At 43.2% G+C, this 144,179-nt stretch overlaps 1 protein-coding gene across 4 annotated transcripts; it reads left to right on the plus strand.

Moving 5' to 3' along the window:
- Positions 1–37,744: 37,744 nt before the first annotated feature.
- TMEM74 (transmembrane protein 74) lies at positions 37,745–80,289 on the plus strand. Of its 4 annotated transcripts, XR_012157109.1 has the most exons (5): positions 37,745–37,847; positions 59,222–59,365; positions 62,004–62,083; positions 70,732–70,893; positions 79,851–80,289. XR_012157109.1 is itself a non-coding variant. In XM_073330317.1 (4 exons), exons 1-4 carry the CDS (start codon positions 37,805–37,807, stop codon positions 79,854–79,856), a joined length of 273 nt encoding a protein of 90 aa, XP_073186418.1. In that variant the 5' UTR covers positions 37,745–37,804; the 3' UTR covers positions 79,857–80,289. The 4 variants fall into 4 exon arrangements, 3 of the variants coding, with proteins under 3 accessions (XP_073186418.1, XP_073186417.1, XP_073186416.1); XM_073330317.1 differs by lacking the exon at positions 70,732–70,893; XM_073330316.1 differs by lacking the exon at positions 79,851–80,289 and having other exon boundaries at positions 70,732–71,573.
- The last annotated feature ends 63,890 nt before the right edge of the window (positions 80,290–144,179 follow it).

Raw genomic sequence — 144,179 nt, forward strand, 5'->3', positions numbered from 1 at the left:
ATGTACGCAGAATATTTGGAGCTGAGCCACAGAGATGCCCAAGATCCACAAAGGAGGTCTGGGGCTTTCTGGACTTCATTACACAGGGTGTGTGGGGGGGAATTAGGAACTTTAGGGCTGTCTAAATTACTGCAGGGTTCACAACTGCCCCTGCAGCAGCCCAGAAATGAGTGGGTGCAAGAGTGGCTAAAAACCAATTAGCCCCCTGTCCCTTGGATTGTGAGCACATCTCACCCAGTAAGCATTGTAGAATGACAAAAGCAGCAGTACCCCTGTTAGTGTAACCCATGGGCACTGGTGACATTATCATCCTACGCCGCTCGCATTAGCTTGAAAACAGTAGCAGACTCGTGCTTTCAGTTTCAGAGGTGGCAGATTCAATCCCTCCGATGACCTGATCAAGAGAATTGCCACTTTTTTGATGTTGAAAATGTTACCTTTGTGTTTAAATACACTACTCCTTATTAGTGTGTCTAGGCATGACACAGCCTCCCAGTGACCCCTGGTACTCTGTGAAATTGGCAAATTGCATTATGTGAAGTAGTGCACTCATCTGTCTAAGCTCTTCCCGTCATCCTCCTAATGGAGAGCTGGAATTCACAGCTGCAACAGAAAACACATTTTATCTCTACTAACTCATTTAGAAATTACACCATTCATGTCATTTATGTCCTTTCCTCTGATTCTTCCATGAAGCAGTCTCAGTAATTTTAAAAAAGTTATTTGCTCATTCATATGTAAATACAGGTAAATACAAACTACTTCAGCTGGCTATGGTCATAACTAACCCGGAGGTTACCATCTGCCACATAGATTTTTTTCACACACAGTATGGTAAAGCAGTGAGCTAATATAACCCACATCCGTCTTTTGGTTCTTATTAGTGTATTGTACTTAAAGAGTCATTTTTAATTAGGGGAATTTTAAAGCATACAATAATCATTTTAATTTTGCCCTCATTACACAATGGTGTCTGCACACAAGTGCTAGCAGATGGAGAAGAGAGAGATGTATTTCTGAGATGGCCCTAATTATGAGAAAAATTAAAAAGTTAATGACAACACTTTATTTGTAACCTTTTCACTCTTAATTATAAATTTGAGTGCCCCTCCCTCCCTTAAACAATGTAAAATATCAAATGCCAGATTCTTATAGACTTTAAGGTCAGAAGGGACCCTCATGATCATCTAGTCTGATCTCCTGCACATTGCGGACCACAGATGTTCCCTTCCCCCCTGTATCCTCCCCCCCTCAAAAAATGTGTAAGAACAGGAAACTGCAAGTTGTGTCAGCAGAGGGATTTGTCCACCTTCTTCTTTGCCCTCCCATTCCTGCCGCCAGGTTGTTCTGCCCTCTAAGCCCACGTTCATCCCAAGAGCTGCAGAGAACTTGAGACCTGTGGAAAACAAGTCCCCAGGTCATCCCATGGCATCATTCCTCTGGAGCTGTGCTTCCCAGTTGTCACTATTGGTCACAGCCCCAACCCCTTCCCTGAATGGAGGGACAACCAGCGTAAGCAGGTGGAATGGGTCAGAATTATTTTATGCTTTACGGTCCTCGTGAAGCTAAGAGGAGACAATACTCTGGAGAGAAGTCCCAATCTCTCCTAATCTCAGTGCACCTCTGATATGTAGGTCAGGAGAAGTGGGGATCTTGCCCCATAGGTACTATAGCTCCCCTAGTCACTTCAGATCCACCCAGTCTGGGTCTCTTCCATAAGCAACAATGTAGAGGATGACCAGGCCCTTAAAGTTCTAAAGACATTTTTTTCATCAGATTGCAATGATGCTAAAAGAGGCTAAACTTTGGGGCCTAAACAAATCATTCTTCGTCAAAGCTTTTAAACTATTTGAATGTCTCCTACATTAATAGAACATTTTAGCGTTCAGTTAACAAATATATTTTGCCATATACTAAGATTGTACTGCAGAGACTTGATACGCTGTTAAAGGTGAACGTCAACCATTGGCTTAAAGAAAAGTCTTCCATCTCTTTAGATTGTAAATCTTCAGAGCAGAGATTGTCTCTTAGGGTGTGTCAACATAGCAGCTGGAGCCTGTCTCCCAGCCCAGATGGACAGACATGTGCTAGCTTTGTTTGAGCTAGCACACTGAACATAGCAATGTGGATATTGCGGCACAGGCCACCCTCCCGAGTATAAGCCCCTCCAACCCCCTCCATCCATACTCGGGTGGCTAGCACATGTTGCCATCCATTTTGCAACATCCATGATAGGTGTAGCAGAGCTAGCATGTCTGTCTACCTGGGCTGGGAAGATCGCTTCCCGCTGCATTGTAGACATATCCTAAAACTCACTTTAACAGATGGAATTTATGTGAAGACTGTTCCCTCTCCTTCCTTTCAATACATTGTCTCCTATTTACAAGCCTTCTGATGAGTCTAACTTTCTCGAAGTGTTTGTCTTCACTCCAACAGTTAGCTCAAATTACTCCACTCAAGCAAGTCTAGCTCAAAGGAAAGCAGCCATATACAGTGATTTGGTTAGTGGCACAGCATGACTAGATTAGCAGCTGAGGGAGCTGTGCTAACTCAAACTGTAACTTGTGGCTACATCCCCACTGTAATACTACCTTGTCAGCGGCACTCATGCTTCAACCCACACTCCCTATAGGGCACCTAGTTTAAAGTACCATTTAACACAAGCTAGAGATTTTTGTGTGTGGGTGGAAGTCAGGTTAGGGACAACACTTGAGTTATTCTTTGAGCGAACACTGCAGTGAAAACTAGCCCTAGGTAGTCAACTGGCGCTTAGAAATAATGGGTGCCTTAAGCAGGCTCAAAGCTCTGCCATATGTATAAAGGATGACTTCTGTAATAAAAAAAACCCACCTGTATTAGTTGGCAATAAGGACCTATGATCACCACAGACCCTAGCAAGTGGGAAAGTTTGAAACGTCAAAGCATCCTCCAGTTTGTGCCTACCTTGCACCATTTCCTGTGAAGCAATTGTACTCTGGTCATTGTGTCAACAATGTCCCAAACTGAGACAGATGTTGTGTGAGATAGATGGGTGTCCATGCCCGTGGTACACCTCATGATTCAGAGAATATCTTGGAGTTTTTAAAAAAACATTGAGTATTTGGACTAGCAGGAAAATAGAACAATCATTCTCCCCTTTCCATGATAGACAAATTCTCCCATAGTTGCAGCCTTCTTGAAATATACTGGTCTTCAGTCAATATATGTTGACACTGCTGGTCATGGAGCTCTGCAAAGGGCCTTTCAGAAAGTTAAGCTGTACTTTTAGAAAATGGGTGAAATTCTGACCCTGCTGAAGTCAATAACATTCAAATGGACTTCAATGGAACCAGGATTTCACTGGGTATTTGCAATGCAATAAATACCCCAGAACACTTCTCTTATTTTTTTCTCCCTTGTTAGCACAATCCTACTTGGTTCTCTCAGATGCGTTGGTTAAAAATTATTTTAGTCTTATTTTTTGTGTCCTTTTCAGGATAATCTTTTATGCTGAAGTGTGTTTGTGGATGTCCAATGTGAGTTCAGTTATTTATTATTTCTGACTGGTGTTACCACATCAGCTTGAAGGCCCAAATGAGATCAGAGCCCCATTGTGCTATGGGCTGTACAAACATGTCCTACAAGACAATCCCTGCTTTGAAGATATAAAGTGAAACCCTGACCCTATTGAAGTTCATGGGAGTTTTGTCATTGACTTCAGTGGGGCAAAGATTCCACCCATGCAGTCTCAACACATGAACATGCAAGCAAGGTTTGAGCTAAGGCACAAAGCAATTGAATGACTTGCCAAAGAACACACATCTGGGGTGGTGCTGTTAATTTTATCTCTGTCTCCTTTGTCCTAATCTAGAGCCTTAAATACAGAGCCGTTGTTTCTCCCTGGACTTTTGCATTTCCCCTTGGTCAGTGATGCAACCTAGGCTCTAGGATGTAGCAGTTTGGGTCTCCCAATCCCTTCCTGATGTATTCCCATGACTTACTCTCAGTCATGTGCTTTTTCGCCTATATGGAACTGGCTGGCAGAGTTTTCCTTTCCCCTTTTCTAAGGTGTCAGCTCCCGATACAGGCATCATGATTGCTTTAGTTGCAGAACATGGCTTCACTATTTCTACTATGATAAGAAATGGTATCTCCCAAATAGTTTGAATTCAGTGTCTTTCAGTTTTTCCCAAATGGCCTTTCATGAACTACCTCAGTGAGGTTTTTCTCCCACAGAAGTAGACTTCATGGTGGGCTGTTATCTGAGCTACTCAAAAGTAAGGATATCATCTTGTCCTCCCCCCCCCCCCCGAAAAAAAATCTCCATTCCATTCTGGATTATTTTCAGTGAATTTTACACTCAACTTCATTGTTTGTGTGAAATTTCAGGACTATGAGGAGTTTGGTTTTTGCACTGGATAATACACAACTCAATAACTCAAACATTTGTGAAATTGTTAGCAGAAACAGAAGGCAGGGAGTTCCCCATGTGTGAAACATACTTTATTGGGAAGAGGAGAAAGTGCAAGAAAGAGGGAAGAAAATTGTACTATTAATATACATTCTTTTTGTGATGGAGAACTAGGAGGCGCAGAAGTGGGTGGTAACCTACAGATGTAGCTGATGGTGAAGGACAGAGAAGGCAGTGTGCAAAGTTCACGCATATTTTATTTTGTATTAAGAATGGCACAGAGAATGTGGACATACTTGCATACAGAGGATTTGGCTTGTGTCAAAAATGGCATGCAAATCGAAAAAGAAACACCTATTATCTGGAAAAATCATCTTATATCCTGATCACTTTGCATGATTCTTTTAGTTTTGCATGGCAAAGGAATGAGACATTGTGAAGTTATTATTGTTTTCAGTTCTCTGAAAGCATGAATATATAGATGCCAGTGTTCCACATTAAGCATGTGCATATGAAGCATCTGCCAGGTTACATGCAAAATTTCCGCCATTGAACTGTCTTAGCCAATACACTACAGAGTGAAGGCATTCATTATTGATTTGATGCCAAGGGCTTACAGAACTGGTCCTTCCAGGAAGCATGTGGCCAAAATTTGGAATTGCTTGTCAACAGGAGGGTCTTCTTGCAGCAGATATGCCATGTGCCTTTTATAAACTCCCCTGCTGAACATATAGTGAGCTGAACTTGGCACTCATTCACAATTTGCACATCAGTTTATGATGTGAACAGGCACAATGCCACTCCAACAGATGGGCATGAGTATAGCAATACCAGAAAACCAGCATGTGCATTGAGTTTGGAAAATGTGTGTAATTTAAAGGAATTTGCCAGCCCCACTCTGACTCTGTGCTGGATTAATTTTAAACACAACCGTCTGCAATGATGGTCCTTAAAACATACCTTTGCCTTAGATATATCTAATGTAGTTAGATAATTTCAGTGTTTACAAGATTTCCTGTGGCACTAGAGAATTTTATAGCTAGACTCTGATCCTTGCACCATTATAGTCAATGGGAACTTTGCCATTGATGTCAATGATCATTGGATCAAGCCTGTAGTCAGGTAACAGCTATGTGTCTTAGGTAAAATTGGCAAGTTTTTAAGAGTTGACACTTTGGGTGCTGCATTCTTTCAAAAATCTGGCCCCAAGTGTCACAGCAAGTACTGCTGGGTACTGAATGCTCTGGGAAATTTGGATTTTATTTAGATGCCTAAAAGGCAGCTGAACTTTTTGAAGAGTCTAGCCCCAACTGTGGGGGCTCAACACATGAAAATCTGGCCCCCTGTGGTGTATGTATCTTCCACAACCATAGAACATTATGTTCACTTCTGGTAAATTGGGCTTGGTGTTCTGTAAGGGAAAAAGGAAAGTGCTTTGAACAGTTTTCTAAAACAGAAATCCATGCATCTTCACCGAAATGAATTGTCTGCTGAAAAGAAAGTAACCGGAGCTAACAGTTGTGCATAATTTCTGCTAACTACACGAGATCTTAATTTCAGGTGGAACAGGAATTTTAAATGAATCTGCATATTAATTCCTTTAGCTGTGAAATTTATTACTGCTGGTACAAGTACTTTATAGTTTTCTCAGAGCCAATATATTTTCACTTTTGGGAATAGCCCCCAACTCCCGACTGGAACTGCTACGAAATCTATTTTGAAATAAAAATAAAGCCTGAGCTTGGACACAATATCACCAGCTCCAAGGTTTGCAGGAAGATGTTAAATATATTCGATTGGCACTAATGACAATCCATGTAAACCAATTACATTTGACTTTGCTAGAGCAATTTCAGTACCAATGAATTTTTAGTCAATGCATCACCTGTTATTAACTTGAAGTCATGACATCTATTGGAATATTTATTTATAAATGTACATAAAGCAAGCTTATTGGAACACAATGAAATACATGAGTTACTTAGATAAATGAAAGATACTTTTTTTCATAGATTAAAAATAAAACAGGTGAATCATGTCCTCCTATATCTTTCCCAAACAGTTGCATATGGTATCCCTGGCATTCAGCAGCGTTGAAACTGAGTCGCCCTTTGTCAAAAAGTAATATTTCACTCCAGCCCAGGCAATGGGAGCACATTACAGTGAATACAATCATACTACTGGGACAAAGTATTGCCTACAGCCTGGGTGTTCAAACTAGTTACCATATTAAAAAAATCCGATGAGTAAGGTACTGATCCTGCAAAAAAACTCAGTGCAGGAAGAAACCAGCAGTTGCATAGAACTCTGAAGTCCATTGAGCCCCAAGTATGTATTCTCACAGAGCTCGCTGCACAGAGGTGGATTATGGTTTTGTGGGACCCTGGGCCAGAGCAAGCGGGGGCCCCTCCCCATCCCTTCTGCCTGCAGTCCCCCCTTCCCTCCCTCCCAGTGCTCCTGCCAGGGAAATGCGGTCAGGGAGTGGGGGCTTCCCCCACTTCCTCCCAGCAGGCAGAACGGGTGGGGGTGCAGGGGTGCCCATTTTTCTGAGGGGCCCCCCATTGGCTGGGGCCCCTGGGCCCGGGCCATGGTGGCCCAGTGGCTAATCAGCATTGAAACTGGCTGCAAAATCTGAGTCTGAAATTTCAAAAACCAACCCATATTGAGATTTCCTTCTAGTTAGCCCCCTCATGTGGAGTCTAGCTACAAGAAGGAGTTATTGGGCCCCATGTTTAAAATTTTAAATTGTAAACTCCTTAGGACTGGAACTTTGTCTTCACGGTGTCTTGTATGGTGCTGAGCATTCTGTCCCTAGTTGCTTAACTGCTTTGTTGGATCAGGGTTGCCATTAATAATAGCAAAATCTGCTGATGAACCTAACTTACCATTCACTCCAGTATTCTGAATAACTAAAAATATACACATTGAACACCACATTGAAATAAACAGGCTTGTCTAATGACTAAGGCCAATATTTTTAAACCAGCGCGCCTCCAGTTAGGCACTTAAATCCATTTTTAGGCCCTTGAACAAGTGGCCTGACATTCCAAAGTGCTGGACACCAATAGCATCCACCGACTTCAGATCCAAATTTGGCAACATTCTCTTAAATGCTGTGTCACCTCTTCAGAGGGGGAACCTTCCCATACTGACATTGACACTGTAGATAAAGCAACTTGTTCTATAACTGTGAATGCAGTGGCAGCCCATTCTGTGCTTACGGACTGAAGTCTCGGATTGAACTGATGTGCTCCAACTGTCATGCCACGCCATCGCAAAGTATTTGTTGGTGCTGCAAGTACAGGGTCACTGTGTAGTACCTAAAATGTGACATGATCATAATGTCACGTGACTGTGCTGTAAGTGCAATGTCGATACAGTTCAATGTCTGCACTATCTATCTATCTATGCAAAGATGCAGATAATTGTAGCATATACTTGACATTGCACAGTCACCTTGAATATTAATCATAGAATCCTAGGACTGGAAGGGACCTCGAGAGGTCATCTAATCCGGTCCCCGATACCTATGGCAGGACTCAGTATTATCTAGATCAGTGGTTCTCAAAGCCGATCCACCGCTTGTTTAGGGAAAGCCCCTGGCGGGCTGGGCCAGTTTGTTTACCTGCCGCGTCCACAGGTTCAGCCCACCACGGCTCCCACTGGCCGCGGTTTGCTGCTCCAGGCCACTGGGGGCTGTGGGAAGTGGCGTGGGCCGAAGGATGTGCAGGCCGCCACTTCCCGCAGCCCCCATTGGCCTAGAGCTGCAAACCACAGCCAGTTGGAGCCGCAATGGGCCGAACCTGCGGACTCGGAAGGTAAACAAACTGGCCCGGCCCACCAGGGGCTTTCCCTGAACAAGTGGTGGGCTGGCTTTGAGAACCACTGATCTAGACCATCCCTGACAGGTATTTGTCTAACCTGCTCTTAAAATTCTCTAATGACAGAGATTCTACAACCTCCCTAGGTAACTTATTTCAGTGCTTAACCACCCTGACAGTTAGGAATTTTTTCCTAATGTCCAATCTAAACTGCCTTTGCTGCAATTTAAGCCCATTGCTTCTTGTTCTATCCTCACATGGAGGAGGGAGAAAAATTGTTCTCCTTAACCTCTAACAACCTATTATGTACTTTAAAACTGTTATGTCCCTCTCAGTCTTCTCTTTTCCAGACTAAACAAACACATTTTTTTCAATCTTCTCGCATAGGTCATCTTTTCTAGACCTTTAATCATTTTTGTTGCTCTTCTCTGGACTTTCTCCAATTTGCCCTCATCTTTCCTGAAATGTGGCACCCAGAATTGGACACAATACTCCAGTTGAGGCCTAATCAGCACAGAGTAGATCAGAAGAATTACTTCACATGTCTTGCTTATAACACTCCTGCTAATACATCCCAGAATGATGCTCGCTTTTTTTTTGCAATAGTGCTATACTGTTGACACATATTTAGCTTGTGATCCACTATGACACCAGATCCCTTTCTGCAGTACTCTTTCCTAGACAGTCATTTCCCATTTTGTATGTGTGCAACTGATTTTTCCTTCCTAAGTGGAGTACTTTGCATTTGTCCTTATTGGAAAAATGGTCTGAAATAAATAGAATGAAATTCAATTTGTCCAGATCATTTTGAATCTTAATCCTATTCTCCAAAGCACTTGGAACCCTCCCAGCTTCATATCATCTGCCAACTTTTAGTGTACTCACTATGCCATTATCTAAATCATTGGTGAAGATATTGAACTAACTGGACCCATAACTGATCCCTGTGGGATGCCACTTGATATACCTTTCCAGCTTGACTGTGAATCACTGATAACTACTCTGTGGGAAGGGTTTTCCAACCAGTTATGCACCCATCTTACAGTAGCTGCATCTAGGTTGTATTTTCCTAGTTTGTTTGCTTATGAGAAGGGCACATGAAACAGTATCGAAAGCCTTACTAAAGTCAAGATATACCACATCTACCACTCCCCCCTCCCATCTACAAGGCTTTTTACCCTGTCAATGAAAGCTATCAGGTTGGTTTGACATGATTTTTGTTCTTGACAAATCCATACTGACTGTTACTTATCACCTTAATATCTTCTAGGTGTTTGCAAATTGATTGCTTAATTATTTGCTCCATTATCTTTCTGGGTACTGAAGTTAAACTGACTGGTCTGTAATTCACTGAGTTGTCCTTATTCCCCTTTTTATAGATTGGCACTACATTTGCCCTTTTCCAATCCTCTGGAATCTCTCCTGTCATCCATGACTTTGCGAAGATAATCGCTAATGGCTCAGATATCTCCTCAGTCATTTTTTTGAGTATTCTAGGATGCATTTCATCAGGCCCTGGTGACCTGAAGACATCAAACTTGTCTAAGTAATTTGAACTTGTTTTCCCTATTTTAGCCTCTGCTCCTACCCCAGTTTCACTGGCATTTACTATGTTAGATGCTCAATCACGACGAACATTTCTGGTGAAAACTGAAAAAAAAAAGTCATTTAGCACTTCTGCCATTTCCACATTGTCTTATTGTTTGTTCCCCCCTCATTGAGTAACAGGCATACCCTGTCCTTGGTCTTCCTCTTGCTTCTAATGTTTTTGAAGAACACATTGTTTTCTTTTTACTCTGTTTCTAGCTAGTTTAATCTCATTTTGTGCCTTGGCCTTTCTAATTTTGTCCCTACATACTTGTGTTTGTTTATATTCATCCTTTGTAATTTGACCAAGTTTCCTTTTTTTGTTTTAGGGTTCTCTTTTTTTAGTTTCAGATAATTGAAAATCTCCTGGTTAAGCCAGGGTGGTCTCTTGCCAAACTACCTATCTTTCCTACACAGTGGAATAGTTTGCTCTTGTGCCTTTAATAATGTCTCTTTGAAACACTAACTCTTTTGAACTGTTTTTCCCCTTAGACTTGCTTCCCATGGGCTCTTACGTATCAACTCCCTGATTTTGCTAAAATCTCCTTTCTTGAAATCCATTATCTTTATTGCGCTGTTTTCCCTCCTAACATTCTTTAGAACTCTAGCATTTCATGATCACTTTCACCCAAGCTGCCTTCCACTTTCAAATTCTACCAGTTTCTCCCTATTTGTCAAAATCAACTCTAGAACAGCCTCTCCCCTAGTAGCTTTCTCCACCTTCTGAGATTAAAAAAAAAAAAATGTCTCCAATACATTCCAAGCACTTGTTGGATAATCTGTGCCCTGCTATGTTGTTTTCCCCAACAAGGTGTCTGCGTAGCTGAAGTCCCCTATCGCCACCAAGTCCTGTGCTTTGGATGATTGTTTTAAAAAAAAAGATTTTTAAAAAATCGTCGTCTTCCTGGTTATGTGGTCTGTAGGAGCCCCGTACCATGACATCACTTTTGTGTCACCACTTTTATCCTTACCCAGAGACTTTCAACAAGTCTGTCTCCTATTTCCATCTCCACTGCAGTCCAAGTGCATACATCGTTGATCTATAATGCAACACCTCCTCCTTTTTTCCCCTGCTTGTCCTTCCTGTGCAAGCTGTACCCTTTTATACCAATATTCCAGTCATGTGCATTGTCCCACCCACTCTCTGTGATGCCAATGATGTCCTTGTTGGTGTTTATTCACTAGCATGTCTAGTTTTCCCTGCTCATTCACCATACTGCTCACATTAGTATACCGAAATCTAAGATACTGATTTGGTTTCCCCACTATGTTCTCTTTTTCTCTCTCCCTTATCCCGGCTATAATGGCCCATGCTCCCCTCAGATTCCTGTCTTTCTCCCAGGTCTCCATGTTTTTGACTTACGTGTGGGCTTTTGTACTCTGCCCCCATCGATTATATATTATGCATCTGTTTCATTATTATGTGCTCTATATAAACTTAGGCTGAACATTCCTGTTTCTTTCCAACTTGTCAAATTTTATTTAATTATTCCATTAAATGCCCCAAATTTATATTCAGATGGTGCTGTGGTCCTTTAACCCCAAATACTTTCACATATCCTGGGGATATCCTCATATATGGCTAGATTCTGCTTAGCCCTTACATATGTGTGTAGCAGGAGACAGGAAGCATAGAGACTTCCTGCTCTTGCACAGCCTAGAGGCAGATGACAAAATGTCTCCTCCTCACAGAGATGAGTAGACAGAGCCAGGACTCTCTTTCCAGCATGCTGATGGAAGCATGCTGCACCCCTGTAAAGGAGTATAGATTTTTGTGCAGTCCAGAGAGCAGTCTGTTTCTCAGAGGTTGAATGAGTACAGTGCTCCTCTTGGAGTGATATGGCCTAGATCCACCCCAATCCCTACAAGGCACAATCTAATCTTGAGCAGTATAGCAGCAACTACACATATTCAGAGTTCTTAATTGAGGTTAAGATTTTGTCATGGTTATTTTTCATAAGTCACGGGCAATAAACAAAAATTCACAGAAACTTGTGACCTATCCCTGACTTTTACTAAAAATAACTGTAACAAAATGGGGTGGAGAAATCCAGCGCCCACCACTGCTGCGCCTCCAGGGTCCTGCTGTGCCTGTGGTGGCTCGGAGATCCAGGGTCCCCCTTGCAGCCCGTGTTGGCTGAGAGTGCTGGGGTCTACCCACTGCCTGAGGCAGCTTGGAGATGCGGGCCACCCCTCCGCCGAAGGTGGCTTGGATTCCAAGGTCTGCTGCTGGGAGCTGCAGGGTCCTGCCACCTGAGAGTGGCAGCCTGACCGCCCCAGGCTGAACCTCTGTGACCTCCGTGACATAATCTTAGCCTTATTCTTAATCCATTAGAGAAATACATAATTTCTCTTGTTATGGTGCATGAGCGCCTCCCCCCCCCCCCCCCCCCCGAGTTAAGACACTTTAGGTTACAGGAACCAAGGAGATTCAAAGCGGAAAGTTTCAAAGTAGTTTCTTGATTCTCAAATACAATATACTAGAAGAATGCATCTGGCTGTTTGGGCCCCATTACCTAAAGTGACTATACATCCTGGTTTTGCCAAGACAGTCGCTGTTTTTTGTATGCTGCCAGCATTTTCTTTCAGAACACTGGACACATCCCAATTCTCTCTCTTTTTTTCCCAATCAGGGGGTGAGGGATGGTAATATCGACAAAATATCTATTGCTATAGTGAGATGCATTGCCATACTGAACAGAATTTGCTCTGTTTTCTGGGAGCGAACAGGCCAGTGGAATAAGTGTTAACTCCCAAAATCATTCATCACATTTTAAGAGAAAAGACAAATAAGTGTAAAGACTATCTGACCTGTTCTGTTGTTCAGTGGACATTTATTAACACTTTTTTCCCCCCGGTATTTCATGCTAAACTCATTCAGAATGCTGTTACCGAGGGGGAATCATCCACTGTGAGAAATAATCACATGTTGCTGTTGAGTCAGAGGCTGATACAGTACACGTTTTCGCACTAAACAGCAGTGCTGACATCCCCTCTGAAATGTAAGAAAACTCTTTTTAAGGAGCCATACTCTTTAAATGTCAGCATAAGACTTATTTAAGGTAATGAAGACACAGATATCCAAATCAAGGTTCTGTGGCTAGTACCTACCAATTACAACAGTGTAACAGCAGAAAATGGAGATAGTTGGCTTACTTGTCAGTAGGAAATATGCAGATTTATGTAAATAGTTTTATGCTGGTGGAACTCATTGATTTCAGTGGAAATTCTTCCTGACTTACACAAGTGTAAGAAAGGAATTAGGCATAGAAAGTTCTGGAAATTTAAACTATTGTGATTTATATTTGCTTTGTTAAATCCTTTATTTTGTTTTTTCTGATTTTGTCTTCATTATTTTAAATGAATCCTAAATACAAATCCAAGCCTTTGGCGATAACCTGCACAAATCACAGCAGTGTAGCTTTCAAAGTATCCTAGTCCAGACTGGTTTCAGAGTAACAGCCGTGTTAGTCTGTATTCGCAAAAAGAAAAGGAGGACTTGTGGCACCTTAGAGACTAACCAATTTATTAGAGCATAAGCTTTCGTGAGCTACAGCTCACTTCTTCAGATGCATATCGTGGAAACTGCAGCAGGCTTTATATATACACAGAGAATATGAAACAATACCTATTCCCACCCCACTGTCCTGCAGGACAGTGGGGTGGGAATAGGTATTGTTTCATATTCTCTGTGTATATATAAAGCCTGCTGCAGTTTCCACGATATGCATCTGAAGAAGTGAGCTGTAGCTCACGAAAGCTTATGCTCTAATAAATTGGTTAGTCTCTAAGGTGCCACAAGTCCTCCTTTTCTAGTCCAGACTGTCACCTACATGGGGAAAAACCAAGTAGCAGACACATACATTTAATCGAAAATGTACACATACATTTAATCATGTAATCTTCTCTTCTGGGGAACAAGGGGGATGCAAGGTGATCCTGTGTGGAATGGACAAAGAGCCAAGCCCTCTAATCATTAATCAAATGGCTGGTGGGGTAGGGGAGGTCGCATGCTTGAGAATCCCATTCACTCCAAGTCCTTGGGTTCAGGACTGTTGTACTAGGGATGGTAAAGGTCAGGGGCATGTCCCCACTCTCTGCAGCATCTTTGCCCTCTAAATCCAAGAGATTATGCTATCCTAAATCAACGGTGGTCCTATTAGCATTAACGTATACTGCTGCCTGTTCCTTTCCAGGACCCTGGCCCCAGACCTGCCCTCTTTAAATTCCTTCTGTTAGCAAAACAGTCAGTTCTCTTTGCATGAATTTCCACTCCACCCACTTAAAGCAATTGAGCTTTCTGAGGGTGGAGTGTGGAGGGGTTTGGGAGAGCAGGGCAACTGTTCTGTGCCATTTGTATACCTTAGTGGATCTTCACTAGCATTGAGCCTGTGGCCCCTTCCCTGACCTGCGCCTGCCAGAGCTTTCCATAGTGCTCTATATGAGGCTGGAGAAGAGCAGATTTCCATGGCGTATAGAGGGTGCTTGGGCATTTCAAATAGACACTCCATCTGCAGGTGTGTTGGCCCTCTGTGTTGTGGGTGAATTTCATTCTTTATATGTAAATTTACATCTCTAGTTTGTTAAACTGATATTTCTATCTGACATTGATATCACCTGTTGTGCTATTCAGCTGTGTTTCAGTCCATATGAAAACTGTGGTGGGTTTTTTTTTCTGTTTTGTCGTTCTTTAAGATAAGACATTGATATTTAAGTTTAACATTTTGTAGAAAATCTTTGTTTAACATGAGACCAGTATGCCTGTTTCACAGACGATCTATGCTGCCAGTTTTCTTCTGCTGAAAAACTAATTTGCTTCACTGAACAAAGCTGTATTTATTTGGAATTTAAAATTTGATTCCAAAGAACACTCATGTAGCACACCCTGGACATAAAGCACAATGAAGAAAAACTGCACCATAATCATTTTTCCTATATGGGGTTGTAACCCATCAACTACATAGCTCCCCTCTACAGGTAAAACTGCTTAAGACGGTTACTAGAGCAAACTAGGCAGGTATGTAAACATCAGTCATTTCCAGGTGGGTTCCATGAACTAGACCTTCTCCCTATCTGATAGAGGAAATAATTCAGGTGTCAAAAAAACAAGGAAGATCTTTGCTTTGTGATGAGGATACGAATTCATCTGTGCACCCATTCACAATGGCAGAGAATGCTTTCTAGGCCCAAGGCAATGCTCAGTCTCATGCATCACTGGTTAAAAGAACCTGTTGGTTTTACTGCTTCCCAATCCCTCCCCCCCCCCCCAGCCATTCAGAGAAGGATAACTATTTTAACACCTGATTACAAGAATTTGTTTTCAGAGCACATATTTGTTAGCAAAAGAGATGTCTGACATGGTAAGATCTCTTGGCTGCAGAATTCTGTTCTCTAGCCAGCACTGGAATGCCTTGAGCCAATCAAGGTTGACTACCACTGGCCTTTCCCTCAACATAGTTTTTTTCAGTCATCTGTGTCCCTACACCAGAAATCTAAAATAATTCTAACTGTGACCACCTACCTTGCATTTAACTGCTATTGCCACTATTCTGCAATAATAGTATCTCTGTTTATTAGGAGACAGAAGACAGAACCTGTCTCCAAGGGCTGAAAAATAGTTTCTCAGATCACTGAGTGCATAGTCATTAGAACTGGCTAGGTAGGGATATTTCCAATTTCTTAGACAATATATCTTAAGCCATGTCAAGACATAGCTTCCCACTGCATGACCTTCTCAAAAGAAGAAAAAATCCTTTTCTTAAATATCATGGAAGTCTACTTAAAATTACTTTTCAAATACCCAAGAAGCTTAGAAGATTCAAATAAACATTTTACCACTTCCACATGCTATTGTAGGAAGTTATCCAATTTATAGAAATGAGTTGATTGTTTCATAGGGAAAGTAGATTTTTTTTCTCCACAATAGTCTTGTCTTCCCATGTCACTGAAAACACCTCATATGCATGGCCCACAATCAAGAATTTCAGTATAGCGTTTTACTCTCTGGTATTTAGTACCTATAGGACTGGGGTAGTCAAGAGGTGGACTGCAGGCCAAATCCGGACCGCCAGATGCTTTTGAATGGATCCTGAAATCTTTTTATTTACTTATTATTCTCATTACTGTTGGTATTTATTATTTTCTCTGGAGTCTGGCCCTTGACTGTACCTTGAAGGGGAAGGAGGGGAGAAAAAAGAAAAAAGACTACCCCTGCCCTAGGGTGTTTGTCACATGTCTAGTTCTACAAATCCTGCAGCTTATAAGTGATGGATGGCAATAGTTACATCTGTTCACACAACCCCCGCCAGGCTTAGTCTTCTGTATTTGGCAGCACTTCCCCACAATGCCAAATGAATGTCTCCTCCAAAGAAGAATATGCAGATGCCACACAGTTTAAGTCAGTGATCGCTCCCCAGAGCTAACCGATGGCATAACTATTTTTTTTCAGTTCCATGGAGTTGTTTATCTATGTACCAGCTACAACAACATTTGTTGTGAAGACCCCAGCAACAATCACTGTTTGAAAAGGTAATTAGGTGCCTAAGGACGAAGATGAGCACCTAGTGCGATTTTTAGAAATATATGGGTGCCTAACGCCCATTGATTTCAATTTGAAAACCCCACTAGCTACCTATCTGCTTCCTTATACACCTAAATGCTTTTTAAAACTCCTCCATTCCCAGAAATTCTGCATGTCACTGCAGAAGCTGGCAATAGCAACCACACTGCTTTTTTTTTTTAATTAAATATTTCACAACCCCATATATGTTGCCACAAAAGGTTCCAGTTTATTCTCTTGAAGACATGATCACTTGAGGCATAACCTAAAAAGATATCACGCTCTATTTCAAATATTAAAAAAGATGTTCGTGAACAATGCACAATTCCTCTACATGTTGTGCTCATATAATTCAAGAAGATTCACATCGTTCCGCCAATCCCAGGAGGAGAATATATTTTAGGAAGAGTCCATAATTGTTGACTACCTCACAGACCCTTGACTGGTTTTCAGTTAACAATAGGAGAATGAGTCCGTTTGGCTACATTCGCTTTTTAGGTCCTAATAGTTTTTTAGTAAAGTTAAAGAAAAATTCTTACCACAAAAGCTATTTTCTTCCATAAGTGATATAAGAAAGGGCCCAGATACAAAAGATAAGGGAATTCAGCTGATTTGCTACAGCTGAGGTTAAAAAAGTTAGATTTCAGTAGCTATCTAGCTGTGCCTGTAGTCACATTTCTAGACATCCATAAATTGCACTTGAAATACACATGTAACTCTCATGTCTGTTGAAAGTGAACAGCAATATTTATGTTGTAATATTACCAACAACAAAGTGGGTTCATAATTCCCAAGAATAGCTTTCACCATTTTGTTACATCCTCTTGTCAGACCAGCCTGGGATAATGAGCTTGTCCCATCAACATTCCCAGACCTCCTGGAAGAAAAACAGGCCTGTGATGACACACCTAGGTTGGTGACAGAGGGATATACAAGTGGAAGGTGTCCCTGGCACCCTGGACATTCCAGTACCCAAGCAAGAGATGCAGGGGCCTGTGGCAGTAGAGGGGGTACCCTCAAGGGAACCTGCACCATCCCTAGCCCCAGAAGAAGTCCCCACTGCCCCTGCCATACCCACTCTCAACAGGTGTGACAGGGTTATAAGGCCAGTAAACAGGCTAACTTACGATGCACCTGGAGTGGTTAGTGAGGAAGTGATACACTTAGCTCATCGGCTTGTGGCAGCCATAGTGGGTTTCCTCAGACCCTTTGAGGAGAATTCATGTAGTTGGTATAATCTGGAGCGTGATTTGCTGGGACAACAAATTCTCAGCTTGGGGGAGAATGTAAGCAGAGTCTAAATGAATGCTTCCCTGACAGCTAGCCGGGAGAGGAAGAGACTATGGGTGTGTTTATGTAAATACAATTTGCTCCTGCTCTGTTCACCTGTTCATCATTTACAGCTGTGTCAAAGGATCAACTTTGGCTGGTGCTGGGTACAAATGACCTTAGTGCTGAATACAGGGGTAGTGAAATATGGTTACCAGTGTTCTAATTATTAGCAATACAGGAAAGAAGGACTGTGCTTAACCTGTCCCAAATGAGGGGTGGCACCTTCAGTTTAAAGAACGTCCTTAAGCAGGGGCTCAAATGTCAGAGCCCTGTGAAAGTAAGAGAGGTGGGGACAGGAGTCCCAGTGTCCTAGTCAGGAGACTACACAACCCTTCCTCCCCCACCAGGGTCCTCTCTAGACTAAATTTAACCTGTTCTTCTCCAGTGTTTGAAGAATAGAGCTAAATAGTCTTCATTAGAAACCTCTTTTGTTATTTTAATTGCTCAATCAGAACTGAAACCACTTGTGATAGGTTTCAGAGAATAGTAAATATGAATAGTAAATATGGCAGGTGACCAGCTTGGCTTAACGGTGAAATCCTAGCGGATCTTAAACATAAAAAAGAAGCTTACAAGAAGTGGAAGGTTGGACATATGACCAGGGAAGAGTATAAAAATATTGCTCGGGCATGTAGGAATGAAATCAGGAGGGCCAATTCGCACCTGGAGCTGCAGCTAGCGAGAGATGTCAAGAGTAACAAGAAGCGTTTCTTCAGGTATGTTGGCAACAAGAAGAAAGCCAAGGAAAGTGTGGGCCCCTTAATGAATGAGGGAGGCAACCTAGTGACAGAGGATGTGGAAAAAGCTAATGTACTCAATGCTTTTTTTGCCTCTGTCTTCACGAACAAGGTCAGCTCCCAGACTGCTGCACTGGGCATCACAACATGGGGAGTAGATGGCCAGCCCTCTGTGGAGAAAGAGGTGGTTAGGGACTATTTAGAAAAGCTGGACGTGCACAAGTCCATGGGGCCGGATGAGCTGCATCCGAGAGTGCTAAAGGAATTGGCGGCTGTGATTGCAGAGCCATTGGCCATTATCTTTGAAAACTCGTGGCGAACAAGGGAAGTCCCGGATGACTGGAAAAAGGCTAATGTAGTGCCAATCTTTAAAAAAGGGAAGAAGGAGGATCCTGGGAACTACAGGCCAGTCAGCCTCACCTCAGTCCCCGGAAAAATCATGGAGCAGGTCCTCAAAGAATCAATCCTGAAGCACTTACATGAGAGGAAAGTGATCAGGAACAGTCAGCATGGATTCACCAAGGGAAGGTCATGCCTGACTAATCTAATCGCCTTCTATGATGAGATTACTGGTTCTGTGGATGAAGGGAAAGCAGTGGATGTATTGTTTCTTGACTTTAGCAAAGCTTTTGACATGGTCTCCCACAGTATTCTTGTCAGCAAGTTAAAGAAGTATGGGCTGGATGAATGCACTATAAGGTGGGTAGAAAGTTGGCTAGATTGTCGGGCTCAACGGGTAGTGATCAATGGCTCCATGTCTAGTTGGCAGCCGGTGTCAAGTGGAGTGCCCCAGGGGTCGGTCCTGGGGCCGGTTTTGTTCAATATCTTCATAAATGATCTGGAGGATGGTGTGGATTGCACTCTCAGCAAATTTGCGGATGATACTAAACTGGGAGGAGTGGTAGATACGCTGGAGGGCAGGGGTAGGATACAGAGGGACCTAGACAAATTGGAGGATTGGGCCAAAAGAAATCTGATGAGGTTCAATAAGGATAAGTGCAGGGTCCTGCACTTAGGACGGAAGAACCCAATGCACAGCTACAGACTAGGGACCGAATGGCTAGGCAGCAGTTCTGCGGAAAAGGACCTGGGGTGACAGTGGACAAGAACCTGGATATGAGTCAGCAGTGTGCCCTTGTTGCCAAGAAGGCCAATGGCATTTTGGGATGTATAAGTAGGGGCATAGCGAGCAGATCGAGGGACATGATCGTCCCCCTCTATTCGACGTTGGTGAGGCCTCATCTGGAGTACTGTGTCCAGTTTTGGGCCCCACACTACAAGAAGGATGTGGATAAATTGGAGAGAGTCCAACGAAGGGCAACAAAAATGATTAGGGTTCTGGAACACATGACTTATGAGGAGAGGCTGAGGGAACTGGGATTGTTTAGTCTGCAGAAGAGAAGAATGAGGGGGGATTTGATAGCTGCTTTCAACTACCTGAGAGGTGGTTCCAAAGAGGATGGTTCTAGACTATTCTCAGTGGTAGAAGAGGACAGGACAAGGAGTAATGGTCTCAAGTTGCAGTGGGGGAGGTTTAGGTTGGATATTAGGAAAATCTTTTTCACTAGGAGGGTGGTGAAACACTGGAATGCGTTGCCTAGGGAGTTGGTAGAATCTCCTTCCTTAGAAGTTTTTAAGGTCAGGCTTGACAAAGCCCTGGCTGGGATGATTTAATTGGGGATTGGTCCTGCTTTGAGCAGGGGGTTGGACTAGATGACCTCCTGAGGTCCCTTCCAACCCTGATATTCTATGACTCTATGATTCAGAGTAGCAGCCATGTTAGTCTGTATCCACAAAAAGAAAAGGAGTACTTGTGGCACCTTAGATACTAACACATTTATTTGAGCATAGGATTGTGTTTCTACCCTGCCTGTTAACAGCTAAAATCACTGAAAGCTGATATCACTTGAGATGGGGGTAGTGTTTCTACCCGGCCTGCAAAAGAGCTGAAAATCACTGAGAGACTAATGTGCAGAGGTCATAGCACAGAGACAGAAGGTGACTGACAGCCAGCAGGGCAGCAGCGGAGAGGCACGATGAGCCACCAGCAGGGTGGCTGGTGGAGGAGAATCGTGAGCAGGTAGCTGGTGAGTGGCCAGAGGAGCGAGTAAGATGCTTCTTTATCCTCCTCCTAGGGTGCGGGGTGAACTCTGCAGATGCACCTCTGAACTCTGGGTCTGCACCGACCAAGGACAGCAACTGTGAGTTGGGTGCAGAGAAAGGTCGTGCATATGAAAGGGACTTTTGGGTTGCTGGACTTAAGAACCTGAGGGGAAAGGGGCTGTGCCCACCCTACTTGGGGGTGGGTCTTTTATTCATGGTTTATGTTTATGAACCCTGTTTGCAGTGTTTTCCCAAATTAATGCTGAGTTACTTCCTGACTTTTATTAAAAGTTTCTTTTCTACCCTCAGATGCTGTGCTTGCGAGTGGGGAAGTATTGCCTCTCAGAGGCACCCGGGGTGGTATGAAAATTTCCCAGGTTACTGGGTGGGGGCTTGAGCTGGTTCTGTGTTGTATCAATGGAAAGGACCCCCTAGATATTGAACCCGGCCCTGGTTGCCGCTGGCTCCATCTGGCAGAAGGGTTACACAAGTTATGCGTGGCCATTTTTGCATGTGACTCTTTAGATAAAAAATATTATTAGTTGACTCTGTGCTCTTCGCTACACAAAACATGGACGTCCTTGCACTGAGGAATTCAATCTAAGCAAATGAACAACAGACAACAATTGAGGCACATAGCCCTGGGTGGCTAAGACAGAATCGTTACAGAGTGATGAAGCAGGTTTGATATTATTTATGACCTAGATTGTAAGCCCTTTGGGGTAAAGACCTTCTTTTTAATGAGTGTTTGTACAGTGCCTGGCACAATGGGCCCCCACCTGTGACTTGGTTCCTGAGGGCTAGATCCACCAAGAGACTTAGGCACTTCACTGCCATTTTAGATGCCTAAGTCTAACATTTAGTACCACTGAGATCCTCCAAGCCCCCAACAGCTGATGCCTAAGCCTGTAGGCATCGAAATTCCCTAGGTACCTGCATTTCTGCCAGTAAAGTCCCATAGGTGCCTACATTCCTGACACTGGTCAAGCTCAAAACTGCCTAAGTCCTGAGATGCAGAGCAGCCCAGAGGCATAGCAGAATTCGCAAGCTAGACATTCCCTCACCTATCTTGCCTGATCTGGCAGACATGCTCTGAGCATAACTACCAGGGCAGGCCTGACACAAAAGACAGTCAGGGCTTGTCGACACAGCCTTGTCGCTAAAAGTCAGCGTATGTGAATGCTCTCTGTTGGTATTTTGTTGGCACTTTTGCCATCAAAATACTTCCAGCCTCATGAGCGGTGTTAGCTTTGTCAGGAGGAGAGTGCTCCTGCCGACAAAGCCGTGTTCACACTGCCACTTACGTCAGCAAAACTTTTCTTTCATGGGGGGGCTTTTTTAAGTACCTGTGAAAGACAAAAATTTTGTCGACAATGTCCCAGTGTAGACAAGCCCTCAGATTAGGAAGTTGGGAGTGTCCTAGAATACCCAATAGTCCAGGAGCAAGGGCACTCACCGGGGAGGGGAAAACCTGTTTTCAAATCCCCACTCGCACGGATGTGAAGCAGGGACTTGGGTCTCCCATATCCAAGGCCAGTGTCCACACCAGTGGGCTTTTGGGCTGCTCTTAATCTCTCCTGTTGAAGCTATTCCACATTTTGAGAAAATAATTAAGTATTCACTGGGTCTGAGAGAGAGTGACTATATAACTTGGCAGTAAAGGCATTCGGCCGAGATGTGGGAGACCCAAGTCCCTGCTCCAAACCAGGCAGAGAAGGGACTTGAACTCGAGTCTCCCACATGCCTTAACCACTGGGCTATTGGATGTAAGGGGGACGGAGAAAAGAGGTCTCTTACTATTGTGTGTGTGTGTGAGAGAGGGAGAGAGAGAGAAAGGGCTGACCTCTCTTAGGCACCTAAGTCCAGATGAGAGTTCATGTCTGAGAATCCAGAGTGGAGGAGGCACTTCCCTCAGCCCAGAGTTAGGCCTCTAACTACCTTTGTAGGCCCTCTCCTCTCCTCAGCATTTCCTATTGGCCATTTTAGGTGGCTCTTCGCTCAGTTTGCTGGCTTGTGTGACTCCCATTCTTAGGCATCTGACTTTCTCTTGCATTGTATAGGGAGCCTAGGAGTCTAACTCAGGGCTGAGAATTCCACTGGATGGAGGACCTAAAAGTTAAGCATTGCGATGCTGCATCTAAGCCTCCTTTGTGGAACTAACCCTTAGACATCACAGTAGTACAAATAATAATTCAGATTCTGGATCAACACTGAATTGAATTTAGGTAAGAGGTATGTTTTCAGGTAGGAACCTGAAAGAATTAAGACTACACAAGAATACGGATGGAATTCAAGGCTTAAGGGGCAGCACAGAAGAAGGTAGGTGGAAGTGAGAGAAGAATACAAAGAAAGAAGTTAGGCATGAGGTATGGAGGGAGTGAAGAGAAAAAAGTAGGAAGTGAAGAGAGAGAGGAGCACAGAAAATGGAATAGTGTATCAAACCATAGGCCATGTTAATTCAGATATAGGCTGTTCAGAGCCCTTAATAGCAAGGATAAGGGTTGACATTTAAAAAGGAGTTAGATGTCCTAATTCTATTGAATTTCATGGGAATCATGAAGGCCCAAAGAGCAGGGTGCATTAATCAGTGGAATATAGCTGATGGACTTTCATATATGAAACAAAAGCAGAATCATTTAAATTCCAGTAAACTTGAAAAAAATTAGATTCTCTGCTGAGCACCCATTGTCTAGATACCCTACGTATATTCCTAAATTTAGACTTCTTCATAGCTATGCTGTTTAGCTAATGAGGCTTCTAGGCAGGGTGAACTATAGCAGCAGTTTCATAATAACCTGAATATTAAGGCTTTTTTTTGTGTGTGTCTGCTTTCAGCCATTTTCTGAACGATTTGCTATAGGTACAGATGTTGACTCATGTAGTTATGATAGCATCTTTTACTCACACTGTATTATTCAGCACCTGTTGGTACCAGAAGCATATGTTCCATAAATCTTACTTTTGTTTAATGCTCACTCATCTACAGTTTCTTTTTTATCCTCCAGAATAACACATGCACTGCTGCTGACTTACAGCATTTTTCATTCAAAGATCTCAAAGTGCTTGACAAACCATAATTAATTAAGATCTCACAACATCAATATAAGGCAGAGAAAGGACAAGACAAACATTTAACAGTGCACAGAAACAATACAGAGATATTTTTATCTCAGGAAGTAAAGAAGCATACTGTATCAAATTGAAGCAAATGGTGCAACTGACAGGAGGTAGGCAGAATATACTGACATTTGGCCAGGATACTACCATAAACAAAATATGCCATAGGATCTCTCATGGTCACAGGTTGCCCTTGGTCTTACACATCCAAAATATGGATGTTTAAATTCTACTGATGTTAAGCATTATAAAAACACATGAAGAGACCAAGACTGTATGTCCATGACAATAATTTCTCAAAGATTCCAAAATAATACATGTAGAATAAACCACCTACACTTCTCAGCACAGCTTTAAGCAAGAGGAAAAATTCATTCTTTGGCGTAATCATATGTTGTTATATTGGTGGTACTCAGAGACCAAAGGGCTGATTATGTTATAAATACGTGGACAGATAAATCCCTTATATTAAGGATTAAACATGTCAAAATTGAAGAGAACTCAGCTAGTTATTCCTTCATCAAACACAATCTTAAATATTTGACTAGATAAAAAAAATCCATCATTGAAAATACATACAATATTGTTCTTCATTTGTGCCACTGATAGCCTAGTCCCGCTGACCCTACTTAGACAAAATAATCCTATCTCAATTAATAAAATATTGAGTCCTTAGAATATTTTAGAATATTCCTTTCCCATTGATAGTTTATAAATCTATGGCACACACCATGTGTTAAGCCTGTAGTTTTGGACTTATATGCATGTTTTGTCCTTTTTAGAATTATGCCTTTGTATATGCTAAATTGGGGGCATTGCTCCATTCTTGCCTTTTTAATTTTCTATGCTAATTGAAAATTTGTTCAGATGGCACTGTACGAATGTCTTTCAGAGGATTATTGGCTTTTTAATACTTCTGCCCAACTCAAACTCCAGCATTTGCATCCCCTAGAGACAATATCCTTATTTGGTTTACTGTGTGTGTGGTAGTTGGGGGGGGGGGCGATATGCCAACTACTCCTTGTCCCTTTGAAAATCTCCCCCATAGAGGTTATATATTTTATATCGTGCACATAAATGTACACACATATATGCTTCAAAAGTAAGATTTAATGCCTATTAGTTTAATGTTTCATCTCTATGTAACCCTTTTGCCAGGGGGTTAACAGCAGCAAAAAGGGCTAGGTACAATATATCTAGGGTCCCCCTTGACAAATAATTAACCCAGCTTGAGCCCCAACCCAGAAGCCTGGAGAAACTAATCACTCTCCCTGTGCCCTTAATAGGCAGAACTTGCCCGAACACTGTGAGCGCTCTGAGACTGTGTACATCAAGGAAATCTGTATTAGGGGAAAGGGAACACAGTCATAAATCTGGGAAAACATAGCAAGAGAATGTCTATGCAAAATAAAGAGTTAAATATCCCCCCCATGCTTCAGGTAACGTTGGCAGTAGTTCATCTAACTCCCTTCTCACCCACTGGTGAAAATGTTCCACTGGTAATAGTCCCTTGATTGTACCACTTCACCCACCCATCAAACCCCACTCATGGCTGGGATCAGCAAGTAGCAGTAGTGCAAGTGCTCCTGCAAGTGTGTGTCCAGCCCCAAGAAGCTGCTTGCCTGATCCCATCAGCAGGTGCCACCTAACCCAGCTTTGTGATTCAGTGTTATTAAGGTGCTGGGTAGGTGGGGCCTTATTGAGCCCACTCAGCTCTACTGCTGCTGTACTTTGCCCAGGCTCTTACAACAAATTCCCCATGGAAGGAGAGCCAAGAGAATTTAAAACCCTTGAGCAGAGTCCTAGCTGCTTAGAAATGAACTCTTTGTCACAAAATAAAAACTTTCCACCCTCTCTAGAACCCAAGCTCCCCTTTTCCCCTATCCCCCAGATTCATGTAGAATTATGATGACTCCCCAAGTGTCACTATAAGCATTGTGGGTAGGTAGCCTATGCAAATGAAGCTGCCTACGGTGAAGCAATTTTCCCTGTTCACCAACAGAGGTAATAGAGAGCTCTTTTCTCTCTGCAGCCGCTGGCCATGGGACTTGCATATATAATATAAACAATTATACAAACAAGTCTCCATTTTAATAAATAATGTACTGTGAGCTTTTCAGCTGCCTGAGTAATCAATTGCTCTTTTCATATAATTCCTCCTGATCCATATACATACAGTAGGTTTTATTACAATTGCAGTTTTGCTGCACACTCAACACAGCAACCAGCTAAAAGCAACATCGATGTATTGGAAAATAAATTTTTCTACAATATTTTTCTTTAGCAACATCTGAATCTGCAAGGCTCTAGCTGCATAAAAAAGAGGGTGGGGGAGAAAATGTACAGTGCTGAATAGGTCTATTTTTTTCAAGTACATTGATTCAAAAGAAAACAACCTCTCCTCCCTCAACCCCTCTCCCCCCACCATCATAAAGGGCTCTGTTTAAAAGTTTAAAGGACTATAGCATATTTCCTCTCATTTTCATCCACACTCTACCCAACCCCTATACCCCTCCCCACAAAACCCCATAAGTTCAATTCTGACATTTTCCTCTACTTTCTGATTTCAGGCATCCTCTCATGAAATGCAGTGTTGTTAAGAGGGGATGCTTTCACCTACTCTCATCAGAATGCCAGAGGGAAAGAGCAAAGAGTTGCCTGCAGTAAAGACACTCAGAATGAACTGCAGTTATTTCTTTAAAAGATAGCTGAGTGAATAGAAACATGACTGATAAGAAGAGAGAACACTGACACTAAAGATAATTTATAAGCCTTAACAGTGGAAGTATTAAATGCTCAGAAGCTCTGTGGGGCTCTGGTCTGCATGACTGCCAGTGATTTTAATGGGAGTTGTATTTAAAAACCTCATATTCCAATTTCAAAATATAGTGGATGAGTGGGACTTTTAAAGGTCTGAAAGCTCAGAAATATGGAAATAACAGATTAGTTCTGATCAAACCTCATTTGAGAAACAGGCAAGCAGAGTGAAGTCATAAACGTAGACATCCGAGACAGAAAAATTCCAATGGATAATCTAGCTCATCCGCCTTGGCCAGTTCAGCATTGTACCTTATAGTATATTTTCTACTAATTGGCTCAATCTGGTTTTAAATATTTTAAGAAGTATGGATTTATCCATCTCCCCTGAAAGACTCTTTAACAGAGCTCACTGTTAGGACCTGTTTTCCTGAGAAACTTTCCTTAGCCTAAACTTTCCTTTTCTTTAGTTATGGGCTCTTTTTGCTAAAGAATTCCTTTCCCTTGCTGGTTACAGCCTTCAAATGTTTGTACGGATAACCTACTGTGGTGGACGCATGCTGCTATCAGGATTTAATGGATAGGGCAATATAGTGTCAATGAGGAGACCTGGGGTGAAATTCTGGTCCCATTGAAGTCAATGGCAAAACTCTCATTGACTTCAATAAGGCCAGGATTTCATCCATGGGAAGAGATTTTGCACTGCATCTCTAAGGCACAGCAGAGAACTCTCCGTTCAAGGGGGTGGGGGAGCTGTGCTTTGTGCCCTCCTGTTTCTAGACTGCTCTGGGAGCTAGAGAAGGCCCTGGCATAACAGCCCTCAGGCCCTGATTAAGTTACAGCAGCTGCTCTCCCCTGACCTGTGGACTACAATGCTACTTGGAATCTCCCCAGTCTATGCTGCAACCCTACGCCAGGACTTACAAAGAGGTCTCAGAAGTCAACCTTATGGCTGTCCATTACAGTGCCCTTCCAGGAAAGCCTCCCTTTGAGGGAGACAAGGCTTTTAGATCTCAGTGTGGTGCTGACTTGCTGTTTGACCTTGGACAAATCACATGAACTCTCTCTTTCTGTTTCTGTTTTCCCCATCTGTAGAATGGGAATAATGATACTTTCCCCACTTTTTAAGATGCTTTGAAAGCTCTCGAAAAATATTACATAAAGAAAAAGTATGATTATTATTTAATTTTAATACAGACACATTAGAATATATTTTTCAGCATTATTTTCTATAATGTGAACGCAACTTCAATAGTTAACAGTATTCCTCAAACACTTTGCTGCATGTATATAAATCTTTGTCTAATATCCGTGATAACTCCTATAAAACCTCATTCTGTCACCAGCAATATATATTCTACTAAAAGCTGTGTGTCCTTGGCTTGTCAGAACTGCTGCCTTCATTTTCTTCTTTCACCCCATAGTTTTATGTGTAGCAAGCGTAAGAAGTATTACAGCAGCCATAATTATTTTTTTTCCAGATTCAATGTATAGAAAAATCACTGCAATCAGCTATTATTTCATAATATGTCTGGTTGTTTTGTTTACTAAGCTGTCTTCTTCCTTTAAAGTCCTTACAGCCTACTTTAATGTTGCTTGTTATTTGGTTTATTACTATCCTTTTCCTTTTCTTTTGATGCCACTCATTTTCAGGTGTGTTTCCCTGTCATGTAGCCAACATAAGAATGGCCCTACTGGGTCAGACCAAAGGTCCACCCAGCCCAGTATCCTGTCTATTGACAGTGGCCAATGCCAGGTGCCCCAGAAGGAGTGAACCTAACAGGTAACGATCAAGTGATCTCTCTCCTGCCATCCATCTCCACCTTCTGACACACAGAGTCTAGGGACACCATTCCTTACCCATCATGGATAATAGCCATTAATGGACTTAACCTCCATGAATTTATCCAGTTCTTTTTTGAACCCTGTTATAGTCTTGGCCTTCACAACCTCCTCAGGCAAGGAGTTCCACAGGTTGACTGTACGCTGAGCGAAGAAGAACTTCCTTTTATTTGTTTTAACCTTGCTGCCCATTAATTTCATTTGATGGCCCCTAGTTCTTATATTATGGGAACAAGTAAATAACTTTTCCGTGTTCAGATTCTCCACACCGCTCATGATTTTATATGCCTCTATCATATTCCCCCTTAGTCTCCTCTTTTCCAAGCTGAAAAGTCCTAGTCTCTTTAATCTCTCCTCATATGAGACCCATTCCAAACCCCTAATCATTTTAGTTGCCCTTTTCTGAACCTTTTCTAATGCCAATATATCTTTTTTGAGATGAGGGGACCACATCTGTATGCAGTATTCAAGATGTGGGCATACCATGGATTTATATAAGGGCAATAAGATATTCTCCATCTTATTCTCTATCCCTTTTTTAATGATTCCTAACATCCCATTTGATTTTTTGACTGCAGCTGCACACTGCGTGGATGTTTTCAGAGAACTATCCACGATGACTCCAAGATCTTTCTCCTGCTTCGTTGTAGCTAAATTACCCCCCATCATATTGTATGTATAGTTGGGGTTATTTTTTCCAGTGTGCATTACTTTACATCTATCCACATTAAATTTCATTTGCCATTTTGTTGCGCAATCACTTAGTTTTGTGAGATCTTTTTGAAGTTCTTCACAGTCTGTTTTGGTCTTAACTATCTTGAGCAGTTTAGTATCATCTGCAAACTTTGTCACTGCACTGTTTACCCCTTTCTCCAGATCATTTATGAATAAATTGAATAGGATTGACCCTTGGGAAACACCACTAGTTACCCCTCTCCATTCTGAAAATGTACCATTTATTCCTACCCTTTGTTCCATGTCTTTTAACCAGTTCTCAATCCATGAAAGGATCTTCCCTCTTATCCCATGACAACTTAATTCACGTAAGAGCCTTTGGTGAGGGACCTTGTCAAAGGCTTTCTGGAAATCTAAGTACACTATGTCCACTGGATCCCCCTTGTCCACATGTTTGTTGACTGCCTCAAAGAACTCTAATAGATTAGTAAGACATGATCTCCCTTTACAGAAACCATCTTGACTTTTGCCCAACAATTTATGTTCCTCTATGTGTCTGACAATTTTATTCTTTACTATTGTTTCAACTACTTTGCCCGGTACTGACGTTAGACTTACTGGTCTGTAATTGCCAGGATCACCTCTAGAGCCCTTCTTAAATATTGGCGTTACATTAGCTCTCTTCCAGTCATTGGGTACAATAGCTGATTTAAAGGACAGGTTACAAACCATAGTTAATAGTTCCGCAATTTCACATTTGAGTTCTTTCAGAACTCTTGGATGAATGCCATCTGGTCCCAGGGACTTGTTACTGTTAAGTTTCTCAATTAATACCAAAACCTCCTCTAGTGACACTTCAATCTGTGACAATTCCTCAGATTTGTCACCTACAAAAGACAGCTCAGGTTTGGAAATCTCCCTAACATCCTCAGCCGTGAAGACTGAAGCAAAGCCTAACATCTCCTTTTCTTTGTTCACCACCCTCATATTGCTCTAGTCTGTACTATGCATTCTGCATCCTCTGCTGGACATGCCATTGACTAAACAGTTTGAAGACTTAAAAAGCAATTATTGGAGGTGCATCCATAGTAGAAGTGAATGTGTGATGCGAACCACCACTTTTTGTACGAGTGATGAGAATATCCATCCTTGAGTGTGTCTGGAAAATGTAGATACTCATGTAATGTTGTGTCATGTCATGTACTACTTATGTCATGTAGTGAATCATGACACTTATGATGTGTAGCAACCAAAGCTGGACTGATGCAGTCCAGGTCCCTTGACAAAACCCCTTCATTCACGCCCATGTCAGGGACCTCTTTTCCATGCAGTGGCTGTGACAATGAGCCCCTCTTCCCTTCCTGGCAAGGCAGGAATAGACTCTTATCCCCCAGGAGCGGCAGTTGGGTCTCCTCTCCCCTTGGATAGAACAGGGGTCTTTTCTCCCAGCAGGCGTGGGTGACCCCAGGAGGGCCTCTAGTATTTACTCGAGCTGCTGGAGTAAATATCTGCTTTGGTGGGTTGACCAAAGCTCTGCTGGAATGGTGTTCTTAGGGTTTCCCAGAGTATGTTTACACTGCAGCTGGGAGTGAGCCTCCAAGCCTGGCTAAACAGGCTTGTGCTAGCTGGGCTCAAGCTAGCATGCTAAAAATAGCAGTATGGAGGTTGCAGCTCCAGTGAAGACTTGGGCTAGCCACCAGAGCTCAGACCCACAGGGGCACTCGATGAGCTTGAGAGCCCGAGCTGCGGCCAAGCCATAATGTCCTCTATGCAGCTATCTTTAGCTCTCCAGCTCAAGCTCCAGCTCTAGCATGAGTCTGTCCAGGGCTGGGAGGCTTGCTTCCAGCTGAAGTGTAGACACACCCCACAAGCCAAGTGGATCTTGCAGTTAACACCCCAGTGAGCTGCATGGGGCAGTTCATACCTCTCAGAGCCAGTGCAACTGAGCTTAGCTCTGTTACTAGTACTGTGTCATCAGCTGTTCCCTGAACAGGCCTTTGCACTCAGTTATTTTAGGCCTGGCCTACTCTACAAAGTTAGGTCTAGCTACTACATCACTCACGGTTCATGCCACGTCCAGTGTAGTTGAGCCGACCTAAGTCCCAGTGTAGACACCTCTAGGTCAACAGGAGAATACTTCAGTTGAGCTAGCTGCCATCTCCTGGACTTACCTGGAAGGATCTTTTCCATCACTGTAGTATGTATCTACACTACAGCAGCACAGTTGCATCATTGCAGCTGCACCCCTGTAGCATTTCTACTGTAGACATATCCTGGCTTAAATACACACAGTATGAATTCTATTGTGCACTTGTAGCCCAAGGTCCAGTGTACTTCAACAGCAGCCATGGGACCTAAAAGTTGTGGACTATAAGCTGCAGCATGTTGGGAGAACTTCCTGGTTCCTGCCAGGATGTACCTTCTGCCCCTCCCAGGAGGAAGTTTCAGCACTGACTGAAGCTGGGAGCATGAGCAGGCAAGCAGAGAGGAGGCTGCTGGTCTGTAATCCTGTTCTGTGCTTCCTTATGGAATAAAACCTTGTTCCTGGTGGTTTGTCTGAGTGGGTCTGGTCTGAGGTGAATACACACTGACACACAACGCAGAGCACACAGAGGAGCCTCAGGCCCAGTTTTCCAAAGTTGTGTAAAAAGTCACAAGGCAGACTTTCCCTATCTTGAACAACCTCATACTGGGCCAGTGAATAGGAGTGGGGCGACACACTCAGAGGTGGATGTTTGCAACTTTGGGGAAACCATCGCATAGGGAGTTGAAATGACTAGACCTAAATGTGGTGTACATGTCCATGTTATCTTGTGTGGGTCCAAAATGCAGTGGCTCTTGGCAGTACCAAATGCTGTAGTGCCATTCAAAGGATGTAGACAGGACTAACTGTTGCATCTGCAAAAAGCAACAAGAAAAACAACTAAACTAGGGGTGAGAATTCACAGGACAGGTGATAAAAGCAGAAAGAAGGGTGTGAATGAAAGAAAAGTATGGACAAAGAGCACCCTAGAAGAACAGAGCAGAAAGGCATGGGCTGTGTAAAACAGGTATCTCTTCCCTAATGTAAAGGGCTGTATTCAAAGAGATACTTTGCTATAAAGCTAGATAGAGCTCCTGATCCAGGGCCCCCCGCTTCCCATAGTGCCCTCATCACACAGGAAGTGCTCAGCACTTTACAGGATTAGGCCCCAATAAATCAGAGAGAAAATCCTGAATCTTGTTGGGGGGTTGCTTTCTCAGAATCCTTTTGTTGGTACATCTAACCTTCTTGGCAGCAAAAATGCCTTATCTTGCAAATTTCAGGACAAATCCTTCTCCTGTCAATAGTAATTCTCTCATTGCCTATGGGGAGTTAGATCAGAGACTGCTTCCACAAATCTGGCCTCTCTCCAGCTCTTCTTGTTTAGCTCTTCCTGATAACTAGAAGCTCTCTGGGCCAGATTTTTAGACGTGCTTAGGTGCCAAAAAATGCAGACAGGCATCTAGTGGGATTTTCAAAAGCACTTATTGCCTAAGGTCCACTAGATGCCAACCTGCATTTCTCAGGTACCTAAATACCTTTCAAAATCTGGCCCTTCGCTCACACTGAAGTTAATGAGAGTTAGGCACCTAACATGCTTAGGCCCTTTTAAAAATCCCACTAGGTGCCCATCTGCATCTTTATGTGCTTAAATACCATTAAAAATCTGGCTCTTTATCTCGATAGTGCTTCCTGATTTTAAGCCATTTATTCCATTCTGATCTATTTCCCTCTATCAGGAGTGCTAATTATCCACTTTCTCAGGCATGGGAAGCAGGAGCATTTAGCAAGGATTGAACTCTCTGTTTGACAGTTCTGGTGCAGCATTTTCCCCCCAGAAATATTTGCTCGTTGTGGGTTTTATAAATGCATGATGGATATACATTAGAGAGTGCAACCAAGGAAGAACTAAATAGCTTCTTTTTATCTATTTTTGCTTTATGAATCAATAGCTCTAGCACAGTACTGTGTTTTAAACACCTAGCAATGCCTGACACTTCTTTGAGTAGGGAGATCTCCAAATATTTGCTTGGTATTGTAAATACTGACGTCCTCTAAGCACAAAAATTGCATCACTTTATTCTCTCTCAGTGTAGACAATAGTCTTATTTTCCATCTTCAGAATTTTTTGCGGTCTTCAAAATAGTCTTGACAATCCTACACATAAATCTTGACATTTCTTTTCTAGTTGCTAAATTTTTCTCACTAAGCCTTGTTATTGCCTCCCTGCCCAATTTAACTTAGCGAATAATATGAGGAGTTCGATGCAAAAGGAACAAACAAAAAGCCATGGGCTGGCTTCTATATTATGCTCCAGTCTCTTTATGATGTACCAATCTGTGGGAACTCCCTATGGGGGAAATACCTCTGGCATGTTTTCTGATGATGCAGAGCCGGTGGAATACTCATATACCAGCTCCTCTCAGAGTCAGGGCGCAGGCAGCATTCTGGGGCAGGCGGTGCATGTGATCAGACTGTGCTTCACTCTGGCTATACTTAGCTGTGCACTGGTTCTTCAGGAGCTGCTACAGCTTGTTGTGTTCATGGGATACACCAGTGGTTCCCAAATTTGTTCTGCCACTTGTGCAGGGAAAGCCCCTGGTGGGCCAGGCTGGTTTGTTTACCTGCCGTGTCTGCAGGTTCGTCCGATTGCGGCTCCCAGTGGCTGTGGTTCACCCCTTTTCCGAGGCCCTGCCCCCACTTGCTCCATCCCCCCCCCCCCTCCATAGCTCGCTCTTCCCCACCATCACTCGCTTTCACCGGGCAGGGGTTGAGGTGTGGGAGAGGCATGAGGACTGTAGCTGGGGGTGGGGGCTCTGGTTTGGGGAGCCCGAGAGGGCTCCGGGCTGGGGGAGGGGATTGGGGTGCAGGAAGGGGGTATGGGCTCTTGGCTGGGGGTGTGGGCTCCGGGTTGGAGAAGGGGGTTGGAGTGCGGGGCAGGGTGAGGACTCTGGCTGGGGAAGCAGGCTCTGGGGTTGGGCCTGGGATGAGGGGTTTGGGGTGCAGAGGGGGCTCTGGGCTGGGGGAGGGGGTTGGGGTCCTGGCAGCGCTTACCCCGACTCTTAGGAAGCTTCTGCCAGGTTCCTGCAGCCCCTAGATGCGTGGGTGTCCAAGGAGGCTCCGCATGCTGCCCTCGTGCCCGCAGGCACCACCCCTGCAGCTCCCCTTGGTTGTGGTTCCCGGCCAATGGGAGCTGCAGAGCCAGCACTGGGGTGGGGGCAGTGCACGGAGCCTCCCTGGCTGCCCATGCATCTGGGGCTGCTGGGACCTCGCAGTCACTTCTGGGAACTGCACGGAGCTACGGCAGGCAGGGAGCCTGTCTTAGTCCTGGGCCCCTGCTGTGCAACCGATCGGATTTTTAATGACCCGGTCAGTGACCCTTTTCAACCAGGCATTCCGGTTGAAAATTGGATACCTAGCAACTCTATGAATAGTACTGGTCCCAGTACAGACCCTTTGGGGACACTACTATTTAACAAGCGACACCTGTCCCCATGTTTCTGACTTCACAACCAGGACTGCAGTAATTCCTGAACAGCAGCCACATGGTATTAACTCATTAACCAGAAATGAAGCAAAAGGTAACTCTAAATGTGGTACCGATCCTGCAGGTCTGAGCTGTTTCCATCTTATTAAGTCATCCAAGGAAGTATCTTATGAAACAAACACAAGAGGTCACAAATATTGCATTTTTAAAAAAGTGTAATGCATTTTTAAAGTGACATTTCAGTAGTACATGCTTGCACTGTTATAGCTGTGTTGGTCCCAAGATATGAAAGAGACAAGGTGGGTGAGGTAATATCTTTTACTGGACCAACTTCTGTTGATGGAGGATACAAGATTTCTAGCTACCCAGAGCTCGTCTTCAGTTCTGGGGAAGGAAGCAGAATGTCTGAGCTAAATACAAGTTGGGACAGATTGTTAAACAGAAGGGGTAACACGTGGGACACGGGCTCTTGAAATGAGGGCAGTTGAGGGTTAGATTGTTATGCATAAATGGCTTGAAGTGGGAAATTAAGAGTAGCAGGCAGTGATTTTATATTTACATACATATGGACAAAACTTCCAACACTGCAGGCACCCAGTGGTGGGACCATGTGCTGTGGGAAGGGATTTTAGGGTTTTCCTCTCTCTGCTCTACATCCAGACCTGCTCCCCTCCCCACAGGGTCCCTAGGAGGGAGTTGCCATTGCAGGCTGGAGCAGGCAGGAGCACAGGGACCAGGCACCCCTGCCCAGCGTGGTCAGCAGCACAGGTTCCCTCTTCTCCCGTCCCTCCCCAGTGCTGCTGGGCTGCTAGGGGTTCATTTCAGTACTACCAGCCCTTGGGTGCTACTGCATCAGAGACCAGCCTCTCCACAGCCAGCTCTCTGTGCCCCAAGATAGAATGGGACCATGAACAGCCTCCCTTTGGACAAGTACAGCCCAGCTTGAGTTGGTGAACTGCAGCATAGGGAAGGCAACTGCTTCCCTCACTCTGCTTCTTTCCCCTCGCTGCTGGCTATGGCTTTCCATGGCACTAAGAGGAGCTGCTGCGGGTTCCAGCATGAGGGCAAAATGGGACCAGATGCTGGCTGAGCTCCCTCCAGAGCTCCTGCCTCTCCCACCCCTTTCCTTACCCCTTCACATCACAAGAAATTTGCTAGAAGTTACAGAACTGGGCCACGGTGGGTTACTTCAACAATCATCAAGGTCACTGGTCTCATCTCATACAAGGTTCAACTGACAAGTTTGGCATCGCCATGTCAACCAGCTGAGAAGATGCTCATCTCTGAGCAATATTACTCCAGAGGAGCCTTCAGATATGCGTCCTCTAGAGCCAACCATCATTACCACCTCCAGTCTCTGACACTACGAGTTCATCAAAGCTGCTACTCAAAGGGGATAACACTCCTGTCTCTCCAGGGGTTCATGCTGAATCAAAGTCACCAAAGACACCTGCCCCGCCAAGCATCCTAGAGATACCACAGTGCAGGTGAGAATAGCCAGGATGGCTGGACAAGTATTTTGCCTAAGGTGTCATGTGTGCATAGCGGGTGCTGTAGTTTTATGTAGGGGAATGCACTCACCCGGGGAGCTGCTGTTAGTTACCGCACGTTGCTGTCTGGAGATGAAGGGAATTGCTCAGGATTCAGTTCAGCTTCCTCCTGGCTAGGGGGCAGTTCATCTGTGGTCTTCCTGTTCATGACAAAAACAAAATAAGAGAGTTCATTATTACCGCTGACTGTGAGTGATTCACATGTGTTCCTCACCACACAAATACAACGGTAGCACAACTTTATCTTTCATAATTCAGAATGAGAACACAGGATGACACAGCTGACTGCTCCCTAAAGCAGAGAGGCAAACTCATCCCACCTTACTTTAAGTTGGTTCTCTGCAGCCTGGCTGCTGAAAGACTCAGATCACAGAGCTCCCTAGCCTGCAAGCCGGACCAGGAAACCCATTACAAATTAACGTTTTCAATACAACACACAGCAGAGCATAGGTTGCTCTGATTTGCACCAGGGATAGTCAGGCAATGACCACTGCCGAGACTATGAGAGCCGCACAGGAGGCTTTAAATCACATATACATTCCACCCCTACTTAGCACAGTTTGGCCAGAACAAAGAATCCAGCCCTCTGTGTTGTCAGTCTATTTCATTCAGATGTAGTAGTAGATTCCCACAGCCAGGCCTACTTATCTCTTTAAAGCAGATTTTTTTTTTAATCTAGGCTATTATTGTGCTACCATCATAAGTCTCATAATAAGTCCATTGGTCCCATCTCTTACTCCGTGTTGTCTTTTGTGTGACAAATGTTGCTTACTTCTCACACTCATTTGACGAATCTTTTAACCAGCTCTTATTTGTATGTGCAGAATATGTGTTATGCATTCTGCTTTCCACCTCCACACCTCAGATCTTTCGCAACAATAATTTATATACTTTAAAAAAAAATGCTGTTAACCCTTTTCTAACCACAGCCACCAAAGTGGGAACAAGAAACATCAAGGGCTGGACTGCAGCTTTGCCATTTTACCTGTGCATAGGGTGGCGGTGATGCACTCACAGAAGGAATTGTGCCTCAGAAAGGTATGATTACCTCCCTGTTTCCCCCCTTGCTCTAGGGAATAATAGTATATTATTTGTCCACACCAGCAACACAGGTTGGTACATGATGGGGCGGTCATGATGGGTGGGACTGTCCTTACCCTGATACCGAAAGTGTGTAACCAAAAGGTGACCATGTCTGTCAGAGCATCACTAGCTCTTGCGATTTTATCATGAGTCCTATGATATTTGCTGTTTTTCTTAACGTCTCAACTCCTGGAGCCCTCTTGGTTGTGGAGAAAAGCTTGAAACATGAACCCCAAAGGCTCAAAACACAAAAGGAACCCAACATTTACTTTCATTGTTTTAAATCTCATGACTTTTAAATCTCATACGTTTTGGGGGCCTGACTCATGGTTGCTGACTGCTCGGGTTTGATAATACTGCTACCCACAGGGATATTATTGGATGAGTGGGAGACCCCATAGCCCTCACTGAAACCTAGAGGAACATTTTGGAGCGGAAAAGTGGCTCGCTGCTGTTGTTACTTAAACAGGGAGGACTGGGTAAATGGCTAGTGTGTGGTGGTTCAAGTTGAACAGAGCCCCTTCCCTGGCCCTCTCTCTTGCCTCACTGCAGGCAGCCAGAACAGTCCCCTTGTATAAAAACTACATCTCCCAGAAGGCAGCCTGGGTGCCCCTCCCAGCCGGCACGCTCTCTCCTCTTCTCCCTCGCCCCCTCCCCAACCTCCGGCAGAGGCTGCAGGGCGGCGGAACGTGGAGGGCTCCAAGTGCTTCTCTATCAGACTTTCACAGAGCAGCCTAGGAAATGCAACAATCATCCGCCAAATGGATGCAAACAGAAGAGAGAGGTAAGTGCGCCGGGAATGTGAGCATTCTGCAGGGAAGACGAGCTGCGGTCTGTGCAATAGGGCTGGGTTATCATGTCTGCACTTGGCAGTTAAAACCCTAAAAGACAGTACGTCTAAAAAGATGCTTTTATCAGTTGTGTCACCCAAATATACTTGAATCCAAATACTCTTGGATTATGTAGCTTGCGTTTTATAACTCAGTAGATTCCTACTTGGACAGTGCAAAGCCCCATGACTGAGCACTGTCCAGTAGAGATTTTTAAAACAAAAACAAAAAAACAAACCTATATATATATTTAGTTTGTAGCAGAAATTTCTTTAACAAACAGAGCATTTGGCTACAAGGTTTTTTTTGTTTTTTCCTTTTCTTGTTATAATTAATTAATCGTAGATGGAGAAGTAACATCCGTCTTTGAGTCATCAGTCTTTGAGGCATAATTTCATTCCAAATGCTCTTAATCAAACTGGAGATCTGCTATAGGAAAGCACTGCTTTCCCCCGGGATTATCAGATTTCCACCAGAGAATATAGATCCTGGATTACTGAGCTACATGGGATTTGCCTGTATCTTTCTAATTACATTGTGAATCTGAATTTAGGCTTCCTTTTTAAAAAAGAAGAGAAAAGAAGAAGTTGTGTGCTTTTTATAAATAAAATGATAACTCTGTGCTCTGACATTTTTATAGATGATAACTATGATTCTCCTTTTTTTTTATATTTTAGATGGCTTATTGCCTTAATTGGATATTGGTGTCAAAGGTTGATTAGAGTCCCTAATAGATTTTGGATCTGCAAGAGGATTGCAGTTTTAAACACTTGATTAAAACAATCGCATTTGCTATTTTCCCCTTGAACAGTTGTGAGAGGAAGAATAATATATGATGTTTGTGTTACTTTCCTGTTGGTTTCTTAATGCATCATGAGGTGTTTATTTTACCCCTTGCTGTTTCATTTGCAGACTGAAAAGAAATACATGTCAGAGGGAATTTGTTTAATCATTTAGCAACTGAAACAAGCCATATCCCTAGCAAAAATATTGGTTAGTGGGTAGAACATTGCTTTGAGGCAACAACTCGTGTACCATGTTATCACTTGATTGTATTATTGACAGAGTTTCCTGAAGCATGGCTTAGATTAAAAGCCGCAGCTTGCTAGAGAGGAGTTCTGATGGCTTGTATGGAGCTTCTGTACCTCACCAAGAAGGGTAGGCGATCGGATCTGTGCAACAACGTGGACTGGAGTTTGCAGACCCCTCCCTACGAACAGCAGAGAGATGGGGACGATATGGGGGCTAGAACAGCAGCTGCGGTGGCAGCTCTCTGCTGCGATAGGCACTGCAAGTCTACACAAAGGGCAGCCACAGCAGGTCCCACCCAAGCACCCCTTTCCTCCACTCCTACCCCCTCCTTCTCCTGGCAGCATGCAGCAGCATCAAGCAGCATCCAGCCCTGCTGCCAGCCAGCTCACTTGGATGGAGAAGAGGAAGCAGAAAAGAAGAGAGCCTGCTGCTGTGCCCAGGAACTGGAGACATCGTTTACTTATATGGATGAAAATGTCAATCTGGAGCATACGAGAAATGCCCCTTCTTCTGTGAAGAGTTGCTACCAGGTTCCCCCTGCCCAGCATAGCTCCTGTACAGAGATCCCACCCGAATGGGCTCATGATCCTCCCTCCCTGATCGCTGAGGAAGAAGATGATACTGGATCAGAAGCTGCTTCAGGGAACTCTATAGACTATGGGTTCATTAGTGCCATCTTGTTCCTGGTTAGTGGGATTTTGCTAGTTATTATTTCCTATGTGGTGCCCAGAGATGTGACTGTGGATCCTAACACTGTAGCAGCCAGGGAGATGGAGCGACTGGAGAATGAGAGCGCTAGAATCGGGGCTCACTTGGATAGGTGTGTGATCGCTGGGCTATGTCTCTTAACTCTGGGTGGTGTGGTGCTGTCCAGTTTATTAATGATGTCTATGTGGAAAGGGGAGCTGTACAGGAGGAACAGATTTGCATCCTCCCAGGAATCTGCAAAGCTGTATGGTTCTTTCAATTTTAGAATGAAACCCAGCACAAATGATAATACACTAGAGTTATCATTAGTAGAAGAAGATGCATTTGCCATAGATAATTAGCACTGTCATGATTTTTAAGGCAGTATTTCTACAGGAAAATATGTTCTATTAAAGAAAACAAATACAGCTAAAGATAGGTAGTAATGCAGTTTAATTGCCTGGCAATACATGTCTTTCCTTAAACTCTGTAACTGAATGTTTGCATTATATGGACATTTGTTTTTTAAGGAAAACCTGCTGGGATAATGTAATCAATATAAATGACACTTTCTTATCTAAACCACTGAATAAAAATAAATTGGTGATAATCAGGTTCCCCAGATCTCCTTTATACTGTTTTTAAAATATTTCCCCCTATTTAATTTCTTCGTACCCAATACAAAACACTATCATCCTGCCATGTTTGAAAGCTGTTAATTATTGCAGCCTACATGAGGATTATTAACAGTCTGCTTGGTAATATAGTAAGGGAGAGACCAAGTCTGGCATTTAATCCCAGCAATTAAGGGTGACAGTTTTTTATACTTTCTTTTTTAAACTGACCCCTTTTTTTTCCTGACATGAAAGCCCAGAAAATACCAGTAGTTCATCATGTATTCATTGAAAGCACAGATGTCTAATTTAGAATTGTCCACCTTCCAATTCACAGACCTTCAGTTTTCTCCAAGTAATTGTATAACCAGTGATGATTATTAAAAATGTGAAGTATGGGTGTGGTGCAGGGGAGTGAATAGCTCAGGCCATGGGTAATAGGATAAAAAGGGCCTTTCACCTCTACATCAGCAGTTCAACTTTACTCCAGATCGGCAGTGACTGAAAATAGTTAACTTGTGATGGCTTTTTTGTGGCCTTTGTGAAATAAGTCTAGTTCCAAATGGACAGATGCCAGGGTAGAAAAACTGCCATAAATTGTCACCAATTGACCTCCTTGTTGGGAGTCTCAAAAAAGCCAAAGATTGAAAGAGGATGAAGACGGAAACCTCTCTTCCAACAGAGGTTTGAAGCAAGTTGTTGGGCTGTGAGTGTGCTGAGGCTGCCTGTGTCAGACCCGTTCTCTTGAAAAATAGATTTTAATCCACTAAGGCTGCCAACTGTGCACCTTTCACAACCAGTGACAAAAGAAAAAGGAGCTGCGTTCTACATGGGTCAGAGCAATAACTTTCTGTGCTCCACCAATCAGCAACCTACTTGATATTTTAAAATATTGACTTCTACAAACAATTGTCAGAAAATAAAGGTTAGATACCTAGCAATCAGACTGCCTGGGCACTGAGTTCATAGAGTGTAGTAGCTGGTCAAAGAAAGGTGATGTTACCAGTGAAGTCTGTGTAGCACAATGGCCAACGATTAAATGCTGCGGGAATTTACTTGGATGTCTGACATCTTCAATGGAATGCTAAAATAGATGTGATTTTTGTACCTTTGCTTTAAGGGAAAAAATGAAAAATGTTGTTGGTCAGTAGTATGATTTTTTTTAATATACACTGGTTAGGTATAAGCTGATCCACTGGCAAGACCAAAGAGTAGCTAAGGTATCTATCATCTGTTCACATTGTCCCTGACATTTTGGCCATGGAGTTTTAATAGATATTCATAGCTTGACTGCCACAGAATTGCCTGCCCCATGCATTAAAAAATCATGAATCAGCCCCCTCCCAACCCCCCAAAAATCATGACATTGGTTTAAAAATGGAGGATTTCATCTTAAATATTTGAGGGATTTTATTTGCCTTCTAAGATTTGAGCCTTTAGGGTGCCTTCAAGTCACATTTTCAAGCTTCTCTCCTCAGCCATGAGGGACAGAAATTTACTTTCTTTTTTGAATGAAAGTGGAGATTCTCATGAAAACACTTGACTCCAGGAGCTAGGGCTGGAAGAAAAACACCAAATAGCATGAGACTCCTGACAAAATAATCAGAGAGCTGGCAACACTCTGAGTACTATAGTTCTTGGGCCTGATTCTCCACTGCTTTGTGATTTTGCACTGGTGTAAATGACTGTAATAATACCTAGCTCTTATGGAGCTCTTCCTCCCTAGATCTTAGTGTGCTTTACAGAGGTGGGCAATATCATTATCCCTATTTTACAGATGGGGAAACTGAGGCACAGGGCATTGACGTGATTTGCTCAAGGTCACCCAGAAAACCAGGGACAGAGCTAGAAATTTAATGCTGGTCTCCTAAGTCCTATTCCAGTATGCTGTTCACTAAACCACGCAGTCTGCCCTCCACAGGTTCAGGGTAACAGAGAATCAGCCCCTCCTTGTCGGATTCTGGAGTCTAAGATTTTTACATTGTCACCTTGGAGACTGGCCAACAGGCTGTCAATTCTCAATCTTGCATGACTAGTGAAGATCATGAATGCAACCCTTTGCTCTCACATGAATAGTAACCCACACTGATAGTTGCACTGTCTTTGCAGAGCATGTTCACAGTAAATATCTGCTTTGAAACACAAGATGTTCTTATAAGCAGATTGACAACAGTTTATGACTCAAAGCAGGAAAGGGGGAAAATAAACTTGAACTGTGCTCTGCTAATGGGCCTTCCCAGGCTCTGATTAATTATGTCTGGTGATCAGCTTGTCTTCTATGGTCTTTCTTTTAATGCTGCCCCATGTGACTGGAGGGAGGATTTAATTCAATATGAAAAGTATGGAAATCCCTTCCTTCGCACCTCTATTTTGGTGGGTAGCAGAAGGGCATGATGAGGGAAAACACTGAATAACCTATCGTTAGCTGGCCTATTATGCCTTTCCCTCTGGCTGATCATGAGACAAATGCAGGACTTGTGTTTGGTATTCACTCCTTTGTGGTTCAGAGAGTTGTATGTGCTTGCTCTGGGATTCCCCTCATACAAATTTATGCAGTTAAAGGTTTGGACAGCCTAAGAAATCTATTTGAATTTCCAAGGTGCCCACTGATGTAGCACCCAGAAGGATTGGAACACATTCCTGTCTTCCGCTGTTTGCATACTGCGTATCTGTAAGGAATGCCATGTTGTGCCGATGCTTTAATGTTGGCCCTGCAGAGAGCTGGCACTTCAAGTCTCAAGCCATGACTGCCCTTCTGTGGGTGTCTACACTGCACACTAAGTCCAGGCTCTGACTCAGGGTTGAGCCCAAGTCTGTCTACCCAAATCTGTCTGGCTTGGGTCAGCAAGTACTCAAGACATCAGTCCTAGGACCCTGCTAGGCGGGTAGGTGAGCGCTTGAGTCTCCCGGTGACTCTGGTCCAAGTCCTGTCATTTTGAAGTGTGGACACGTGTTAAGCCGCAGACCTGAGTCAGAAGATCTGCGTAGCGCTGTCTGGATGCACTAGCACAGCTATGAGACCCAGTCCAACAACTGTAAATCCAGGTTTACAATGCAGCTTGGATGCTCAAATATGGGCTTGGAAACACTGAGTCAACACGCCTATGTCCCACAGACACGGACTTAGCGTGCAGTGTAGACTTTCCTCAGTTTCATTGCTTGGCACTTATGGGAGCAGATTATAATGCAATTGTAACGAATGCACAAAGGGAGGAGTGTGTGTTTGGAGAGCTTGCATTCCTACAGCCATGTGGATGTGCTATCATTAATCCAGTTCTTATCAGGATTAGCTTTCTAAACTCAAAAATAACTCTCCTTATGTGGAGGTAGAAGCTGTTTTGGCCCATTGGAATCGGGCAGAATGGTAAGTGGAGTCACTGAGAATTAGAAGACATACAAGGAGGCTGCTTCCCCTGCTCATCTCTTGCTCCAATCTGCTACTGACTCATACTAGTAGCAGGTAACTACCCAAACAGTGCTGACTCACCATGATGGTTGGAGGTGTGGCATTCTGTCCGCCCCTGCGCTGCTTTTTAGGGATGGCCATGGGAGTAGTGTGGGCCCACAGGGCTCACTTACCCCTACGTGTTCAGACCTGAGGGCCAGTGAAGACTCAGAGGGAAGATGGGTGGAGGATTACAACTTCCCCTTACACTGCTGAGTGAGCTTCTGAGGACATGATGTGGCCCTTATTGAGAAGCCTGAGCAGGCAGACCCTAACCAGATTTCTTCTACTGTTATTTGTCCATAGATGGTGATAGGGTGAAGAAACCTGTGTTTTTCCCACTGATGCTAGCCACTGTAGTGTGTCACACTGAGTGTGATGAGAGCCCTTAGACTGGAGAGGAGTCCAACTGGAAGTGCTGCACTCTGACTTTTCAGTCTTACAGTTAAAAAGTCTAAAAGAGAAGCTGTCAATTTTGAGCTTGGATGGATATATTTAAATTTATTTTTTAACTATACATGTGTAAAATTGGAGTGCATATTATAACGGCAGGAAGATCTGAAAAAGATCACCAATTTTTGAGGCTATAAAGATCACACATTTTTGTAAGAACCGTGGCAGGCCTTATTGCAGATTATTAGCACTAGAAAAGAAAACACTCCCTTTATTGTCAGCATATTATTAAGTGAGACGTTTTCTGACACTTTGTAAAAGCATTTCACAGATCATGAGTGAATTATTTTAAAATGAGCCCACAGGTTTTCCATGAATGTTTTAGGCAGAGAAGCCAACAAAATGGTGTCTATGCACTGCACAATTGGGAGAAATCTGGAAATTTAAATAATATAATCTATGTGGGTTTTTTTTTTTTGCTTTGGTGTTACTGTATAAAGGGGAGGGGAAGCTTCAGGAATAGGAAATGCAGGGGGAGGTAGGAAACAGAACTATTCGGATTTCCCCATGACCCATATTGAGATAGGCTGGAAGGGGTTGGTGGTGATATAAATGAAGCCTGTCACTTCTAGATCGCTAGTTCTAGTAGAGTACAGTATGGTAGTGACCCAACAGTTCACAATGGAAAAATGTTCACATCACAAAAATAGCCACCACAATTGGCACCCTTGCAGGCAGACTCAGCAGAGGGTCCAGGGATTGGCTGGGTGAAGAGAATGAATTATTGCCCCATTACAGACAGAAGCGATTTCTCCTGGTCTGATTTGAAGCACATTGATGAAGCAGCATGGGGGAAGCTTGCTCTCTTGTTCCCCATGCTGTACCTAATGTAAGGATTGATAGAAAACTTCATTCTTCAGGGATGTAAATCTGGCACTTTTCCTGAGGGCCAAATTCATTAGGGCTGGATCTTAGGAGCAGGCCTGAGCAAAGGGTATTGGTAAATTTGGGAAGAATTGGACTCAAACAATACCCTCCTTGCTGCCTCCTCACTCTAAGGGTACATCTATCCTGCAGTCAGAGATGTGACTGCAGTGCATGTAGACATACTTAAGCTAGCTTTAATTTAGCTAGCTCTGGTACCAACAGAAGTGAAGCCTTGTCAGCACAGACTTCATTGTGGGCTCGCCGCCTGACTATGTATCCAGGGTCCCGGGTGAGCTTGTATAGTATGTCCTGCAATCACCATCCAGCTGTAAATTGTTACCCTCTTAGGGTATGTCCTAAGAGGGTAATAATTTACTCCTGGTCTACACCAGCAAGAAATGATGATACCTGCTCCCCCTCTCCCTCGTGACACCTCAGCTGTGCTGGCCATCTGTGGAGTGGAGTCAAGACTCTGCCTAGTCCAAGTTACTCCCCACCTACCTGCTTACTCCTGTATGCTCAGACCCAAGTAGCCTGTTTAAGGCATTAAGAAATTCTTTCTTCCCCTTAGTTTCCTGCGTGGGTATGTGGTCCAGACCACGATCTAACCCTGAAAAGCTAAAAGGCAATGAACACAAAACTCATTAAAGTATTAAATGGCCATTAAAACAGTCCCTTGCTGGTTTTTTAGCCCATCAATTACAGACATGTACTAATCATTTAGAAACTGAATAACCCCTATTCCCTCTACCCCTATAGACGATCACCAAAGAAAGAACTAACACAAAATTATCCTTAATTCCATTATAAGTTTTGGTAACCTTCCTGTTTTTCCACAGACAACCAGCTTTACTGTCTCACTGCCATCCTCTATAGACAGAAGAATTAATTTTAAAATCTCTCCTAGGAATCTCTGTTGGGTTGTTGCTGTTTTTAATATGTTTACAGTTTTTAATCTTGATAATCCTTTTAAAAAACTGTCTGTAATAACCAGTGTTTACCAAACAGGAAAGTAACTGATTTAATTTTGTAAATCTGCATTTTGAACTGCTAAAGACAGTGTTAGTTATTGTGAGCTTTTCAGTAGTGCATCTGATGCCGCCTTATAACAGTAATAGTGTTCTGTACAGGTATAGAATAAAAAAAAATTGCAACATTAATCTTTCGTTACTATTGTTTCTGACCTTTGCTGAAACTGCATATAACAGCGTTGTTTTCTCTCCATGCTGCCAAACACATCTGGTTAAAAGGATTGTTTTCAGTAACATTCTTCCTTCACACCTCTATTTAAGGCATGATCCCACACAACTCCCATTGGCTTGAGTAATGTCACTGATTTCACTGGAAGCAGGAGTAGACACTTAAGCCCAGCACAAACAGATGCACACTGACATGTAACATGGGTCATGCCTTGTAACATTGCTTCCAATAATTTCTGTGGCTTGCCCAGGCATGGATGTATGGCCCTATCCTGCAGCTTTTACTCTACTAAAAAACCAAATAGGAGTGCCACTCCTTGATTTAGATTCAAATTGGAGCAGGGACTCTTCTTTGTTACTTGTTTGTACTGTTTCCCTGTTTTCACCCAAGTGGTTAGTCAAAGTTTGGAGCCCTGAGGATATTCCAGTTGGGAGTAGAAATTGGTGATAAATAATTCTTTGATATAGTTTTATTTACTTACAAAGAATGCAAAGTCCTGTTTCTTTGAATGAAGAAGGAATCAAATAGCAGCAAACAGCTTCTTTTGCTCACAGCACCAAAAACACTCTAATCAGCCTGCACCCTTGACCCAAAAAACCTTTCCCCAGGTTTCTTTCAGACACTGTGCTTTCAGCTGCTCCTTCCAGCTGTCACTCTCCCAGTTTTTGTATGTTCTGCACCCCCATCCACCACTCAACCCATAACTAGGTTCCACCTAGCTCATAAAATGATGGGTCTGTGATCCTTGACAGGGGTTCCTGGCTTCTACTGCAATAGATACCATAACATTATCCCCTGGTGTAACTCTGACCTCAGGAGAATGGCACTAGGGTTACATTTAGCTCATTTTGTACATCCTATGGCAATTAAGGGTTAAGGAAGTTGGTGTATTTATAGATATGACAATCCATCAGCTTAAAGACCTAGAAAGCTTTTTAGTGAGAAACAAATACTAAGTTCACTTCTACTGCTCATCTAGCTCTGGTCTCCTTTTTACATTTGAAGGACTTTTCCTAATGTATGCTATTAAATGGAACTCTTTATTTTCTGGGCATAACTGCTCCAAGGTCGGAAACACTGCAGACTGCAGTGACGTGAGCTATCTCTTATTCCTGTCTGAATCAGCGGATGTTATTAATTTGCATCCTTTTAATAAAAAAAGGCAAGACAGAAATCTTGTCTTTGAAAAGAATCTGCTTAATATTTTTTTTTAAAAAATATGATACTTTTTTCTGGACACTTAGTCAAATAATGCACATTTTTATTAATTTTAATACCGTGACTCTGCAGAGATGCATATAATTTTCTGCTCACTTCTGGGAAGATTCTTCCACCTTTAAAGATGCTACTCAGCATGAGTATTCTGAGCAGTTCCATTGAGATTGGCTGGGCTACACATTTGAGAAACTGCTCACCAAACTGAGAAAGGGAGTTGCAATCTGACCCAAAGTATTTTCCAAAGTCTGTGGTCCAGTTTCTGCCACCTTTACAATGACTTGTACTTTACTCTGCATGGACTCCCATTGGAATGTAGGGGACTACTCAAGAAATAGCATAAATAGCATCTCCTAGCTCTTATAGAGCACTTTTCACTAGTAGATCTCAAAATGCTTTACAAAGGAAGCAAATATCATTATTCCTATTATATAGATGGGGAAAATGAGGCACAAAAAGGTGAAGTGATTTTTCCCATGGTCACCAAGTAATCTAGTGGCTGAGTCAGGAATAGAATCCAGGCCTCCCAATTACTACTCCAGTAGTCTATGAAAAGGGGTATCCTAAGATGCCCCTAAAGCACCTGAATTAAAGAAGAACTGCAAGTATTTGCAATTTTTATTAAAGTCTTCAGTTTTCAGAGCATGTGCAGCAGCAAACTCTTCCAAGCAAAATCAGCCCAAATCATTAGAGTCCTGCACGGATACAAAATTTGTATCCACATCCAATCCGCGATCTGCAAACGTGGTCCACGGATATCTACAGATTTGCAGGACTCTACAAATCATGTCTGGCTAAAGCTTGCAGTGAACTTCTAATTAAGTTTTTCATTTGTATTATGATAAACTTTTAATATTTCAAAAAAATCAATCTGCTTTCATTCCAATAGTAAAACCTGCATTTTTACATGAGCACATAAAATTTCTCTGTTCTCAGAAGTCACTACTTTGATGGATTTGTACACAGGAAAACTCAGCTATTGTTGAATAAAACATTTCCAGAAGCAAAATTGATTAAGTCCCTTTTGTAGAGAGAAAAATCAGTTCTTCCCATTAAAGGTATCTTAAAATACGTTGTTCAGCTAGAAATGTAAATAAAGTTTCTTACGAGTCCCGTACTGCAATCTGTCTATTAACAAAACAAGACTGAGCTGGTCTCTTTATAATGAAAAAAGATGAGTTCGGTTCAAATCAAACATAAAGCAACATCTGCCAAACTAAGCAAAGCAACTGCACTGGGATATTAATAATGCCAAGTAGCTTTTTTGGTGTTTTGGTATTGCCTTCTTCAAGGATTAGCTGTGTACTCAGGAAGAATTGGTAAGGTTGGTGTTGCGTCCTAACTGATTAGGAGCTTCTGGAATGAATCACACAGATGCTGTATGTAGTTCTAAAGTAAGATTCCACAGATCACTGGTTGAAGCCTGGAGTTAAGGGAACACAGCATGCATAAATGTCTAAATGACAATGAGAACATCCCCATGCTACAGCAAGAGCTTCTCTTTCTGTTGGAGAGTATTGTTCAGCAAGTGAAAGAACAATGCTGGCATAAGCAATGGTGTAAATTTGACCACATTGGTCAACCTGTGTGAGGACTGCTCCTAATCCAACAGGTCAGGCATCTACTAAAAGTTCAGTTCTTTTTAGTGGAATCGAAATATGACATGAATATATCACAGGTAAGGGATTTCGTTAATTCCTCAAATGCATTTTGATGTTCATCTAATCAAACCCATATTTGGTCTTTCCTGGTTAACTCTCTCAGAAGCTGTGCGATAGTTGCTAAACTTGGAATGAATCTGCTACTGTAATTTGCAAGCCCTAGCAGGCTATGAACTTCAGTGGGGTTTCTGGAACTGAGGCGTGAGGAATGTCCTTCACTTTCTTAGGATCCACTGAGATGCCATCTTTGGAGATTATATATCCAAAAATTCTAATGTGGGTTTATTGTACTCACGTTTATCTGGGTTTAACATGAGATTCTGCTCCTGCAGTCATTCAAAAACAGCTGCTAGTAGAGTGTCATGCTCTTCAGATGTAGTGCCAAATACTAATGTCATCACTCACATTAAGAACTCCAGAGATTCCAGCTAGTACCTCACATATGGTGTTTTGAAATATTTCTGCAGCTGAAGAAATGCCAAAACTGAGTCATTTATAGCAGTGTAGACCCATGTGTGTCATGAAGGTTGTTATGTACCTTGACTCAGGATGGAGCTCAAGTTGCTCCCTTCAGATCTGCAATAATGTCACCTACAGTGTGGGTGATGTGTCATTCATGGTTGATAGATCAATTGGGTAAACACATATCCACACAAATTCAGATTTTGCCTGGTCGCTTTGGTTTCTGGGCCACTACTATAGGGGAGACCCCTGTTGTGGGGCCTTCCACTTGCTCACGGAGGTCAAGATCTTCCAGGTGTGCTAACTCTTCTTCCATTAGCTTTCTGACATGGAAAATAATGCATCTGTATGGTAGAGCTATGAGCTGAACCATGTCATCAATGTGTAATTTTTATTTCCTTTCTCTTCAAATTTCCTGTTTGTTTGAGCATGTCCTTAGGAGTTAATTTAGCCTGTTAGGCTGTACCATTTGGATCACCTGAATCAGTCCTCGCGCCCTTGCTGTGGCATAACTAATCAGTGTAGCTGTGATATTAGTCACCAGGTACACTGAACTGGTAACAGACCTATCTTAAATACAAAATGAGCTGAAAATACACCACAACTTATCAGTGAATCTGGATTTCCATAGGCACATACTTTTACTGCTGTCAGTTGTAAAAACGGTTTATGTGGTATGGGTTTAGACACACTTTGTCCTTCATATTCACGGATGCACCAGCATCAGTTAAAACTTCGGTCTTGTATCCTTGTATGATGATGTGGCGTCATGGCTGAACAATCACAGAATCACAGAACTGGAAGGAACCTCGAGAGGTCATCTAGTCCCAGTCCCCTGCACTTGTGGCAGGACTAATTATCTAGACCATTCCTGACAGCTGTTTATCTAACCTGCTCTTAAAAGTCTCCAATGATGGAGATTCCACAATCTCCCTAGGCAATTTATTCCACTGCTTAACCACTCTGACAGGGAGTTTTTCCTAATGTCCAACCTAAACCTCCCTTGCTGCAATTTAAGCCCATTGCTTCTTGTCCTATCCCAGAGGATAAGAAAAACTGTTTTTCTTCCTCCTCCTTGTAACAACCTTTTACATACTTGAAAACTTGTGGTACCTTAGAGACTAACAAATTTATTTGAGCATGAGCTTTTGTGAGCTACAGCACACTTCATCGGATGCATTCAGTGGAAAATACAGTGGGGAGATTTATATACATAGAGAACATGAAACAATGGGTGTTACCATACACACTGTAAGGAGAGTGATCAGGTAAGGTGAGCTATTACCAGAAGGAGAGTAGGGGGGAGGAGGGGAAACCTTTTGTAGTGATCATCAAGGTGGGCCATTTCCAGCAGTTCACAAGAACATCTGAGGAACAGTGGGGGCGGGGAGGGGAATAAACATGGGGAAATAGTTCTACTTTGTGTAATGACCCATCCACTCCCAGTCTTTATTCAAGCCTAAGTTAATTGTATCCAGTTTGCAAAATAATTCCAATTCAGCAGCTTCTCGTTGGAGTCTGTTTTTGAAGTTTTTTTTTGTTGAAGAATTGCAACTTTTAGGTCTGTAATCGAGTGACCAGAGAGATTGAAGAGTTCTCTGACTGGTTTTTGAATGTTATAATTCTTGACGTCTGATTTGTGTCCATCTATTCTTTTACATAGAAACTGTCCAGTTTGACCAATGTACATGGCAGAGGGGCATTGTTGGCACATGATGGCATATATCACATTGGTAGATGTGCAGGTGAACGAGCCTCTGATAGTGTGGCTGATGTGATTAGGCCCTCTAATGGTGTCCCCTGAATAGATATGTGGACAGAGTTGGCAAAGGGCTTTGTTGCAAGGATAGGTTCCTGGGTTAGTGGTTCTGTTGTGTGGTGTGTGGTTGCTGGTGAGTATTTGCTTCAGGTTGGGGGGCTGTCTGTAAGCAAGGACTGGCCTGTCTCCCAAGATCTGTGAGAGTGATGGGTCATCCTTCAGGATAGGTTGTAGATCCTTGATGATACGTTGGAGAGGTTTTAGTTGGGGGCTGAAGGTGACGGCTAGTGGCGTTCTGTTATTTTCTTTGTTGGGCCTGTCCTGTAGTAGGTAACTTCTGGGTACTCTTCTGGCTCTGTCAATCTGTTTCTTCACTTCAGCAGGTGGGTATTGTAGTTGTAAGAATGCTTGATAGAGATCTTGTAGTGTTTGTCTCTGTCTGAGGGGTTGGAGCAAATGCGGTTGTATCGAAGAGCTTGGCTGTAGACAATGGATCGTGTGGTGTGTTCTGGATGAAAGCTGGAGGCATGTAGGTAGGTATAGCAGTCAGTAGGTTTCCATTATAGGGTGATGTTTATGTGACCATTGCTTATTAGCACTGTAGTGTCCAGGAAGTGGATCTCTTGTGTGGACTGGTCCAGGCTGAGGTTGATGGTGGGATGGAAATTGTTGAAATCATGGTGGCATTCCTCAAGGGCGGCATTTCCATGGGTCCAGATGATGAAGATGTCACCAATGTAGCACAAGTAGAGTACGGGCATTAGGGGACGAGCTAAGGAAGCGTTGTTCTAAGTCAGCCATAAAAATGTTGGCACACTGTGGAGCCATGTGGGTACCCATAGGAGTGCCGCTGATTTGAAGGTATACGTTGTCCCCAAATGTGAAATAATTATGGGTGAGGACAAAGTTCAGCCACCAGGTTTGCCGTGACATTATCAGGGAAACTGTTCCTGACGGCTTGTAGTCCATCTTTGTGTGGAATGTTGGTGTAGAGGGCTTCTACGTCCATAGTGGCTAGGATAGTGTTATCAGGAAGATCACCAGTGGATTGTAGTTTCCTCAGGAAGTCAGTGGTGTCTCAAAGATAGCTGGGAGTGCTGATAGTGTAGGGCCTGAGGAGGGAGTCTACATAGCCAGACAATCCTGCTGTCAGGGTGCCAATGCCTGAGATGATGGGGCATCCAGGATTTCCAGGTTTATGGATCTTGGGTAGTAGACAGAATACCCCTGGTCAGGATTCCAGGGGTGTGTCTGTGCGGATTTGTTCTTGTGCTTTTTCAGGGAGTTTCTTAAGCAAATGGTGTAGTTTCTTTTGGTAACCCTCAGTGGGATCAGAGGGTAATGGCTTGTAGAAAGGGGTGTTGGAGAGCTGCCTAGCAGCCTCTTGTTTGTATTCCAACCTATTCATGATGACGACAGCACCTCCTTTGTCAGCCTTTTTGATTATGATGTCAGAGTTGTTTCTGAGGCTGTGGATGGCATTGTGTTCGCACGGCTGAGGTTATGGGGCAAGTGATGGTGCTTTTCCACAATTTCAGCCCGTGCACGTCAGTGGAAGCACTCTATGTTGAAGTCCAATCTGTTGTTTCGACCTTCAGGAGGAGTCCACCCAGAATCCTTCTTTTTGTAGTCTTGGTAGGAAGGTCTCTGTGGGTGGGTTAGTATGTTGTTCAGAGGTGTGTTGGAAATATTCCTGGAGTCGGAGATGTCAAAAATAGGATTCCAGGTCACCACAGAACTGTATCATGTTCGTGGGGGTGGAGGGGCAGAAGGAGAGGCCCCGAGATACGACAGATTCTTCTGCTGGGCCAAGAGTATAGTTGGATAGATTAACAATATTGCTGGTGGGTTAAGGGAACCACTGTTGTGGCCCCTTGTGGCATGTAGTAGTTTAGATAGTTTAGTGTCCTTTTTCTTTTGTAGAGAAGCAAAGTCTGAGGTTGTAAATGGCTTGTCTAGTTTCTGTAAAGTCCAGCCACAAGGAAGTTTGTGTGAAAGGTTGTTTTTTATGAGAGTATCCAGTTTTGAGAGCTCATTCTTAATCTTTCCCTGTTTGCTGTAGAGGATGTTGATCAGGTGGTTACGCAGTTTCTTTGAGAGCGTGTGACACAAGCTGTCAGCACAGTCTGTGTGGTATGTAGATTGTAATGGATTTTTTTATCTTCAGTCCTTTTGGTATGATGTCCATCTGTTTGTATTTGGAAAGGAAGATGATGTCTGTCTGTATCTGTACGAGTTTTTTCATGAAGTTGATAGATTTCCAATAAAGACTGGGAGTGGATGGGTCATTACACAAAGTAGAACTATTTCCCCATGTTTATTTCCCCCTTGCCCCCCTCCCCCCACTGTTCCTCAGATGTTCTTGTCAACTCCTGGAAATGGCCCACCTTGATTATCACTACAAAAGGTCTTTTTCCCCCCAGCTCTCCTTCTGGTAATAGCTCACCTTACCTGATCACTCTCCTTGCAGTGTGTATGGTAACACCCATTGTTTCATGTTCTCTACGTATATAAATCTCCCCACTGTATTTTCCACTGAATGCATCCAATGAAGTGAGCTGTAGCTCACGAAAGCTTATGCTCAAATAAATTTGTTCGTCTCTAACGTGCCACAAGTACTCCTTTTCTTTTTGCGGATACAGACTAACATGGCTGCTACTCTGATACTTGAAAACTGTTGTCATGTCCCCTCTCATACCTCTCTTTTCCAGACTAAATAAACCCATTTTTTCAATCTTCCCTATAGGTCATGTTTTTTAGACCATTAATCATTTTTGTTGCTCTTCTCTGGACTCTCTCCAATTTGTCCACATCCTTCCTGAAATGTGGCACCCAGAACTGGATACAAAACTCCAGTTGAGGCCTAATCAGAGCAGAGTAGAATGGAAGAATTACTTCTTGTGTCTTGTTTACAACACTCCTGCTAATACATCCCAGAATGATGTTCACTTTTTTTGCAACAGCGTTACACTGTTGATTCATATTTGGCTTGTGGTCCACTATGATCTCCAGATCCCTTTCCGCAGTACTCCTTCCTAGGCAGTCATTTCCCATTTTGTATGTGTGCAACTGATTGTTCCTTCGTAAATGGAGTACTTTGCATTTGTCCTTATGGAATTTCATCCTATTTACTTCAGACCATTTCTCCAATTTGTGTGAAGTATTTCTTCACACAACGCACAGTCAACCTGTGGAACTTGTTGCCAGAGGATGTTGTGAAGGCCAAGACTATAACAGAGTTCAAAAAAGAACTAGATAAATTCATGGAGGATAGGTCCATCAATGGCTATTAGCCAGGATGGGCAGGAATGGTGTCCCTAGCCTCTGTGTGCCAGAATCTGGGAATGAGTGACAGGGGATGGATCACTTGATGATTACCTGTTCTGTTCATTCCCTCTGGCGCACCTGGCACTGGCCACTGTCGGAAGACAGGATCGTGGGCTAGATGGACCTTTGTTCTGACCCAGTAGGGCCATTCTTATGTTTTTAATTTGTCCTGATCATTTTGAATTTTAATCCTGTTCTCCAAAGCACTTGCAACCCCTCCCAGCTTCATCTCATCTGCAAACTTTTAGTGTACTTTCTATGCCATTATCTAAATCATTGATGAATATATTGAACACACTGGACCCATAACTGATCCCTGTGGGACCCCACTTGACATAACTTTCCAGCATGACTGTGAACCACTGATAACTACTATCTGGGAATGGTTTTCCAACCAGTTTTGCACCCATCTTATAGTAGCTCCATCTAAATTGCATATCCCTAGTTTATTTATGAGAAGGTCATGCGAGACAGTATCAAAAGCTTTACTAAAGTCAACATGTACCAAGTCTACTGCTTCCACCCCCCCATCCACAAGGCTCGTTACGCTGTCAAGAAAGCTATCAGGTTAGTTTGACACAATTTGTTTTTGACAAATCCATGCTGACTGTTACTTATCACCTTATTATCTTCTATATATTTGCAAATTGATTGCTTAATTATTTGCTCCATTATCTTTCCAGGTACAGAAGTTAAGCTGACTTGTCAGTAATTCCCTGGGTTGTCCTTATTCCCTTTTTATAGATTGACACTATATTTGCCCTTTTCCAGTCTCCTGGAATCTCTCCCATCTTCCATGACTTCTCAAAGATAATCGCTAATAGCTCAGAAATCTCCTCAGTCAGCTCCTTGAGTATGCTAGGATGCATTTCATCAGGTGACCTGAAGACATCTAATTTGTCCAAGTAATTTTTAACTTGTTCTTTCCCTATTTTAGCCTCTTCTCATCCTACCTCATTTTCACTGGCATTCACTACATCAGATGTCCAATCACCATCAACCTTCTTGGTGAAAACTGAAACAAAGAAGTCATTAAGCACCTCTGCCATTTCCACATTTTCTGTTACTATTTTTCCCCTTCATTGAGTAACGGGCGTACCGGTCATTGGTCTTCCTCTTGCTTCTAATGTATTTGTAGACTGTTTTCTTGTTACCCTTTATGTCTCTAGCTAGTTTGATATCATTTTGTGCCTTGGCCTTTCTAATTTTGTCCCTACATACTTGTATTATTTGTTTATAGTCATTCTTTATAATTTGACCTAGTTTCTACTTTTTGTAGGATTCTTTTTTGATTTTTAGATCATTGCAGATATCCTGCTTAAGCCAGGGTGATCTCTTGCCATACTTCCTGTCTTTTCTACACAGTGGGATAGTTTCTTCTTGTGCCCTTAATAATGTCTCTTTGAAAAACTGCCAACTGTCTTCTATTGTTTTTCCCCTTATACTTGCTTCCCATGGGATCTTACGTACCAGCTCCCTGAGTTTGTTAAAGTCTGCCTTCTTGAAATCCACTGTCTTTATTTTGCTGTTCTCCCTCCTACCATTCCTTTGAATCATGAACTCTATCATTTCATGATCACTTTCACGCAGTGTGCTTGGAAGACTTCTTTCTTTTGGGGAATACTGTGAAGACATAAAAGCCAACATCTTCTGTGGTGTCAGCTTCAAGCATGTTCACTCAATCTTGATGTCTTTGTTGAAAATTTAGCTTGACCTTTGGGGGAATACTATATCTACAGACTTTTGCTTAGCAGTTTTCCGCTGCTACGATATGAACCCCTTTGCTTGGCAATCACCTTGGTGAGGATATAGAGCTTCCAAATTTGTAGCATTTTACATTTGTCATCTTTGAGGTTGGAACCTGAGTTTTCCATGGTTGGTTACTGTCTTGAGAATGCCACAGTCGATTCCTGATTGAGTTCTTAGTGTGGAGTGCATGTGTTGTCTCTGTACTTGTTGGCAGGTTTCTTTGCTCTATTTGTTGAGTATGTATTTATGATATCTCATTTGCTTGAGCAGTGTCCTGACAAGTGTCATTTAGGGGTCTCAAATAATTTGTTTTCTCCGATTAGCTGGCAAATATCCTTGGCAAATATCCTTGTACTATCTCCCCTATTATCTCATGATCCACATTTGTGAACTCATATGAACTCGCAAGGCAATGCTGTCGGGGATAATACTCATCCATATTTTCCCTTTCTCACAGATGTGCTTGCTGGATTGTATATTGTTCATAGTCAACATTTGTATATGGTTTAAAGTATTTTGTGAGTGCTGTTTTTGATTTCTCATAGTCCTTCCTATAACTAGTGTTGGCAATGTTTTAAAATTACGGTGCACCTCGCTTCCTCCAAAGTGTAGGAGCAGAGCATGTTTAGTAGTAGAGTCATCATCCTTCATTGCAAGGAAATAGATTTTTTTAACGTTTCAAGCCAGTATTCCCATTTGACTCAGAGAGTGGAATGAGATTCATAGTCAGGAAATTCAGAGATGTTTGGAACATTTTTTTTTAAGTTAAGACTGCTGTCTAGCAAAGCATACTGTCAGGTTTCAGAGTAACAGCCGTGTTAGTCTGTATTCGCAAAAAGAAAAGGAGTACTTGTGGCACCTTAGAGACTAACCAATTTATTTGAGCATGAGCTTTCGTGAGCTACAGCTCACTTCATCGGATGCATACTGTGGAAACTGCAGAAGACATTATATACACACAGAGACCATGAAACAATACCTCCTCACACCCCACTGGTAATAGCTTATCTAAAGTGATCATCAAGTTGGGCCATTTCCAGCATAAATCCAGGTTTTCTCACCCTCCGCCCCCCCCCCCACAAACTCACTCTCCTGCTGGTAATAGCTTATCCAAAGTGACCACTCTCCCTACAATGTGCATGATAATCAACGTGGGCCATTTCCAGCACAAATCCAGGCTTTCTCACCCCCCCCCCCCGGGAGACACACACACAAACTCACTCTCCTGCTGGCAATAGCTCATCGAAACTGACCACTCTCCAAGTTTAAATCCAAGTTTAACCAGAACGTCTGGGGGGGAGGGGTAGGAAAAAACAAGGGGAAATAGGCTACCTTGCATAATGACTTAGCCACTCCCAGTCTCTATTTAAGCCTAAATTAATAGTATCCAATTTGCAAATGAATTCCAATTCAGCAGTTTCTCGCTGGAGTCTGGATTTGAAGTTGTTTTGTTTTAAGATAGAGACCTTCATGTCTGTGATTGCGTGACCAGAGAGATTTGAAGTGTTCTCCGACTGGTTTATGAATGTTATAATTCTTGACATCTGATTTGTGTCCATTTATTCTTTTACGTAGAGACTGTCCAGTTTGACCAATGTAAATGGCAGAGGGGCATTGCTGGCACATGATGGCATATATCACATTGGTGGATGTGCAGGTGAACGAGCCTCTGATAGTGTGGCTGATGTTATTAGCATACTGTGTAGCTGTGGGAGATGAGGTAGACCCTGGATAGATTTGTTGTCACAACACCTGGTTAGCAGTATTCTGTGTATCCTGTTGTGTGGTGTTCTTTTTTGTTTTTTTTTGTTTTTAACTTAAGACAGATACGTTCAGGCTATCTGATACAAACCGGAGGATATGCCACGCTCAAAATGGCTGCCACAACACTTCTTGTTTGATACAGCAGAATATGCCACACTCAGAATGGTCGCCACTGCACTTCTTGGTTGATAGAGTAATGCACAATCACTACAAACTGCTGATTACAGCATGGCAGGGAAACTATTGCTTCTGTGGACAACGTTGTACAATCTAAAAATTCAACAGCTAGAAAGAGCTAGTATCTTTTTTTTTTCTTTTTGGTGTTGGTCTCTTTTGTTCATTTGTTTTGTTTTCTGGATCTTGTTGATCCTTGTCACAAGTGTTGTGTTCTAACTGATTAGGAGCTTCGGGAATGAATCACACAGATGCTGTATATAGTTTTTTAAAAGATTTTGCAGACCGCTGGTTTAACCCTGTAGCTCACCAAACACAGCATGCAGCTTCTCTGTTTGTAGCTCACCGCATGCCCCAATCAAAACCAAAACTTGAGATGGATCAACATGTTGGGGACACTGGGGCATGGCCACTAGGTAACTCGAGGGGATGGAAGACCACGAGTGTCGATGAAGCCCCCTCGCACTAGGCCCAAGTGTCCTTGGCCCTCCCTCCCGCCTGGAGGCACTCGCAGCAGCTCTGCGTACTAGGCCCAAGTGTCCCTAGCCCCCCCGCCTGGAGGCACTCACAGCAGTTATGCTGAGGATCTGCAACAATATGTTGCAGAGTCAGACTGCCTGAAACTAAGCAAGGCCAAACAGGGCAGATATGGAAGAAAAATGCTGAATAAAGCAGCTTTATGTATGGTTTAACAAATGATACAGAGAACAAGGGAACTAGCTGGGAACTGGATTGGCTGGCTATATGGATACTTAGGGCAGCTTGCTATTGGATAAGTATGCTGGGAAAAAGGATGTATAAAAGCCTGTGTAACTTCCTGCTTTGTGTGCAGGATTTGAGATTTTATTCTCCCTGTACCTTTTTGCAGCTGCAAATAAACTTTTCTGCTTCTCCACCCCGTTGTGATTATTGGATGTAGCACACCGGGTAACGAACCAACTCCAGCTGTTGTTTAGCCTCTCGGCACTGGGTGCCGGCAACAAACATGACCCAGCTGTTATACTCAGTACTCTAAGAGACCTGTATGGATCACTGAATGGATTCTCCACCAGCACTACAGTTGGTAAGAAAGTACCCAAGCTGTCAAAATAAATAAATAAATAAAAGGAGGGGAAATAGCAGAGTGATAGAAAGAATATGAAGAGATTCAGTTTCTGTTTATTGTCTTTTGATCTCTTGGACTAAAGAGCAATCTCAGAATATCTTCATCAGGAATTAGTAAAGGGAAGACCAAGACTTTGGGCCTCTCCTTCAGTAAGGTGCATCCAGTAGTTCCCCCACCCCAGGGGCAACCCAGAGAAACAACTGTAAGACACCAAGTCAGTTTTTTCCCTTGTTCTCCCCTTCCCCCACCTGCTTGCTCCAGGGGACAAATATTCTACATCAAGACAGCCCTTTACCAGGTGTAGATTTTTAATCCTGCACGAGTTCAGCAGTACTGGCCAGCCTGGTGAGGGGGAAAGGACCAAGACACCGCCCATTCCCTGCTCCATCTGCTCACTCCTGCCCCAGCTACACCCTATAGCGCGCACACACACACATACTAGTGATCCAGGAATATCTGAAGTAGCGTTTGCCCCCTTACTCCCCTGTGTATTGTTGTAAAGGTGAGTCAGGCTCCACTTTCAGCTCATTCAAGGATCGCCTCTGACCCTCCCCCACTTCTTCCCTTTACACCAAAGATGTCTGGGAATGGATTTACACAGTGGAAGTGCCCCTGTGCAGGGGAACTGAGACATCTCTGTCATCTGCATGAATGAAGACTCTGGCCCTGAGTTTTGAGCAGCGTGTTAGTTAATGCAATTTCACAGCGCAGACAGGGCCACAGTGTTGCTTTTTGTACCACAATGTTAATTTTTGATTAACCACCATGCCAAATGGTGCAACAAGATATAGTCCATGCTGAATTGCAGATGCAATCTCTCTAATCCATGCAATGTACAAGATTCCCAAAAATAAATAAAGCCAAATCACTGCATGTCCTCAGATGGCACTGTAGTCTTTGACCTTTCAAAACACAACACCAGTGTGGACGCTATGTTGAGAAAATATCGCTTTAGCTTGCCGAGTGCATCAAAAGAGAAAACAATGCTTTGGAGATTTGAAACATCTTTTCACTTCAATATCCTGTGCTGCGGGGAACTTGAAGTTTAAGAGAGTCTCAGCAACAAAGGGGGTTAGAGACAAAATCAATATTTCACTATGCTGAAATGCTTCTCGTTCTGGCTGCTGTTTAAGTGGCTTGTACAAACCTTTCAAACCATATTGCCAACAGACTGAGGAATTATATTTGTAAAATGTTGGAAGCTAATTAATAGAGAGTTTAACCCCAAGAGCTGCGCAACCTGCCAAATCAGCTTCATTCATCATATGGCCCTGTCTTATAGACTTATTCTGCAGCCCTTATGTTGAGTTGTGCTCTCTCATGTGAGTAGTCCCATTCGATACAATGGGAGTAAGAACTGCAGAATTAGGTCCTTGCTGAGCCATTGCGAGAGTGGAGAGAGAGCAGTGATTGCGTCCAGCCCTTGAGCAAAGATGGAGGGATAAAAGGAACCGTTTCCTTTACACCCTCGCACAGAGACCAGGCAAGTTCCAGTCCTGGGGCTCAGGGAAGCATAAGGACATTACAGGGCTAGTGCCCTGAGCTACCCAAAAGGGATAGGGATGGGTGGAGAGGCGTGATTGCTGGATATCTGCATTTGGGAATGTGTACTGTACATTCTTAAGGGGTGCAGCAGCAGAAGCAGTGATTCCCAGCACACTGGGGAGCTCTCTGAGGCATACTGCATCCCAGAGTTGAGCTCCCGTTGGAGCCACGCTGTTGTACACTGAGGGTACGTGTGGGGAGAGCACTCGGGGGTCACATCCCCTCCACGCCCAGATTTCTGGGATACCGCGCCCGCCCACCCACCTCTTCCTCTCCCTGTGTTCCACCGGAAGGTTTTTTTTCTTATTTATTATGCTCCATGCAGGTTGCGGGGCGGTGGCGGAGGCTGTATCTGCTATTCAGCTTCCTGGGTCCCTTGGACTCCCCATAGTGATTACTGATGAACCTGGGAAGCTGAGCAGTAAATACAGCCTCCTCAGCTGCCCTGGAACCTGCATAGGGCCTCAGTGTTCTCCCCAGCTGCCACTGCTCCAGTCTCCAGCACTCCATCTCCAACCCCCTCTCCGGAGGTCCCCACTGCCGGCTTGCCATTGCGGCTTCTTCCTCTCTTCCCCACTCAGCCCCCTCCCTGCTGGGCACCCCCTGCTCGCTGTGTGGTTTTCCTCCTTGCCCCGCTCACCTCAGTCCCCCTCCCCTCCCCCCCAGCTCACTGTGGGTGGGTTTTGCACGCGGCAAGCAGGGGAGGGCAAGCATTGAGGTGGGGGGAGGAGGAGACGGAGGCAGGCATGTGGCCAGTGGGGGAAGGAAAGGATGTGGCGAGCAGCAGTAGGGGGAGCCAAGTAGAGACGGGAGGAGAGGAGAGAGACATGGCGATCAGGCCCAGTGGGAGAGGGGGCGGGGCCTGAGGGGGAGAGGGGGTGGAGTGTGGGCGGGGCCATGGGCAGAAGATGTGGGACAGGGAGCTAGCATTCCCAAGCTGAAACTTCACTCCCCTCCCATGCTCCTTTCCCTGGCAGCCAGTTGTGCACCATCTTCAACATAGGAAAGTGGCCTGAAACTTTAAACAACTATACTTGATCATTATGTTCAGTTCCCCAGATATCAATAGGCTTCGGACGTTGCCATATCATCTGTGAGAAGAGGAGATGTACTACAGAATGCACGTTACAGGTAAAACTATTCTGTCTCAAATGGAAAAATATCTGTGTCACTAGTGCAATCCTTGCATTGATTGCTGGAACGAGAAGTTCCTGCAGACATGTCCTAAAGTCCTAAATATTTACAGCATTGATCTAAAGAGGTGTAAAGCGGAATGTATCCAAACAGCTCTCTTTTGGCTTCACAGCTGAGGTGACTCAAGATCATAAATTATTTCTACTTGTACTGCTGCTGCTTTACATTTTTATCTCAAAGAAAGCCGGAGTGCTTCCTAAACAATCTATATATAGGACCACTTAAATGCAACCACCTCTGGGACAGTGGGCAGCATCCAATAAATTCAGGTGCAAGCAGGAGAATTATGAGCTCAGTTACCAGATTAAACCTGTATCCTTAAGAGAGTCAAAGGTTCTTTCATTTCCACATGGAACTCATTTTACACACTATCCTCGGAGAGCACAGGCACCAGCTTCCTTTTTCCCCCAGATGTGCTCCCCCCTGCTCAGCCTCAGGCCCTGCCCCAGCTCCACCCCTTCCCCCCAAGGCCCCATCCCCACCCCACCTCTTCCCGCCCCCACTCTTCCCCTGCTCTGCCTCTTCCTTCCCAGTTCCGCCCCCTCCCCCGAGAGTACCCCATCCCCACTCCTCTCCCTCCCCACAAGTGCCTCCTGTACACCACGGAACAGCTGATAGCGGCCGCTGGGAGGTGCTGGGAGGGAGAGGGAGTAGTTGATCAGCGGGGCCACTAACGGGCAGGAGGCTCGGGGGCGGGGGGAAAGCTGGCTGCCGGTGGGTGCTAAGCACCTACTAGTTATTTTCCATGGGTGCTCCACCCCTGGAGCACCCACAGAGTAGGCATCTATATCTGAGAGATCTACACTTGAGGCATGATTGTAACTTGGACTACATGCTAACACAAGGGAGTAAGAACTCCCCTTTTACTTCTACCCCTTGTTCAGGACTCTGGCTTGAGTCACAATAAACAGCTCACCATAAACAGCATAGTCCTCAACTAAATTTCCTTGCAAGGACATCATGTTGAATTCAGGCAGCGGACAACCAATGTGGAAAGTGAGTATCGGAGTCAAGGGCCTTTATGGAAAATGCTCTACTAGCAGCTATATTCTGTTTAAAATTACTACTGAATTATACAAGGTTATGGTCAAGACAGCTGTAGCAACCCAACTGTAAACTACACTCCTTTTGGTACCGATTTCATAGCTATATGTAGTAATTCATATATCTGTATGTAACCCACCGGTCAGTCTGTGCCCAATCCACAGAGGATGTGAGTGTATTATAGCCCTCAGCTAGAGAGCCTGGCTCTTTAGCTCAAGCTGTAGAGGTCATGCTTTTTGGAGGTACCAATGTAATCTCTGGTGTTGGCCAAGATGGTGGCCACCACATGTATATAAAAGGTGAGATTTGGGCCAGTTCCTATTTTAATCAAGCCACTTTGGCCATCTAAAATTTTATATACATCTTTCCATTTGCAACTTGGTGAAAAGAAAAACTATTTTGAAAGAATAGAAAAAAACCCTCATTTTTTGTTTTGTCTAAAGACTGTGAATGAGCCTACTGAAAACAAACTAGTGGATTGAGGAGCTAGTCAGCACATTATCAGTTAAATAAAGGAATTGCATAGTATAAATCGCTACCACGAATAATTTACTGGGCTGCTAGACTGAAATTTTTTGTGCTGATCTGAATTTAATTACTTTGACTTTGACTGAAATGGCTGTTGCAGTACTGGAGATGGAGTTAGAATATATGTCAAAAATAATAAAAAAATTAATTTAGCAGTACAGAAGCAATTGTTTATGGGACTTTTGCAGCTGTTTATTTCTTTTCTACCATAATAAGAAAATAAGTTACCAAAATAATGAATTAGTCATTCCTTATACCAGTAAACCAAATTATAGTCAATAGCAAAAGGGATTTCTCATCTTGAAAGCAGTGGGATCTAGTCAAAAGATATGTTTCCTCAACATGTTCTGCCCTCACTAGGCTCCCACCCTATTTTTATTGTGACTGATGGGACAATAATTCACTCAACGCCAATGCTTTCCTGAGCTAGAAACTATGGCCCCAATCCTGTGTTCACTGAAGTCATTGGAAAAGATTTCATTGACACTAGTGGCAAGAGATTGGCCCTCAAATCTCACATTTGTATCACGCTAGAATAAAAGATCAATTAGTAGTTAATTTGAGGATACTCTCTGGGCATAAGGTAATCACTTTATGCCAGGTTCTCCCACAGGCTCAAAGCATCCCCAAGAACCTCACCTTTCTGTAACCCACAGTCACCTGGCTGACAGGGCACAGACTAGGAAGCATGCTACTTCATCATATGCTGTAAGGTTCTCTGGCAAGGGAGGCTTTGAAGGGACTGAGCCTTTGGAGCGCTCTCTCAATCACTGCAGATCCACAGCAATCCCTCTCCTCCCATCTCCACTGAATAATTTATACTGTCTAAACCACTGAAAGGAGACAATTACAAGAAAATATTTTCCTAGTGATTTACCAGAGAAGATTCTGTTTTCTGTAGAGGTGCTGTATAGAAAGGACATTTCTTCAGAGAGGTAAGGATGTATCTACATCTTCTAAGCATAGGCAGAACTTACCAGAAAATGCCTACCCCTTCCGAAACAACAATTTAGCTCTCTATCAAACTGACACCTGACTTTTTATTTAAGGTTTGGATTAGTTGGGCTAAGTCAAATGGATATAAGATCAAGTGGCATGCAGACCTGTGATTTTAGTCTGTTCGCTGTCCCTTCAACACCTCACTGTGGGGGGGAAAGTGGTAGCTTATATAGGGAATTTGAATTGCTGTGGACTTCAGATGCTTGGAATAAGAAATCCCCAGCATAGAATGACTGTGTAACGTGGTGGCTAAGTGTTCTATGTCCCTGCTTCAGTGGCTCATCCACACAGGATAAGAGCCTACTACTGCCAACAGCTAACACAGCTAACATAGTTACTCCTTTAGTTCAAGTTTTGGAGACCTGTGTATTTGAGGATGAAGGTCTCAGCTCCTATCCCCATTGTTGACTTGTGATACCTTGAAATGGAACTCCTTGTGGGGTGCAGGATGTTTATTGTTCAGCATCCTGCATGTCTATAAAGGGAGAGAGAAGATTTAGCCCAGGCCTCTGGAGCAAGACACCACCGATGGCAAAATACTGTGGGATGTTTAGCAGTCATGATGAGCAGAAAGGATTTCAGCTTTTATGGTCTCCTCTGAATGATTTGCCCATGGTAAACTGCATAGTACTCAGTTTATTGACCTCAGAAAGGTGAAGATTGCTAAACCTTGTTACCAGTGCCTTCCCTTTCTTCATTATCCACAGATTTTAGCTTTTCTTCTCTATACCCCAGGCCTTTTGCCTCACTTGATTCATTTCTCCTTATTTGCTCTCTCCTCTCATTTTGCATTCTAACCTTCATTTCTTCTTCAGCCTCTCTTCTCTTGCTAATTCTATATTATTACATTACTTACTCATCCTTCACCATCTCTTTGCTAGTATGCATTGCACGCAAATCCTGCACTTATTGTATTACATCATACACATCTGCTATCTTGATGAAATAAGTTTGTTCCTTTTGGTTTATTAGCTAATTAAACTAATCATCAGTAGACCTTAAAATGGCTATTAGCTTCCTTTCTTTTGTAGCACCATTCATTTACCTTTTGTAGCAGTGGTAGAACAGAGAGGAACATACACACTGCAGAGAAGTTGATTTTCAGATGATTTTGCAAGCACTGAACAGTCTCACAATAGTAACACAGAAGTCAGCCTCAAATATTTTATAATATTTGGGGACTTTATGTTGAGATAAGTATGAACCCCACTTGCAGTTTGCCAGCTTCTGGAGCTACAGACTAAGTGACTAGGGGGTGAAGCTTACCCAAGGGACTACAACAATAATGACTATGAAAGCTCTCTGACATAATTTCCCAGCATGCTGGAGTCAGGATGGGGACACAATGGACTAGGAACTCCTCCTGAGATCAATAGAGAGGTCTGCCTCAGGTGATATGGACAGCAGTTTGATGGGTCAGTGATGAGAAAGGGTGTCACTAACCCATGCAAGGAGAGAGGAGAAGGCACTCCAAGTAGCAAGTAGAAGGGAGGAGCCTTGAGACATACCTTGTGGGAGGGGCTACAAGTGAATGAAAAGTGTTGGTTGTGGAATGTCACCCTCGAAAATGAACAGAGGAATGGTGCACTAAGAAATTGAAATTCCCCAAAGGAAGATGTATTCCACACTTAAAGGTGTATCCTGCAAACCCTCAATTCCTACTGAATAAAGCTCTTTTCCTACTAGACTGCATTTAAATCTTTTTTAGAACTTGCTTGGAGGGTGGTACTGGGCAATGGTGAAGCCAGAGCACGATGTGCTTCAGGAATCCTCTGCCAGCGGAACACTCCCCAGGGGACTCTAGCTGATGTAACTTGGAGCTGCCGTTGGCTGCACTTGAGGTTCTGTGCATATGAATGCAATGTAATCTCATAAGCCGCTATTTCGATAAGAGCCACTCTCGTTCCGAGGAAAGAGTCTTGAATTTCCATTGATCACACAGAGCGTACCATTTCACTAATCAAAACAATTAGCCTTTAGAACCATAATATTTTTACAGCTCAATATCACAGTCTTTCTACAAAAGTGCCAAAGATCTCAAATGTCCAAGCACAGCAGAAAGGACCTTGGATTTTAACATCTGATGCAAGAAACACATAGAACTCAATTTAATCTACATCAGAAGTGTACATCAGTGAGTATTTTGAACTTGGAACTTGGCTTCCAACAAATGTCAAGACAGGTACATGTCATATTTTTTTTCCTCATATTTTGTTCTGAAATGCATAGATACAGATGTAGCAGCCAACATTTTAAAACTCATGTGTAGAGCAAAGTAAAAAATTGATTTTTTGGTTTTCTGACTGAACCTAAAAAATTCCCTCCAAAATTAATTTACTTTCAAACCAAAATGGATTTTTTTCCTTTTTTTTTTGTTTGTTACCAAAACAACAACAACAAAAATCAAAATTCTGTTCAGGTCAAGTGTGCCATTTTCCTTTTGTTTCTAAATGAAATGGTTCATTCCGAAATGAAATAGTTCAACTTTTTCAAAAAATGTTTTTGTATTTTTTCCAGCTGAAATTATTTGCCAAATTTGACCCAATTTCATGAATAGTTTGTCACTCCAAAACTGCATTTTGGGGGGCAAATTTGCTATTTGACTGAAAAATCTGTCTGCTTTATTCATGTAGTAAATACAAGTCAACCCAAATCATTTGGAGACATGAACAGTAGAGGTCTTTTATTGTGAAGGATAACAAGCAAAGGTCCCAAGAATCTACTTGCACATATCTGTCTCATAACTTTTTGTTTATTTATGAACATCATAAATAAAGTACAAACACCGGGCGCTTTAACACACTGTGATTTGTTTATCATTCTTTTATCAGCTTCTGAATGAAGAGAGTCAGCTACAACAAGCATAGATCACTTCATGCCTCCTATCAGCAGTGGCATTTCATTATTTTGCTTCTTCCTTAGCTTATAAATGTTGTCATGCACTTTATGTACTCTTCAAAGTGCATGAAGTGACTACATGATGAAATCTCACTCTTTCCTGGAAGTTTATAGGGGCATGCCCTTACTTTCTGCTGCAGAGGCCTCTGTGGCTTTTTTGAATTGATAAGATTTCCCAACTTTAAAATAAAAAAAGTCTAAGTTAGCAAATGGCAAACAATAAAATCAATAGCCTTCACCTGGATTTTTAGTGTGCATTAAAAAATATGAGCTAAAAATGAATTACTGTGTGCAACGTGGCTTGGGGTTTTTTTAGCCCACCAAAAATTAATGGGAGCTTTGCCAACGGCTCTGCCCCATATTCTGAAACATTTAACCATTCAAGAGGAAGGAATCTGTCCTTTATTGCTGTGAAACTAGTCATAACTCAGACAAAATTTTAGGGCTATTCTGATATTGCTCTGCTGAAACTCAGACTTTCTAATCTATGGTTGTTTAAAATGAAAATGCTGCAAATTATTTAAAATGAATCCTGATCTCCACCCCTCACCCCCTCTAGCAAACCAATCTCTCTTTTCTGGATCATTCACTGGGAACTAATGTTAGACTGACGGTCAGGGGAATACAGCAAAAAACCTAAATCTAAACTGAAAACAGCCTCAACTAGAAGTGCCCTGGTAGCTGGTGAAGTGCCACGAAAGCAAGAGATCCAGCTCACCCGAGTTTGGATTACCCAGGTTCTGAGCCAGGGATTAGAATCCAATCAGAATTAAAATTTGGTAATGATTAGGCAGCTGTTGTTCTGAGACCACTGCCTATTATGCTAACCGTTATGGTTGCTTTGTGTCCTTGCGACCCACCTGTCTGTCTTTCTGTATCCACCTGTTAACTCTTGTCGTGTACCTAGAATGCAAGCTCTTTGGGACAAGGATTCTCTTTGTGTTCTGTTTGCAGAGCACCTAGCGCAGATGGGGTCCTGGTCTATAACTGGGAATCCTATGCACTGCTGCAATACCAGTAATAACTATTAGTAAAAGAATCTGTCCCTTCTCTTTCCTGGAAATTTTGTCTTGGGGGTTGATGGCATCTGTCCCTACTGCTGGGCTAGATTCTGCTACAGATTGAATAGTACCTTACTCCACAAGTATTCCCATGTATTTTGGTGGGACTTCTCATGGGGGAAGGTACTAGTCAGCATGAGTAAGAGTGGCAGAATCTCACCTTCTGATAGTATTTTCAGGCATTGACACAGTGGTCTAATTCTGCCCTCTTTACTTATATTGACTTCAGTGGGCCAACAGAGTAAGATACTATCCAGGACGAATAAGGGTGGCAAAATCAGGCCCAATCAATATTGAGTGAATACAGTAAGTGATTTTTTGCTGAAAAAAAAAAGGTTTTTGCTTCTGTATTTTGCTTGTATGTAGTGGGGATGGTTTTTTTACTCATTTTTCTGGGTTTTGTATGTCTTCATGGTTGTGTCTATGGTTATAATATTTTCACGGTGTTCCTAAGTCCTGGATGTCAAGGATTTTTAATATAAATTCTTGGTTGCGTAATATGAAGTTATCCTTTATGTGCACGTTGTCAGCATTTCCCACCTCTGGCAGGTCACTTGACTTGTTAATTAATTATTTGCAGAGATGGGGGCATACATTGCCTACAGTAATTACACATTAAAAATTACATCAGTGCTGACAGGGGAAAAGTACAAATAAAAATAAAAATAAAACCCTAGTTCTAAACCAAAGGTACTTTGAATTTCTGACATTATTCTCTCCCCTGAATGTTACAGGAGCGTTAATGAGTGACTTTTGTCTCTAGAGGCAAGGCTGCACTTACAGCTGCATATAGAGTACAGACATTGCAGTCTCAGCTAGCATGAGTACAAATATCAGTGTAGATGTGAGGCACTGCTTGGGTGAGGAGAATACAGATATGCCAGACCTCTGCGGTGTACACCCTATACAGCGCTCTATCTACCCAAGCCGTGCCGCCCATGTTTACACTGCTATTTTTAGCAATCGAGTGCCCTGCTGCCTCTCTGGTGCTGGAGCCTTTTCCCACCTCTGTGAAAGGCTTTGGCTGCATGGAAAGACTCTGGCAGCAGGCAGCCAGAGGCTTCCTCTGCCCCTGCCAGAGCCTTTCGCAGGCGCTTGTAGCTACCCACTGCAGCGTGGACATAGCCAGTCTTTCACTGTGGCATGTATCTACACATACCCTACATCCTGCCACAAGGGTAGACAAAGCGTATGTTTCTGGGTATTCCTACAGTTCTATTCGCAAAAAATAAATTACAATGCCCATCCAGGTCAGGATACATTCAAAGTTCTGGTGTCCGTGAGTCAAGAAGGCTGTTGATAAATTGGAGAGGACTCAGAGAAGAGCCAGGAGAAGGATTAAAGGATTGGAAAACATGCCGTATAGTGATAGACTCAGGGAACTGAATCTGTTTCATTTAACAAAGAGAAGGTAACGGGTCACTTGATCACAGTGTATAAGTACCTATGTGGAGAACAGAAATTTGATAATCTTCGATCTAGCCAACAAATCTATAACAATCTCCAATAGGTGCAAGTTAAATCTGGAAAGGTTTAGAATAAAAATAAAGCACAATTTTTTAACAGTGAGGGTAATTAATCATTGGAGCAACTTACCAAGGGTTGTGGTGGATTCTCCATCACTGGCAATTTTAAACCAAGACTGGATGTTTTTCTAAAACTTATGTTGTAGTTCATAAATTTGGAATTAATTCCCTGGAATTAATTTGGGGAAGTCCTGTGGCCTGGGTTATACAGAAGGTCAGACACAGGTGAGAGGTTTATTGTAGGAGTGGATGGGTGAGATTCTGTGGCCTGCACTGTGCAGCAGGTCAGACTAGATCATAATGGTCCCTTCTGACCTTAATGTCTATGGATCTATGATGACAGTAGTCCTTTCTGGTGGGCGAGAAATCTGAAATCTGTTACTTTCTGTAGCCTTAATGGTAGCAACTCATGGTGCTCTAGTGAACTCAGCAAGGAGCTGGGAACCATTGTGTTACCTTGAGCAAGTCATGTAACCTCTTTGCCCCCATTCCCCACATGTAAAAGTGAGCTAATATACTTGTCTGACAGGGGCATGCTGAGGAATTCTTACTGAAGATCAGGTTGTGGCTGACCTCATGGGTTCATGGAGAGAGAAGGAGGATACAAGAAGCCTCTTCATTGTAGTCCCTGTGCAAGAACCAACCACAATTGTTGCCCCTGTGCTCCCAAGCTACTACAGGCATGGTGGAGGTGAGGCCATGCCCTGCCTTCTCCTCCACACCAGGCAAGAAGAGCTGGCCAGTTGTGTAGGCGAGCAAATGCTTCATTTCCTGAAGGACCTTAGCAACAAGTATACCAGAGAGCCCCAGGAAGCACTGTCCCTTGCATTGCTCCTCCGGGGTTAATGCAGCACAACACTGCCCCCAATACAGTGCTGCCATTAAAAACCACAACAGAACCCGTCATGTGGAAACTGACTGTGCTAAATAAATTCATGAACTCTGTGCAATGAGCTGTGGTTCCCAGTCTAAAATACATAATCATAGTTGGCATTAATTAGTACCCTTGTTGGCAGTCTCAGCAGACAGGTGAAGGACTGAATGGGCATGGAGACTGAATTTGTCCCAGAGGTAGAACTCCAGCTCACAGATGTGGTACATTGGTGGGAATTGATGGGAAGTTTGCAATGCCACTGGTCCTGCAGTTATCTGTGCTATGGATCAGGTGCAGGGTCATCAGTCATGCAAAATTCATAAAAACTGTTAAGTTGTAAGAAATAAGGGTATCTAGTGTAATTAGGCAGGGGAGGAACATTTGTTTTTTGTCCTCAGTAGAAGTGGGGGAGCCACGAGGCCCTGTCCCTCTTTGTGGCCCTGCCCCCTCCTCCTCCCCTTCCCATGTCCTGCCCACTGCCCAGGCTTGAAGCTGGAGTCGGGCCATGTTAAAAGCCACCCAGGTATCCCGGGCCACTGTGGGGAGCCCTGGACCCTCGACCTTCCCTGGGCGGGGCACTGGAGTGCCCAAGAGCAGCCCCCGGCACATGTCCCCACCCCCAGGACATGGTGCCTGGGGCAGGTGGAGAGTATGGGGCTCCCCAGAGCAGCCTGGGCTCCTTGGATGGCTCTTACCATGGCCCAGCTCCAGCTTCAAGCTTTGGCAGCGGGCAGGGCCGGTGGGGGGGCAGGGATGGGGCCCTAGTGAAAGACTAAAGGCAGAAGATCCCTGCCTTTGATCTTCTGCAAAGTTCATGGGCAACCCTAAACAGCATCCATGCAAATCATGACAGATGCGGATACTTGATGCACAAATGGAAAGTTTAAAACTCTCCAGTGTGTGACTGTGGTCACCCAGATCAGACCATGGAACATATAATGACTCAATGCCCAGTTCAGAGATATAAATGAGGCATCACAGCAATACGCTCTGCTACTGCTTACGCAATTCTCTGGCTTAACCACCTGAATGTAAAATTATAGTTGTTAACTCTGTATCTACATCAGCCATACAAAGAAAAAGTGGGCAGGGCCTGGGGTGAGTCGTGACTCCTCCCTGCTACTCAACAGCCAGAGTAGTGGGCCAGGCACATGCAGGAAATAAGCTGCCCTATAAAGAGTGGGGTGAAGTAACTTACTCCCAAAGCAAGAGGGTTACAGGGAGGGAATGATGACTTAGAGGGGTGGCTTTGTGTCACAGTGTGTCCTGGGGCCTCCCAAGGTTTGTGGAGCTTATGCACCAAAGTTACTTGAGGCTGTCGCTAACCTAAAAAACTAGCCCGAAAAGAATAAAATAAACAAGCAATATAGGGTTGTGCACTTTCCTGCTGAAATGTTTGCGGCCACATGTGCCAAGAGAGGCCATGCGTTGGTACAATAACTGCGCAGTGTGGTTACAAAAGGCCAATTCTTTGTGCTATTGGCAAGGGAGGGTGCCAGCTCCCATAAAACAAATTGTGTCTGTTCAAACTCGTGCAGAAGCAGCAGGAGAAGCTGCAGTTGAGTGCTTCAACTGTCTGTACACTCTCTAGGGATAACTGACTGCTATGAAAAAGACAGTTCCTGTATCTCTGCAATGCAGCACATCTGGTGAGTGGGACAGGTAAATTAACCTTATTTTACTTACACCAGAAAAAAAAATCCTTAGGCCTTAGTCTGTGATTTTCCCCTTGTGACCCTAAGAGGACTTCAGTGCCCACTGGCAGAGGGCCCACCATATGTAACTCATATCAAGCCTGATACACACCTCCTGTACGCTGCTGTCATAGTATGTATCAAATGTAAACTGGTGATGCACTGGTCAGGAATATCACTGTGTGATGTAGGTAGGGTAAGCATGTAAAGAATTGTGTATGTGTGCTGGAAATATGTTCTGACAAGGTGCTTTGGTGGCAGTGCATAAATCAAGCCTGTCCTGGACAAAGGAATATGACTTCATCTGTCTGATCAGGTTGATTACAGGCAGAGGACAATGAAAGTATAGTTACATATAACGTAAACAAAGCAATCAAGCTAACAAGCAGCAGAGGAAAGAGCTTACTGAGGAAACAGCTCACTAGAGAGACAGATGTCTGCACCCCGAGGAGGTCTTCCTGGCTCTTGAGACAAAGACAATGGACTTTGGAAAATATACAGGGAGCAAAGACATTCTAGTCATCCATCATGTAGGGGACATAGGGACCAGCATCCTCCAAGCCTGCAAACAGTAGGTTATCTTGGCCTGAAGGGCAGGAGCTGCTGATGATTTGCTGTAAGTGAGAACCTGTCCTAGGCAAAGGCATAGCATGCTAGAATGATGTTTTAGGCTCTAGAAAGCCTGTTCTTTGTCTCTTGTTTGCAACCCTTTTCTATATCCTTTATTCTTGTCTGATATCAATTAAGTCTCTGATCTGTATTAATAAACTTACTGTTGTTTTATTATAAAACCATCTCAGTGCTGTTATATTGAAGTAAAAGTGAGAGTCTTCCACTAAAGTAACACGTTGGCATGTGCGCTGTCTCTTTGGAGGCAGCAACCATAATAATTTATGTGAGTGTCCAGTGAGAGGAACTGGACACTGCAGGGAGACGTCCCTGGGAACTTGGTTTCACTGAATGTTACCTGCAAGGCAAGGTTCAGACTGGCAGAATCTAAGGACTTTGCTGGCAAGGCAGACAGTCTAGAGTGTCAGGGGGCTAACACACAGGTTAGCAGTAGCAAAGCTCTCACTTGCTGAGGTGAGAGGTAATACAGTGTGTCACAGGATACTCTATTCACTACTAGGGGTGCCTCCTTGTAGCCACATCTGGGATTAGCTCCACTTGGGTCTGATGCCTCCTTCTGCGGCTCGCTGCATGCTCTGCCTTCTCTCTCTCACTCCCTGTGACTCAGGGTACTCTGGCTTCATGGCTCGGCTCTCCAGCCAAGTAACTTTTGTCTTCCCCTTCCGGGATATCAAAGTCTTTCCATACCAATGGTCTCAAGCAGTCTCCTTACGCACTGTCCTGATGGTACCACTTCCCCAATGACTGGTAAGGGAACGCGGGCCCACCCACTACTCTGGGTTCAAGTCCAGGGACCCTGCACCTGGCAATTGTGGTCTGGTTTCCCTCAGATCCTGCTGCTCTTTCCCTGAACTCCTTCCTACAGCTGCTGGTTTTCCACTCCTCTGGGTGTGCCAGCTCTAACTCCCTCCTCCCAGGAAGTAACTGCAGACTACTGAACTTGGCCGCCTCCAACACCCCTCCCAGGGACTCAGGGAGTGAGTGCAGATACTTCCCTACAGCCCCTTTTTGTTGCCAGCTTCCTGTCTTTAAAAACCCAGCCCCATGCCTCCCCCAGCTGAATTTCATGAGCACATTAGGTAGGTTGCCAGGTGTCTGGTTTTCAACCAGAAAGTTCAGTCGAATGGAGGACCTGGCAGCGACCGGAAACTAAAAGTCCGGTTCCTGGAGTAACCGCAATCAGCCTCCCTGCCAAGAGGGTGGGAAGAGCAGCAGCTGCTCAGCTGCTGATGGAGAGAACTGGCTGGCTCGCAAACCTGGCTCCAGCTTCTCCAGTGGAAAGGTAAGTTTTGGTGCTGGTGCCGCCCGGTGAGACATTTAATGAATGCTCCTAAGACTGGAGTTTTTTTCTACATGATTTTTCTGTGGAGAATTTTGTTGTAGAAAGGAATCACGCATGAGAAAAAAGTTTTCCAAAAGGCAAAGAACAAACACTTCTTTTAAACCTCTCATGCTCCACCAGCTTGCTCTGTATCATTTTACCAGACTCCTGAAACATCATGTTCCTTTCTTCAGGAGAACATGGCTTGGTTCTATTAACTCTCTGAAGGACCTATGCCTTTGTATAGTCACAAATAAACAATATTCAATTTAAGCCCCTCCTCCCTGTGAGGAAAGGGTTCATGAGACTGAACCAGTTGGCTGAACCAGAAAGAAGGCCTAGCTAAAGCAGGCTCTCCTGTTAAACTACAATACCTCAACTGAACTTGAGGAAACCTTCTGTTGATCTTAGGTACCTTGACACTGAATCCCTGGTCTTGTTTAATCCCAGGAGTCCAGCCACATGAAGTTAATCACAGGTGTAATAGAGAGTAGTAGCAGGAAAGGAGCTGGGAAGGAGCTATACAGCATTTGGCTTCACAGTCTGTTTTTACTGCGTAGCACTATGCAGTGCAGGAAATGATAATCACAGAAGTGAGCTAAGGAACAGTAATCAAAAAGTAAGTTAAGTAATAAAATGTGTTTAATAAAATAAGACACATCTGTCAATTCAGTGCTTTGCTCCCCAAGGGCCAAAGTAATACTCTGTAGTGAACTACAGTAGAGGCAGTGGTTTTTTCTGTACTGCAGAGTGACTTGTAATGAGAGCATTTTTTCATGAGTTTGCATTAGTCTGTAATTTCTGTTCATTCCCGTAAGTTGAATTCATGGAGTCAAATAGCACTTGTATTTGAATGCTGATTTGAACAATGTAATCAACCTGGTGGAGCGGTCTGATGCTCTCCTCAAGGAACCCAGAACCATCAGACACTGTGTGACAGGGGTGTCCACCTCATACAAGGCCTGAAGAGGTAAATTAGGCCAATTAACCTGTAGGCTGCACCTGGAGGAAAGCCAGGGAGTGCTAAGGCCTAATGTTAGAGTTGCCAACTTTCTAATTGCTGAAAACCAGACACCCCTGCCCCACCTCTTCCCCGAGGCCTCTTGAGTCTAAGTTCTAAGTCTCATGACTCAGCACCTTCATCATAGAATCATAGAATATCAGGGTTGGAAGGGACCCCAGAAGGTCATCTAGTCCAACCCCCTGCTCAAAGCAGGACCAATTCCCAGTTAAATCATCCCAGCCAGGGCTTTGTCAAGCCTGACCTTAAAAACCTCTAAGGAAGGAGATTCTACCACCTCCCTAGGTAACGCATTCCAGTGTTTCACCACCCTCTTAGTGAAAAAGTTTTTCCTAATATCCAATCTAAACCTCCCCCACTGCAACTTGAGACCATTACTCCTCGTTCTGTCATCTGCTACCATTGAGAACAGTCTAGAGCCATCCTCTTTGGAACCCCCTTTCAGGTAGTTGAAAGCAGCTATCAAATCCCCCCTCATTCTTCTCTTCTGCAGGCTAAACAATCCCAGCTCCCTCAGCCTCTCCTCATAACTCATGTGTTCCAGTCCCCTAATCATTTTTGTTGCCCTTCGCTGGACTCTCTCCAATTTATCCACATCCTTCTTGAAGTGTGGGGCCCAAAACTGGACACAGTACTCCAGATGAGGCCTCACCAATGTCGAATAGAGGGGAATGATCACGTCCCTCCATCTGCTCGCTATGCCCCTACTTATACATCCCAAAATGCCATTGGCCTTCTTGGCAACAAGGGCACACTGCTGACTCATATCCAGCTTCTCGTTCACTGTCACCCCTAGGTCCTTTTCCGCAGAACTGCTGCCTAGCCATTCGGTCCCTAGTCTGTAGCTGTGCATTGGGTTCTTCCGTCCTAAGTGCAGGACCCTGCACTTATCCTTATTGAACCTCATCAGATTCCTTTTGGCCCAATCTTCCAATTGGTCTAGGTCCTTCTGTATCCTATCCCTCCCCTCCAGCGTATCTACCACTCCTCCCAGTTTAGTATCATCCGCAAATTTGCTGAGAGTGCAATCCACACCATCCTCCAGATCATTTATGAAGATATTGAATAAAACCGGCCCCAGGACCGACCCTTGGGGCACTCCACTTGACACCGGCTGCCAACTAGACATGGAGCCATTGATCACTACCCGTTGAGCCCGACAATCTAGCCAGCTTTCTACCCACCTTATAGTGCATTCATCCAGCCCATACTTCCTTAACTTGCTGACAAGAATACTATGGGAGACCGTGTCAAAAGCTTTGCTAAAGTCAAGAAACAATACATCCACACCTTCTTGCTCAATGACACCAGCTTCCTGGGAGGGGGAGAATGAACACTGGAGGGGAGAGTGCAAACCATAGCAGGAGGTGGGAGAGGAGCAAGTTGGGGAAGAGGTGGGGCAGCGGTGTCTGGTTTTCAGCAATTAGAAAGTTGACAACTCTAACATTAGTCAATCGGGAAGGGTTTTAAGCTAAACCGAAAAACACTCTTGCAAGAGCATCCGCAAGAGTGGGAGAGGGTGTAGCTTTTCTCTATAGATAAGGCATTAAGAGGGAAGTGTTACCTATTGAATTGTCAACCCCATGTTCAGCTCACAGAGGTCTCCGTGGATGTCTCCCATCTAATGACACACCAGGCCAATCATACTTAGTTGAAAAGTTCTGAGAAGTTAGTGGCTGGAGGTAGCATGACCACAGGGAGCTAATCTCCATGGAAAGTTGACTCAGAGTGTTCAGTTTTGTGCAGTATCATGTAGGCAGAAGTCAAACTCCTAATGATTTGCAGTCTAACACTTCGAATGCTGAGAATGAATCAAAAAATCGTTTTGAAGTTTTTATAAAGGAAGTCACCTCATCAGATATTCAGACAGCAGTTATCACAAGGCTGGTCTACACTACCACAGTAAATTGATCTAACTTACGCAACTTCACTCACGTGAATAACGTAATTGAAGTCGACGTAGTTATATCCCCTTACCACGGTGACTACACTGCATTGTGTTGACAGGAGAGCGTCTCCCGTCAACTTCTCTTACACTTCTTGGGGAGGCAGAGTACATAAATCGATGGGAGAGTGCTCTCCCATCAATTTAGTGTGTCTTCACCAGACCCACTAAATCGACACTCGCTGCATCGATTGCAGCAGTGCCGATCTACTGGTAATTGTAGACATGCCCTCAGAGGTGAGAGAAAAGCAACAGGGAAAGCAGAAAAATAACAAAGTAAGTTGGCAAAACATCCCCTGTGAACAGTAAAATGTTCACAGCTTTGTGATGTTCCCTACAACTTGTATTAATTCACAGGATGCAAGTTATAATTTATTGTTGTGTGATGCACAAATGTGCTCATATTTCTCAAACCTGTCACTTACTTTATCTAGGGCAAAAACAGAATGATAGAAGCTAGTGCTAGAGCTAAATCATCCAGTGCATTTCCTTGAAAATACAGAATGGTTCCCTTCAATACTTCTTCTAGTTCTGTGTCCAGTCTAGTTTTAAAGGACTCAAGCAATGAGGCTCCCAATAGCTATTATATCTTACTTCCCGGGAGTTTTTTTCCTAACACACAGCCTACATTTTCTCTATCTTAACTACATCTCATTATTCCTAGTCTGATACCCATGAATTATACTGAATAATTCCTCTCCTTCCTTCTTGTCTATATCCTTCAGATATTTGTAGAGGTCCCTCTATTCCCCCAACCTTTGCTTTCCCCTGAAATGAGTCCCTCCAGTCCAGGAATTATTTTTGTTGTTTCCTCTCAGAGCTTCTTCAATGTGTCCATATTTTCCCAGTAATGACTTAATGCTAGCTGGCAGGTTTAGGCCCAGTTCTAACCCGTAATTAACACAGCTATAGAGGTACCATTCTGACTGTACTCACAGCCTTTACCTCTTACTGAAGCCCAAATACAGCAGCCTTGACTCAATGAAAATTATTATTCTGGAGCTGCAGAAACAATCACAAAGACTTGTTCTTACCAAGGAGCAAATCTGTAATGACAGCCTCTTGTGGCATTTTGTTTTGTGACATTGTCATAGATAGTGAAACCTATCAGCAATTTCTTTTCTTGTTATGAGTCTGTCTCCAATTATACTGAGCTGTTTTGTTCCACCTTTATCACCTTTAATAAGCAGTGATTTAAGACAGGTTTCACTGGAGACACAGAATCGAAGTGTGCTCAGATACGACTGTGATCAACAGCAGTACAAAACCCTAAGATAGGTGATATAAAACCCAGAATAAGGAGAGAGGAGAGAACAAAATTTAGACTGTTTTCCAGAAGCAAAAATCCTATGTATTCCATAGACAATGCTCCCGCTAGAGGAAATTTCAATGTTAAAATCACATGTATTGTCCTGTTTAATATAAGCCATAAAACATTACTGAGGTGTTAGTAGCATGCAGGTGTTGGTTGTTTCTGATGGAAACAAACCAATGGAATTTGGCTGTCATGTTTACCACAATAGCCACAGAATCTCTTGATCTCCTTATAGGCTTAGACTGGAACTCACATCCACATGCTCAGCATTCATTCTCTTTCTCTTCCTAAAAGCCAAGCCCAGGAAATGTAAAAGAAAATGGGCTTAATTAATGCCAGATTTGAACTATTAAACCCATTAACACAGGACAATTTAGAGTTTTGCTCTCTGGGAAAATAGTTTGACTCCCCCATTTGTGTGTGTGTATGGGGAGTGGGGTTACACGTGTTTTGGGGTGTTTTTTTACTCTGATTCTGGGAGCCAAGGACAAAGCAGAGCAAGGAGTCAAAAGGGGAATGGGAATCAGGAGGCCAGCAGATAGCTGCTTCCCAGCATGTGGTAAGAGCTTGCTCCAGTTGAATTCAATGGAAGATGACCAATAGTGTGCAGGAGACTAGAGTTGGAAGTGGAAAGAGTGGGAGGGTGAACAAACACCAGCAGTGTCCCCAGATAGGAGAGAGTGTGAGCAACAAAGGGGCAACTGTAGAGCTACAGTGTGGCTACACAGGGAACCAAATTACAGGGAGAACAAGAAGATGGAGGGTGAGAGAAAGAAAGGGGGTCATGATCAGCATGTGCAGTGTCATGACAATGCACTAGCATTCATTTGTTTTCTGCTGTGTTACAGATCTAATGAGAGCCTGGCCTGTTGAACTTCAGGCCTCGATGTTTCCTGGATTTCAGCAAGGAACACTGGTCAGGCCTGGATTTGGTTTTGCTTCCTCCTCTGACTCTGTCTCCGCTGGAAGAGAACTTAATGTAACAATGGAACCTCACCTCCGAGCAAGCCTTTCCAAACTGACCTCAGGTGAACCAATGACTCTGCTATCATAGGAAAGAGCCACAACTCTGGTCTGGGAGTGGACAACAATCACCATCCACTTACGACCAAATTGGAAAGAGCAGCTAGACTAGACTTTCCATTTCCCACTTGCTCTCTTCTCTTTAATCTGGTTTTACTTGTCTGTGTTGGTTGAGGAAACTGACTGGACAAAATGTGCAGCTGGGATTGTACAGGAATGGTAACGTTAACATTCCATCACTTAATAAAAGGGTTATGAAACAAAGCTGCTTTTGTAATTCACCATTTTTCCTGTACACAGACAGTCTGGTCCAAAGCCCATTGACGGCCATGGAAAGACTCTGACCAACCTCAGTGGGCATTGGACTGGGTCCTTAGTAAATAAAGCAGAAATAAAGGAAACATTGTATGTGGCAGGCTGCAAAAGAGACTGCTAAATAATCCATAAACCACAACTGCAGGAGAAGGGGAGGAAGAAGGCGGGGAAGCAAGGAATGGGACGAAGATTGCTAGAGGTGAAGCCAGACTGCTGGGGCTGATGTCACCCAAGGCAAGAAAATCGTGGCAAGTAGTTAGGTACCGGGAACGTGCCCTTTATTGTAGACCTGGGCAAAGTTTGCCAGGATGGAGTGGTATTGGGGGGGACAGGTTCTAAATGTAGCTCATCCCTAATTCCTATGGAACTTTTTCTATCCGTATTTACAAGCAGATCTGACTTACTGACCTTCAGAGAACTATCATCTAATTGGCTGCATTACTTTAAGGACCCAAGTGTGAAAATTATGGCAGTGTTCATAAGTCTTTCCAGAAATACCTGTCCTTTGTTTCCATGTACGTATACACCTGCCCCTGCGACACACTCAGCCAGACCACAGTTGGCATGCATTTATTTGGCCACTGTAAAATGCTGTTCTGAAAGCAGAAGCAGTAGTTGATCGTGATAATATTTGGTACAGCAAAACCAGCGAACACAAATCCCAGGCACTGTAAAAATTTATATTGACCCTAATATTATATAATAAAATGGCAATAATTCTGTTCCAATGTTGATTCCATCCATTAGAGGACGAGGTTGGTGATTATTTTAATACATTTATTTATTTATTTATTTAATACAATATATTTTCTCTCAATTCCATTTAGCAAGCAAAAACAAGGAGCCACCTCAACACAGATGATGTTTTATCTGCAAATGTTCCAGCAGGGGGCAGCATTTATTCATTTGTGGAGCAAGAGTAAGAAAATGCCTTTTTAATTTTACTGAGTTTATCTCAACACAGCTTTTCAGCTGGGAAAAAATGGCATCAGACTTCTAAGGTTGATATAAAATATACAAAATGCTATATTATAAAATGTTTACAGCTGGATGGACAGCTAGCAAATGTGAGAGACAAAGGCGGGGATGAAAGGGTTAAAGCCCTAGCTCTAGACCTTCCTTGTCCTGTTCATGAGCATGATGCTGCTTTGAGCATGGCTTGATAGTCAGATTAAAGTGACTGGCTGTTCAGATTCAGTGTCAGCAGATGACCCTGATCACAATGTTCCCATTTCGGGAAGCATTTTCACTGCAGTGTTCACAGTGTTCTCCTTGGTTCAAGATATATTACATCAGGGATCAAATATGCTAGTGAAAATCCAAAATAAACTCCAAATAATAAAGAAACATTGTATTATTATCCCAGACCCCAATAATATTGCTTGTTTCTGCTACAAGAATAATAAAGTTCTTCATTCATTTAGACCACTGTTACACTGTGTTTTTTAAAGCTTTCTGTGGAAAGCAAATTTTTAAAATTGGATTGTTTCATATAATGAATTAATTTTAAATCCATGGTGGTTCACAGTTCAACACCTTCAAATGACACAATTCCAATCATCATTATTTAAACCTTGAGATAATCAAGGTATAATCCATTTTGAAGAAGAATTCTTCAGCTGTTGTAAAGTACAGGAAATTTATTTTTATAAACACATTTCTAGTTTTAAAATACATTTTTTTTAAATTACGGGTATCCTAGCCAAATTTGAATGTGGGTTATTCACACCTACCTATTTAGATTCCCTCTACAATTTCAACTAGGCCAATATATTTCTTTATTCCCTAAACTGTTGTGTAGCGTTGCTGAATCTCACCTCACAGATGGCTGCATTTCAGTGAGGGGTGGATTCTTACCTATCTCAGAGTTTGTGAAGCTTAGTTAGAACTATCTTGTACTTTCACTCTGCCCTATACTGATATTTTAATATGTGTGTCACAAATTAGACTACATTGATTTTCAAAGACCTTAGGGATTTCTTTTTTCTTTGTAGCTTTATTACGGGGCGGAGTCAAAGTTATTTGGATGCCTGAATTGTGTATTTCCATACTGTGGCATGTCTGGATTTCTTTTAACTATAACCTCAACTCTGACGTTCTTGGGTTTGTAATACACGGTTCTGATATAAATAAAGCATCCCTGTAATGTTTTTTTACCCTTACGTTTCTGATAAGTACTCTCAACCTTAACTCTATTTTAGTGCAGTTTTGGGTCTAGGAAGTTTCATTTTTGTTTGTTTTAATAATTTAAAAATGGATATATAAACACTAGATAAGAAACCCAAAGATGGTGCACTATTTCTGTTGATAGGAAGATATTTAGCATCAACCTTAAATCATTTTTTAAAATTTCAGCTTTCAAGGCCATATTCACTAGTACACTAGGGCCATGCAAAGGGGGGGCACAGAGCCCCTCTGGCTCTGCGGCTGGGGCAGGGAGAGCAAGTTTCTTCAGCCCCAGGGCCACGGTGGGGGCAGAGAGCTCCTTCACCTCCGGGCTGCAGCAGGGAGAGTGAGCTCCTCTGGCCCTGGGGCCACAGTGGGCCACAGAACATGCCCCTCCAAAAAACCGTCAAATTTAAATTCCTGTGCACGCTCCGGAGTACACTAGAGCAGTGCAAAGCATCCAGAGAGCACCAACCAATAAAGCTAGATTTGCAGCTGCTTTGCATCACCAGAACAGTGCAGCAGCCAAAGGGTTCTGTTGAGTATAACCCTTAACTTGCAGCTGACTTGCTGGTTTAGAGGGCTGTGTTAGTGATATTGGTATTAGATGAAGGAGGTGGAGGAAGCCCAGTCCCAAAGTTCCAATGTCTCTGTTTTTTAAAGGCTTCCCCTGCTTCCCACAGTTTCCCCAGCCATGTAGCCTGAGGGGGCAAATCTTCAGCTGCTGTAATTTGTCATAGCTCCAATGCACAATGGAGTCAGCAACGCTAAGAGGAGCTTTCCAAGCACTGATTCCCAATCAAGTTGCAATCACAGAATCTTTAAAGATTAGTGACAGATGGACCAAATAATCTACCAGTGAGATCACTTGTCACATGTACAGACCCCATCATACCACTAACAGCAAAAGGGGAGGGTAAAAAAAGGGAAGATACAAGCATTCAGTTAGCACAAAATTGAGATACTGAGAAAAAAATTAATCAAGGAACCAAATAACATGAAGAGAAGAAATTCTTGAATTACCTATACTTCAACGTAATAGCCTGTATAACAAACAGGAGGAATTGGAATTGCACATTTATGAGCATAAACTCAATCTAGTTGGTATTACAGAAACGGGGGGGGGAGGGGAGGGAGGATTTGGACTATTGGAATGTTAAAATCATTATAATCTAACATTATAAACTATTTAGGGAGGATCAAGTGGGCAAAAGGAGAAGGGAGTGGCACTCTACATCAAAAATGGCATTACCTGTTTCTGACTCACTGATAACTCAGAAGAAAATGATCTTGAATGCTTATGGATCCATGTCTTAACAAATAAAACATAAGATGGGGCATTAGTTGGTATCTGCTATAGACCACCAAATCACACTAGGGTATAGGATGACCACCTCCTTATGCACTTGTCTATAGCATATAGGAAAAAAGCTTTATGTGATCATGGGGGACTTCAATTTGAGTGACATATGCTAGAGATCTCATAAGGTCAGTACTAAAACATCTTTAGAATTTCCAAACATAACAGATGACAATTTCCTAATTCAAAAAGTGTTGCAGTGAACAGGAGGATTTCTATATTAGACCATGTCCTAACAGATCAAGAGGAACTGATCAGAGAACTAAAAGTTAAGAGTAGCTTAGGTACAAGTGATCATGACTTGATCACATTTATAATGTGAAAGCAGAATAGAAGTCCAGATGAATAATATATGGTGCTTTAATAGGGCCAATTCAATAGATACAAAGCTGCAAACAATTATGAGCCAAATCAGCTGGGAGGAAGAATTTAATCAGAAAAAAATTGAATGATAAATTAGAATAATTTAAGGACACCTTTCTAGGTGCCCAAAAAACGCCACAATCCCACAAATGTGGAAGTAGGCCATGCCAGTTAAAAAAAAAAAAAACAAGCTGGTTTAGAGGGGAAATGAAGGAAGCTGTATATAATATATATTATATTTTACAGCTGCCCTTCATTTATACACACACATCCCAAATGGAAGAAAGGGGAAGTTAATAGTAATGAATATAAATCACAAGTTAGAAATTGTGTAAAATTGATAAGAGAAGCCAGAGGACAAAAATCTATGGCCTGGCCAGTTAACAAAGGAGTTTTTAAAATTTAATAGGAACAAAAAGAATCTTGAGAATGGTACTGATCTAATACTACATGGAAATGGTACAACAAGCAATAATAATGTAGAAAAGGCTGAAGTGTTCAATAAATATTTCTCTCTGTATTTGGGGAAAAACAGATGATACAGTCTCATCATACGGTGATGATAACACTCTTTCCATTCCACTAGTATTTCTGGAGGATGTTAAACAGAAGCTACTAAAGTGAGACATTTTTAAATCAGCAGGTGCAGATAACTTGCATCCAGAGATTTAAAAGGGCTGGCTGAGGAGCTTGATGGACCATTAGAAGTGGGAAAGTTCCAGAAGACTGGAAGAAAGCTAATGTTGTTCCATTTTTTTAAAAAAAGGTAAACAGGATGACTCAGGTAATCATAAGCCTGTCAGCCTGACATCAATCGCAGGCAAGATAATGGAGCAGCTGATATGGGACTTACTTAAAGGAGAATAATGTAATTAATGCAAATCAACATTGGTTTATGGAAATTAGATCCTGTCAAACTAGCTTGATATATTTTTTATGAGATTACAAGTTTGGATGATAAAAGTAATAATGACATAATATACTTAGACTTCTGTAAGGCATTAATTAAAAGATTGATTAAAAGACTAGAAAAATATAAAATTAACATGGCACACATTAAGTCATTAAAAACTAACTGACTGATAGATCTCAAAATGTAACTGTAAATGGGGAACCATCATCGAGTGGGTCTGTTTCCAGTGGGGTCCCAGAAGGATCTGTTTTTGGCCTTCTACTATTTTACTGTTTTTATCAATGACCTGGAAGTAAACATAAAATCATCACTGATAAAGTCTGCAGATGACACAAAAATTGGAGGAATTGTAAATAATAGTCACAGATTCAGAACAATCTAGATCGCTTGGTAAACTGGATGCAAGCAAACAATATGTGTTTTAATGTGGTTAAATGTAAATATATACATCTGAGAACAAATGTAAATATATACATCTGCGGTCATACCTACAGGATGGGGGATTCTATCCTGGGAAGCAGTGACTATGAAAAAAGATTTGGGGGTCACGGTGGATAATCAGCTGAACATGAGCTCCCAGTGTGAAGCTATGGTCAAAAGAACTAATGTAATCCTGGGAATCTTGAGTAGGGGTAGAGAGGTCATTTTACCTCTTTATTTGGCACTGGTGTGACCACTCTAGAATACTGTGCCCAGTTCTGGTGTCCGCAATTCAGAAAGGATGTTGATAGATTGAAAAGGGTACAGAGAAGAGCCAGGAGAATGAGTAAAGGATTTGAAAATATTCCTTATAGTGATATACTTAACAAGCTAAATCTATTTAGATGAACAAAGACAAGACTAAAGGCTGCCTTAATTACAGTCTATAAGTATCTACATGGGGAGCAAATACTTAATAATGGGCTCTTCAGTCTAGCAGAGAAAGGATCACATGATCCAAAGGCTGGAAGTTGAAACTAGATAAATTCAGCTGAAAATATGGCATATATTTTTAATGATGAGAGTAATTAAGCATTGGAACCAATAGTGGATTCTCCATCACTGACCATTTTAAATCAAGATTGAATGTTTTTCTAAAACATCTGCTCTAGGAATTATTTTGAGGAAGTTCTATGACCTATGCTGTATGCGAGGTCAGACAAGAGATGATCATGCTAGTCCCTTCTGGCCTTAGAATTTAGAATCTATGAAACACTTAATCATTACCATCAATAGATTTTAAACATGCAAATTAACTGTGAAGTAAGGGTGGTGATTGCTTAAGTTACCTCTGATGCCACAATTGCCCCACATAAGAGTTACCTGAGGTAACTCTCAATTGATAGGATCCTGTTGTAGTTTCTCTAATCTATACAATTAGATACAACAATCCATTAATAACAGCTTAATTGAAATCTAACGTATTTCAAATATAGCCTATGCACAAGATTTCAATGAGTTTTAACTACATGGAAAGTTTGAAGAGTCTGTGGTATTCTGTTATTAAGATTATTTGGGACAAAAATAAAGACACCTAGATGCTAAATTTCTTAAAGGACCCTATTTTTAATTATTTTTAATTTACAAACTATTGAACAGATTTACTTGTAAAATCTCAGTAAATTAATTTTGTATTCAAGGAGTACATTCTGTATTTGTGGGGCAGACATGCTGTATTTTCCCTACAAAACAAGGAGGCTGAATTCCTGCTTTACATGCCAAACAGAATTCAACATTAACTATGGGGTTGTGACTACAGCCTTCGATAATAAGCTGGATGCAGTACTAGTTTGGATCTCAGATCCTTAGCCAACTGCTTCATCTTGCCTCCTATGGCATCTAGTTGTGAGGCAGTTATGAACTTTCTAATGCCAGATTCCCAAGCACATTTTAATTTAGCTAACGTTCTTTCAAAATGTTCCATAATTTATCACTGTTGCCAGTCTGTCATATTTCACTATACCTCCTGAAACCTGGAGTAAGCTTGGCAGTTCAGGAGCTGCCAGTGCATTAGGGCCATATTGGGTCATGTGAAGAAGTGTTGTCTTCTGGAAGTTTTTTCCCAGAATTTCTTTTTTAAAAACAGCTTCTTAGAGCTGTTTGTAGCCGTTACAACTAGATAAGGTTTCAGAGTAACAGCCATGTTAGTCTGTATTCGCAAAAAGAAAAGGAGTACTTGTGGCACCTTAGAGACTAACCAATTTATTTGAGCATAAGCTTTCGTGATCTACACCTCACTTCATCGGATGCATACTGTGGAAAGTGTAGATCTTTTATATGCACAAAGCATGAAAAAATAGCTCCCCCCACCCCACTCTCCTGCTGGTAATAGCTTGTCTAAAGTGATCACTCTCCTTACATTGTGTATGATAATCAAGTTGGGCCATTTCCAGCACAAATCCAGGTTTTCTCACCCCCCCCCAAAACAGCAGGAGAGTGGGTTTGTGGGGGGGGGGGGTGAGAAAACCTGGATTTGTGCTGGAAATGGCCCAACTTGATTATCATACACATTGTAAGGAGAGTGATCACTCTCGATAAGCTATTGCCAGCAGGAGAGTGGGGTGGGAGGAGGTATTTTTTCATGCTTTGTGTGTATATAAAAAGATCTTCTACACTTTCCACAGTATGCATCCGATGAAGTGAGCTGTAGCTCACAGAAGCTTATGCTCAAATAAATTGGTTAGTCTCTAAGGTGCCACAAGTACTCCTTTTCTTTTTACAACTAGATAAGAAACTCAAAGGCTCATAATGCATCTGATTTGTTCACATTAGCAACATGTAGGCCAAGTATATACAGTAACTCCTCACTTAAAGTCATCCCGGTTAATGTTGTTTCATTGCTGATCAATTAAGGAACATGCTCGTTTAAAGTTGCTCAATGCTCCCTTATAACGTTGTTTGGCAGCCACCTGCTTTGTCCACTGCTTGCAGGAAGAGCAGCCTATTGGAGCTAGCTGGTGGGGGCTTCGCAGCCCCCCCGATAAGCTCCCCACTCCCCTATGTTCCCTGTGTGGCAGCCGCCCAGCAGGCTTGCAATTGCGGGCAGTTCAGCTGTCCCTCCCCCCACTGCCATGAGCTGCTCCTGCCCTCTAACTTGGAGCTGCTCCCGGGAGCCCCCTGCTTGCTGTGCAGGGCCGGGGGAGGGAAAGCCCTGTTGTGTCCCCTTCTCCCCTGCTCCTGCCTCCCCGCTTACCCCATCTCCATGTTGGCTGGGGGGGGACACAACAGGGCTCAGGAGGGAGGGAACTTGCTGGCCGCATCTGCTGTCTCAACTTGCTGATCTACTTAAAAAGGCAATGTACTTAGAGTGGGGTCAGCGTACTTAAAGGGGAATGCACATCTCTCTCTTTCACATGGTGTGCGTCTCTGTCTCTGTCTGCCATGCTGTCTCCCCTCCCTCCAGTCATGCTGCCTTATAGAGTGTGAGGCTACATTAACAACAATGTGTTAACCCTTGGGGGCTCAGCCGAGAGCTAGTTCATCATTTAGCAGTAAGGCATTCCCTGGGAAATATCCCCCCTCTTCCACCCTCTAATTTCTCCACCTCAACCAAGCTTCACAATCATCATTGCTGTGTATAGTATTAAATTGTTTGTTTAAAACTTACGCTGTGTATGTGTATATATATATAATTTTGTCTTTTGTCTGGTGAAAAAAATTTCCCTGGAACCTAAACCACCCCCCCACCCCAATTTACATTAATTCTTATGGGGAAATTGGATTCGCTTAATATCGTTTCACTTAAAGTTGCATTTTTCAGGAACATAACTACAACATTAAGCGATGAGTTACTGTATTGACTTCCATAGTAACTGCAATATGCTCAGCACCTTTGAAAAATCAAGGTATTTAAATATGGATTGAGGAGCCTAAAAGATGACATCTATTTAGGAAAATCTTGGCCACAGTATTCAACAGAAATCACTTTCACCATCTTCTGTCTCTCCCTTACAGCTGCAAATACCCAGTCATATTTTCAGCTCCAGTTCACAGAAACAATCAAACAGATACATTCAGCACAATGCAAGTCTATCTGGGTGTAGCAAAGAGGCCTGGCCTCCTTCAGAGATTGACAGCGAGGGAGGGTCAGACATCCCTGGTGGGCGGAACCAGGAAAGCCACACCCACCATGCCAGAAGCAGAGGGGTGGGATAGGAACAGGAAGTATAAAAGGTGGGCCCTATAGCTCAACTGGGCTGAAGCTGCTGAGGGAGGCAGATGCTTCCACCCTGCTACAGGAGCCAGAGCCTGCTGAGGACTTCTACTGTCCCAAGGACTCATTCAAACTGCCTGAGCTACCAGACACATCCAGTGCTGAGGAGCAGCTGGGATTACTGTTTGCAGTGTACTCAGGGGAGATGGAGGACACCCCTGAGATCCAGGTACACCCTGAGGGGAGGGAAGGAAGTGGCCCAGGGACAGCTGACTAATGTCTGGCTGGGTTGCTGCCTGAGTCTGGTCCAGCGTGTTGCGGCTGGATCCCTGCTGACCCAGTGGCAGAACATTCTGCCACTGTTAGGGCCCTGGGCTGGGGATGCAGTGGAGTGGGTGGGCCTGCATCCACCTACCCTCTGCCACCTCACCTCTGGGGTGACATCCTCCACACCTTTGGCCAGGTGGCCTGTGTGAGTCTATTGTCTGCTGAGCTAGGATGCTAGCCTGTGCTGGACACTTACCCCTTGCTTCAATGCTCTAGCCTGTGCTGGGCGCTCACCCCTGCCTGAGGGCTGGGACCCTAGACTATGCTTGGTACCCTGCCCTGTCTGAGGGCCTGGGTTCCCAGATTATACCTGGCTTTACCCTGCAGGAGGATTGGTCTTTAGACAGCTTGGTTCCCTGCCAGCCTGAGGGCTTGGTCCCTGAACCACTCACTGCTCTACCCTGCTGGAGGGATCGAGCCCTGAGACTGCTGACTTCCCTGTTGTCTTAAACTGTGCTTACATGGGTGTGACAGCAGAGAGGCATGGCCTTTTTCTGAGATTGACAGTGAGGGAGGGACACACATGCCTACACTGGGGTATGTCTACACTTCAATTAAACACCCATGGCTGGCTCATGTCAGCTGAGTTGGGCTCGCAGGGCTGCAAAATTGTGATGTAGTTGTTTGGGCTCAGGCTAGAGCCTGAGCGCTGGGATCCTTCCTCCTCCACAGGGTCCCAGAACCTGACACACTTGACAAACCTGACACGGGCCCAGGTCAGCTGACACAGGCCAGTCACAGGTATTTATTTGCAAAATAGGCATACCCCAAGTAAACCTGCTTTCCTTCATTGGGTTGAATGTATCCAATTGATTCCATTTTTGTTTGGCAACATGTCAGTCAAGAGCCCGCTGGAAGAAGCCAGCTGGAAAGGAAGAAGAAACCAAACAAAACTGAAGAGAAGAATTCTGTGTATTAGCTCTAGCTTAGATAGTACCTAAATAATTGTTATAGTATAGGCTGTCGTGTAGCGTAGGCTGTAGACTTACAGCTTGATTTTCCACTCTGTCACTTCATTTTCCAGCAGTGTGACTCCACGATCATCAATGGAGCTACACCAGCCTGAAACTGGAGGAAAGCAGTGGAAATTCAGGTCCATCCGATTTTTATGCATCGAGTTACTATAAGGGAGCACACATGGTGAACATAATAGATGAACAGAGAGAGCACATAGGGGAACCCAATATGTTGGGAGAAATCATGCCTCACCAATTGATTAAAATTCATATCAACAAACTAATCTTTTGATGGTATCCAGTGGAGATAGGGTACTTGGACTTTCAAAAAGCCCTTGACAAAGTCCCTCCAAAAACTTTTAAGCAAAGTAGGCAGTCATGGGATAAGAGAGAAGATTCTCTCATAGACCAGTAACTTGTTAAAAGATAGGAAACAGAGTTAGGAATAAATGGTCAGTTTTCACAATGGAGAGAGGTAAATAGTGGGGTCCCCTAAGGATCTGTCCTGGGACCCCAAAATGCCAGATGAAATTCACTTTTGATAAATGTAAAGTAATGCACATTGGAAAACATAATCCCAGCTATACATACAAAATGATGGGGTCTAAATTAGCTGCTACCACTCAAGAAAGAGATCTGGGAGTCATTGTGAATAGTTCTCTGAAAACACCTGCTCCATGTGTAGCAGTAGTCAAAAAAACGAACAGAATGTTAGGAACCATTAGGAAAAGGACAGATAATAAAACAGAAAATCTCATAATGCCACTATATAAATCCATGGTATGCTCACACTTTAAACTGCCTGCAGTTCTAGTCACCCCATCTCAAAGAAGATGTATTAGAATTGGAAAAAGTACAGAGAAGGGCAACAAAAGTTATTAGGGGCGTGGAACATGAGGAGTGATTTAAAAGACTGGGGCTGTTCAGCTTAGAAAAGAAACTACCAAGGCGGGATATGTTAGAATGGGGTGGTGGAAAGTAAATAGGGAAGTATTATTTACCCCTTAACATAGCACAAGAACCAGGGGTCACCCAATGAAATGAATAGGCAGGAGGTTTAAAACAAACACAAATACCTTGTGACATTGGGCTGTCTAGTGCAGGGCAAGTGCACCCTGTCTCCCTTAGGGTGACACCTGCGTCTACGTCACCTGTATCTATGTCTCCATAACCAGAGTCAATATACTCATCTCTGTTAGTGGGGCAATGAGGTCTAATGGCCAAAGTAGATGTATTAGCCTTGCTCAGCAGGGCAGTATGGCCCAATGGACAGAGTCAATAGATCCTTCCTCTTGGCAGGGCAGTAAGGCCTAGTGGCTAGGGTCAAAGGATTCGCCCCAGTTTGCTTGGTCACAAAGCCTGGGATCAAAATCACTGTATCCGCCCCTGTTAGCAGGGCAGGGTGGCACCCGGGCCAGAGTCAAGCTCAGTACCAATGTGGACACAAGAACAAATGGATATAAACTGGCCATCAGGAAGTTTAGACTTGAAATTAGACGAAGGTTTCTAACCATCAGAGGAGTGAAGTTCTGGAATAGCCTTCCAAGGGGAGCAGTGGAGGCAAAAGACATATCTGGCTTCAAGACTAAGCTTGATAAGTTTATGGAGGGGATGGTATGATTGGATAGCCTAATTTTGGCAATTAATTAATCTTTGACTATTAGTGGTAAATATGCCCAATGGCCTGTGATGAGACACTAGATAGGGTGGGATCTGAGTTACTACAGAGAATTCTTTCCTGGGTGTCTGGCTGTTGAGTCTTGCCCTCATGCTCAGGGTTTAGCTTATTGCCATATTTGGGATCAGAAAGGAATTTTCCTTCAGGGCAGATAGGCAGAGGCCCTGGGAGTTTTTCGCCTTCCTCTGCAGCGTGGGGCACGGGTCACTTGCTGGAGGATTCTTTGCACCTTGAAGTCTTTAAACCACGAGTTGAGGACTTCAGTAGCTCAGACATAGGTCAGGGGTTTGTTACAGAAGTGGGTGGGTGAGATTCTGTGGCCTGCGTTGTGCAGGAGGTCAGACTAGACTATCATAATGGTCCCTTCTGACCTTAAAGTCTGAGTCAATAGGTTTGCCCCGCTTAGCAGAGCAGTAGGGCCTCATGGCTGAAGTCAATTAAAACCGCCTCAGTTCGCAGAGCAGTAAGGACTAGTGATCAAAGTCCATGGATTCGTCCGCATCTGCAGGGCAATAAAGCCTAGTGGCCCCAGTCAATGGATTCATCCCTGTTTGCAGGGCAGTATGGCCCAGTGGCCACAGTCAATGGCTTCACCCTCGTTCATAAGACAATAAGGCCTAATCGCCACAGTCAATGGATTCACCCCCGTTCGCAGGGCAATAAGGCCTAGTGGCCAAGTGGCCTCAGTCAGGGTAGGGGGCTGCCACTCTCAGAAAGGGGGGTAATGGTGGTCTGAGTAGGGGGGCCTGGGCCCTCCCTCTCCACTGGGCCCTAGCCCAGGGTCCTGATACTGGCAGGACCACGTGCCACTGAGTAAGCAGAGGTGGGATGGGGTCTGACTGAAACACACTGACTCAGTACTCCGGTTCCCCAACCAGGCCACTATTTGTTTCCCCTGGGCTGCTTCCTACCGTGTTTCTCACAGCTGAGGCCTCGGCATCTTGGCTGTCTCTAGGTTCCCTGGGCTTCACTGTCCCCAGAGATTCTGGACTCTGCGGGGCCTCTGTGGGTAGCCTGGCATCTACCTGGGTTGTGGTGTCTCCAGTTCCCACGGCCTCTGGCTTTGGCTGATCTTTGGCCGGAGCCCGCAGCGTGTGTCTTTCATTGCCAGCAGTCTGCACCAACTGCGCTGAGCTGCTCCCTTTTATACTGGTGCATTTGGAGGATGCCCAGTAGAGTTGAGGGGGCATGGCTTCCTCAGCCCACAATGTAGGGTTAACCCCTCTCAGTACGGGGCGTGTGCTCCCCGTCATACACCTCTTCACACAATGCACAGTCAACCTGTGGAACCTGTTGCCTTGAGATATGAAGGCCAAAAATATAACTGGATTAAAAAAAGTTAGGATAGGTCCATCAATGGCTATTAGCCAAGATGGTCAGGGGGATGTTCCTAAACCTCTAACTGTCAGAAGCTAGGAGTGGAAAACAGGGGACAGATCACTTGATAAATTGCCCTGTTCTGTTCTCTGAAGCATCTGACACTGGCCATTGTCAGATGACCGGATACTGGGCTATATGGCCCATTGGTCTGACCCAAGTATGGCCATTCTTATGTTCCTATGTTGCTTAGTCATTTACTATCTATGTTCCACAATCGGATGCTACTAACATTCAATAACGACACCACACATAAAACCCCTTCAGGACAGACGCAATATAACGCAGCTTCCCAAAACAATGGACCTGTATTGATGGTTGTCTACAGCGAAATGGTATTAAATGATGTGTACAGTTGCTACACTAGGGCTCTATTCTGCTCCCTTAGAAGTCAGTGTGAATTTTGCCACAGATTTGGCTGTAAGCCATATCAGGCCCTTAGTTACCACTACAGATTTAACATGTGCGTAGTTGTTTTAGTGTAAGTGTATCTGTCTGCAAGTAAGACTATGTATAGTGCACTTCAGAAGGCTTGTTTGGAATTTATGGGCCAGCTGATGCTACACTATTGAACGAACAGATGTTCCAGTGATTGAACTAGACATCCAGAGTGATAAAATCAAAAACCTCACTTGGTTGACTAGAACTTGACTCACATATCTTAGTCTTCTAAAATATTATACTGCTAACCTGCCCTTCCCTGGCCTGTAGTTTCCATCCACATAAAACAGATGAGAAAAATCAATTAGTGTCCAGTGTCCCCAATCATTCTTTTAAAGTGGTTGCTGCTTTAACCATTTGTCCTGTTTAATGTGCATGCTGTCGTACTCACTGGTCCTGTAAAAGTGCTTTGCTTTCCACACCAGCTACCCTGAACATATTAAACATCAGGAGAAGGAACTTAGTCATGCTTTAGAATATGCAGATGCTAGTTAACCCTAATAGATTATACCATTTGTCATAATATTGGGCTTGACCCTGCCAACAGGTGCCTGAGTAACAATGTAACTACTTGCATAAGTAAGCTTACTCACCTGAGTAACTGTTCTCTGGATCAGGACAGTAGATATTAAGGAATATTAATTTGATGAAAAGTGAAGTGATTTTTGTTAGCACCTCCAAGGTCTTGCAGATTGCAAGAGGGGAGGGTCACAAAGCCCAAACATCTATACTGAAATTTTTAGCCCTGTAGCCCAAGTCATGTGAGCCAAAAACGACTGACCCGGGCCAGCCGTGGTCATGCTGTGGGTCTCTTATTCCAGTGTAGATGTACCCACAGTGAACAAAGACCCAGTCCCTACCTCTAAAGAGTTTACAGTCCAGACTGACCATGACAGGATACTGACAAATAGAAGATGGAATACACAGAATAAAGTAAAGGCATCATTTGAGCAGTACACAGCACACCCATGCTATTTCCTAGGGTTGTTCTTGTTTTGTTAAATTCACTTTAAATGATAAAATTAGACAGAAGGTTGTTTGAGTGATTATGGGACACACTGATCCTCCTACCAAGTATTTACACTGTACGCAGCACAGTGGTATTCAAGCACCTTACAACTCCTGGTATTTTTCTGAATACAACCCAGAACCTCTATGCTGCAATCTGATCTGTGTCTGCGGTTAGGGGCTGCCCATGAAGAGGCCAGCTGACATCACTGGGAGCTAGCCTATACAAGAATCTCTGCAGAGGCACAGCTCTCCCATCGGCATAAGTACTCCACTTCCCTGAACGGCGGTAGCTATGTCGACAGACGAGCTTCTCCCCCGACATCACGCTGCCCACACTGGTGCTTGGGGAGTGTAACTTACGTTGTTCAGGAAGGTGGCTTTTCCACACCCCTGAGTAACTTCAGTTACACCGAAGTAAGCACTCGAGTGTACAAGCCTTGGGATGCTGCACAGGAGCCTGCCCGCATAGAACCGATTCCAGGATTGGGCCCAGCAGAGAAGTGGCCTTTTCATTTTGTTTTGCAGCAACGTTTCACTGTTTTGACTCCTATTCAGTTTATCTCCTGCAATAACCCTCACATTCTTCTGTCTGCTAAACTATATCTAGCCAATATTCCCCCCCGATTTTATATTTGTGCTTTTGTATTATTCCTTCGTATGTGAACCACTTTGTACTGGCCTTCACTGAACCTCATTGCATTGATTTCAACTCATAGGTCCAGTTTGCCAGCCTGATACTGTAATTCGACTGTCCACAGTATTTTCAGTCCCTCCCAGTTTCACTTCACCCACAAATTGAAACCTGCTATTGTCAATGAAGCAAATATCATATAGTGACTTTCAGTTGTTTGGAAACAGGCAAATATATTCAGTCAACCACATGATGTACAAAAATATCTTCACTCTTGATTCAGTGGCTCGCTAGTCACTCAAGGAGTTTGTTTTCTAGCATCTTTACTGATGGAAGGGATTATGTGAGAAGAAACTTAGAGGGACCGTGCACTATGGAACTGGCAGAGCCTGATGGATCTATTGCTAGCTTTGACACAACTCTCCTTTACAAATACAGCTACCCTTGCCAGTTTTTCCTGTTGCCAGCAAGTATCACTCGGAATGTTATTTCCAAGGGGGGGAACGGACTGTGAGAAGGAAGATGAAGATTTAAAAACGTAACTCCATTTTGTTACCGGAAAACGGGATTGCTTTGCTTGCAATAGTTAAGTAATGACTACCAAAGAAAATGCCTGAATATAGTTATCTAGTGACCAATTAAATCCTGTTGATTTGGGTGTCACAACCAACACTTACAGTTAAGGCTGCCACAAACCAGGTTTTGCTGAGGCCTGTATAATAAATAATAATATAATATTATTAATAATGCCTGGAACTTATATAGCATTTTATATGCTCAAAGTGCCATGCAAACAAACTAATTACCTTTGTGTAATGATCACACATACATTTGTTTAAATATATTTTCACAGCTGTCACTATTAGAGCAATGAACTTGTGTATACATATACCATATTTTTGCATTTTTGGTTAGTTTTGTTTTAAATATTATATGTTTCTCTGTGTGTTTACTCAATTTATTTAAAAATGGAGCTCTGGATACGAGCACATAACTTGTATGTTATCATTTAGGACCAATGTCTAAAATCCTCCCAAATTCATCAATTTTAGGATCCTCCCACCAATGCTACTTATTGCAAAGGATGGGGCCTCTTTCCTAAAGAGGCCTGGGAGAAAATGTGTCGTCCTGATGATCAATAAATTAGGGTTCTGGGACTGTCACAATTGCAGGGCTAACTGTACCACTGTCCCCTTTCTGGTCTCACTCAGACCACCCAGGCCTCTTGGGCCTCTAGCCCTTCCAGGTATGTTTACACAGTCCACAGCAGTGAGCTTCCCAGCCCAGGTCAACAAACTCGAGCTGGATCCAGGCAACTGCCTGGGGTGCCAGGCTCGGGGGAGGGGGCGGACTCAGGGTGCTGTTTTTGTTGTTAGCAACAAAAAGGAAAATAGAATGTTTCAAGTGAAATGTTTTGGGTATTCCAGATGTGGATTCATTTTTCACTAACTTCCTAGAATGTTCTGGACCTTTGCAGAATCTCATGGAACCTTCCAAACTTTCTGTCGTGAAATGGGCTACAAATGCAATAAAAATAAGGTAATCAAAAGTTTCATAAATGTGTGTGGAGGGGCATCGAAGACACTCCTTGCCTGAGTGCCATTTAGTCTAAGGCCAGCCCTGAGTGGGGCTTGTGTAGTGCTCAGGCTCTGAAACCTAGGGATAGTAAATAAGATCACAGAGCCCAGATATAAAGCAAGAAGGGATGCTAAAAACTCTACAAACTCATCCCCACGAACCCACCCCAGGGACCTTCTACATACTTCCCAAGATACACAAACAAGGGAACCCAGGAAGATCCATCCCATCTGGCCACAGCACTCTTACCGAAGGATATCAGGCCTTACAGAAACTATCCTCAAACCACTCACCGCACAAAGGGGCAGCTTTCTCCAAGACACAACCCACTTCTTTCACAAACTCTGCAATGTTAACAAGCTCACTTCAAACATCATCCTTTACACCAGGGATGTCACCTCCCTATCGATGATGGCATAGATGCCTGCCTCAAATATTTACAAGACAATGGACAACTCTAAGATATCCACCCCAAACACATCACCAAACTCATCCATTTCATCTTCACCCATAACAATCTTACATTCGCTGACAAACGTGTTGTCCGAAGCATGCGAACAGCCATGGGTACTAGGATGGCTCCCCAATATGCCAACCTTTTCATGGGCCACCTTCAAGAAGAATTTCTGGATAAATGCACCATGAAACCAGTGATATACCTGAGATATACACTGATGATATTTTCATCCTCTGGACAAATGACTTAAACTCCTTCATAGATTTCCACCAGAACTTCAACAACTACCACCCAACCATTAAACTCTCTCTGGAACACTCCCACACCAGCACCTACTTCCTGGACACCATGATCAGCTTCAGCAATGGAACAACTATATACAAGAAACCCATGGATCACCACACCTATCTTCATAGATCCAGTAACCACCTCTGTCATAAATATAAAGGGAAGGGTAAACCCCTTTGAAATCCCTCCTGGGGAAAAGCTCCTCTCACCTGTAAAGGGTTAAGAAGCTAAAGGTAACCTCGCTGGCACCTGACCAAAATGACCAATGAGGAGACAAGATACTTTCAAAAGCTGGGAGGAGGGAGAGAAACAAAGGGTCTGTGTCTGTCTGTATGCTGGTTTCTGCCAGGGATAGACCAGGAATGGAGCCTTAGAACTTTTAGTAAGTAATCTAGCTAGGTATGTGTTAGATTATGATTTCTTTAAATGGCTGAGAAAAGAATTGTGCTGAATAGAATAACTATTTCTGTCTGTGTATCTTTTTTGTAACTTAAGGTTTTGCCTAGAGGGGTTCTCTATGTTTTTGAATCTAATTACCCTGTAAGATATCTACCATCCTGATTTTACAGGGGGGATTTCTTTATTTCTATTTACTTCTATTTTTTATTAAAAGTCTTCTTGTAAAACACTGAATGCTTTTTCATTGTTCTCAGATCCAAGGGTTTGGGTCTGTGGTCACCTAGGCAAATTGGTGAGGCTTTTTACCAAACCTTGTCCAGGAAGTGGGGTGCAAGGTTTTGGGAAGTATTTTGGGGGGAAGGACGCGTCCAAACAGCTCTTCCCCAGTAACCAGTATTAGTTTGGTGGTGGTAGCGGCCAGTCCAAGGATAACGGGTGTAATATTTTGTACCTTGGGGAAGTTTTGACCTAAGCTGGTAAAGATAAGCTTAGGAGGTTTTTCATGCAGGTCCCCACATCTGTACCCTAGAGTTCAGAGTGGGGGAGGAACCTTGACAACCTCAAACACACCAAGAAATCTGTTATCTACATCCTGGCATTCAGATACCACAGAACAGGCTCCAAGGAAAAAGGTCAAGATACACACCTTAACACACTCAAAACCACCTTTACCAAAGAAGCACACATCACCAGAGAAGTAGATCACATCATGGAATGGGCCACCCAAGTACCCCAAGAGAACCTGCTTCAATATAGAAATAAAACCCCCTTTGACTGCACATCCCTAGTTGTCACCTATCATCCCACACTGGAATTTATTCGCGGTATCATCAAACAACTACAACTCCTCACAAACCAGGACACACCAACTCAAGGCGTCACCAGACCCTGCTCGCACAACAGATGCAAAACCTGTAGAAGTATCTCCATTGCTACAATGATTAACATCCTTCACAACACACCTTTCAAGATCCATGGTCCTACACATGCCTAACACAACATGTGGTGTAGCTCAACTGATGCACTAAATGCCCAAATAGCAACTACGTGGGTGAAACCAGACAATCACTCTACTCTCAAATGAACTGGCACAGGAAAATGATAAAAGACAAAAATACCTTATCACCTGTGGCTGAACACTTTTCACAACACGATCACTCTATATCTGACCTATCAGTCCTCATGAACAACACTGGCAAAAGAGGAGCCTGGGAGCTTAAATCCACTACTCTGCTAGACAGTAAAAATCTGGGACTGAATATAGACATTGCATTTATGGTTTATTACAACAATCTATAACCCACTAATAACCTCCTCAGGCTGTTCCCCCCCCCCTTTTCACCCTATGACTGGAGGGGTGTTAATAGGCCACTTCACCTTGAATTATCCCTTGAAATATGTGTTAGCTACTTATGCTAAACAATCTGTTCCACTTTGTATTTAGCTGTAATACTCTGAGTACATTTCCCAGCCCTGAAGAAGAGCTCTGTGTAAGTTCAAAAGCTTGTCTCTCTCACCAGCAGATCTAATAAAAGATATTACCTCACCCACCTTCTCTCTCTAATATCCTGGGACTGACACAGCTACAACACTGCATACAGCAATACCTTCATGTTAAATTTCATTATTTAAAAGGGAAAAGCTCACCAGACATAGCTGGTAGCTTAAAGATCCCTAAGAGAGCAACACAGGCAAAACTAACGCAGAGAAGATCTCACATTTGTCACCCACAAAAACAACTCTCCACTCCTTCCCTGAACACCCAAAGGAGTTAACTAGCTTGCTCTGAATTTGAGAGATCTTATCCTCAAGGTAGAATGAACATTTTTCCATAGCAAAAAATATTCAATTCCATTTCCAAGTATAAAGAGCCATTAATACCATTGTGGATTGTATTTGTTTCCTTGATGTATTTATCTTGGATTTAAAGGATAAATATTAAGAAGACATTGAAAAAAATCCAATAAAATAACACATTTAATGACAAAGTCACTCTGATTGTAATCAGGCACTGAGTCATCTGATATCAGGCAACCCAAAGCAACAACCAATCTGGAGGACTGCTATATGTGTTGGTCACACAAATGGACATTGATTTTTCAATAAGCTGAAAGCCAAAGCCAACATCGCTCCTGTGATAGCTTTTCTCGTGAGGGATGTTTTCTCGCTCATGCTTGGCACCAGCTCTTCTTTCTTACATTACAAGAATTACATGGGTGAACTGGAGTGGAAAACATCAGATCATTGGGTCATGTGATGAATAAGGCAATTAAAGCAATTAGATGCACAGTTACTGAGTTTTATCTGTTTTGCTTTATAAAATAAAATTGTAAGTAGTGTTCATCTTTCTCAATGCACCTGACAACCCCAGATTTCAGATGTACATATACACTTGTGTCATTACACAGTATGAAATCTGTTTATATGCTCAGGACAGTAAAGTTATTTAGGATAGTCAAGATTAGAGAAGACTGCAAGGAACTTCACAAGGATCTAACAAAGCTAGGTGAATGAGCAGCACAATGGCAATTTAAAGTCACTGTTGAGAAATGCCAGGTAATACACATTGGAAGAAATAATGCAAACTATTTGTACACATTAGTGAGTTGTAAATGAACGGCAACAACTTCAAAGAAAGATCTGAGATGACTTTGCTCATGTGCAAGAATGGTCCAAAATAAGACAAAATATTAGGATATATAAGCTTATATCTGGCACCCAACACCATAAAATAAACAAATTAAATTAACAATTTACCTCAGCCAGACAACAAATAAAACTGGAAAAACTCCAGAATAACCCTTCACCCTTCCCCCCGCCCCCCCCCAAAAAAAACCCAGTCTGAGGATCATACCCTCATCCTTCCCCAAAAACCTTATCAAACAAATGGCAAATCCATAGCAACATGAAATTTAAAACTCCCAAACACTTACTGGCATGAGTTAGGAAGAAATTCGCCTTAAGAACAGATTATTCCATAACTGTCTACTAGGATTTCTTGCACCTTCCCCTCTGAAGCATCTGATACTGACTGCTGCATTGTCAAAAAATATGATACGAGACTAGATGGATGAGTGGTCTGATCCAGTATGACAATTCAGATTGTCATAGGTCTTATTTCTGTGTCTTGTTACTAAACAAACAAAGTCACTTAACTCAGTCACAGGAATCTCGGAGTTTGTGTGTGTATGGGGGTGGGGGGGATGTGAGAAAACCTGGATTTGTGCAGGAAATAGCCCAACTTGATTGTCATGCACATTGTGTAAAGAGTTGTCACTTTGGATGGGCTATCACCAGCAGGAGAGTGAATTTGTGTGGGGGGGTGGAGGGTGAGAAAACCTGGATTTGTGCTGGAAATGGCCCACCTGATGATCACTTTAGATAAGCTATTACCAGCAGGACAGTGGGGTGGGAGGAGGTATTGGTTCATATTCTCTGTGTATATATAAAGTCTGCTGCAGTTTCCACGATATGCATCTGATGAAGTGAGCTGTAGCTCACGAAAGCTTATGCTCTAATAAATTGGTTAGTCTCTAAGGTGCCACAAGTACTCCTTGTCTTTTTAATTGAAAACATCCATTTCAAACATGTCTTCCTAAACTTTTCTGTTCTAATTAACATAACCCTAATCTCCTCTTCTTTATTGTTGCAGTATACTTCATGGATTTCAGGGCTGATGTGACCATTATGATCATTTAGTCTGATCTATGTAACAAAAGCCATAGAATTTCACACTGATTCCTGCATCTTGACAACAGCTTGAGGTTGAACTTTCAGAAAGACATTCAGTCTTGATTTACCACATCCCTTGGTAACCTATTCCAATGGTTAATTACCCTCACTGTTTTAAAAAATATCACTTTATTGCCCATCTTGAACTTTGCTCACTCCAGCTTCTAGCCACTGGATCTTGTAATGCCCTTGTCTGCCGGATGCGTACCACATTTCTCCCTGTGTAGGCACTGCAGACCATGATTTAATTGCCTGGTAACCTTCTCCTTAATAAGCTAAATAAATTGAGCTCCTTTAGTCTCTCACTGTAGGGATGTGTTTTCCCAAATGCAATCGTAGCTCTTCTCTGAACACTTTCCAGTTTTTCAACATCCTTTTTAAAGTAGGGACATCAGACCTGAACACAGTATCCACGTAGTGGTCTCACCACTACCATATACAAAGTAGTATCACCTCCTCCATCCTGCTTGCTATCCCCCTATTAATATATCTACAGCATCACATTGGGAGTGCATGTTAGTTGGATATTTACAATGACTTTTTCAGGATTCCTTTCAGAGTTGCTGCTTGCCAGAATACAGTTGCCCATTCTGCAAGTATTGACTACAGTCTATGGAGTGACAGAGCGAGGAGGCAACACTGCAGCTAGCTGTATACCTTTGTAAAGGCTCCAGCTCCCTGCAGTACCTGGGATGGGAGAGCAGCACCAGGGAGCAGAGAGGCAAGTGGCTGGGGAAGAGAGGCTCCTATGGGGGTGGAGACCACAACCATCCTAAGGACTCCTTTGACACAACAGTAAAAGAGAGGGAGCACTAGTAACTCAGAGAAGCACCTGGCCCACAGGAAACCCCTGGCTCAGAGGCTTCACAGTGAGCTCTGTGTGTCTTTGCAAAGATATTCCCCACCACCTGCCACTGAGGGGAGAAATTGCTCTCGCCAAGTAGTGGAGATGAGTACTGCTGCTGTGAGAGGCCAACCTGCTGTTTGCTCTCTGACCCACCCCTCGGCTTCCAGAGCAACTCAGCTCTCACAAGGCCCAGAGACTGTATCCAGTTGCCAGGCCTGCTGCTCGCTCACTGCCTATGTGGCTAACACGGCCTGTGGTAGGACTTGCCATCTCACTGGGGTTCCTGCAGCAGCTCCAGCACCACCTGGTGGGCTCAGCCTCATCCAGGCAGCTCTTTCAGTGACAGGCTGAGGGAGTGTGCCAAGCAAATGTACCAACTAGAGCTAAGATTGCATCCTGAGCCCAGAGGGGAGCCATCCCCGCCTGGCCTAGGGAAGGCTGAATGGCCAGGGTGTGGTCACTAACAGTGCAGCAGAGACCTGCGAGGCTGTAATGACAAGCTGGTAGCAATCAGTGCTCCAATGTAAGCTGACCAGATTTTGACTTTGATTTGCTTGATAGATAACCGGTGCCCGAGCAACTGAGAAATGCCAGCACTGGCACGGGAGTGGGGAGCTGAGGGCATTGTGCAGGTTCTCCCATAGAAGTCAGGATCCAGGGATGGTGGTCAGTAGTTAATCTTGGTTTGATCAACATGGTGGATAATTTCCCCAGCCAGGCAGGTACAGATAGAGGGTTAATAGGCCAGTCCTCTTGCCTGCATATCTCCACTCCCAGGAACAGGGGGGCACAAACACTCAGCAGCCTAGTCCATTGAGCACTTGGGGTGTCACACAGTTGGGTTTAGAAAGCCAGGCCTCCTCCTTGTCTGCACCAGTGGTAGGATCCCTTTCATTTAAGCAGTGCCCCAATTAAAAAACCAGGAAAAATCTGGTAACAAAATAACCTGTCATTACAAATTAGCCAGCTCTCTAGAGATCTCTCCTGAACTGGCTTCTGCTAATACATCCCAGTGATCTGTTTGCTTGTGGCTTCTGCTAGATATTGAGTTGACGCTTCATAGGTTCTATAAAATAATAATCTTACATCCTTCGCCTGATTCAGACGTTGCCTCTAATGACTGTTTGGGACCTGGTCCTGACTGTGCCGTGAGCATTCACAATTCCTATTGACTTCAGAGGGAGGGTGGATTCTCTGTCATCTCTCAGCATCAGGCCCTTAGGACATACTCCTCTGGCCATTTTTAATCTCATTCTCACTTCTATAAATGTATTTACGTTATATTGCATCAGCCACTTCCACCCATGTTCCCTGCCCCTATTTTCCCAAATCTCTTTAGATCCAGTTGCTTACCTCCTTAGTGATGGCTGGCTTTCCTAGGGTAACATTCTCTGCACATTTTAAGACTTTGCTCCCTACTCCACTTCCATGTCACTAAAACAATGCAAATGACCAGTACAAGCCTATGCAGTCCTTAAGTACCATTTTGAGTGCTTAAGTGGGATCTAATGATGCCTAGGCTTTGTGCTGGCCTGTATATGGAGGCTGCCTTTAGGTCTACATATGTGGCTGTCAAAGGCAGGCTGAATTCATGATGGATTTTAGCTAAAAGACAGAAAGCAAGTATAGCACCCATTGTAGATTGCCTGGCCTGGGTGCTCTGCATGAGGTTTCACAAGAAGAGGCTGGAGCTGGGCAAATGAGATATGTGTGAAGACTTTTCCGAGAACAGAGTTATTTGCCTATAGATACTGCACTCAGTGTGTGGGCCTTTCCCCTTATAGAGCAGGGTAATGATTCCTTCCTTCCACTCCACTGGTACCTCCTTAGTAGTTCAAGCCTAAACAAAAAGTTGGTGTGATGCTACATTTATAGACTCTATGGCACATCTGAGAAGTTTGTGTGTTAGGTGCCCACTTTGAAATTTCTTTATGGCAGAGTGAACATCTTCTAACATACATGAGTCTTTTACTTGAGACTATCATGAATTCAACTAGCCTTTGACAGCAGCATACATAGCCCAAAGGCAGCCTTTGATTCTATTGATAAAGCCACCTTGTGGAAGGCTCTACAAGACATCAGTGTTCCTGACATTCTCCTGAGGTTAATTCAAGACCTATGTAATGACTCAGGTACACAGGTGCACTGGGGGACCCATAAGTCTGACAGGTTTTACACTAGATCTGAGATGCCGCAGGGATGTGTCCTGGCCCTATCCCTGTTCTGTCATGCAATGGATTGGCCTCTTGAACGTATCTCCACAAATATCAGTATAACTGTTGGTTCAACACTTTTTTACCAACCTGAATTATGCAGATGATGTCCTTTTCAGTCCGGACACAAACAATCTCAACAATGCACTAGAGACTTCCAGGATGAGGTAGCTACACTTAAGCTAAGTGTTTTTTTGAGCAAAAACAAAAAACCAGGGTGTTGACACATATGTTGTGTAACAACATGTCTGTACTTCTGGACAAACCATGAAAGTTATGAATGATTTTATCTATCTAGGCAGGGTAAATTGTCATCAAATGGACACACCCAGTCTGACATCATAAGAAGAATAGGTTTAGCAGCCTCAGACATGAAGAACCTGTATAGGGCCTGGAGCCAAAAGAAGGTAAAACTATATACAAAAGCATGGATGTATCAAACCTGCATACTGCTGATCCTTTTATATGGATCTGAAATATGGACATTGCTTAAACAAGGCATCAGGAGGCTGAAGGCATTTTATATGTTGCAGTGACAACTACTGGGTATAAGATGGTTTGATTTTTATCAGTAATAGGTATGTATCATTGAGAACCGGCCTTGAGAGGATTGAAGTCATCATTGGCCACTGCCGGTTGGCTCTTTTGGTCATGTTGCCTGCTTCAGGGACAAAGTCCCCACACACAGAGTTTTGAAGATTGACCTTGAAGTCAGGATGGGTCACTGCCCAGTCATGGACTGGCACCCTATCATGTGGTTGCCTGTGATTAATCTAACTGCCCCAGATCAGAATAATCCTATGGAGCTCTGAGATGCCTGGAATAAAGCCGTACAGTATGGTCATGGACATTCAGCACTACAGACCTCTGCTGTTTAAGTGTATTGTTGTTGTATGTCTATAGTCTGTTGTATGTCTACCTACTACCTCTTCCTGCTTGAGCTGTGGCCATTTTCCATCAGTTCCTGTACACTATTATCAAGTCAGTTGTTATTCAGTGCAGTTTTACCAGTGATACCAGGCTAACCTTATACATCAGCCCATCACTGTGCCAAACTATCTTAAAGTTAGAAAAAGAAGTACCCATTTAAGGTTTATTATTAACAGTTTGGTGGCAAAAGCAAGCTAAACCAGAACCTTAATTAGAATTAAAAGGGTAGAGGGGAAGTGGTTTTGTTCTGAAACTATGAGCCTTACAACCAGCGATACCTCTTGGATATGAATCTCTCTGTTGACTGTTGTATTGGTATGAAAGTGAAAGGTCAGGGAACAGTAACTGGGGACAGTCTTCTCACTCATTACAGGCCTGGAGACATTTATTATTTTTGTATTTTGTAGATGGTGATGGTATTTCCTCCTGGTTTGTGGGGCATGATGGAGTGACTATGAGAGAAGAAATAACCTGTGGTTAGAATGATATATAGTCTTCCTTGATTTTTATTTAACTTTGATTTTTACTTTAATGCGGAGGGCAATGAGTCAAATGTTGTGTCTGTTTCATATAAGTGTGCATATCAGGTCTGTTTACAAAGAAACTAAAATACAATTTCCTTTTCCAACTATTGCTGCAATTCACACAACAGGTTGACTGACTTATGATCTTTTCAAAGTCTTTACAACATGTTGGTGCACGTTAAATTAGAGAATGACATTCATATAGGAGGCACTTTGTGAAACATCCTGGGAATATTGCTGGCATGTAATTCACTGGTCCATATATTTGTGGCAATAAGCACACATTACCCTCTGTTTCTCTACCTGACCTGTATATCACAAATATTTTTCCTGTAGTCTGTCTTAATTATCTGTAGTATCCAGTCTGTTGAATACTGAATCTTAGGCCTTGTCTATATTCAAGAACAACTTTGATTTAGCAATCAGTGGCCAGCAATTTGTGTAACCGGCCTAATGCTGCTGACCCCAACTGTAGACAGACATGTGGGCATAAGGGTTTGCACAGGTTGAACTAATCCATATTTACCCATTTCATATAGAGTTAATGAATTTTTTAAAATTCAAAAAATAAACTGAAAAAAATTGACAAAATTCTTATGAATTTTCCCCACCATTTTTCATCCAATTAAACAGCTGGTTGAAATGTTTCTAATTTCTGACATTGCAAGATTTGGAAAAATGGTGGGGGCCATTATTTAAAAAATAAGGTTTCAAGTAGTGAAAACCATGAATAGCTCAAATACTGCACACTCTGGTTTGTCCATTTAGGGAATGTCACTGGTATAGGATAGGTCTGGTGCTGGCCACTAGTTGCTGAAATGTGGTATTCCTGAGCATGGACAAGGCCTTAACATGTTGTAGATTGATATGAAATTGTTGGCACATGGGGAAACTGCATTGTTTGCACAAGTACAAGAAATCATTGGATACATATTCAATTGCTTTTTCACTTTAGAAATAGAAGACAACTTGTATTTTAAGAAAAAAACAGAACTGTCATGGACATCTCTATGGCATCAAAATCCATCCCTAACAAAGCAGTTCCAACAAGGATTAATGTAATCAATTGTGCTGCTCATCATAAAGCAGAGACATAGTGAATCTCCTGCTTTGGACTGGGACTTTCCTCCCCATCACAAGTTCCTTTATATCCAGGGGCAAAATGTGCCCTTAGTTAAAATGATAGTCTTGTTAATTTTAATGTGTTTGCCCTAGTGCAGTGGAGAGCAGAATTAAGTTTAATTACAGCTGTATGCAATAGTTACCCTAAGGTATTAGCGTCATTTAGTGGGACATCTAAATTACTGCTTGTTAATAATTCTTACCAATGAATGGAGTGAAATTAGTATTCTGCATTTTTGGTAATCTGTTTATTTGTGCAACAAGCACAAAATTTGCCATTCAAGCAAATGCTGTGGAACATTCCTGATGCTATCTTCAAAATGTAAAATATGTATGATGTGGTGATTGGGAAATTCACACAGCTCTTCTATAGAGAGAGGCCAGTAATCCAGATATGTGTTGATAGGTAGAAAGCTCAAGCACAGTTATAAGCCTTATACTTGCTGCACTGGAATTCCTTGTCACTAGTAATAATAATGTTAACACTGAAGTATTTGGGGACCTTTCTAGGGTGGCCTTAAGGGGATGTCTGATTGCCATTACTGCTTGGTACAGAGAGTAAAGTCTTCAAGAACTACATGACTCAAGGGTTAAGATTGCAGACATGCAGGCGAAAAAAGCAGACTGCTACAAATTGCTAGTGGAACTTGGAAATCTGAGAGGTGAGTTACGAGAAACAAATTAGGTTTCAAAGAATTTTTATGAGTACAGGACAAAACCAGCAAGCTCAGGAAATGGGTGCACAAACAATTGGTGTAGGCACTGTAATATGACTTCACAGAGAACCACTCCTATGTTCCTTGCCTGAGTGATCCAATTTCATACATTTAGGGCCAAAATCTGGGCTCCATTGTGTATAAGCTTATGTGCACACCAAAATGGATTCAATGGGCAGGAGCAAGCAAAAGCCAGGAATCTTACTCGGTGAAGTAAAGGTGGACAAGTTCGGATACATGCTGGGAGCAGATCCCCCGGAGAGGTGACTATAACTATAGGCAACTGAGCCTGCCAAGTGGAACAGTGTTTAAAAAAAAGAGAGGAATAAGCATGTTCCCCCATATACAAACAAGAGAATCAGTTATGAAAAGATGGTGCATATGGACAATGTAGCTGAAAAAGAGCACTGTTAAGTAGTAGTGAACATGACTCTTGTCCACCTTTATTGCTTGGCACTCATTTGTTTTATATCTTGTGCACTGTTGAAACATGAATCCTCATATTTCCCATTCCTTTACTCCGTGGGAAGTGCGCTTGGAAACAGAGAGGGACACATCAATGTACACGTCTGTGCAATGTGCATTTTTTTGACAGTACCTCCTTTTTATGCATTTGTAGACATGTCTTTTGTCATATGTGAACTTTATGATCTTCACAAGCTATTGTACTAGGTTGTGGGTTACCTTTACTCCTTTCCAAAGGAACAGGATGTGCTGCTGTTTCACTGAAATGTGTATGAAATATTTTTGTCCCATTATCCTAGTTAACCAAAATTTTAAAATAATCATATATATCTTTGGCTAGTGCTCTTTGATCTTTAATGAAAGACCTTATAATTTATACCTGAAAAAGGGCAAGGGCAAAGGTGTTAAGGGCTATGTAGAAGGTAGAAGAAAGTTCCACACTAACCCACTTGTTACATTTTGTCACTATTTAGGCCCTCTGACAATATATCTATTATTAGTTTCAGTTTTTAAAGAAATGCCATTCTGTCGAAAACTTAAGAAAAATTAGTGGCCAGATTTTCAACAGTGGGAGCTATTGTTTACTTTCCAGTCTTTTGGAAATAGAAAAGGAGTACTTGTGGCACCTTAGAGACTAACCAATTTATTTGGATAAGCTATTATCAGCAGGAGAGTGAGTTTGTGTGTGTGTTTTTTGGAGGGGGGTGAGGGAGTGAGAGAACCTGGATTTGTGCAGGAAATGGCCCACCTTGATTATCATACACATTGTGAAGAGAGTTGTCACTTTGGATGGGCTATTACCAACAGGAGAGTGAGTTTGGGGGGCGGGGGCGGAGGGTGAGAAAACCTGGATTTGTGCTGGAAATGGCCCAACTCGATGATCACTTTAGATAAGCTATTACCAGCAGGACAGTGGGGTGGGAGGAGGTATTGTTTCATGGTCTCTATGTGTATGTAATGTCTTCTGCAGCTTCCACGGTATGCATCCGATGAAGTGAGCTGTAGCTCACAAAAGCTCATGCTCAAATAAATTGGTTAGTCTCTAAGGTGCCACGAGTACTCCTTTTCTTTTTGCGAATACAGACTAACACGGCTGTTACTCTGAAATCTGTCTTTTGGAAATGTGGCCATAAATCACTTACCCTCATAGGACAAGAGTTTGATCTAATTGCACCAGTGACAATCCAAAGTAACTCCAGTGACTTCAAGAACAGGGTTCAAAAATTTTATATTAGGAAAAATAGATCTCTTCCTTCTGTAGCATTTGTATAAAAGTATTGTTTAAGTCTTTGTGGATATATGCTTCAACTAAGTGGTCATTTTACCTTATATATATAAATAATAAAGTAAACCTCTTTGTTGTTTTCTGCACTTATCTTTTTTGGTTTTACATTTGTTATTTCACCATTGCCAACAGTTTGGTTTTTTTAATACAATGTTCTCCCTTGACAAAGAACAAAGTCTGCATTTTTGATCTAGGTTACTTTTATTTCCAGCTAAGAAAAACAAATAAAGAACAAATATAAAGTCTCTAAAGAGAGGAGGGAGTATAGTGACTCACTTTGTAATAGTCTGCAAATGAAGCAAGACAAATTGACAGCTTCTTCTGCATTAGAAAATGGGGAGTCCTCTACATTTAAAAAGACAGTACAGTATATGTGTGTGTGCAGGATCGGGGCCCATGTCCCCATCCCCCGTGAGCTTCTTGCCCCCATGTGAATGTCTTCTACACATTGGCTGAACTTTAGCAACTGTACTCAGCACTTAGCTGCACAATACAAAACTAAATTTTCTTTTAGTACAGCAGTGGGTAATACAAATCATACAAACTTGGCCCTTGGCCCTTCAGGACTGGAATCAATGGGAGCACTGTGATTGACTTCACTGAGCACAGGAGCAATCCTATATTGCTGCAGTACACTTCAGATCTTCACCTCATCTTATCTTAATATCATAAAGAATGTAGGCCAGATTTTATAAACCAAATCCTCCAAGTCCCTATTCAGGCAAAACTCCCACTTGTGTCTATGCCTAGCTACCTCAAAATGAGACATTCATGTAATAGAAATTTAATCCCTATTTCTAATGAATGAATGATTGTTTTTAAACTGATGCATTGTATATTTTGGGAAAGAATTTATGATTTACCAAAAAATTTCCTGCTGAACTGAAGCCAAATGGAGGCAAATCTAGGCCAAATTGCTCAATGTCTATGACCAAGAACATGTTTTTCTTTTCTTTTCCTGTTTTATGTATATTTCTGGACTCATTTCATCAGCTGTCAGTAGTGAAATACCATTTCAGTAAAGGTTTATTATTGTAATTTCCTCATTTATTCTGTTTGTTTCTGCTATGGTTTCTTTAACCAGAATCAGCTAATATAGAAATATGGTTTCTTTGACCAGAATCAGCTAAAATATTTTTTGCTTTTTGCGCCTTGCTAACGGCCCAGGCCTGCAAGGTGCTGTGTTCCTTCAGATGCTCTGGATCTCATAGGACCGGGCCCAAAATATACAACTTTCTTTTGTATGCTGCATTCCCTTATTTAAGGGACATCACTATTTTTAGACTCAAAAGTTAACAGTGAGTCCCCCCTGCCCTTTCTCAGGCCAAACTCAGCAACCTGCCAGCACATGAGAACCGGAAAGTGAAACTTACTAGAAACAAAAGTGAAATTGTTTAGTCCATTGTTATGTGCCAATTGAGCAAAATGCAAAGAGGTAAACTAACACCATAAATGGGGAAAATAAACTAGATAAAAAAAAACAGTTCAGCCTTAATAATCTTAGGAGGTTTTAGTGCCATATGTAAGGTCATTCGTATTTTTAAATGTTATTTTAAAATTGCCATATTTCCTTTAAGACGGAAATAATAATTCTGCACTATTAAGGACTAAACAGAATCAAATCCAGTCACTGCCCCGCTGGAAATGAACGATACGCATACAATACACAGGGCCTGATCCAAAGCCCATTGAAATCAATGGGAGTTTTTTCCAGCGATTTCAGTGAACTTTTGGTCAGAACCTTAATGATAAACAATGATAGAACGGGACAAAATGCATTACAATCACCTCTCTCAACATGCAATGGTCCAAACGTGGGACGCAATATATGACAAAGACCTAAAATGAGGAAGCCAAAGAAAACACATTTGGTTCCCAAGTGCTCAGGCCATTACTTCCCTTCTTGGCTCAGACACGCCTTATGTCAGAGTTCCGATTCCCAACAGCAGGGAACCGCAGTTTAACAGTCACCACATCCAGTTCCATGTATCTGACATAAAAGCAGAGTTTGTTGGGCACAGGATGGCAAGCAGAATCCTCAAAAGTGAAAGCTAAGCAAAATATATTTACAGCTCTGGAATCTCACTGAGAATGGGTAGGCTAGTTCTTCCAACCCCAGGCTTTCTAAAAGCGTGAGACAGGTCCCAAGAATTGTGAGACGGCTTAAAAATCATGAGGTTTTTTTTTTTAAATAGCAGGGTGGGTTCTTTTTGATTTGCTTTCTGAGTTTTGAGCATTTAGGGGTCACCTTTCCCAGTTTTCCTCTGCAGCCATAAGGACTGGAAATTTACTTTTTAAAAACATGAAAGCTGAGGTGTTTATTTAATCGTGATTCCAGGAGGAGGAGATTTAAGAGAAAAAAACAAATATTGTGAGACTTGCAATAAAATCATGAGAGTTGGCAACACTGCTAGGCCTTAAACTTGGTTACGCGACACAGCCAGGTTAAGCAAGATAAAAACATTACTCACCTGTATTAGAGAGATCCTGTCCTGACTGTGCTCTGTGTTTTAGCATCTCAGCTCTATGTTTGCACCTGTCACGTCCCAGCGAAGTATGCATCTTCCCTCTTCTGAGTATACATCCTGATGCAACACCTACTGAAGTCAATGAGAGTTCTTTCCATAGATTTCAGTGGGTTTTGGATAATTCAGATAATCTTCTTAGTATTAGTATTTTAACATTTTTTTTTAAAAAAATATACAAACCTAAATTTTGAAGTTACTGGGGAAAAAAAGAAACAAAGAAAAAAATTGTGGAGCTGACATGACATTTGCAAACCATCATATTGTTCACTCTGCTTGCTTGGTAGATTTCCCCCTTCGCCCTGCCCTTTGTCTGTCTTGTTTAGTTAGATTGTAAACTCTTTGGGGGCAGGGCCTATCTATTATGCTATGTCTGCACAGTGCCTAGCACAACAAGGCCCTGATCTCAGCTGGAGTCTCTAGGTGATACTGTAATACAAATAAATAATGATTATTGGAAGTTTTAGCCTGAAGGACTGAGTAAAGACTTTAGGATTTGTCAGCAAGTCATGGAGTAGCCCTTTCTATTACCCTGGGACAAGGCCAAAAATGCTGCCCCCTCTAATGCCCATATCTCCTTCATTTAAAAGAAAGGAAACTAAAATGCTTGTCCCCACCTACCCTTGAAAGGTTGTCTAGGGAGCTGGTAGTGACTTTGGCAAATGAGCAAAACATGAAATAGAAGTTAGAGAGGATTGTTTTCCTGTGATCAGATATCCAATAAGCCAAAGCAAAACACATGATCAAGACACATCAAAATGAAATCAAAGAAATTTCAAAGAAATCTGTAAGGTAGATAAATATTATTACCTACATTTTATAGATAGGGAACTGGGTCAGAGAGATGTTAAAAGACTTTTTCAGGATTATGTTGGAAGTCTGTGGTAGTCTCAGAAATGGATCTCATATCTGATTCCCAGGGATCACATGTAACTAGAAGACAATCCTTTTTCTACATATTTAATCTATTTCATAAAACACATACATGATATATTTACTTGGTTTATAAAAAAAATTATGTCTGTATTTCTCAACACATGCATGTTGTCCCACATTTACTTGTCATTGTCAATATGTCAGTGTGTGTACTACAGTAATTATTTCAGGAAAATTGAAGTAGCAATTCTAAGTGTGAATTGGTTTGGATAAACTATGAACCCCCATGAACCTTCACCCAGACCTCGATCTCAACCTGGACCAGACATTTTTTGAGGTGCAAAAACACTTGGCTACGTTTGCTTAATTACTTTTCATTTTCTCTTGCCCCTGCTCTTCAACATTACAGCAGATCCTGAAAGCAGAAGCCAAAATACTGCAAGAATGACCATTCTGATTTCATTTCCAGCTTACTTGGAAGCAGAACATACCAGGAAATTTGTAAATTCCTGTACCATTTCAAGCAGACCTATGTAGTTCAGACTAGATAAACTGCAGATAAACTTCCAAACATAGGGGTACTTGTCTAAATTGAACCAAAGCCTTTAGAAGTTCATCTATGACTAATCTTAACTACCATTACCTGTTGCTTTGAGATCTGGTGTCCATCCCTGTAAGAGTTATACAAATTTCTGCGATGCTCAGAACAGTCTTTTTTTCCTTTTGCAAGGATTTATTCACCAAGTTACATGCATTTGTGGCTTCGACACTTTGGGGCATGTAGTATTTTATTGGCTTTTTGCTTGGTAGTGCACATTTATTTTATCGTCTGATACTTAAAATAAGTATAGTAAATAAATAAAGGAAAAATGTGTGTACCATGCAAGACCTTTAGCTATGCCAAGATTGCTTAATTCTGATTAGCAATGACCATTAAGCAATCATTTATGGATTTACTGTGAGTGTTCATAGATACTAATGGGTTTTAGAATTCCTTGGGAATCCTCAAAGGTCAAAGGAAGAAAATGAAGTATGAAGTGATAAAAAATGTATTAGGTGACTAATGGACAGGTTGTATATAGAATGGTTCCAGCACAAAACACTGCATTTTTACCGCTCAGATTTAAGCAAAAGTAAATCTTGAGAGCAGTGGTCCTTCCCCTGTCACTCCTGAACCAAACCAGTAAAGGGAAAATAATAGCATTCTACTTTACAGAGGGGTAGGCAGTTAGAGAGCTTATTTTATCCTGTCTTCAAAATATATATAGATATGGTGCAGGCAAGGTCACAGCTACTATGTTTGCATTTATTGGACTTTTTAAAAAACAACTTGTGTTATTATTTTAGCATGATTGTTTTTAACAATACATTTATATTAGGAGATTTAAAAAAATATTATATGCTATAATACTTATCTCACACATAGCCCCTGGCAGGACACTTACCCAGCTGCTGTGTTTGGACCTCACACAGTCAGCCCATATGCTCTTGAGCCTCCTTCCGTCTCAGCAGGATTTTGCACTGTCTTTCTCTTTGTCCTCTCTGGCACACTTCCTGGGCACAGAATCTCTGTCTGTTACACCTTTGTGGAAATGGGGCCCCATGGCCCAGCTGTTCTAGGCCTCTAGGACCAGTGCTCACCATCCTAGATTTCCCGGTAGCCTAAGCAAACCCTTTCCTAGTGCACTCTGGGTTTACAGTTCCCTCTACAGGGATACGTGATAGTGAAAACAAATAGGAACATAGGCTTTGTAAAGGTTTCTAAACACAGTTACTCTTTACTTTAGATAGCACAAAACATATATGAACTCCAGGGGAAAAAACAAGTATTAGAATAAAATAAAAACCTACATGTGTTTCCTGGACTCAGTTTCCTCATCATTCAGGATCATTCTTCAAACTTAGGTCAGAGTTCTGTGAGATGTCTAGGATCCTTCTCCTAGACCTCATGCCTTCCTCCTATAAATCATGCAGTGTTTCTCTCACTCCTCCAGGTCAGCTTCCTTTGCTGGTCCCACAATCAGAAACAGTCCTGTATGGTATAGGTGCATGCCCCTTTTGTTCCTCTCCCCTGCCCTAATCTTCTTCTCCCTTGCTCTGTGAGTCCCTTGAGTTTCCACTAACACCTGGTTCTTTTGTTCCACTGCTCCAAACCCCAGCCCCCTGCATAGAACTTGGAGAAAACTGGCTTATCCAGGCCTTCAGCCGTCCCTCTGTGCTGTGCAGGACAGGTCTGCTCACGAGGTGATAGTCCTTAACAACTGTCTCTTTCAAAGACTCACTCATAGGTGCCACTCCACTGCTTCTTAGCACAAAGAGCATGAAGCAGTACACAGTAAAAGACAATTGTAAGAAATAAGCCTGCAATCAGTTCATAAAATCAAACTGGAATGCGTAAGTTGAATATTAATAGATCCCCCAAATTGTTACAACTTATCAGACGGGTTTACCATTTTCTATGTGATGATCTCAAAGCACTTGAAAAACATTAATGAATTTAGCTTGACACCACACCCTTAGATAGATAAGTAATATAATCCCCATTTTACAGATATGGAAATGGAGACTGTTAGACAGGAATACAATGTGGGTCACCTGTGCTTTAATACAATGCATACCTGGACTTGTGACTTAACCACAAGACTATACTTTATCCTCTAAATCAGGGGTTCTCAAACCTTATTTTCTGGGACCCCCCCTTTGAAAATATTTCAGGCTGTGATGATCCCTTCCAAAAAGTGACAGCAAATTACTATACACACTCATAGGAGAATACTTATGGCATTGTCACCCTTACTTCTGCGCCCCTGCTGCTGGCAGTGCTGCCTTCAGAGCTGGGCGACTGGAGAGAGCAGCTCCTCCCGAGCACCGGAGAGTCAAGGTCAATATAGTTAGGTCAATGTAGTCTCAGTGTAGACACTGCATTACTTACATCAACTGTTACTGGCCTCCAGGAGCTGTCCTACAATGCCCGTTGTGAACTCAACTGCCCAGGGGCCAGATGGACAGGAAGCCACCCCTACCCTTTAAAACCCCGTGAATTTTTGAAATTTCTTTTCCTGGTTGCCCAACTTGGTGAGCACACATAGCAGCTGCCCATGGTTGTGTGCAGTTGCCCAGGTGACCATGCCAGCTACATGTCGCAGACATGCTTGTGCCTGGAGTACACAGGAGGTGTTGGATCTCCCAGGTGGGTGTGCAGGCACAGCTCTGATCAGGCCGTAGAAACGTGGACACCTATGAGCAGGTCGCTCGGGGCATGGAGGAGAAGGGCTACAAGAGGGACCAGCAGCAGTGTCACGTGAATGCCAAGGAGCTGCGGCACACGTACCAGAAGGCCAGGGAGGCCAACAGTAGATCTGGTGCAAAGCCACAGACGGGCTGCTTTTACAAAGAGCTGCATGCCATCCTAGGTGGAGACACCACCCCCTCCCCCCAAGCACCATGTGGATACTTCAGAGGAGCCTGTCACAGGCCTCCACCATGAACAGCGAGGAGGAGGAGGTGGAGGAGTATGGGGGACAGGTGACTGGGGGCTCCAGCTGTGCAGTGAGCCAGGACGTGTTTTTGACTCCACCACAGTCCAGCCGGTCCCAACAGTTCAGCATGGGTGAATCTGATGCTGGGGAAGGAACCTCTGATAAGTACGCAGTTTGCTTGGAAATTGCAGGGAGGGATCCCCCAAAGTAGCAGGACACATCTGTTGATTTATTCTTTTTTACTTGTGCTAGAAGAGGTAGTGGAAGAACCAGTAGAGGTAGAGTTGCTCTTTGCTTCTCATCCACCTCTAGAGTTAGGCAGAGGAGGCCACGCGGAGCAGTTTGTTTATGTGCACCAGGATGTCTCATGAATCCTCCATACAGATCTTGATGAAATTTTCATGGAGGCACTCTGCAATCCTCTGCTGAAGGTTTCTAGGGATGGCTGTCTTATTTCTTCCACCGCGGTAGGACACTTTCCCACGTCACTCAGCAATTACTTCAGCAGGCACCAGGGCAGTATACAGGCTAGCAACCTACAGCCTGGATGGCATTGGGACACCACCAGCAGCTGTGAGCTCACTCCTGAGGGTAACAGAGGCAGAGAGACATCAGCTAAAATCGCGTGTGGAAAATGCTGCCAGTCTTCAGTTTCATTGCCCTATACACATATACTCATATCTGTGAGCTATCCTGTCCTCATTTCTCCAACCCTCCTCCTCCCAAGGGCCATATTCCCCATGGCTGATGCTGTGACTGGCACCGTGCTGTATCAATCTCAAGGAAAGTGAGAAAGTAGTGCTTACAACTTTCAGGGATCCAGGGGAATGAGTTCAGTATCCTAAGTTTCAATTTCTGTCATGAATACACTGACACTGGTACGTCTGTGTGTTGTACCTTCAGCTGCTGGTATTGTGGCCTTGAGGGTCTCCCCCTTCCACACCCACGGAATGCCTGAGCCAGATAAGGCGGAAAAAGAAGAGGACTCAGGATGACATGTTCCAGGAGATGCTGCAAGCCTGTGCTGCATCAGAGAACGACCCCAGGGCTTGGAGGATGACCCTGGCAGAAAGCAAGGATAAGAGCAAGGATAAGAAAAGCCTGGAGAGGAGAAAGGCTCAGGAGTCCAAGCAGGAAAAGGAGAGGGGTATGCACCAGGACATAATGGGGATTCTCAGGCAGCAAACAGAAATGCTGTGGACTCTGGTACCCCCGCAGGTCAAAGAATCCCATGCTCGCTTCCCTCTGCAGCCCATACACAACTCAATGCCAGGACCTCCCAACACCCCCCTCAACATTTCACATAGCTTCGGGGCCATGGCACTACTCCTACCACTCTGCCCCAGAAGACATTAAAGACGGTCACAGCTGCACGTAGACTGACCTGTGAAAGACACGGTTGGTGTATGTGTACCTGAAAGGGAAACGGCTGTTCTTTCCCCTTCGTATTTTCTGTTCCCTTAATTTACTAAGTTTTATGAAGTTCTATCTGTTTTTTATTTGCCTGGTTCATGTTACAGAATAAAAATCTATTTTTGAAACATAATTCATCTTTATTAGTTCACAACATATGTTGGCTGGTGGTGAGCAGGTCTGACACCCACCGATTTCCTGTTACTTCATTTTGTCACAGAACCTATAACGTCATTCACAGACAATACTAATAGGATCATTGGCAATGTTATATTCCTACATGCACAACACTCACTACAAAGTTTATACTGGGCTACAAAAGAGCAAGGCCAGATAGAGCACACTACAGCAATACACACCATGCTGGCTCACTATTAAAATGGTCTTTCAAAGCCTCCCTAAGGGCTTGTCTGCACTTACCAGTGAATTGATGCTGCAGTGATCGATCCACCGGGGGTCGATTTAGTGGGTCTACTGAAGATATGAGAGAGTCTCCCATCATCATAGTGTAGTGTGGACCCTGCAGTAAGTAGATCTAAGCTACGTCAACTTGAGTTACTCTACTAGTGTAACTCAAATTACGTAGCTTAGATCGACTTTCCCCCTTAATGTAGACCTGCCCATAGCCAAATAGCTCCTCATTGAGCTCATCTTATAGCTGTTGTATCTGCCAGTTCAAATTCAGCAGACAGCTGCTCCACCTCCACCCTGCATCCCGGTGGAAACTTTCCCCCTTTGCTTCACAGAGATTATGCAGGTACTGGAGGCAGCTGTAACCATTAGGATTTTTTTTTGCTGAGGTCCAGTCTCATAAGTAGACAGCACCAGCAACCCATCAAATAACTAAATGCACATTTAACTGCGATTCTACACCTGCTCAGTCTGTAGTTGAAATGTTCCTTGGTGCTGTTGAGGTGGCTGGTATACAGTTTCATGTGCTATGCGAGCAAGGGGTAAGTTGGGTCTCTAAGGATCACTATTGGCATTTAAACATTCCCAATGGTAATCCGCCAATTGGGAAAAAAATTCTCTGCTTGCAGCTTTCTGAACAGTCCTGTATTCTTAAAGATACGTGTGTCATGCACCTTCCCTGACTAGCCCACTCTGATGTTGGTCAAACATCCCTGATCCACTACCACTTGCATTACCATAGAAAAGTAGCCCTTTCTATTGATGTACTCTGTGGAAAGATGGTCTGGGGCTAAAATAGGGATACACATGCCATCTATTGCCCCACTGCAGTTTGGGAACCCCGTTGCAGCAAAATCATCCACTATGTCCTGCACATTGCCCAGAGTCACAGTCCTGCATAGCAGGAGGTGATTAATGGCCCTGCACACTTGTATAACAACTGCCCCTGCGATGGATTTCCTGACTCCAAATTGATTCCTGACTGACTAGTACCAATCTGGCGTTGCAAGTTTCCACAGTGTAATTGCCACTTGATTCTCAACTGTCAGTATGGCTGTCATTTTGGTGTCCCTGCGCTGGAAGGCTGGGGGAAGCTCAGTGCTCAGATCCAGGAATGTGGCCTTGGGCATCTGAAAGTTCTGCAGCCACTGCTTGGCATCCCAAACCTACATGACAATTCAATCCCACCAGTCAGTGCTTGTTTCTTGGACCCAGAATTGGCATTCCACCATCAGCAGCTGCTCCGAGAACACCGCCAAGAATCTTAAATTGTTTCTTTCTATGTCCCACAGCAATCTAGCCTCCAAGGAATCATCATGTTCCCCACAGCTCTGCAAATACTGCAGGATCAGGCACCCTGTGCTTGCAATACTCATGAGGATAGTGCAGACCTGTGCAGGCTCCATGCTTCTCTCAGAGCTGGTGGGGACAGAGAGAAGAGACGTGTGGGTTTGTGGGGATTTTGAAAAGAGGAGCAAATTATTGTGGAAAGCAGATGAAATTATGGGATGATGAATACTGCATTATGGGAAGTTGAACCCATGCTCCCAGTCACCCATTTACAACTCATTTCGGTCCTATGAAGCATTGCAAAAACTTTCCAAAACACCCTGCATTGGATGGTGGTAAATTGCACAGTGGGAAAGCTACCTACAGTGCACTACACTCTGCATCGGTACAAGAAGCATAGCATACACACACACAAGCGATATAATAACCCAGGTGGCTGTATGCTGACATAACTTAGGTCGACATCATTTTGTAGGGCAGACATGGGCTTTACTCTGTGAAATAACAGAATAAGCATATGTCTATGCTATGGCGACTATCCGGGCATACCTAGGCCGCCGTAGTTATTTCAGTATAACTATGGCAGTTATGCCAGTAGTGTAGTCGCAACTTATGCTGACAGAAGGGTTTTTCCATCAATGTAGGAACACCACCTCCCTGAGCAACAGTAGCATTCTACGCAGCATAGCTATGACACTCAGAGTGAGCTATTTTAGCTATGTTGACATAACTTTTAAATATAGACTAGGCCTTAGATACTATTTGACCTAAGAGTGGCTGTCCGTGGTTAATCAGCCCTTCCTCTGTCTCAGGGTTGAGACTTGATCACAGCAGGTAAGTAACTACAAGGCAGAATTGCCAACTTTCACGCGGTAAATAAGCACCCCGACTTTCACAATAAGCCAAAAAATCAAGCTAATCCTATTTCAAAAGAAGGCCAAAATAAACCAAACCCTAAGAATCCCAACACTCTATGTGACTAGATCCCCCCAGTGTGCAGTCTAGGACTGTGGTGGGCCCACTGTGCACCCCTGACTCTCTCCCCCCTTTCCCCTGCTTGCCTCCCCGCCTTGCCCCTGCTTTCCGGGAGCTGGTCAAAAAAAAAGAAGCAACAAGCTACAACAAGCAACATGCTACAAACCAAAAACTAGCCAATAAGCAACTCACAAGCCAATTAAGCCAAAAACAAGCCCAATTTCTGTGGTTTTTTTAGTGGGTTTCGCATGTCTTTTACATAGGGAATGAAAATATGATAACAGGCTCTTCATTCTAGCAGAGAAAGGTATAACACGATCCAATGGCTAGAAGTTGAAATTTAACAAATTCAGACTGGAAAGAAGGCGTACATTTGTAACAGTGAGGGTAATTAACCACTGGAACAATTTACCAAGGGTTGTGGTGGATTTTGGCAATTTTTAAATAAAGATTGGCTGGTTTTCTGAAAGATACACTCTAGTTCAAGCAGGAATTAATTCAGGGAAGTTCTACAGCCTGAATTATACAGGAAGTTTAGACTGGATGATCACAGTGTTCCCTTCTGGTTTTATAATCTAGTAAATCATTTCAAGCATGAAGTGTTCTTCCCAGTATCATGAATGAAAAGAATAACATGATTTGAGAGTCCAAGCCATTTTAGACAAGTTTAGTATGTTTCATAACAACTTTTACAGAGTGGAATGTAATAAATGGACAACAGATATGGATAAGCTTCTAAATGTTTTTGAGATACTTCCATTTTCAGTTGAAGACAGTAAGTAATGAGAAGAATATAATACCTGTAATGTGATAGAACAGTGCTTTTCAATCTGTGGTCCACGTACCCGTGGAGTTACACAGACTGTGTGTAAGATCTCCAAAGGGGTCTGCACTTCCATTTGAAATTTTTTAGGGGTCCGCAAATGAAAAAAGGATGAAAACCACTCAGATAGAAGATGCCACTAACTGTGAGTTCTGGGGAAACTCATAGAATAGATGGTTGCCTACAGACTTTTTAAAGTAATTTAATTAATATCAGTTAATTCCTAGTTTAATCTTCAAATCCAGATTCAACTAGTTACATAAGAATATGCCAATGGGATTACTTACAAAATTAGGCACCTACTTAAGTTCCTTGCTGAATTGGGACCTCACAGAGGCACAAGCTGAGGAAAGTTTTGTTATATAGCTCTATAGAACGATATGTCTAATTCCAATTAAAAATGGCAATTTCCTGCTTTATGTTATACAGTCGTGTTACAGTTGCACCATACTCATTCCTACAGTTCACGATTGGTAAATAGAATGGGCAGAAGTTGTTTCCTTTGCATCATTAATTAATAAAGTGTAAAGAGAGCTCTGGGAACACAGTCTGGTTTGGGGAAATTTCTTAGATCATATCAAAGAATGCTACTATTGATCTCATATTTACAGGGCAAGTTCCTTTCTGATCTTACTATAGCATTGTTGAGGATAATGTATTTTATGTATATACCTTAAATTAATTTTGTAAGGATGGTTGGAATTTTGGTCGTCACTGCATATTGTACCAACTGTTTCCTTAAAAAGAAAAGGAGTACCTGTGGCACCTTAGAGACTAATAAATTTATTTGAGCATAAGCTTTCGTGAGCTACAGCTCACTTCACCAGAAGCTTATGCTCAGATAAATTTGTTAGTCTCTAAGGTGCCACAAGTACTCCTTTTCTTTTTGCAGATACAGATTAACACGGCTGCTACTCTTAAAACTATTTCCTTATCTGTGGTTTTTTGTCTTTCACAAGGAGGTTGTTTACAAAAATGTCAGTGAAAAGATATTGAAAAGAGATTTTAAGTATTGTTTTTAAATTACTAGTGTGAATTATTTTTATTGGGTTTGGGGTGGAGATTTGGTGAATCTAGATACTGATGATGAGACTGGATTTGTATGTCAACTAAATCCAAATGGAGATTTATCACAACCCTAATGTCTACTAAACCTATGTCAGAGAAATGTTAGCCCACTTGCAAAGCAGGGCAAATCTTTAACCATTTCACTTCTGTTAGTTAAAAAAGGTCTTTATTTGCCTCAGTTTTAATCAATAATGATATTATCAGAGAGGATTTAAGTGCTCAGTGCTCCACCATATGGTCATTTTCTGAATGAGAGCGGAGTTCAACTGATCAATTATCTTTATATCGAGATGCACTTGGTTGTTTCCCTCCCCCTCACCCGAAATTATAGTGCCTGGAACCAGTAAAAGTTGAAAGGAGGGTATCTGAAATGATAATCTTTAAGGTGTGTGCAATGTTTTCACAGCTTTATAGATCAAAGCCCTTTACTGAAGTATGTTATTATCAGGCTTATAAATCAGGCTCAGTTCATTTTATGAACATTAGTGCTGCCATCAATTACATGCATTTAGGGCTAATGGTTTTACAGGAATGTTAATAGTTCTACATTATTTCCTGAAAACCAGTATGGTAGGCTATTAAAAGGCTGTATGTAACCTGCAATATTGTTTGTTTCTGGTTTTTAAGGCCCTGTTGGGAGTGTGAGTTTAAGTAGATTTCAAACCAGTTAAACTCCATGGATTTGAAATTTACTCACAGACCAGAGCCATTTGCAAACTATTCTCTCCTTCATTACAGTAGGGCACAAGCAGTGGTGCTGGAACACTTTTTATAGTGGGGGTACTGAAGGCAGAAAACATATTACCACCGCAAACCAGAGCACCCCTAGCTCCAGCACCTATGGGCATAAGCACAGTTTAATCAAATCGTGTTTGCTAACCCTGGTGCCATTGAAAGCCCCCGGAACAGCTTAGATTAGCATGATTCCAGCAGTAATTCTGTCACTGCTCAGGCAATTACTTCCAGCTGTGTCTAGATGCATGCATGCTTTGGGGTGGGCAGCGTCAGTGAATCATTGAAACATCATATCACATGGGGCATATCATCAGCCCCTTCAGCCTAGGTGGCCAGATACCACAGTGATGGGAGCTATACAAGCAGCAGAACAGAATATCTGGAACAAGTGCATGAAGGGCTTGCAAGAGGAGAATCCTCCTCTTCAGCGTTAGGTGCTACTTCAAATACTACCACAGCCCAGATCCTTGGGTCTGGCTCACCCTTCTCCTAACAAACTACAGAGCATCTGCTAATTGGCCTCACCTCCTTGCACTTCTGGGTCCAGCCCCCTCATGGTGCAACACAGCTCCACTGTTAAGGGGCCCTCGCCAGAGGCAAAGCAAGGCACTGGATTTTGTCCCTTAGCTCCACAAGGCAAATTATTATGCAGGCTGCCCCTCATTTTACACTGAAATCAGCTTCCATTTCAAACTCTTGGCCCACGTTTAAGCATTATAGTTTGGGTTCAGAAATGCTGAATCATGAAACTGACTTGTTGGGAAATTACTTAGGTTCAAGAGTAGGGGCACATGAATAACTGATTTTTCAATTCATGGGCAGTTCCAAAAAATCAAAAATCAAATGCAGTTTGGGTCAATCCAAATTTGAAAATTCTGAAAAATCTCAGGGAATTGGAAACATCGACCAAAATTTTATTTTAGGTTGAACTAATTTTTTACGTGGGGGAGGAGGGACTTAGGCAGTGTTTGCAAACTGGATGGATGGAAGGAAAAGCCTCCTGTATAACCTTTAGCCCAGTGAGTAGGGTACTCCCCTAAGAGATAGGAAGTACAGGTTTAATTCACCCTTCTGCATGGTGTGGAGCAGGGATTTAAAGTTGAGTCTCCCACCTCCTAGGTGAGGGCCACAACCACCAGGCGACAGAGTCATTCTCACACTCTTGCTCTGGCCCTGTGACTATCCAAATATTTTTATACAAAGTTGAACATGCTTCAACAGGAGAGCTTGAGAATACCCTACAGCCCAGTTTACCCTACAGCCCAGTGGCTAGGATACTTTCTAGAAATATGTGAAATCCACATTCAAAGCCCTACTCCCCATCAGCAGGCAAAGGCAGGAATAAACCCTGGATCTCCTAGCTACTGGGCTAAAGGTTACAAGAAGGCAACTTCTCCTCTGGCCATTTCTGCGAATAAGACTGAAGTAAAAAAATGAATTGGCTGCACCTATTTGGCAAATTCATGTCAAATTTGCAACTAGTTTCAAATTGACCAAAACTGCATTTTTTGGCAAATAAATTATTCATCTGAGAAATTTCACCCAGCTCTATTCAAGACGTGAATCTTACATGAATTCTGTCTGCCTCCTCTACTGCTTTTGCTGAGTCCCTAATTTGGATCTTTGCTCCGTATTTCAAAGGTTATGTTGCACATTCAGGGTCAGATCTTCAGTTGGAAGTTGGTACAGCGTCTTTGAAGTCAGTGGAGCTTCATCAGTTTACACTGGCTGAGAATCTGCTCCAACTATTTCAATTTTTGAGGCATCAGATAATCCTTATGTTCTATTAAGCAAAGTAAAAGGCAAATGACAAATTTTCAGAGATTCAGTTCAGTGGACCCTCCATTAGTTCAGACGCTTATGATTACTGCTTGGGTCTGCAAAACGGGGATAGAAAACTTCCCAAGAAAAATAGGAATTGCTCTTCATATTCCATCCCTCATATCCTCTCTCTAACTCTGCCAAACAACTTGTGTAAACTATTTAGCAAGTTTCTTTGGAAAAACAAGTTGTGTGAATGAACTTCAATAGGATATTTATAGAATGTAAAGAAGCAGCAGTAAACTCCCTTGCTGTGCAGAAATACCACCGTGCTTTTACACCGAGAGAAAGCATTTTATGGCTAAACCCTCCACCTCAACCCTTATCTCCAGAATGGTTAAACATTGAAATGACCTTGGCATCCCCCTTCAAACTGAATCTGTTACCCTCAGTGATTATAAAGGCTATAAAGAAGCACCTGATTATAAAATCCACTTGGAATGCTTTTTTAAACCAGCACCAATTATCTATAAAGAAAATATCTCAAATGAAATCTGCTTCTATAAGGCTTATTCTTTTAATGAAAAGTGAATAACAGTTAAAAAAAAAATCTTGTAGCCTGGAGAAAAGCCATGACAAATTGGAAGAAGCATTGAAGTTATCATTGACTGAGTGGTTAAACAAAATCATCCGAGTACTCATATGAGTAATCATCCAAGTACTCATAACAGGCATTAAGTGTTGTTTTACAAGCAGGACCTGATCTGCGGGACTAATTTTGATGGACTGATAAGGGACTCCCTAAACCAGCAGGCTGTGGGAGCCAGATGGTCATAGGTCCAGGATCTACAAAATAAGATTGGAAGAGTGGTAAAGTTATGTGTTCTCTGCCTCAGTGAGGACTGGGCTGTGATGTTTCAGAAGTCTGCAGCATGAGAGCATTTTAGTTGGAGGTGTGGCAGCAAGAAAAGGCACAGAAAAAACATCATATGTAATAGGGCACTACAAGAGACTTTCCAGTGAGCCACTTAAAGGCCGGAAGGTTAGACTAACCCAAAGCAGAGAGCTGCATCATACGGACTGGGGCAATGAAAATCTTTAAGTTTGAGGGTGAGGGTTTCAATTTTAAGTGGTAGCATCTAATTTTAGAAAACAGATATGGTGACTCTGAAAAATCTGTTTCAGCCTACGTTGTTAAATCACGCAGGATGTCTGCACTCCAATTTTACAAGCCCTGTTCATATCCAAAACTAATTCCCAGTGCAAGGGCTGGGCCTGCTTGGAGTGTGGTTCTGCTCTGTAAAGTGACTCTGTAAACGGCACAGTGGGGCTCCGTGGTTGTTGTCTCCCCCTGGCACCCTCAGAAACTAGGCGCTCAGCCCCCAGCATTGGCACAGGCTACTGTGCCTTGACACCAGTGCCAGAGCTAAAACTGATTGAAAAACTGGGACTTTTTTTGAAAAAGATGTTAAAATATTTTGTCCTTTTTTTGGTTGAAAATCTTGAACTTTTCTCCTCAGTCTGGAGCTCTCTTCTCACCCTGGCTCTATGGTAATATGACTCGAGCAGAGCTGCGATGCCCTGGACGCCCCAGCCCATAACTATTCCCAGAGCCGCCAGGCCTCAATCTGTATTAACACTAGTATTTTCCCCCAGCAGTTTGGGGGCAGGCAAGCCCAGCTAGAAGCCCAGTCTATGCCCTCCAACTCCCTAGAATTGGAATCCCACAGAGCCCACATAAAGGGGCTCTGTAATGTTGGGCAGAAAAGGCAAACATGACATGATGTGGGGGGTCTCCTCCCTTCCAAAGGCCCACGCTCCCCTTCATGTATGTGGAAGAGAGCATAGGGCCTTATATTGCTGACTCTCCTTGCCATGATACAAAGTCTTTTAACCCACCCATTTTGGAGCTGCATCACCTTGTCTAATAATCAAGTTAATCATGTTTAAACATTTCTATACATGCTTTAAACATCTTAAAGCTTGTTAGAGTTATTGGGCCAAACGGGTCACTTCACTGGCCCAGTAAGTTTTGTGTATCTTCATAAACTAAATGATTTGTGTAGTTCAGGAAATAGCTGAATGTACTGGTAAGATGCATATTTACAACAAGTACAATATTTTGGCTGGAATTGAAAATCTCTTGTAAAACTTGTCCAGAGTCCCCATACTACAGACTCTGAGCACACTGCTTTTTTATTACACCCATTTAATTCTAATGGTTATAGAATGATATGCTTAAATGGGCACATCTGAAGTACTTAGAATAATCCTACATCGCAGCTGGTCATAAGTGTTAGGAGACACTGGCTTGCTCAAGGATTATTAATGGGCTATAAAACTTTTCACTGCTAGGTCACTGGTTCAAATCCAGCCTAAGTCAAAGATGACTGAAAGAAGTTTAGTGGCCTTTGCGAAATAAGGTGATCACAGCAAAATAGGATTGAAGCATATCTGCAAGTGGTGGCATATGGAAAGCTTGCCCTGTTGCTGCAACCTCTTGTTCTGTGTATAAACAGGGACCTTTCATCCCTAAAGCTGTCAATATGTAGCTTAGTTACTTGTATGGCAACCAATACTGTACAAGTAGTATCAGAATGCCTCACAATTGTTTTAATGTATTTGTCCTCACAATACCCCTCTGAGGTAATTATTCCTATTTTACAGATGGGAAACCGAGGCACAGAGATACTCACTGACTTGACCAAGGATACACAGGAAGTCTGTGGTGTAGAAGGGCCTTGAGCTCAGTTCTCCCATGTTCCTAGAACCCTCATCACTGGCCCATCCTTCCTCTTTATATATAGTTACTAAGCAACTTTCACAAGCACTGAATTCACATATTAAAAGTTAAAATAAATCAGTGACCCTCAGATCAAGATTTTATTATTTTATACTATTTTATATAGTAAAAGGATTGTTAAAAATCTTTTAGAATAACAATAATAACGGTGTGGCTCACTTTGCTTCCTCTGGTCTTTTTAGGTGAAAGCTGCCTCTCTTTCTTCTCTGCCCCCACAGGCAACACAAGACCCATGTATCACTCTGATCCTACTTAAACCCTCACAATAGGGGGTTTAAGTGGGACTTTAGTGGTGGAAGGACATTGTGCTTGCTTTTTTCCATGGGGGTGATTTTCATCCATAGTCCTTTAAAATGTATCATAGGCCAAATCCCTTGCACATACAGGAATTTGACTTTTTTGCCTGTGAGTGCAAGTCTAAAAGTTATCAGATTATTATCTTAACTAAAAAGAGTGGTATATTTCCAGTTTCAGCATTCTTCTGTACTCTTATGTTATTCTGATATATAGTATCAGTTTTGATCTTTGTTCAAGAATTTCTGCAGAGATGTGTAGAACTGGGCAGTAAGCTGTTATAAATCTTATCTACCCAGATTCAACTTAATATAAACATAATTATGCAGAGATTTATTTTAAAAAGCAGGTAAGAATTAGGAGGAAAGGGCCAGTTGGTATAAACTGGCATAGCTTGAAGTCAACAGAGTTATGCTGATTTACATCCATTCAGCATCTGGTCCAAAATCTTCCTATAATAGTACGATGAATTACTTCCTGACCTCATTGGGGATGTTGTAAGGGTAAATCTACTAATGTCTGTGTTGTGCCTAAATATGAGAGTCATACCAATACCCAGATAGAAAACATTTCTTGGATTTGTTGCATACATTTAAGCTCTCTCTGGCAATGACTTATGGTTGTCTCAGACTCCCTGGGTATGGCTACACTTCAAATTGGAATTGTAAAGTCGAACACAGGAAGCCATACCTGCACTAGCTCTGATGTAGCTAGAGCAGTAAAAGTAGAACGTAGCTGTGGCAACCGGCAGGAGGAGCTGTCCCGCGTATGTACCTGCCCAAGACACGAGGCATGTAGTTGGGGCAGCTAGCCCCTCCCACTGCTTGTGCTGCTGCAGCTACACTCTATTTTTAGCATGCTCAAGCTAGCTCAATCAGAGCTAGCGCAGGTATGTTTCGTCACGCTGGGATATACACCTCCTGCTCCAAGTGTAAACATATCCTCAGTCACTGCATACAGCTTCCAGTGATACTTGCAGGGGTCCTGCTGAGGACATGTGGACTTTGTATGCAAAAGACATTTCTTGAAATTTGCTCATCAGTGGTGAACCCTTTGCAGAAGGAACTGCTCAGCAGTGGGCTTCGGTAGGCTGTGCTCTTCAGCAGAAAGCAGGGCAATGTTAAGCTGTGCAAGACCGAAAAGGAGCAGAAAAGAAGGGAAAAACAGAAGTTTGAACTGGCACAAACAGCCATGCCACTTTGTGGAGCTAGATTAAATAGTAACATGAGAGCAGCTATACTGGGTCAGATCATTGTCCACCTTGCCCAGTATCCTGTCTCTGACAGTGGGCTGTACCAGAGCTTCAGGGGGAGTGTACAGAACAGGGCAATAATGGAGTGATCCACTCTGTCTTCCACGCCCTGCTTCTGGTAGGCAGAGGATTGGGGTCTCCCTGAGCATAGGGTTGTGTCGCTGACCATCTTGGCTAATAGCCATTCATGCACCTATCCTTCGTGAACTTATCCAGCTCTTTTTCGAGCTGTTATACTTTTGGCCTTCACAACATCCCCTGGCAGTGAGTTCCACAGGTTAGGAAGAATCATAGAATATCAGGGTTGGAAGAGACCTCAGGAGGTCATCTAGTCCAATCCCCTGCTCAAAACAGGACCAACACCCACTAAATCATCCCAGCCAGGGCTTTGTCAAGCCTGACCTTAAAAACCTCAAAGGAAGGAGATTCCACCATCTCCCTAGGTAATCCATTCCAGTGCTTCACCACCCTCATAGTGAAATAGTGTTTCCTAATATCCAACCTAGACCACCCCCACTGTAACTTGAGACCATTGCTTCTTGTTCTGTCATCTGCCACCACTGAGAACAGCCTAGCTCCATCCTCTTTGTAACTCCCCTTCAGGTAGTTGAAGGCTGTTATGAAATCCTCCCTCACTCTTCTCTTCTGCAGACTGAATAACCCAGTTCCCTCAGCCTCTCCTCGTAAGTCATGTGCCCCAGCCCTCTAATCATTTTCGCTGCCCTCCCCTGGACTCTCTCTAATTTGTCCAAATCCCTTCTGTAGTGGGGGGACCAAAACTGGATGCAATACTCCAAGTGTGGCCTCACCAGTGCCGAATAGAGGGGAATAATCACTTCCCTCGATCAGCCTAAATATGAGAGTATGCCGTGTGTGAAAAAGTTCTTCCTCTTATTTGTATTAAATCTATTGCCTATTAATTTAATTGGGCGACCCATGTTTTTTGTATCGTGTGAAAGGGTAAATAACACTTCTCTATGCACTTTTTCCACACCATGCATGATTTTATAGACCTCTACCATATCCCTTCTTAGTTGTCTCTTTTCTAAAGTGAACAGCCCAAACCTATTTAGTTTCTCCTTGTCTCTAAACTGTTCCATACTCTTGATCATCTTTGTTGCCCTTCTCTGAACCTTTTCCAGTTGCACGATATCCTTTTTGAGATGGCATGACCAGAACTGGACACAAGGTGTGGGTGTATAATGTGTTTATATAGTGGCATTATCACATTTTCTGTCTTATTTTCTATCCCTTTCCTAAGACTCTCACACACTGTTAGCCTTTTTGACCGCTGCTGTGCATTGAGCAGAAGTTTTCAGAGAACTATCCATGGTGATTCCAATATTTCTTTCTTGGGTGGTAATAACTAATTTAGAACCCATCATTGTATATGTATAGTTGGGATTATTTTTCTAATATGCATTACTTAGCACTTATCAAAGGCTCATCTGCTGTTTTGTGAGATTCCTCTGTAACTTCTAGTAGTCAGTTTTGGACTTACCCATCTTGAATAATTTTGTATCACCTGCAGCTTCACTGTTCACCCCCTTTCCCAGATCATTTATGAATATGTTGACCAGCACAGGTCCCAGTACAGATCCTTGGAGGGACCCCATCCTTCACCTCTTTGCATTGTGAAAACTGACTATTTATTCCTACCCTTTGTTTCCTAGCTTTCAACCAATTACTGATCCATTAGAAGACCTTCCTTCTTATCCCATAGCTACTTAGTTTCCTTAAGAACATTTCATTAGGGACCTTATCAAAGGCTTTCTGAAAATCCAAGTACTATGTTGAGTGGATTGGTGATGCATGATTTCCCTGTACAAAAGCCATGTTGACTCTTCTTCAACACACCGTGTTTGTCTATGTGGCTGTTCTTTACTATAGTTTCTACCAATCTGTGCAGTACTGAAGTTCATCTCACCAGTTTGTCATTGTCAGGATTGCACCTGGATCGCTTTTTAAAATTCGGTTCTATGGTAGTTATATGACCCCCATTACCATAGTATCTGAGCACTTCACAATCTGTAATGTACTTGTCCTGTCAACTCCCCTATGAGGTTGAGAAGTGCGATTATCTCTTTTACAGAGAAGGAACAAGAGACTATGGGGGGAAATTCCAAAAGCATCTAGATCTTATTTGTAATAGTGACTTAGGCACTTAGACCCCATTTTTTTTAAAGGCATTGGCGTTGCTCTGTTCAGTACTGCAAGGCCTAAATGTCTTAGGTAGCTAAGTCCCATTTTCATAAGTGATTTTAGGCACTTAGATTTAGAGCTACAAAAGTACCTTTGAGGCTCTAGGCTTTAGGAGCCTGATTCTTATTGACTTTCAATAACACTTAAGATATGTCTACACTACAGCAGCACAGCTATGGTGCTGCAGTTGCCTTGCTGTAGTGTAGACGCTTCCTACATTGATGGAAGGGGTTTGGCTGTCAATGTAGTTAATCCACCTCTTCAAGAGGGGGTAGTACATCAATGCCTGCATCTCTGGTGGGGGTTAGGTCAACCTAACTATGTTGCACAGGGTCTGAAATTTTTCACAGCCCTAAGCACTGTAGGTAGGTCAACTTAAATTTTAGGTGTGGCCAGGTCTAAGGTTCATAAGTGCCTAAGTCACTCTTTAAAATGGGACCTAGACTCCTAGGTCATTTAGGTGCTTTTGAAAATAACACCCTAATGTGACTAACATAAGGTTACAGAACAGAGAACTGAACCCAGGCTTCCAAAGCTAGTTGCCTAACTAGTAGGCCATCCTTCTTCCTTTATGGAGAAAAGGTTCTCAGAATGATTCTGGCTTACAAAGTATACAGGTACCTTAAGTGTAGTTCTACCCAGCACGGTGTCTATGTAAAATGATTCCCTCATACTCACAGACATTTTCTTGTGTGTAGCCATATGTGTCTGCATTCTTTACTGCCTAAATTAACTTTTGGGGTGTTTTTTGTACTACATTCTCCTACTGTTAGGAGTGAAGAGCCTATGACACAGTTACAGAAGAAAGAGGTGGATTTTATTCAGTCTCTTGCATTGTAACCCAAATTGTTAATTAAATTCCAATTGCAGGCTCTTTACGATTGATATTGTGTGAGCCAATAAGAAACTAGCTTGATTTTCAAGTCCCAGATTTAGTCTGCAGAGTTGTCTGGGAAGAAAACCATTTTACTTGTAAACTAAATGTATTTGGACTAGAAATTTTTGAGACAAATTAAATGTGGAACCTCATTATGCCATTTTTACAAAGTCATCTTTTCAGGGAAGCTAATTGGGAAATCAACAAAGTTATTTCTATACCTGAATTAGGAATACAATATAATGACCTTCTCTGATGCACTGGGAATAGGAGAATACTGTGGCCAACAATGTATCTCAGGTAACTCTTGATTTTAGGGTGATCTGGCCATGTAACAGGTCTCTTATGCCCACAACAGTACAACATGTTTGTAAAGCTTTTTTAAAGAAAGCTTTGGCATATTTTTCTATGCTAAAATCCATCCTATGCATGGAGGGACAAATCCCAGTTGATTACATGGTAGTTAGGGATACATGTGACAAGCAGTCACAGTACAAAATGTCACAGTACATAAGCCAGTTCCTCTCATGTGATATGGCTGTGCGGGCCTATGGAAACCAAGAGATGTGTACATGAGAGGAAGGGGCTGGAGGTATTTTATGCCTGCTGCACAGTAAAAAGGCACAGTGCTGCTTGGGAGGCTGGGAAATCATGCAGTTGAATTGATGATCCACACAAACAATTAGTCTTCCATATAACTGTCTCCCTCTCTCTTTTCCTCACAAAGGTCTTGGAGGAGAAAGTGCTATGCCTGGGCCTACCATCATAGGCACCAATTTCCTCTCTTTCCCCTGGGTGCTTGATCCCACCTCTGCCCCTGGCCCCACCCCCACTCCACACCTTCCATGAGGCCCCACCCATGCCCTGCCTCTTCCCACCCCTTCCCCACCCTCATTCCAACCCCTTCCCCAAATCCCCACCTCAGCCCTGCCTCTTCCCCTCCTCCGCCTCCCCTGAGCACACTGCTCCTGCTCCTCCCCCCTCCCGGAGCATGCTAACTCTGCCAAACAGCTGTTTGGTGGAGACCGGTGGTGGGGTGGGGGGGAGCGCTGGGAGGTAGGTGGAGGAGCGGGGACACAGCATGCTCAGGGGAGGGGAAGGAGGAGGAGGAGGTGAGGCGGGGAGTGAGGGGAGCTTGGCTGCCAGTGGGTGCAGAGCACTCACTAATTTTTCCCCATGGATGCTCCAGTCCCGGAGCACCCACGGAGCCAGCGCCTATGCCTAGCATAACACTTGTAATGCTGCCATGGGGAAGAAAATGGGGCTGGAGTGGATCTCTGGAACTGTGTTTGTTTGCACATTCGAGAAGAGAGAGAAACTTCTAGGAAGTTGGCTGGGCTAGAATCATTCCCATTGCTCTTCCCCTGCTCAGTCCCCATAGGGTGCTGGAGGGCAGATGGATCTGTTGTCTTTCCTTGCTGATATCTGAGTTGTGGAGCTCTCTTTGTCAAACTCTCTTCTTTCAGGTGTCCTTAAAACGGGAACAAAAACACTTGGAACTAACTAAATATAGGCGCAATTTACAATACAAATCACATGATCTCTTTTGTTGTACCCCTTCCACTGCTCTCCTCACATCATTATTTCTTCACCTCACAAAGTGCATTATATTTTATTTACTCTAGTCTGTAAGCTCTCCAGGACAAGAACCGGCAGCCTTACATTTTTTCAGACGTTAAGAAATAAAATTCTGACCTGTCAAGCAGCACATGTTCCTTGGAATCTTATTGCATGATAGAAGATCTGAATCAGAAGATAGAAAATGCAATTGACTATTGTAACTGACGAATAAGAGGATAAACTCCTGGCATTTTATTCCTCCATGTACCTTAAAATAAAATACATTCAGTCGGAAATTTCTGATCATATCTCTCCAGCCCAGTCAAATAAAGAACTCAAGGCAAAGTTGGAACGTCTGATAATGAAGTCTGGCTGGGAGGACCATACCTAGGGCCCCATGCCAGAAGACATTATGTGTGTCATCCGGAAATTGGGGAAAGATGTATTAGAACACTGAGCCCATCTCATTTCCTAATAATGTACATACTTGTCAAAGTCACTGCTATGATGAGGTCTAAATCTGCCCCCCACCCAAACTTCTGGGTGTGTGTTTGGAAAAAGAAAGTTGAATGTAAAAAAGATATTGCTTTGGAGCGTGTCATGGCTTTTGTACTGTAACCCTGTCAATGGTAACCTAAAAGGGTCATAAATTATATATAATATAATTTCATATAAATATATTATATATAAATATATTCATTGTTTCTGTTACTGCCTGCATAATTTTGTGTCAACAGCTAATTACAAAATACTGTAGCTGATTGCATCTGCAAATCAGGCAGTTCAAAATATACATGCTATAATTTGCGCAGAGAATTAATTGCATCTCCAGTTTTGTGCGTTCAGTTAATTGCAGACGCAAAAAGGGTATTTTTTTTTTTACAGTCTACTTTCTTTTTCCAAAAACACACCCAGAAGTTTAGGTGGGTCAGATTTAGATCTCATTTCCTAATAATGTACATACTTGTTAAATTCAGCTACTTCCAAGAGTGATGCAAAAATAGTTATGACCACTAGAAGTCAAATTTCTACTGTACTCATAAACATTCAGACACTGTATGTGCACTTCCTCGAGTCTGGTATTTATTGGTATTTTTGCAATCTAGCTGGTTCAGTGGAGAGGCCAATGACTGAGAGAACAAAGGGTATGTCTATATAGCAATCAGAATAGCACACGTAGGCATAACTTGATCAAAGCTAGCTTGGGTAACCTCCTAAAAATAACAGTGTAGCTGTGGCAGAAGAGGTGGCAGCGTGGGCTAGCCACCCAAGTACATATGTAGAGTCCCAGATATAGGGTGACCATATTTCCCTATGCTGATACCTGGTAGAATTATTCGTATTCAAGTGAGTTCCTTGGCAATCAATCAGAACTATACGGTACAAACGTTCAAAATAACATTAAGTTAACTGAGCCCCTGTTAAAAAGAAATACTGCATAGTTGGATTCTTGTTATTTACCTTCTTATCTTTAAGGCTTTAGGGTTCACACAAGGAGGGGGTGACACACACACCCCTACCCCATCCCCCACACACACACACACTCCTGCACACCTCTCTCACACGGGGTGGTGACCAACCGACCGACCCTCCCTGCCCAGCACTCTCTGCCCTCCATGCCTGGCTGGGCCCGCCTCTCCTGGTATCTGGCGCTGCATTTTCCTGAGGCAATGTGTGAGGGGGCATGCAGGGTCATATGCCTCCCCCCAAGATTTCTGCCAGGATTCACACCAGAATGTGGCCAGCAACAACCTTTTGGCACTGTGTGGGAGGGAAGGTATGCGAGTTGCTTCCAGCTGCAGGAGAGGAGGAGTGGGGAAGGGATGACCTGGCCCATATCTTCACAGAGCTCATCTCTTTTCCCCTTCCCCCCCACAGGAAGCAGCTTGTCCCTTCCTGCCCGCACAGTGTCAAAAGACGGCTAACACCACCAGGCTGCTGCTGGTCACTCACATAACACACCCGCCTTTGGCTACAGCACGGGCAGGAAGGCGTTAAGCCCTAAGGATGCATTGTGCACCAGGGCCCCGGGAACCTGACTGCAGGGGCTTCAGTGGCCATGGAGCCTGGTCAGAGAGGTGGCTCAGCAGGAGAGGGTGCCTAGGGGACGGAGCAGCTCTACGCTCTTTGGGGACAAGACCAAGGGTGGTGTGGGGCAGGCGAAGAGGGTTCTAAGCAGTGTTTCCTCTAATTTTTTACGTACATGTGCGGAATGAATTTCGTTATGTGCACCAATATGGAGGTGATGTGTGGCGGGGGTGGGGGCGAGGGGTTCGGAGTGTGGGAGGGGGCTCAGGTCTGGGGCAGAGGATTGGGGTGTGGTGCTCTGACTGGAGGTGCAGGCTCTGGGGTGGGGCTGGGGATGAGGAGTTTGGGGCCCAGGCTACCCAGGGGAGAGAGGACTCCCCCCAGCCCTCTCTCGCGGCAGCAGCTCAGGGCTGGGCTGGGGCAAGGGCATCTCTTCCCCGTTGCGGCAGCTCTGGCGGAGTCAAGCTGGGGGAGGGGTGCCTCTCCACAGTCACGGCAGCTCCAGCAGGGCTAGGCCAGGGGACGGGCGCCTCTCCATAGCCGCAGTAGCTCCGATGGGTCAGGGCTGGGCCGCGGGAGGGGCACCTCTCCCCACCTGCGCGGCCCTTGGTAGCCCGCTGCACAGCCGCGCAGCTTACAGGCAACTTAGGCGCTAAGTCCCTGCTGGGAGGGGGGCCTGCTTTGAAGCCTGTAGATCCAGGGCAGGAAGAGGCTGGAAATCACTTTCTCCTCCCTCCCACCCTCACTCCAGAATCGGCACGCAGCAGGGGTAGGGTGACCAGGTGTCCGGTTTTGGGCCGTTGACTGTCTGGGTGGCAGCACCATTGTGCCGCGCAGCAGGGCTGGCAGTCTCCCTGCTAGCCGCCAGGCTGTGCGGCTCCCGGCTCGGGAAGCAGCCAGCATGTCTGGCTCTTAGCCTTAGGGATGGGGCACGTGTGCCCTGCCCCCCACCCTCCCACAGCTCCCAGATGGCTGTGGAGGGGTGGAGTGGTGCGCGCCTCTCCCACTGCTGCCCAGCCCTCTTCTCCTCATGCTCCTCGTGTGGCTGGGCTCGAGCTATGGCATGTGCCCGTCAGTGAACTGCAGTCTGTCTGTCGTCCCATCGCCGGCAGCCAGGAGTTTGAGGTATGTGTATCCCCATCTCCGAGTGCTGGGAACGGGGCTGCACCCCCATTCCCCTCACTACATCCTTCCCCATCCCAACCCCCCCCCACACACCCATACCCCATCACTGCATCCCTCCCCGTCCCACCCCCACTCCCCCTCACTTCATCCCTCCCCCATCCCATCCTGTCCCCCACACCTACCCATCCCAGCCCTGAACCACTTACAGCATTCTCCCACCCACTCTCTCCACCTCCCAGAGCCACCACCCAATGTCCCTCACCCCCTACAGCCCTGCACCCCATTCACCTCCATACACTGTGGCACTCCCATTACCTACCTATTCACCCGTGCCCCCCACATCCTCATGCACCTGTAGCCTTCTGCCTCCCCCTGCATCCCCATCCACTCCCATACCCCCAATAGTCCCTCCTCTCTCCTTCACTTCCCCTCTCACCACCCTGCTCTTGTCCTTGGGCTCTTTCCCTCCCCATCCTCTCTCCTCCACCCCCACCCTCCTCCCTTCCTAGCTAGGTGATTCAGGCAGCCCCTGGAAAAGTGTCTCTGTGTAGGCAAGTGTGTGCATGCATGCACTGTATGTGTATAAGAGACACTGTCATTTTACGTAGGGAGGTGTGTGTATTGCCACATGTGTGAATAAAATTTGCAGCCTAACTCTTTGACTTTTCTTCCTTTTGCTGGCTTGTGCACAAAAAAATTGATGACATAAAATGTGTGTGTATTCATTTCATAACAAGTTTTTAAAAGAGAAGGGAACTCTAAAAGAAATGTATTATTTCTTAAAAAGTGAATGTTGTTGAGTAGTAATTGCAGATGAGCCAGAGTATCAGACGTTTCTCCCCATCTTTGTCTAGCTCCATTATAAACTCTTTGTTGCAGACTCTCTCATTTTATGTGTATGTCCAGCACTTACCACCCTGGAGTCCTGATCTTAGCTGGGGTCTCTAGGCACTGAACAACAATTGTAGTAATAAATAATGTGGAAGTATATGTGCATGCTAGGTGTGTACACATGAATACACGTGTGTATCTGCATGTTGGTGTGGGAGTCAGTTTCTACAGATTTATGTATATAGGTATCTGGACAGGTGCATTTCTGTGGTTATACTCTATCAATTCGTATTTGGGCTTCAGGAGTGGGCCTTTAATGGACCTAGTGCAGATGTGATAATATGTGGTCCTAATTCCACACATAAAATTACAATAACTTTAGTGAACAAAAAACCTGGAGCTGGTTACAAAAAATGGGAAGAGGGGAGGGAAAGAATCATGAAAACCTTTGTGAAATTTCATTTTTTTTTTAAATTACCCTTTTTGACTATTTTACTGCCAGCCCTAGTGTCCTGTGACAAATAAAACCGGAACTTAGCATAATACATCTGTCAAAACAATAAATATTCCTCTTGGGTCCTTGCAGTGAAAATGAGCATGGGACAAAGGGTGGGGGAGAGCAAGCAACAGAGGGAGGAGGGATGGAGTGAGTGGGGGCGGGGCCTCCAGAAGGGGCAGGGCCTCAGGGAAGGGGCAGGGCAGTGGGCGGGGCAAGGATGTTCAGTTTGCTGGAATTAGAAAGTTGGCAACCCTAAGCAGGGGCTGCGCTGACAGTCCAGCAGGGGGAGCGGCCTGGCCCCGCACACATCGCAGCTTCACCTCGCACCAGCCTTTTTCACCCACCCCCATCATCGGCCACTGAACCCTCCCACTCACCACTGGTGGGCGGTCGGTCGGCTGGAGAGTAGGGATCCAGCCAGCAACAGGACCCACCAGGAACGATGGGGGAGGAGGCAGAAAATACCAGACAATTGCCTGTTGTTAAGAACAAGTTGGGACACCTGCAGGAGGCCTTAAATACGGGACTGTCATGTTAAACAGACATCTGGTCACCCTATCCAGGTGGGATTGTACTTGGGCAGGTAGCCCAGGCTGTTATCTGTGCTGCAGCAGCTACACTGTTATTTTTAGCAAGCTAGCTCAATCAGTGCTAGCTGAGGTATGCCTACACGTGCTGCAGTTGTGCCTCCTGTCTGCTGTGTATACATATAAAAAGAAACTAGCAGGCCTTTGGTATGAGCCTCAGACTTTTGTGGGGTAGGAAGGGGTCCCAGGAGTACCTGAAAAATCTCAGGACTCTTAGCAATGCCACAGTCTTGGGCCATAGTATCCATAAAAATGACATTAAATAACATAGCAGGAAATGAGAGAGATGGGCCCTTCACAGGCAAGCCACAACGTAAGCACTTATGGAGCCCCAGAGCCAGTGAATTCACTTAAAGCAGGTGACATTTTCCTGATTTTGTTTTTTATACTAATGTCTACATTTGTTTTCCAAGTGTCAAAGAAACCCAGCCATGGTGTGGAGCCAGAAGGAGCATTTACATCTTTTCAATTTCCCATTGGAAGTAAGGATGCTGAACTACGTCTATCAGAAGTTGAAGCATACTGGCGGTGCAGTGTGGGGGAAGCTGGTACTGCCGCCACCTGTTCTGTGGATAAATGGCCAACATCTTGCTTAAGGGCCATCAGTCCACACCAGGACTCAATTCACAATAAAACAACAACTAAAATCCAAAACAGCCACACATTAGGAGACCATCCACATTGTTCTCATAAGAACAGCCATACTGGGTCAGACCAATGGTCCATCTAGCCCAGTATCCTGTCTTCCAACATTGGCCAATGCCAGGTGCTTCAGACAGAATGAACAGAACAGGTAATCATCAAGTGATCCATCCCCTGTCTCCCATTCCAAGCTTCTGGCAAACAGAAGCTAGGGACACCATCCCTGCCCATCCTGGCTAATAGCCGTTGATGGATCTATCCTCCATGAATTTATCTAGTGCTTTTTTGAACCCCGTTATAGTCTTCGCCTTCACAACATCCTCTGGCAATGAGTTCCACAGGTTGACTGTGCATTGTGTGAAAAAATACTTCCTTTTTTGTTTGTTTTAAACCTGCTGTCTATCAACCAATTCAGTGACTATAGGTGGAAAAGAAGAGACAATTGGATCATTTTTCACTCTCATATTAAACCAACTTCCTATGCCTTTTCCAAAAAGCCTCCATTCATAACATATTTATTGTTAGATATAGGGCCTGAAAAAGAACAACACACTGTACTGTGCAACTTGTGACAAAGTTCCTCCTCTGCCTTGGTGGGTCCTACACTTTCGGGTGGATTTGCTCGCCTCAGAGGTTCATGGCAACCATCCGTTTGGCTGCTTTTGCTAGAGGCTCAAACCTGCCATTCACTCAGCTGACCTCATCACTGGCCAGCATTGGGGAAACAGAGAACAATCTTCACAGTGTCTGTTGTCCCACCTAGTGGGTTGGGGACAGGCCAGATCCCTTTCCAAATTAGACCCTCCCCTCTCGTGTGTCTCACAGACCAGGTCAACTCCTCCTGTGTCAGATAGGGAGTTGGGGGGATGGGCGAACCTGGGCCCACCTTCTACACCGGTTCCAGCCCAGGGCCCTGTGGACAGCAGCAATCTACAATGTCTCCTTTATCAGCTATGTGACAGCTACAACTCCATGGGCTACTTCCCGATGGCCTCCCCGCAGCACCTTCTTTATGCTCACCGCAGGACCTTCCTCCTGAAGCCTGGTAACGCTTGTACTCCTCAGTCCTCCAGTAGCACGCCTTCTTACTCCTTGCACAACCCCCACTAACTGATGGGAGGTCCTTTTTAAACCAGGTGTCCTGATTAGCTGTTGTATCAACCAGGCAAGGTACTAACAAGCTTCAACAGGACTTTATTTTCAAAGTGGAAACCTCTTTACCAAGCTGCTGCTGCACCCTCTGTACCTCTCCCAGCCTCTCAACTCCTCCCCACTCCTTCCTGTTTCCTGTCCTTTCAGACTCCCAACAGCCAGTACTCCCAATTCTAATAATTACAAGCAACATCTAAACACCACATAAGCCTGCCTGCCACCAGTGATTCTAGTAAGTTTTTAATTGGCTACAGGTGTCTTAATTAGCTTGCCTGTCTTAATTGGTTCTAGCAGGTTCCTGATTGCTCTAGGGCAGCCCCTGCTCTGGTCACTCAGGGAACAGAAAACTATTCATCCAGTGGCCAATATATTTGCCTTCTACCAGACTCCTGCACCCAACTGGTCTGGGTCAGTCACAAACTGTATTTATGGCTGCCATGGCAGAAAGGCGGCCAATAGGTGTGCCAATAATATTGTTATCTGTATGCCAAGATAACAATATGGCCTCTAATAGGGCGATGACAGGACAGTGTCAAAACTGGTGTTCCCAGCTCTCAACTTCAGTGCTCACAGCTTCAACAGCAACTCGCTGGAAGGCCTGGATTCCATTCTCAATGGCAATAGGGGTACCAGAAAACACGATGGTAGTTCCCTCCCCATCCTGACAGATCTCATCCTTTGCATCCTGGCTTGTCTGTAGCACACACCTAACTGTGTTATTATAATTAGAATTGTGCTGTTCTGCTGGGTGATGACAACTCAGGTAGATAAATACAATACCTGCTATATCTCAGGCCTTCAAATGCCCATGTGCTGAGTGGAACAAACTAGTTCAGCATCTCCAAACTGTGGAACACAGATAATGTAAAGTTTGGAACTGAATTAAATCCTACTGTGACAAGTACAAACACTTCAAGAATTTGGTCTGGCGACGTTAATTAATGACCAAACCATTGGTGCTTTGCAATGGATTTCATGATTACCTGAAGGAGGATTAATTATTTCTGCAGCACGCTGGCATAAATCATTTGGCTTCTCTTGGACCCCTCACCAAGTTATTTTAATGATGCTTGGTTTCTGCCTTCTGTGTGAGTTTTCTATCCCACCAGACTATTTAATTCATTCTGGGAATTATTCAGAACAACAGTCTGCCACTCCACCAGCACTGTTGTAATAAAGGGACTTGCATATTTCCATGATTTCAGTATATAACTGATCTACTGCTTTAGATTACCTTCATTTTGACCCTAATTTTAAAAAATGTGTTTCAAATGCACTATGCCAGACTAGATTCATTTAGTCATTCATTTATTTTGAAAGCTGTATTTATTTATTAATATAGAGGGTGTGAGAGTGAAAGTTTCCGTGTTATTTTGGCTTATATTGGCCATATGCCCAGCTGGTGTAAACTGGCGTAGGTCTGTACTACTTGAGGATCTGACCTCCTAATAGTACCTGAATGTTGTTCAGGGACTGAGCAGCTACATGGTTATATACTGCACTGTCCTATCTTTTGTGCCCCCATTAGTTTCTGATGAATCCAATTTTTGGAGAGAGGAGGGAGTTTCTAGTGATTGTGATTGTAGAGACAGCCTTTGAAATAAGAAGTGATACAGTGCTATCTTCCCAAGTCTTAAAATGGAAACAGTAGAACTGGTTCTTATCTCTCATTTATTTTACACTAAAAATTGGATTTTTTTCATTGTATTGAATTATTCCTATTTTACACATGTGAGAAATAGGAATCAAGCCTAGCAGCTCTAAAGTGTGTGTGAACAACTTCATCTTAAAGAAATGTTAATTCTGGAGCCTACTGAATATTGACAAATTAAAAGCAAAAAGTGTTGATCAATTCATTGCTCAACATGTCAGCAGAAACTTTACTATTAGTTATTATTTGCATGGAGGTAGCACCTGAAGACCTCCCTCTATATTGGGGCCCCATACTGTTAAGTGATATACAACTTCACAGGAAGATGTAGTCCCTTGTCATAAAGAAAACATTCAGCTACTCTAGGATTCAGGGCAGAGGTTGACTATAGTACCACCACTTCATGACCCCCCATATTAATTCCTGGTTTTGTGAACATTAATATGATATAAATGAGATGATCAGTTAAAATGGTTACAGCTCTAGGCGTTCCCAACAGCTATGTCAAACTCAATAGCATTTCTGCTAAAATGAACTCAGGGACTTAAATTAATTCTCCCCTGCTGCAGCAGTGTGAGGAATTTGGAATCAACATTTTGTTGGATGTTTATGGAATGATGGGAGATTTCAATGTTCTTTGAGGGGCTCAGGGCCAACTACCACTTGACTAATACTCCCTTTAAAGAGAAATGCAACTCAGACAGATTTTGTGGGCTCATTTGTTAGCCTGCCTATGTGCCCCATGCAGGGCAGTAAACAAGCATAAATCCCTCCCCACAGCACCTCTGCATGGGCTACCTCTATTGTGGGTTACAACACAGGGATAGAGTAGGTGAGCAGGGAGTGGGCAGAAAGGGGTGAGGAGTGGGTGAAGCCTTGGCTGAGCCTATCCAGTGCACCAGCTAGTGCAGCAGAGCTGGTGTGGAAGGGGAAGTGAACAGCACAAGGTTGGTGCAATTGAGAAGCAGGAACCAATGAATTTTTGATTCTGCTTCACAATTTGATCTTTGCTGTGCTCTTGGGGCAGTGCAGCTATGCACTGCCCCTTACTCACGGTGCATTGCTAGGT

Source organism: Lepidochelys kempii, chromosome 2 (genome assembly GCF_965140265.1).
Source record: "Lepidochelys kempii isolate rLepKem1 chromosome 2, rLepKem1.hap2, whole genome shotgun sequence".
NCBI lineage: Eukaryota > Metazoa > Chordata > Testudines > Cheloniidae > Lepidochelys > Lepidochelys kempii.

What these genes read in the sequence shown, in the direction of transcription:
- TMEM74 (XM_073330315.1), top strand. Translation starts at nt 39,015, where the DNA reads ATGGCTTGTATGGAGCTTCTGTACCTCACCAAGAAGGGTAGGCGATCG.